General features: G+C 40.3%; 14 protein-coding genes and 2 non-coding genes across 30 annotated transcripts; 7 read left to right on the top strand and 9 right to left on the bottom strand.

The window, feature by feature from the left end:
* Positions 1-25,594: 25,594 nt before the first annotated feature.
* gpr22b (G protein-coupled receptor 22b) lies at positions 25,595-31,053 on the top strand. 2 transcript variants are annotated; one of them, XM_066669694.1, is made up of 3 exons: positions 25,595-25,931; positions 26,846-27,908; positions 29,685-31,053. In XM_066669694.1, exon 3 carries the CDS (start codon positions 29,689-29,691, stop codon positions 31,036-31,038), a length of 1,350 nt encoding a protein of 449 aa, XP_066525791.1. In that variant the 5' UTR covers positions 25,595-25,931; positions 26,846-27,908; positions 29,685-29,688; the 3' UTR covers positions 31,039-31,053. The 2 variants fall into 2 exon arrangements, with proteins under 2 accessions (XP_066525791.1, XP_066525790.1); XM_066669693.1 differs by having other exon boundaries at positions 26,818-27,908.
* A 718-nt stretch (positions 31,054-31,771) lies between these two features.
* Positions 31,772-39,764, bottom strand: chchd3b (coiled-coil-helix-coiled-coil-helix domain containing 3b). 4 transcript variants are annotated; one of them, XM_066669691.1, is made up of 9 exons: positions 39,111-39,764; positions 37,319-38,225; positions 37,071-37,164; positions 36,711-36,891; positions 36,217-36,231; positions 35,875-35,958; positions 35,642-35,712; positions 33,774-33,909; positions 31,772-33,475 (listed from the first exon to the last, which is right to left on the bottom strand). In XM_066669691.1, exons 1-9 carry the CDS (start codon positions 39,189-39,191, stop codon positions 33,449-33,451), a joined length of 1,596 nt encoding a protein of 531 aa, XP_066525788.1. In that variant the 5' UTR covers positions 39,192-39,764; the 3' UTR covers positions 31,772-33,448. The 4 variants fall into 4 exon arrangements, with proteins under 4 accessions (XP_066525788.1, XP_066525786.1, XP_066525787.1 ...); XM_066669689.1 differs by lacking the exon at positions 31,772-33,475 and having other exon boundaries at positions 33,532-33,909; XM_066669690.1 differs by lacking the exons at positions 31,772-33,475; positions 36,217-36,231 and having other exon boundaries at positions 33,532-33,909.
* A 1,914-nt stretch (positions 39,765-41,678) lies between these two features.
* On the bottom strand, positions 41,679-47,160 carry slc35b4 (solute carrier family 35 member B4). The gene is made up of 10 exons (XM_066668993.1): positions 46,926-47,160; positions 46,307-46,420; positions 45,849-45,951; positions 45,690-45,739; positions 45,188-45,269; positions 44,929-44,989; positions 44,662-44,771; positions 44,492-44,567; positions 43,304-43,379; positions 41,679-42,776 (listed from the first exon to the last, which is right to left on the bottom strand). Exons 1-10 carry the CDS (start codon positions 47,000-47,002, stop codon positions 42,530-42,532), a joined length of 996 nt encoding a protein of 331 aa, XP_066525090.1. The 5' UTR covers positions 47,003-47,160; the 3' UTR covers positions 41,679-42,529.
* Positions 47,161-47,827: 667 nt separating this feature from the next.
* Positions 47,828-50,796, top strand: golt1bb (golgi transport 1Bb). The gene is made up of 5 exons (XM_066667801.1): positions 47,828-47,958; positions 48,331-48,422; positions 48,637-48,815; positions 49,903-49,984; positions 50,108-50,796. Exons 1-5 carry the CDS (start codon positions 47,934-47,936, stop codon positions 50,144-50,146), a joined length of 417 nt encoding a protein of 138 aa, XP_066523898.1. The 5' UTR covers positions 47,828-47,933; the 3' UTR covers positions 50,147-50,796.
* A 7-nt stretch (positions 50,797-50,803) lies between these two features.
* ldhbb (lactate dehydrogenase Bb) lies at positions 50,804-54,443 on the bottom strand. Of its 2 annotated transcripts, none has more exons than XM_066667799.1 (8): positions 54,268-54,443; positions 53,478-53,614; positions 52,876-52,993; positions 52,510-52,683; positions 52,234-52,407; positions 51,623-51,740; positions 51,413-51,536; positions 50,804-51,244 (listed from the first exon to the last, which is right to left on the bottom strand). In XM_066667799.1, the coding sequence occupies exons 1-8, from the start codon at positions 54,320-54,322 to the stop codon at positions 51,077-51,079; spliced, it is 1,068 nt and encodes a 355-aa protein (XP_066523896.1). In that variant the 5' UTR covers positions 54,323-54,443; the 3' UTR covers positions 50,804-51,076. The 2 variants fall into 2 exon arrangements, with proteins under 2 accessions (XP_066523896.1, XP_066523897.1); XM_066667800.1 differs by lacking the exon at positions 54,268-54,443 and adding an exon at positions 53,936-54,022 and having other exon boundaries at positions 50,805-51,244.
* Positions 54,444-58,576: 4,133 nt separating this feature from the next.
* On the bottom strand, positions 58,577-65,776 carry slc25a3b (solute carrier family 25 member 3b). Of its 2 annotated transcripts, none has more exons than XM_066668343.1 (8): positions 65,625-65,776; positions 65,099-65,254; positions 63,479-63,603; positions 62,501-62,680; positions 61,689-61,870; positions 60,692-60,864; positions 60,248-60,358; positions 58,577-59,231 (listed from the first exon to the last, which is right to left on the bottom strand). In XM_066668343.1, exons 2-8 carry the CDS (start codon positions 65,241-65,243, stop codon positions 59,071-59,073), a joined length of 1,077 nt encoding a protein of 358 aa, XP_066524440.1. In that variant the 5' UTR covers positions 65,244-65,254; positions 65,625-65,776; the 3' UTR covers positions 58,577-59,070. The 2 variants fall into 2 exon arrangements, with proteins under 2 accessions (XP_066524440.1, XP_066524439.1); XM_066668342.1 differs by lacking the exon at positions 63,479-63,603 and adding an exon at positions 63,246-63,373 and having other exon boundaries at positions 58,601-59,231.
* On the bottom strand, positions 59,308-59,535 carry LOC136695972 (small nucleolar RNA SNORA53). Its single transcript, XR_010802548.1, has one exon. It is a non-coding gene; the product is annotated as a small nucleolar RNA SNORA53 (small nucleolar RNA).
* On the bottom strand, positions 61,065-61,274 carry LOC136695973 (small nucleolar RNA SNORA53). Its single transcript, XR_010802549.1, has one exon. It is a non-coding gene; the product is annotated as a small nucleolar RNA SNORA53 (small nucleolar RNA).
* A 9,743-nt stretch (positions 65,777-75,519) lies between the features above and the next one.
* Positions 75,520-80,845, bottom strand: tmpob (thymopoietin b). 2 transcript variants are annotated; one of them, XM_066669622.1, is made up of 6 exons: positions 80,169-80,845; positions 79,383-79,500; positions 78,917-79,090; positions 78,540-78,646; positions 78,144-78,250; positions 75,520-77,668 (listed from the first exon to the last, which is right to left on the bottom strand). In XM_066669622.1, exons 1-6 carry the CDS (start codon positions 80,409-80,411, stop codon positions 77,320-77,322), a joined length of 1,098 nt encoding a protein of 365 aa, XP_066525719.1. In that variant the 5' UTR covers positions 80,412-80,845; the 3' UTR covers positions 75,520-77,319. The 2 variants fall into 2 exon arrangements, with proteins under 2 accessions (XP_066525719.1, XP_066525720.1); XM_066669623.1 differs by having other exon boundaries at positions 78,144-78,247.
* Positions 80,846-95,400: 14,555 nt separating this feature from the next.
* Positions 95,401-97,403, top strand: pthlhb (parathyroid hormone-like hormone b). Its single transcript, XM_066666860.1, has 2 exons — positions 95,401-95,522; positions 97,013-97,403. The coding sequence occupies exons 1-2, from the start codon at positions 95,401-95,403 to the stop codon at positions 97,401-97,403; spliced, it is 513 nt and encodes a 170-aa protein (XP_066522957.1).
* A 1,549-nt stretch (positions 97,404-98,952) lies between these two features.
* Positions 98,953-100,631, top strand: LOC136695004 (galanin receptor 2a). The gene is made up of 2 exons (XM_066668818.1): positions 98,953-98,970; positions 99,714-100,631. The coding sequence occupies exons 1-2, from the start codon at positions 98,953-98,955 to the stop codon at positions 100,629-100,631; spliced, it is 936 nt and encodes a 311-aa protein (XP_066524915.1).
* A 1,582-nt stretch (positions 100,632-102,213) lies between these two features.
* LOC136695195 (cilia- and flagella-associated protein 100-like) lies at positions 102,214-110,388 on the top strand. 6 transcript variants are annotated; one of them, XM_066669105.1, is made up of 15 exons: positions 102,217-102,318; positions 102,431-102,486; positions 104,796-104,890; positions 105,032-105,212; positions 105,300-105,370; positions 105,455-105,618; positions 105,696-105,776; positions 106,033-106,208; positions 106,711-106,774; positions 106,857-106,941; positions 107,130-107,281; positions 107,394-107,529; positions 107,844-108,046; positions 108,698-108,791; positions 110,134-110,388. In XM_066669105.1, exons 2-15 carry the CDS (start codon positions 102,468-102,470, stop codon positions 110,215-110,217), a joined length of 1,605 nt encoding a protein of 534 aa, XP_066525202.1. In that variant the 5' UTR covers positions 102,217-102,318; positions 102,431-102,467; the 3' UTR covers positions 110,218-110,388. The 6 variants fall into 6 exon arrangements, with proteins under 6 accessions (XP_066525205.1, XP_066525202.1, XP_066525204.1 ...); XM_066669107.1 differs by having other exon boundaries at positions 102,218-102,318; positions 105,032-105,194; positions 106,021-106,208; XM_066669106.1 differs by having other exon boundaries at positions 102,218-102,318; positions 105,032-105,200; positions 105,303-105,370; positions 106,021-106,208.
* On the bottom strand, positions 110,377-117,343 carry metap2b (methionyl aminopeptidase 2b). Its single transcript, XM_066669109.1, has 11 exons — positions 116,973-117,343; positions 114,930-115,031; positions 114,715-114,774; positions 114,243-114,345; positions 113,841-114,002; positions 113,542-113,723; positions 112,875-112,969; positions 112,665-112,761; positions 112,450-112,553; positions 111,621-111,736; positions 110,377-111,402 (listed from the first exon to the last, which is right to left on the bottom strand). Exons 1-11 carry the CDS (start codon positions 117,127-117,129, stop codon positions 111,150-111,152), a joined length of 1,431 nt encoding a protein of 476 aa, XP_066525206.1. The 5' UTR covers positions 117,130-117,343; the 3' UTR covers positions 110,377-111,149.
* A 689-nt stretch (positions 117,344-118,032) lies between these two features.
* On the top strand, positions 118,033-120,814 carry cib1 (calcium and integrin binding 1 (calmyrin)). Its single transcript, XM_066669114.1, has 7 exons — positions 118,033-118,263; positions 118,963-118,997; positions 119,391-119,481; positions 119,930-120,083; positions 120,256-120,374; positions 120,482-120,570; positions 120,652-120,814. Exons 1-7 carry the CDS (start codon positions 118,213-118,215, stop codon positions 120,671-120,673), a joined length of 561 nt encoding a protein of 186 aa, XP_066525211.1. The 5' UTR covers positions 118,033-118,212; the 3' UTR covers positions 120,674-120,814.
* A 54-nt stretch (positions 120,815-120,868) lies between these two features.
* On the bottom strand, positions 120,869-128,243 carry rccd1 (RCC1 domain containing 1). Of its 3 annotated transcripts, none has more exons than XM_066669113.1 (9): positions 127,816-128,243; positions 127,379-127,698; positions 127,039-127,257; positions 126,523-126,688; positions 122,790-122,911; positions 122,323-122,421; positions 122,103-122,243; positions 121,978-122,007; positions 120,869-121,108 (listed from the first exon to the last, which is right to left on the bottom strand). In XM_066669113.1, exons 2-9 carry the CDS (start codon positions 127,602-127,604, stop codon positions 120,951-120,953), a joined length of 1,161 nt encoding a protein of 386 aa, XP_066525210.1. In that variant the 5' UTR covers positions 127,605-127,698; positions 127,816-128,243; the 3' UTR covers positions 120,869-120,950. The 3 variants fall into 3 exon arrangements, with proteins under 3 accessions (XP_066525210.1, XP_066525208.1, XP_066525209.1); XM_066669111.1 differs by having other exon boundaries at positions 127,018-127,257; positions 127,816-128,241; XM_066669112.1 differs by having other exon boundaries at positions 127,018-127,257; positions 127,836-128,241.
* Positions 127,872-129,771, top strand: dynlrb2 (dynein light chain roadblock-type 2). Its single transcript, XM_066669115.1, has 4 exons — positions 127,872-127,953; positions 128,263-128,338; positions 129,256-129,423; positions 129,512-129,771. Exons 1-4 carry the CDS (start codon positions 127,951-127,953, stop codon positions 129,553-129,555), a joined length of 291 nt encoding a protein of 96 aa, XP_066525212.1. The 5' UTR covers positions 127,872-127,950; the 3' UTR covers positions 129,556-129,771.
* Positions 129,772-140,086: the final 10,315 nt, after the last annotated feature.

Genomic DNA, 140,086 nt, shown 5'->3' with positions numbered 1-140,086 from the left:
CACTACCACTGTGAACAATTCAGACTCTGAACATTTTGTTAATACAGAGCATTTCACATGTAAGGAGATGGAAAGACTCTGATCATGTCTTAACCAATTAACAGCTTTGTAAAATGGTGGAATTTCACCTTAGGTGCTGTGTAACCTCTGAATTATAAACCTATGCACTCACATGTATACTGTGTGTCACCTGGTCCCCCTGTAGCCTGCAGCTGGGGGATGTTGCTCTGGGGCTGTGGCAATGGCCGACTCATGTTTATTCAAGGTCTGGGTCCTGGGGCTTCTCAGTGACCAGGAAGGACACACACCAAGCTCAACACAAAGCCATGCAAGTCCCACAGTTATTGCAGCCTCCTTTACACATGCAGCCCATGTCTCTGAGCTGATGCGAATTAGCAGCTATTGCCTGAATAAGTTAAATGCCGCAAGCACAGTGTTAAAGCCAGGTTCTTTTGGTTTTTACTATGGACACCAAGAGCAGTACAACTCCTAAACAAATTCAGTTAAGCTGAAACTGCAGTTCATCATTCTCAGACCAAAACCTCATAACTCAATTTCTTTCTTTTTAATTTTTTTAAATTATGTAAAGGAAGCCCCAGCTGACCTCCATATGGTGTGAAATTTTTATGATGAGTGGATCAATAGAAAGGCTCCAAAATCAGTTTGAATGAAATCTCATTTTTGCATCATCAAATAGTTATAGAAATTGTTTGTCCCCTTTCAAAGCTGCCGTTTTAGAGGTACAAGGTTCTGGATGAATAAACAAATGGGTCATATTGACTGGACTTCAACACAGTGATGCCTCGCCACAATTCTATGTTGATGGGCTACATTAGGAAGTGTCTTCACCTTATCAGTACTTAGGCTATGCTCTGTAATTCTCAGAGCACTTAAGTAACTTTCATTTGACAATCATTCCAGAGAGTCGCAGCTAGCTTGCATTATGTATCTGGTCTTTTGAGAGAAGCAATTGGGAGAACAAATGAATAATGAAATGAACAATTAAGGACAGAGGGAGAGAGAGTTAGAGAGAGAAATGTCAGTGGGTGCACGCACCTAATCAGAGCCTGCATCTGCACCTCGACTGCTTTGTTAGGAACAATTAGACTGCAGTAATGGAGAGAGGCGCAGTGGACAGACACTATGTGCCCTGCGTAGCAATGGCGAATTGCAAGTGTGTGTGTGTGTGTGTTTGTGATGAGTGTTATTTGGTATTTATTGTATGGGTATGTTGAGCCATATGTTAGACACACCAGACACAGACATTTAATTGTGCAACCACAGCTTGTGTCACAGAATGTCCACAGAAATGAAAGAAATTTAGTGGAGCAGCTGCAGATGAGCGTAAGGTCACCATACACAAAGATTTTCACTGAAGTAGTCACTCAAAATCGTTTAATTATTTTAAACCCTACCAAAGAGAATGCTATTATACAAAGTGTTTAAAAATATTTTGCCCTATATTTTTTGTACTTTCAAAATTGAATTTTGACCTAAAATGTACAAATCACAAAAAAATGTGTTACATCACCTCTACTTTTAACAAAACCCTTTAAATAACTGGGAATTGACAAGACCAATTGCTATAGTTATGAAAGTGATTCTCAAAAAAAGATTTCAGCTGAGGGTCTCCATTATAGTGTTTTTCATTTCATAATGCACCAATTGTTTTCAGGTTGTTACAGGTCTGCACTAGTTTAGCACCTAAACTCTTTTAGTAAGTAGCCATGCTGGTGCATGCAGAATGTGGTTTGACCTTATCTTACTGAAGGCCATCCCAGAAAAAAGGCATTGTCAGGATGGCAGCATATTGCTCCTGTATATTTTGTTTAGCATTAACAGTGCATTTACAGATGTGCAAGTCACCCAATTACATGTGCACTTATTCAAACCCCAACCCCCACCCCAATACAATCAGTACTGGCTACACTGAGTTAAGCATCCAAAATACATTTTCAATTTTTGATCTATCAGGCCACAAGGCACTTTGCCTCAGTTTATATTAGCTCAGTCTCAGAGAAGGCAGCAACATATCTGGATCCTGTTTTTTATGTATTTTTCTTTTGTTTTCATAGCATCCCAACTTTCTGCAGTCGAGGTTTGTATTTGTATATTCATATATTTCAGAAAGTGGACTGCAAGTCCTGACATTCTTTTTTTTCTGATTTACCACTGTTCCATCAATATGGAAATTATATGCTGGTCAGCCATAAAACTAAAATCACTGCCAGGTGAAGTGAATAACTTTGATTATCTCATTAAAACATTATCTATCAAAATATATCGAACATATAGTTCTTGAAGTTGATTCATTGGAAGCAGGAATAATGAGGAAACATAAGGACCTGAGTGTCTTTGACAAGGACCAAATGGAAACAGTCATATTTCAGTTAGAGCATCAAACAGCAGGTCACTGTGAGGCTTGAGTGCATAACAACCAGCCGCCTATTTGCCTGCTGTCTTTATTTTAGTAGGTACTCACCCCTGCATACCAGGAACACTCTACAAAACTACTAGTTTTGGAGATGCTTTGACTGAAATTTTATGACCATCACCCTTGTATTATGTTGTGACTCTTTTCAAAGTCACTCAAATATTTTCACTTGGAACATTTTCCACAACACATCAGCTTCAAGAACAGGCTGTTCGCCTGCCACATAATTTATCCAAACCCTTGGCAGGTGTCTCTGGAATGAGATAATCAATGTTATTAACTTCACCTTCCATTGGTTTTAATCTTGTGACTGAATTGGCTAGGTTTTAGTTGTAGATTAATAAACAAATGTGAATGTAAGGACATTTCTCTGCAGTGAACCTTTTCACATCAAAACAATCTCCTTTATCTGCCACAGAAAACTGATTACGTTTCACAAATATTGTTAAGATGTTTTTATGTTTATATATTATTATTTTTAAAAAATTATTTAAATTTAAAATGAGATGAAATAAAACATGCATACATAATGAATGGACTGAGACCACAAGTTTAGTGTGATTATCATAGCCCCAAAGGCTTCAATTATAATTTTCAAAATGTTAGCACAAGAGCAAGGCACAGTAACCCAGGGAGAAGAGCTTTGTCTCCCTCCTCTCACTGTACTCTATAATCAAGCCAGCACTATTACAACTGAGCTCTACTGACATTTCAGAGATACAGCAGGGTCAGAAAGGACTGTCTGAGAGAAAGAGAGAGAGAGAGAGAGAGAGAGAGAGAGAGAGTTTTGAACATAACCAATGAGGTCAAAGGTTAGAGTGGATAATGAGACCAAAAAGAACAAAACCTTAAGCTGGGCCACTGCAGAGAGCAGAAAAAAAACTCAAAAGACTGATCTCTCTCTCTCTCTCTCTCTCTCTCTCTCTCTCTCTCTCTCTCTTGCTTTCCTTCACATCTTTTTTTGGTCTATGTGAACCTAAATGGGTTTAGAGTCAGTTAAAAATGAAGTATAAAGGCTTTCATCATCTGTGCCTGTGTATGTAAGGTTAAGAAAAATGCATTGAAAACATCCTTTTTGGGTGCTTTGGGGCCTCAGACAATTGATCTGACAAAAGCAAAACAAAACAAAACAGATAAATCTTAACAACTGTTAAAGGCCGACATATGCTCTGGAAAATGGAAGGTATTAAACTGCCATTATGTGAAATGTGCCAATTACATAAATGCCAATTTGTCCGCTTAACTGGATATTTAATTTATCCTAAATTTACTCCCCATCACCTCGGATTTATCCTCTGAAAAGTAGCATCCAAAGCGGTGAACAGTAAGGTCCTTGTGTTTTCCCTCATATTTCACTCTGAGAGAGGGAGCCCAAATATTAAACAAATAATTCCTGGAAACACAGGGCCATGTTTACACTAACCATAGCTATAATAATGAGTTTTTCATTTAAAACATAAGTCAAGGCAAATAAGCCCATGACCTACAGTGGTAAACAAGGTCAGCCTCAAACTCACCTTTTCTCAAGGCAATGGAGAAGATGGTGCCTTCTGATATGACTGCAATACAATTACTTTCCATTAGCTTTATAAGTCCTGCTGCCACAGGCCATGCATACGGCTGTTTTTTTACACCACACCATTGCCTGCCTGATGCTGTTGGGGTAGAGGAAACATGATTTCATCAACTGTGAGTAAATATAGGCAGTGTATTGATGTCTTGTCATTGGTAATTGACCAGTGGAAAAAACTCATTATGCTGATATTGCTGACCTCGATCATGGGTCTGTTTATCTCACCTTCCTGTTGTTGTGATCATTCAAACTGACAAGAAAATCTGCTAAGATTAGATCAGAAATGAGGCCTGATGGACAAATGATAGATAGGTGAATGACTGGGAGAGATAGCACTATACAACCAAAAAGAGTCAAAAAAGACAAAGTCAAGGCAAAACCATGCCTTCAAAAAAGCATTTCAACCTTAAAAAGAGTCAAGTATCTATATCCTTAACAAATTATATATCTATATATATTGTTAGTAGTTGTTGTAGTAAATATTGTAGTAGCAAATGCCATAGTAGTACTATAATGTTGTAGTACTGTAGTAGTAGCAGTAGTCTTACATATGTTAGTAGTAGTAGATACAGGATATTAAATAGAGTAATAGGAAAAGTAGTAAATGAAGTAGTAGTTGTATTGGTTGGGCACACAATTTCACTGCTAGAAAGCATTTTTTTATATTGTGCATTACATAAACAAAGATTAAATACATATTAAAATATTTTGGCGGTGGTGCAGCAGGTTAGTGTTGCAGTCACACAGCTCCAGGGACCTGGAGGTTGTGGGTTCGATTCCCACTCCAGGTGACTGTCTGTGAGGAGTTTGGTGTTTTCTCCCTGTGTCCGCCTGGGTTTCCTCCGCATGCTCCGGTTTCCTCCCACAGTCCAAAAACACATGCTGGTAGGTGGATTGGCGACTCAAAAGTGTGTGTGAGTGAATGTGTGTGTGTATTGCCCTGTAAAGAACTTGCGCCCCTCCAGGGTGTATTCTCGCCTTGTGCCCAATAATTCCAGGTAGGCTCTGGACCCACTGCGACCCTGAACTGGATAAGCGCTTACAGATAATGAATGAATGAATGTTTAAAACATTATTTAAAAGACTTGAGAAAATTGGAGTCCATGCAAGAACCATGCAAGAAACGGTGGACCCCAAAACCCTTACCATTATATAAAATATATCTCAGACAGTGGAGAAATACAACACTGTAATTTCCGTCAGGATCTATTGTTATGTCAAATAAAACAAAGAAGCCACTAACCAACCATCAAAGAGCCCAGACTTCAACAAATTGGATTTAAAAAATTTTTAATAAAAAAAGTTCATCAAAAAGCCATACCTTTACACACTAAAGCATCTATTCATTTTGATAGAACCCCTTTTCTGTACTATATGTTTTTTTTTTTTCTTCGCTAAGGGTGTATTTAGAGCTACATTCTCCAGTTTTATACACACACACTCTGACCGGGACAGGATGCCGTCAACAATGTGTTTAACATTCAGCTGAGAAAGCACAGAGACCAGTGACTGAATAAGTATTAAAAACGCAATTGAAGTGACTCTGCTCACAGCCAGTGAATCACCACTTACACAATACACCCTCATTCATACAAATCATCTTTTGCAGTATACAAAGCCATGAGCTGATAAAAGTAAGAGTGGCCTAATTCAACTAGAATGTCATGGCTGAAATATCAGCAGTCTCAAGTCACACAGAAATTTCCACTCTTTTTTCTTTACTTTTGCCTCCAGACACAACAGTACGTCTTCCTCATGTTTTGTCTCTTCTGTTCAGAACACTGATTTTCTTTGTGTGAGCGTATGTGTGCTAATTCCTGGCACCGAAAGCTTAAGTAATTATGTTTCTCCAGCCAGTATTTACACATACCTACATCATTTCTTATTTCAGAGTATTTAGTCATTCTCACTGGATGTCCTTGTCCCTTTGGCACAATATCTGTCATGAACAAATCAGTGCTGATGAGAAGCTGCATGTACTAGTGTCATAATTTATGGCCTTGGCTAGTCTGTCATGGCACTGGGATTGCACAGTGAAGGTTATTAATGTTGTGCAGTGGATACATACATCATTAGGCAGCCATCATGGAGGACGCTGGGGATAGGCTACTTCTAAACTCATAGTTAATAAGTACATGAGCATGAGACAGCAGACTGGCTGAAAGAGGAAAAACGAACTTAGGGAGGTGGGAAGACTGGAGTTAGACAAAGAATGAAATAAATTCAAAAGGCCTAGATGCATGTTCTGAAAGTTTTTGTCTATATGCTACATGCAGAATTGCTGACTCAGTGCTGGCAGGAAATGGGATCTTTTTCCTCTGCGTTTTCAATGTACTTTATGGCTGCTTTAGATGAAAGCATTTACACACTGGAGTACTCAGAATTCAAGAGGCCTTTTATATTTCTTGCTGAAAAGTCTTCAAAGCCGAGCTAAGTATTTTATTAGGCAAATTCTGTCTTGTATTTAACGTCACAGTGTATACAAGTGTTTGATTGTTGAATCAATAAGAACCCCACCCCCCACTCACACACTCACATAAAAGATTTTACTGTGTTTTTCTTATCCCTTAAGTCTGTGATGGTGTCTTGTATTTGCTGCTCCTCCAGAAACGTGTGTGGCTGATATTATGCAGTGTTAATTGCGGCGTGACTGCTCCAAAGTGAGCCACATATCATCCTGATTCACATAAACAGTTTCCACAAAGGCCATAAACACAGCAAGGCAAGGAGTTTATATACCAATGCCCAGGCCCACAGTTTATCTTGAGGACAGGCCACATGGATGTACGTATTTGCAGATTGATGGTGCCCCCTCAGCATCATTTTATGGGCTCTGTCCAAGCCTGTTGGAGGAATGAATCACTGGGACCTATGTGCAATGATTTTGTGCTCAGCCACTGCCACAGCACCATGGAGAAGCCAGCCTTCATCAAGCAGTCTTTGGAAGGGTGGCAGGCAGAGCTCACTCATGCTCACATCTTTATTAGCGAAATCCACCAAGTTGTGGATTTGGAAAAATGATTTAGACTTAGAATGTGTTATTAGGGAGAAAGGAGTACGAAACTATAAAGGTTTGCGATATTACCTCAAAGTAAAAAAAGGACAAAGGACAGTTATAAATGTAGAGTTGTGAAATATTGTTGGGGAATGCTAACTGTCTGGCACCAATATGTGAACGATTCAGCTTCACCTTAAAGTGTCTTCAGTTCCATGTCAGCATGTGCATGTGTTGAGAGAAGACAAACAAATTCTGTATCCTTGTTAGGTTATTTAAATGAGCTGTGCAGACAAACAGACACTCTGCAGGGTTGCACAGTGTGCATATGTGTGTGGGGATGTATTGGGAGAGCTAGCCAGAGTAAACGTGAGCTCTGCTGTTGCCTCTGCTTCACTTCACAAACACTCCTGTCTTCCATGTTCGGAATACTAATGGCGCCCTGCCGCTCTGGAACAGCAAAGGGCAACGCGGTATTAATCACGGCCTAGCACCTTACCCACCAAGACCTGAACCACACCGCGCAGCCTCCAACTAGCAGCACAGGCAGCTCCAGGTGAAATCATTTGCCCGTCTTTGCCCTGTGTTTAAGAGAAATACCTTTCACCGGCTTCACGGAAATGCCAGGCACAGGTGAGCAGGTTTTTCCAGAGCCAGCTTATTCCTCAACTGACAAAAGGTTAAATGGAGGTTGAAACTGCTTTAGAAGCCCAGTACCAGGTTTAATGAGTGGGGACTTTTGCTTAGAGGTCCTCCAAAAGGTTAAACGGACAGTGAACTTCTTTAGAAGTTCAATACTAGGTTTAATCTCTGACTGGACATTTTGCTTGGAGCATCTCAAGGGAAAAAAGGGTTAAAGCTGAAACTTCTTTTGAAGGATATTGGTACCACATTGTTTGCTAACAGAAGTGAACAGACTGATGCATATTGTACTGTAATATGTCAAGAACTGCCCGAATTTGTTCAGTTATAGTCTGATCTGTTCTTTGTTAGCATTTGTTTGATCTGAATTTTGGTTCTGAAGGCAGCACTGCCTCTGAGGCATAAGAAAGATAGCCAAGAGGTGGGCAGAAATTTGATTTGTTAAACTGCATTGGGCAGGGATTTTCAAATACCCTGTCATAAACCTGTACAGCTCATCTTAGACCGCCATATTTGCTTGCTTTGACTGCCAGAATTGTCTCTGGAAGAAATGTGTGCAATATAACTTTCTTTTTGTTAGTATTGACTTATTTCTGTTTCAAAAGTTGTTAGAAGTGCTGCAAAAATCTCTTTTGTTTTTTTGTGCTTGAGGATAATGTAAAAAAGCTGCAGAATGATATTTAATAAAATGTTGCTGTCTCAGAGACAGGGTCTAAAGTAGTAAATTTGCATACTTGATTTATGTTGCATTTGAATAAGCTGCAGAATTAAGCAGCAATCATGTGCCATTCTACTTTGTCTTAGTACCTGCCACAGCAGAGCATTATTGTACAACATTCTATTACTCCTTCAGAAGTCATAACTCAAATGTGCAGGAAAGTACTTCTTCCAAATCTGCCAGAGGTATCAGAGCATATACAACACTCAGCAGCTTCCTCAGAGTCACTCAGTTACATTATCCTCAATTCAAGTGAACAAGAATACTGACATTTTAGCAGCACCTCCCACAAATTATGAAACAGAACTAAGTCTACAGCAAAAAAAGATCTATATTGCAGTCAGAGCAGGCAAACACATGGATCTAGGTGGAGCTTTATCGGTTTATAGTACAGTATTTGAACATATCAGTGCAATGCCTGATAACTGTCACGGTTCACGGGCAGACTGACGGAGGCGGACGCACTTGCTAACACAATGAGTTTATTTAACAGAAAATAACCAAAACAGACTTTAAACAAAAAGGAAAACAGGCTAAACTAGACTCTGAGACATAAGCAGGGTAAACGGGGACAGACGGAAAACAAAGCGAAACGCTGACAGAGGAAACGTACACAAACGGACTTTCAGGGCAAACACGAAATTAGAAAACAACAAGAGTAGGGATATAAACAAAACGACTTGACACGAAGAAGGAAGGAAGGCAACAACGCGACTGGGACACAGAACGAGACGACACAACTAGACTTGACTTGACTTGACTTGACTTGACTGGAACAGAGCTAAACAACAATACGAAATGAAGTGAAATGTGAACGGTGAAATGAGAAATGAACGACAACCAGGACACGAGACAAGAGGGCTTAAATACAGACACAAACGAGACACACCTGGACAGATAACGAGGACGGGTGAACACCTGACACGGACGAGGAGGCGGAACAAAGGCGGAGACAAGGATATAAACAAAACATAGCCATGTGCGAATAAAGCACATGGCGGGGACAACAGACTGACAGGACGAACGCGTGACAGATGCCCCCCCCAAGAACGCGCAACTCCCGGGCGCGTACTCCTAAACCCCCCAGGAGCTGGCACTGGAGAGGGCACGGAAAACAAGACAGGACAACAAACCAACGGGTGACAGGACTCAGGACAGGACGGGAACAGACACAGGAGCTGGGGACACGACAGGACCGAATATACGAGACGGGACTTGGGACATGACAGGTGACTGACAAAGGGGGGCCACAAGAGACGAGAACGGACTGGACAGGACAGGAGTGGACACATGGGAATTGACGGGAGACTGGACTGGAGACAAGACAGGGGACTGAACGTGGGACGGATACGGAGACTGGACACGTTTGGGGACAGAAGACTGGACATGGACAGGTGACAGAACAGGGGACTGGAATGGAGACGGGACTGATGACAGGACTGGGTGCTGGGAATAGACGGGAGCAGAGACTGGTGACGAGACAGGGGACACGACACTGGACAGGATAGGAACATTAGACTGGACAGGGGTATGTGACTGGACAGGTGACATGACACTAGACTGAAACGGAGACGGGACTGGAGACTGAACGCGGGATGGATATGGTGACTTGACATGGTTGGGGACAGTGGACTGGACATGAGACGAGACAGATGTTTGAAACAAGGACTGGACAGGAGACGGGACATAGGGTTGAAATGGGGCCTGGACAGGACTAACAGGGGACTGGACATGTTTGGGGACAGAAGACTGGACATGGGCAGGAGACAGGACAGGAGACTGGAATGGAGATAGGACCGAGGGTGACTGGAGAGGAGACGAGACTTGAGACTGGACAGGGGGTTGAAACATAGACTGGACAGGGCTGACAGGGGACTGGACAGGACTCACAGGAAACTGGACTGGACTAGGTAGGGGAACAGGGACCAAGACATTCAGGGGGACAGACACAAACACAGTGACAGGGACCGGGACAGACACAAAGGCAGACACGGGTACAGGGACAAGGACAGAGACGGGAACCAGGACTGGGACAGACAAGGGAACCAAAGTAACAGGTGGATGCCCAGGACTGGCAAAAGTTTGTGGGGCAGACTGAGAAGCCAGCCTGGGCACAACTCTAGGGATTGGCCCCGAAGTCCTTCGGGCCGACCTACGGACTTGACCAGGAGCGGCCGGGGCCACAGTCACGGGGGCAGAAACGGCCTTAGCCACAGTCACGGGGGCAGAAACGGCCTTAGCCACAGTCACGGGGGCAGAAACGGCCTTAGCCACAGGGACAGGAGCGGCGGGTGCCGCCATAGTCACGGGGACAGGAGCGGCGGGTGCCGCCATAGTCACGGAGACAGGCGCGGCCGTTGGCGACGCGCTCTCGGAGACTGGAGCGGCAGGAGGCGCCGCGTTCACGAAGACAGGCGCGGCAGGAGGTGCCGCGCTCACGGAGACTGGAGCGGCAAGCCTTACTGCGATGACGTCCTCGGAGGCAGGAACCCGCGCCGCTCGCCGGGCTCGCGTTGGAGCTGTAGAGGGTTTAGGGGGTTTGACGGGCACACTCATGAGGGATGTCATCGACCATGGATCCCCCAGAGATGTGCCCCTGTTAGCCTCCTGAGGATGAAGGCTAACAGCCCCTATCCTCAACCCCCCCCAAAAATTTCCCCGGAACTGAGGGGGTAATCCACCATCGACGGAGTAACTCCAGCATTTTTCTTACGGCGATTCCTTCGCCTCCCGCTGGAGTAATCCGCCGATCCAGGAGTCGACTCAACAGAAGTCCTTGACTCTATTAGTGCCTGGATAATATTAGCCTTGACTTCTCTTAGCTTCTCGCTAGAATAAACCATCGATTCTCGACTCGAGTCCTTCGTTGGGGAATCAGGAACCGCGTCGGGCCAGAGCTGATGCAATTGATTCCAGTCTGAGGCTGCTCTTAACGCCTCCTCCACTGGATCTCTGGGGCTTGTTCGAAAAGGAGTCCGGCGAAGAGCACCCCTCCTGACGAAGTGGTCCGAGCTAGCTGCGTCCTTGAGGTCGTTCATTCTGTCACGGTTCACGGGCAGACTGACGGAGGCGGACGCACTTGCTAACACAATGAGTTTATTTAACAGAAAATAACCAAAACAGACTTTAAACAAAAAGGAAAACAGGCTAAACTAGACTCTGAGACATAAGCAGGGTAAACGGGGACAGACGGAAAACAAAGCGAAACGCTGACAGAGGAAACGTACACAAACGGACTTTCAGGGCAAACACGAAATTAGAAAACAACAAGAGTAGGGATATAAACAAAACGACTTGACACGAAGAAGGAAGGAAGGCAACAACGCGACTGGGACACAGAACGAGACGACACAACTAGACTTGACTTGACTTGACTTGACTGGAACAGAGCTAAACAACAATACGAAATGAAGTGAAATGTGAACGGTGAAATGAGAAATGAACGACAACCAGGACACGAGACAAGAGGGCTTAAATACAGACACAAACGAGACACACCTGGACAGATAACGAGGACGGGTGAACACCTGACACGGACGAGGAGGCGGAACAAAGGCGGAGACAAGGATATAAACAAAACATAGCCATGTGCGAATAAAGCACATGGCGGGGACAACAGACTGACAGGACGAAGGCGTGACAATAACCTATCACATTCCTCCCTGCCTTTTAGCCAATAACCAATTACATTCCTACTTCCTCGAAGGCAGTGCTGCCTTCAGAACAGTTTTTGAGTAGTGATTTTACACCCAAGCTTCCAAGAAGGCAGCTGTTGGTCATATTTAGAAGCAAAAACTCTCAAGTTCTCTGATGATAGGCAGATGTCTGACTTGTGAAAAAATGTAATCCGTGGCTTGATATCTTTGCTCCCAATCATCATAAAATTCCACAGCCTGCTTTTGATACATTTGTTTTTAGACTAAAGATGAAAAAGAAATAAGTGAAGACAAGTCTGTCTGTGTTTATGTGAAAAATAACTGGCTTAGAGCTTCAATATGCTCCCCAGCTTCAAAGGCATGTTTTTGTTTGTCCTTCCAATATTGCTGCCTGGAAAGTGAAGATGGCTCTTTATATTACTGCCTATTTCAAACTGCCTTTCCGATTTGTGACAGAAAAGCATCATTATTTGTGCAGTTTGGTTGCCTGAACCATACAGCATGCCTGTCAGACAGATCGTTTAAAAGGAGTGTTTCACTCAATTCCCTCCTTTTTGCAGCAGAGATACCATGCTGAACATCCACAGCAGTGATCTATATGGGTCTGAGTGTGTGTGTGTGTGTGTGTGTGTGTGTGTGTGTGTGTGTGTGTATTTTAGGTTCCTTTGACCTTTTTCCATTTAACTTGAGAGAAACAGGTGCACCACCTGCAAAGATTCAATTATAAAATCATTTGGCTGCCAGTGTGCTTGTGGCCTGTCACTGCCCAGCCTGTCTGCAATGGGAAAACTCGACGGGTGTGCGCCAGGCTTAATAGACCTGTCCACCACACACTGACACATTTCTGCTCATATAATGATGTGGCAGAGCATTATAACAATAAATTGTGCATTAGATATTGCCCGGTTCTTCTGCCTAAATAAGGGCTACACACTAAAGCACTCAGAAATAAAGCACTGTAATCCTCTGTGGGTGCGCGGTATGTGTTTGAAATATCCACTGCTTTACATAAACCAACAAGCACTGCTTTTTTTCCATATCTATGTAAACTTCAATTGTAAACAAGAGTAGCTTGTGAGGGATGTTGCTTGTCTGAAAGAGAAAAGCAGGGGAAGTGTGAAGCGTCTGCCTCAATCATCTCCCGTCAGGCCTGACGTCAACACACACAGACGGGAGGTGCTCTTCCGCGCGAGGAGCCAAAAAACTGGGTCATATTCAAATCTCTACAATCTGCAATTCACAGCCCCAAAAATCTGGATTACTTTATGCTCCCTCTATCTTTCTCTCCAAGTGTCGATGGTTCTTGCCTTTCTATCCAGCCATCCTTGCTGCTACTGTATGTGTGTCATGCCTAAAAATACTCTCGCCTCTACTTCAAAGAGAGAAGACTCTCCAGCTTCCTTCAGCGACGTTTACACTGGCAGGGCCTGAATATCTAGTCCCAGAGAACCAGGCAGAAATAAGAGGAAACTGATAAATCTTCAAGCCCTCAAATGTGAATGCCATATATAATAGGAGAATTTAGTCCTGATTAGAGCATTCATTAATGACTGTGTGCCTGCTAGCAATCAGCACTTTACTGAAGAGGTAATCACCCCAGGGGATTGTGTACCTCCCTCCCCCTCCCTGTCTCTCTCTTTCTCTCTTTACCAGTCCACCACCCCCACCTTCCTCTTAACCTTTCTCTCTTTATCTCTTTACTTCCCTCTTGATCTTTTTCTCTTTTACCTCTCTCTTATCTTTTTCCACTTTTAACTTGTGTATGTCTTTTTGTCTGTGTCTCTTTGTAGAGCCCCCCTTTATCACAACACTTTTCTTCTTCACTTCTCTCCCTCTTTCTTTGTCTACACCTCTCTATCCACCTCTGTCTATGTACATGTAATGAGTCATATAATGGACTGAGGGAAGAACACATGGATAATTTTGTGTTTTTCTCCTATGCTGCTTTCTCTCCTTCCCACTTCCACTTTATTGCACACTCTTTTAGCTCTCTGATTACACACAGATTTGGAGCAAGTAGTAACACAGCATCCATTTCACTAAAGATAATTCCTTTTACACCAGTGGATAAATGGAGGTGCTGATGGGAGCATTAAAGGGAGCTGAATAAGTGCACCTTTCAGCACAAGTCACTTGCTCTAGTTTATCAGGGTGGCCCTTGTTCTGTTTGAATTGGTGACAGATTTAAACCCAAAATCTCCAACATTGTAACACAAAAGATATCTTGGCAAATGAAATCTTTTTTAAAGTCAATAAATCTAATATTTTATTTTAACAGATTATTTTAAGAATATTTTAAAATACTTTTTTTCTAGTTTTAAGTGAATTTACTTTGTGCAAGTGTTTGGTTTGTCAGATCATTTGACTCATTTCAAGAAATAATAGGACTGAAATAAGATGCCTTCATCAGTGTGTGGAATTTCTTTCCTCCTAATAATTATGTATCCTCCTAGTAATGTCATGGCAAAGTGGAAGAGTTTAGGAAGCAAAGTAACTCAACCCTTAAGTGGCAGACCATTTAAAATTACAAAGCAGGGTCAAAGAATATCTGAGGTGCCCACTGCATAAAATCACCAACTCTTTGCTGGCTCAATAATTGCAGAATTCCAAACTTCCTCTGGCCATAACATCAGAGCAAACCAGTGCACCAGGAGCTTAATATTTTGGGTTTCCATTGCTGAGATGCTGCATGCACACCTTACATCACCAAGCACAGTTCCACACATTGGATGGAGTTGTGTAATGCACACCGGCACTGTACTCTGGAGCAGTGAAAAAAGTGTTCTGTGGGGTGATGAGTTCTCTATCTGGCAGTCTGATGGATGATGGGATGTGATAACAGCTTCTGTATGTGTAATGTGTATAGGTGTCCCAGTACATTTGTCCATATAGTATATGTTGAAAAATGTCTTTTGGTAACATTTGCAAGCCTCATACAAATAAATATTAGATATATTGCACACAGGGCTTTGTGTAGCAGCAGCATGTAGAGAAAGACAGGCTTTATAGATGGTGTGGCAGCGCTGGCAGCAGAAACCTGTGAAGGCAGCTCTGTGAAGCTGATCCCAAGATGCTGAGCTGCGGAGGCAGTGTGTGAGTGGGCAGATGGAGGTCAGTGTGTGTGTGTGTGGCAGGTGGGGAGTCAGATGGCAGTGGAAAGGGGCAGAGAATGAGGCTGTGCCAAGCCCTACGCCTGCAGGAGGGTGCCCTCACTGCACCACACACAGAAAACCAGTGAGGACAGGTAGGCAGGACACACATCAAAACAGACAGAACTGCTCAAGCTGACTACTCTTTGTACTCATCTGTCCGTTACACAGTGCCCTGTAACAGTTCAGGCTGTCCACTTCTGTTCTATTCATATATGAGCTAACTATCTCTAATGTGCCTTCATCTGTGACTGATGTGTACAGTGCTGCACACTGCCACGTGTTTTCTCTGAATGCAACAGAATATTTATGAAGGAAATTCATAATATTGTGTTGATTTCATATGCCCCATTTCATCTCCAGAACTTAGATTATGTTTTTTTATTTTACACAGATCTATAATAAGATTACAAATATTCACCTTTGTTCCAAGACTGGAATTCAAACCACTGCACCTATTTTTCTGAGTATAGTAGACAGACACAGTCATATAGATAGATGGATAGATAGATAGATAGATAGATAGATAGATAGATAGATAGAACAAATCACGTGATGATTTCAAACTAACACATCATTTACAGAAATGGTGGCACTGTAGCACTGGGTCTATCTGTTTGTAACATACATAACTACCGAACCAGTACTTAACTAAATCTGCCTTTGTGGATTGCTTCATGATGTAGCAGTCACTATGTCAGGATTAATAAATGAATTGTCCTGTGAATACACAGAGAAAGACAACTGATTCAGTCTCTTTTCTCAGTTTAGAATTACAACTACAAGGCATTGTGAATTACTTTGTTCAGGCAGGAATGCCGGTCCTGAAAATATAAGATCACTTTTTTTCATTCATTCATTATCTGTGAATGAATATAGAGCCTACCTTGAATCATTGGGTGCAAGGCAGGAACACACCCTGGAAGGGGCGTCAGTCCTTCACAGGGCAACACACACACACACTTTTTTTTTTTGAGTCGCCAATCAACCTAGCAACATGTGTTTTTGGACTGTAGGAGGAAACCAGAGCACCCGGAGGAAACCCACACATGCACAGACAGTCACCCGGAGCGGGAATCGAACCCACAACCTCCAGGTCCCTGGAGCTGTGTAACTGCGACACTACCTTCTGCGCCACCGTGCCGCCCATATAGGGTCACTTGATTTACTAATTTATTAATTCATCTTCTGACCACTTTATCATGGTCAGGGTCACTGTGGGCATGGAGCTTACCTGAATGGCAACTTGATTTATTTAAACAAAATCAATTGATTTAGTGTACACATATAAAAAAGAAAATAATAGGTATATAATTAGTATTTTCTTTTTAACTCTTAATGCTGGGAACTCAACCATATCTTATTAACAAAATGTTTTGTAAGATTTTATCATTTTTATACGAATAATATATACGAATTGTCAATTTAAAAGGACTTGGCAGAGTACTAGTAGGAAAAGAGCTTAAAATGATTTGCCTCAGTTGTAGCTTCTGTTGGTTTAAAACATATTTTAAGAGTGAAAGAATAAAGAATATGACTCATCATTATAATAAAAATGCTGTTCGACAAACGCTAAACAGATGCAAAACTGTTATTTTCTTTAACTCCTAATACCTGAAAATATGTGCATACGGAAATTAAGAGAGCAAAGAGGGTATTAGTTGAAATACCTACAACATTAATGGAAGCTGTCACTGCTGATAATGTTATTTTGTGTTGTGCAGAAATCTTGCTTCTGTTAATGACAAGTGTGGCCCAATATAATTACATTCTGTGAACAAAAATGCAGAATATGAAGAGTATGTACACTTCCACCCTTTTCTCCTTCTTCTCTAGATCAGAAAACTCAATTTCATGCCTAATAGGTTCATTACAACTGTCACGCTTCGAGAGCCCGCACTGATAAACGCTCACAAGCGCTGAAAGCCAAACCACTGCGGTAAAAGGTATTAATGAAGTGTATGCATGTGTGAGCACATATACGTAACCACACACACGGGCACTGTGGACAATCTTACAATAAGACATTTTGTGCTGAAGTACTGAACAGTAACCATGACAATGAACTATTTTAGGTTGCAGTGAGTTGCATATTGTCATCATGGTTTTTCTGTTTTTGCAGATTCCTTATCACTGAAAACTTTATAAAAACACTGCCGTGCACCTCGACATGAATTTTTAGATGTAGATATCATTAACTATTTATGTTACATTAACATTACATTACATTGTTTATGTTACATTAACAAATATGTATGTATGATAAACAGGTAGAGATACAGCCATAGATTTTACATGGTAAGTATGTCTTGCAATGTAATTTAGATTTAATGTATAGAAAAATGGATGGACGCACAAAAGAAATAAGCATATGTTTGGGTAAGAATTAAATAATATGTCAGTGGGACATACAACATACAGCAGATCAGAATTTAACAGTTGGAACAGAGCACTGAGTAAGTCTATTCTAGTATTATAATTGTAATAAATAGACTTGGTGAAATAAACTACACATCCATAGACACCTTGTATAAATTAATCTTCTTTAAAGACAGATGCTCAAAAATATTTTATACACGGCTTGTATAATCTCCCCAGAAATTAATATAATCAGTTGGAACAGAGGACCCGCAGTAACTGAGTGCAAGTTCACCATGCCAAGTGTGGGCTACAGGGGTATGAATTCCCCAGCACTGGGATGTGGATCACTGGATCTGTGTTCTCTGCAGTAATGAGGCATTATTCAGTACCTTTGGGAGTGAAAGTTAAAGTGCCATTTGTGATCTAGAACTAATCATTCAACATCTGTATTAATGTTCCCATAGCTAAATGTTCAAACTCCTACTCCAAACCTAAAGAGGCTTTTACTGCACTAGAGAGGGAAACTCCCTATTAGAAGAAATATTGCAGGAGGAAGTTCACAAACAACACAGTGTACTTTCATTGAATGAACATAGGTATTAAGGGGTTCAGCCAAGTCCAAGAAGTCATTTCCAAAGAACACTAGGGTCTAATTATATTTGCCTGTAAAGAACACTTACACATCTATGTGTTTTATGGCAATGGCATTGAAAAATATATATTAAAAACTATTCTAAGGAAAAAAAGACAGAATTCTGAGATTTAAGTCAGAATAATTCTGTGAATAATGTAGAAATATTCAGAGAAAACAAATCAGTATAATTCTGAGATTAAAGTAAAAAATAATTCAGAGAAATATGTCAGAATTATTTGCAGTGAAGTTGCGGGATGCAGTGTATTGTTCGTCATACTACCATATAGATTTCAAAAATATGTGTCTTCTGGCACATCAGCACCAGAGTGGTATTACCATTTGAAAACTGAATCGATTGCACAATAACCTGTGTATTCAGAAGAAAAGATGTAGTTTCACAGGATACAATTAGAATAATTATGAAAATGATCGATCCAGAGGGAGTGGAATTCAGCCATGCCCATGAGGCTCCATCGTGTTATGGCTTATGGACTTGTACAATAAATTAAAGCCATATGCATTGCAGTCAGTGGCTGCACTGATGGGTTTAGTTGTCTTGTCATGTGGATGGAAGCGTATAATAAATAATTCTGTTCACTTCACTTGACTGCTTCTTTCACAACTGACTTTATGGCGCACAGACTGAGAGTGTGTCTGTCTAAATATTATAATAGATATTAATCCAAACAGTGTTTCTCAAAATATTCTGATGTTTATCTCAGAATTCTTCCAACTTTAAATTTTGTTTTTTCTAATACCATGGCCCTAAAACCCTTTATATTTATCTTTATCCAAACCAGAAGTGAGGGAGCTTTTTTATTGAGGAAAACAAATTAACACAAAAACTCTCTTGTATTTTCATTCAAAGACAGGGAGATATAGCACTTTCTTGCTCTCAACTGGACAACCAGGCACAGCTAATTTTGTTGCTATTTACAGGGTTGGATTTTGGGCCCTGGGTTAAAATAGAAAGCTTCCATCTGTGTGGAATACTAAAGCCTCGATGCAGCTGTTGCTGCTCTGCTCTACCAGTCATCACACATTCTAACCATGCTCCCACACTGCTCTGCTTATTGTAAGGAAATGCTGCTGGGCTGCCTGCTGCTTACATCCAACAACAGCGTAGAGCACCTTTTGTGCTTGCCTTTTTTATTCTATACCTTGACTCTCTTTTATTTAAGGGATGGTCTTTGAACTGACACATTTTTACTTTTTCTGACCTCGCCTAATAACTCACCTTCATTTTCCTGATTTTGCAGAAAGATATTGACCTTAACATCGCCAGTGTTTGTGAAAGCTGGCCAGCTAGAGCATCCTAATCCTAATGCCCATGAAATCCCCTGCAAAAGCATTAAAATCCAGGTGCTTCCTAAATCTAATTTCCCCTTTGCACCCTCACACCATGCATATGGCAATTTCAATTGCTCTCACCAAGGAATATAATTACGTCCTGGGGTGTGTTTATGCATGACTTGGCTTATTCTCTCTCTTTCTGTGTGGCAGATAGTTCTCATTGAATATTAACAAGTGTTCTTTGAAGGGAAGCCAAGTAGATGTCTTCGAGGATGCAATCAGCAAGGCTGGATGAATGGTTCTGTGGACAAACGAGTCCCAATACTTTAAGTTACATAACACGGGCTGTGTGGGCAACACTAATACATCACTGTTTGCAGCATGGAGCTATAAAATTTTAACACTCCACTCCAAAGTAGCAGCACCTAAGACACTATGAGGCAGCAGCAAACATGGTGAAACAGAGTCCATCTGTTTGTATGTGATGTTCAATTGTCATATCAGAAAATTCTGTTTTCAGTTCTATCGGCTCAGGCCAAAATGGTATGATCAGAAACTTAAATTATCTGTGAAAAAAAATACAGCAACTGTTAAAAGCAACAAGGCAGCATCAGAATCTTACTGACAATGCTGCTTTCGGTAAGATATCTACAGGCCTGTTCATGACTGACAAGCATATATCCCGCCCTGTGTTCTCTCTCCTCCTGTGTTCATCTGTCTTTTTTATTGTGAGAAAGCTACAAGGGCTCAACCCCACTCTGGACCCCCTTGGTTGATGTTCATATCTCAGATGTTTGTAGTGATATTCCTGTGATTTCCCCCATGATTCCCAACAAAGACCTCCTCTGTTCCCAGAACGGAAAAACAAGCAGAACTTCACGTGACTTTGCAGGAGATGACAGTGACCTGACAAAACATGAACATGTACAGTTGACATAATGATTGATGAACCCACGTCCCATCAACATCATTTTAGCTTTCATTCATTGCATAGCTTACTTTGATACACTGCCTTGTGCTCCCATGATTCAACGTTTCATAATCTTGTTGTTTCAGGAGGATCTGGGGATTAAAGGGCAAACATTGGAAATGGCCAGAACAAATAACGACGACTCTTATATAGAGCTTGCGATGTTTAGAAGACGTAACTCAGTAAACGTCCCCTTCGGTATCAAGGCCAGGGGAGAATATTGGATAAATTAGTACAGAACTACATTCCTTAAACTCTTACTTCTCAGATCAGGAGCACTGCAGTCCTCACATCGGCTCACTGCACACTGACTTTGGGATATAGTGTCTTTCGTCCTGGAATGATGACTTCATTTTTTTCTGCAGGCATGACAGTGCAGTTGGCCCAGGAAGCTGTGGCTGGAGGGGGAGTGTTGATGACCTTGTGAGCATGCCCCCTGCAGCAGGCGCTGCAGCACTAGGAGCAGACGGACCTTTCCCACGCCTTCTTCTGCTCCCTCACACCCCAACACAAACACAGCTTACTGAAGCAGGACATGCTTCACTTACACAGTCTCTGTCTCTCACCAAAATGTTATGATGGATTCACTCCATTTTAGGAAGTTAAAACAATGTTTTGTTTCAGATCCAAGAAAGGATTACAACTCTTTAGTGATTTCCTTTATTGTTTGCCTTGCTTTCCCCTCCAGCTATGAACCTTGTCAATTCCCAGCCACATTACCACTCATGTTTGGCTTTTAGTCGAAAAAAATGTGAGTGCACTATTAAATGTCACAACAAACAACAGGATGTTGAGTGTGGAATGAATCATGTAACAGAAAGAGAGCGGGAGAGAGAGAAATAACAGGGGAGGAATAAAACTTAGAGGAAAACGTTCCTAAGAAACAGACAGTGAAAATGTATCTTTTAGACTCAACAACCCATCCTAGATCCACAAACAAAAAGAACAGACTGAATATGTTAACAAAAAAACACTATTAGTGGACTGAAATATTTCTCTAGTTCCACTCCAACATTTAAAATGTCATTGCTCTCTTGTCTCATTCCCCCTCACTACAGGGCTGGCTCTTTCTGATAGTACAGTCAGATTTACAGCGGGTATTAAGTGCCCACTGATTAAAACACAGTCTACCTCTTCACTAATACAAAAGGCAGGCAGCTCTATTAGCGGGCGGCTAATCTACTGGGGATCGTGCAGGCCCAGGCTTCAGAGCACAGGACAGCCACTGCAGGGGAAAGATAAAAGGCCCACTGCCGGCCTCCCTGCCTCGCTCTGGAGCTGACTCATCACAGACCCACTGATAAAACATGCACATGAATTTCTACAATTCTTCTCACATTCAGCAACAAGGCTCTAGCAGGCTGCGAATCTGACAAAATCAAAAGCAAGGTCGAACAAATTCCAGAGAGTAACAGAATCTTTAACTAGTTTCCTAGGGAATGTAAAAACTTAACTTCAGCTGAGTGGGCATGTCCAGTGCTGGCCATGGATGGAACACTTGTTATCAGGTTGTTTGTGGGAGGCTGCTAATTGCAATCTGAGCTACTGCTGACGAGCAATAATTGTGTTAGCAGGGGGTCATGTGCTGGAATAATTTTTCTATGCATTTGCAAATGATAACTGTACAGTGTATAAAAAACACAAAAATACAGCCAATAAATAAAATGTAAAAAAACCCTTAAAATCTTAAAAGCTTTATAAATATTGGTCGCTTGATCTCATATGTGTAGTCAGTCAGCAAAAACATTTGGTGTTATTTCCTTTGTTCACTTCTAACACTGGTATCAAACAATCAAACTAAAAGACACCCAGTTATTTCCTCTTCTCTCTTGGATTTTTTGGGCTTGGAGCAACAAAGGTTTTTTTTTTGGACGCCATCCTGACTGAGCACACACAAACACTGATTTGAGTTGCCAACATTTCTGTATAACATTCTTTGGAGTCATTCCTCGTTTAAAAATAAAAAGCATTGTCCCTTACTCAATACGAGACACGATGTGGACGGTGTCGCTCAAAACTTTGGCACAACCTCTCACAGATTAGCGAGAAACTGCAAAGCCAATCCTGTTAGCGATGTTGGTTTGGGAGGCGGGACGCATAGTATAGAACTTGATATTAACTGTTTGTGAACCAAATATATTGACTAGACACCGACAGGCCGTTGCATTGTAATTCTTGTCCAAAATTACTGCTAGCTCTGGTCCTCAGCGGTCAGAAACACTGGGCTGGTTTAATGCTTATAGTTAACAGGGTGCTAAACCTTGCTGTCCAGTCCGTATGAGGTCGAAGACCTGCATGTAGTTTGAGAGATGCTTTTGGGTTAAATTTATGGAAAAGGCTTGAATGACTCAATTATTTGACTTAGCATTAAGGAGAATCTGAACACCAAAATGTCTTGGTTTATCAGCTGTGTTGTGGGTGGAAAACTGAGTGAATTAGATTTTTCACCAAACATTATCAATTTAAAAGTCATTTTGGGTGATACCAAAGAACTTTTGGTTCCCTGGAGAGTAATTAATAGATGACTCTTTCCAGAGCAAAGTGTCGTGATAAGGACCATTTTGAAAAGTGAAACTTTTCATAATGAAATGTATTTACTTCCAATTATAATAAATAAATAAATAAAACAGGAATGCAGAATGTAAGAAAACAATTGAAACATTTGTTTTTCTCGAGGGTGTGTGTGTAATTAAGCCGCCTTGTTTAATATACTGAGCAAACCATCCCACACTTTATTGTTGTGGTGTAATAAGCCCAGAGAATTCTCATGTTTTCATATAATGTTAAACAACAAGCCGTGAGGTTGAATTCGACAGATGGTTGGTAACAGTCAGATGTGTCCAGTGCTTTGGTGTGTGTTATATGGGCAGGTGAGATGATTTTCTCTTTTGTAAAATGTAGATCAGAAAACGAAAGTCTCATTGGTCACAGAAATGACTCCATGTGTCTATTAAAAAATGTTGAGCCCAGCTTGGCTGCACAGGTCGGCGAATGGTCTTTAAGCTGTAGTGATGTAGCCAGCTGAAGGGGCATGAGGCAAGTGTGTCCCAAATTCTGCTCTCAACTCTCTGACTCCTTAAAACACATGAATCCTCACTCCTCTTTTCTTTACCCTTCAACAATGTCATCTCATCTCATCAAAATTCATACTTCAAGGAAGGCCTTAAGGCATAAGGTAATAATTGGGTCGGGCGAAGGTGGATAGACTGTAAAAACTGAATCCCGGACATTTTTGGCAATTAAGAAATCTTGGACGGATGCATGTTTTAGGCCTCTAAAAGAGGACATATCCAGGGAAAAAGGATTTATGGTTACATTGTCTTTTTTACAATTCTCATTTACACATTTTTAAAATTATTTAGAATTATCCACTTAGTCATGCTTCGGGAACCAAAAATGATTTTTCTGTGGCACTACTTGTACCCACATGAGGAGCTGTAACTTAACGAATGACTTTCATCTTCTCTCATCATTTCCATCTTTCCATTATCACCACCCATTTGTTGCACACGTGACCGAAACATACAGTAAGAATTTTGTTGCTCTCTCTCTCTCTCTCTCTCTCTCTCTCTCTCACACACACACACACACACACACACGCTCATTGCGGAACAGCAAAAGGCAAGAAAAATGACTCAGAATAACAGAATATCAGTCAGGAGTGTCTGGAGACTGCAGGAAAAATCCAGCTGAAATATTAATGTGAGAATGAAATATTCAATCTCTCTTTAGTGAAAAGTTTGGGAGAGTGCATTGGCTTTTCTATACAAGAATGTTTGTCACTTAATAATACACCACCTGCACTCCAGGAGGTTCCTGAGAGACCCTAAAAGCTGTTTCTTATCACTGTTAAAACACACGTGTACTGTACATAAACACACACACTATATAAATGTACACACGCACACTGAGACACTTAGATCAATGGACCATAAATACATAACTGTGCTTGTGTGCACATACACTATAAAAGGAATAATTAATTAATATCATAACAATAAACATATGTATTGATGACACAAAAACAGCACATCCAAAATTATATCCTGGACGGGAGACTTCTAGTTAAACCTAATCAATATGAAGACTTTCTCATTATAGGTTTGAGATAAACATTTTCTTAAGGATCTTTAAAATGTAATATTCTCATGACAACCTTATAATGAAAAAACTATAGAAATGGACTAGATTTTATAGGATTGCACTGGCCCAGATATGATTTATTTGCTGTGTACAAAGCACAGCTCTGTCTAAAGCTGATCAACAGCAGTGCTGGTGCTGTTCATGATGAGATCTTTGCACGCCTACTTTAAGGCACGGAACTCCTGTTGGAGAGAGCCAAGTGTGGGTGGAAGAACAACGTGGGTTTACAGCTAGCAGAGCTTTAAATCAAACTCTGAACACTCACACGTACTCATGTACACACACACACACACACACACACACACAGGCGTGCTTTAACTGTCTCTTTAGTTGGGGATCCACCTTCCTCCCTTCCAGCCCCTCCTCCCTAGCTTTTATCTCACCTGGTAAATGAGCCAAACAAAATGAATTGAGGTTGACTGGTCCCTCTGCCAACTGACAGGCCAACGTAATTGAAGCTATCAATCAGATACCCTCTTGGTATTAGTGCATCATACACACACACACAAATGCACACACATCTGTACACACACACACTAAAAGTAATCTCTTCATCAGTCATCAGCAGTCCCTTCTTGTCCCCTTTACCCCTGAGGAAACCTATTCATTTTGCTCATGAAGTTAGGAATCAAAAAATATCAGCACAATGCAATATAGTTCGCTCAATACTACAAGCTTCAGATGCATCCAGATCTTGCAACACATCCATTAATGCATGGTGAGAATGGCAAGGGAGGGAAAAAAATCAAAAGCAAGAGTGCCTTCCACTCACCAGATACAAAAGGGTTAACCCCATTACAACAAACCAATCAGGACGGAGAGTAGCACTGCAAAACCTCTGCAGTGAGAGAGGGAGAGAGAGAGAGAGAGAGTAGGAGTGAGGAAGAACGAGTGCAACAGCGTGCTGGGGTAGATGAGCCAAGCTCACACATCCACTGACACACCACTGAGTGAAGCGAGAGAGAGAGAGAGAGAGAGAGAGAGAGAGAGAGAGAGAGAGAGAGAGAGAGAGAGTTTGATTATGTGTGTATGTGAGAGCAGAGGGGATAGAGACAGAAAGCAGAAAAAGGACAGTGGGTGAAAGTGGGAAGACTGCTTCTATTTGCCTGTGCATTCTCATTTTCTTACTGCTCTTGACAGTTCACGTGGAAGAGGAATAGAGACTCTGAATGTTTATACGTTCTCTGTTCAACGCTCCCCTTCAGGGGCAACTCTATACACCTCAGGGAATTCTGGGAATTAACTGTACCGGACCCACAAGGAGCATATCAATATGTAGCCCCTGGCATAATTATCCGTAGATCATCTGGGAATCTGTAAATCGGCTGAGAAGCAGGCACCCGCTGCAAGTCTCCGTCCACAGGTAAGTTAGTAATATTGACAATCTTGATTGTTACTTGTAATGGACATTTGTATGATAATTAGTCATCTTAGAAAGTCACTTGCTATGAACTGATATATTTAGCTGTAAGCACACCACATGGGTTTTGTGTTCCCATGGATACACCAGCTTTTCTTTCCAAGATTCTGGAAGAAAAAAAGAAGAAGTAACAGATGCAATAGAAGTCGTCCCCAGCAGCAAGCTGTTTATATGAATCTTATGTGATTTTGCGGTTGAATGCTAAGCTTTGTAGTGCACTAAAAAGCAAGTCTTTATCAGCTTCTAATACAGCGATCTACATTTCCAGCTACACAATCTTGTGCTCTAAATTGGATTGCTTGCACTCAGCCTCCAGTTGTGTTTCCTCTGATCAAAGGCTATAGTATTTGGGGCAAAGTCTCTGTTCACACTACCTTTTGCTATTTAACAGAACCATCATCTCTGAGATGGAAAAAAAAACCCTCAAATGTAATCTGAAAATAGAAATCCTCTAATCCACCTTACATCACTGTTGTATCATAGAAATTGAAAATGGACAATGTCATATTCTGAAATCCAAGAGCGCCTAATGAAAATTACATTTGCTCAGTGAGACAGCTATTATTCCACAGTTTTTGGAGCACATACACCTTCCCTAAAAAGGACTTGAATCTTGATTTGGAAGCTGTGCAGCATGTACTGTAAATGCAAGCTTCTGGTCCTTATCTTCTGCAGCTGTCCCTTCTCTTACCTTAACATAGACCATAATCAAATCCAGAGGCAATGCACTTCATCAGCCTGCAGTAGGAGCATGTTCAGCTAATGCACGGCAGCACTTACATGTCGAGGTCTGGCGACAAGCTTAATGCAGGCTGTTTTCTTCATCTAGGCTCTTCTGCTCTGTCTTCCTCTGGCAGGGTGCTGGGGAATGGAGCTGAGGAAGATTGTGCTTTTGAGGCACTGTGTCGTCCACAAAAGCTCTGGCCCAATCCTTCAATGGACAGTCACCAAGCCTGGACCCGTGGCTAAAGAACTCATCATTTACCCTCTGAATGGATCACCCTTCCTTTGAGTAGCACCATCAAATCTACTCATACACTGGAACACAGCTATTTTCAAGCAGAAGCAGAATGGATTCACAGTAACAAATGATTATATGCCTGTCTTCAGCTCTCAATCCCGTCGAGTGCCACGGATTTACAGTTCATTATAAAAATGTTTTAAACCAGGAATGAAAGGTCACCGTTAATAAGGGGTCTTGGTAGTGACCCCTCCTTGCTCAAACACCTGCTGACCTCACTGGTTCTGTGACCTTGGCTTGTCCAGTGGAGGTTTATGTAAACCAGCAACAGCAAATCAATAAGCACTTATCATCAGGGTTGGTCCATAAAATCTTAATTATGGGAATACAATGCAGTCAACAGAAAGGCACCTTGACGTGGAGCAGAGCTATTTGAATTCTATAAATGATGTGCTGCATCTGAAGGATTTTACAGAGGTTGCTATTTTTGTGCAATAGTGTGGAAGTAAATCAACACACTGAAATTTCCTCGCACATTGAAGAGTTTCTCTCGTTCCCTTGTTGGTTCTCTGCCTTGCTCTACATACAAGTGGGACAGAAATAGGTTTAGAAGGAAAGGAGACAAACAGGACAGTTTTATCCATGATCCGCTGACTTTTCTTTCATTCCACTGCCACTCTTGCCATCAGTGAGAGAGATGAGTAGGTGGAAATGGGTTTCCCCCTTTTTCAAACCATGGGTCTGTTACCTTTAGTTTGAGAAAATATAAGAGAGATCCTGCTGAAGCCATCTTGGAGACAAAGAAGTGTGACTACTCTGCTGGATTACAAGGATTCCATGGTGCAAAACACTTCCTTGAAAAGCCATGCTTGGGTTTGATAGTCGACTTGGACTCCACCCAGACTCTTCTGGGCCAACCACAGACTACGGAGACTGAGAAAAGACAGCTCAGGAGTGGGGTAGGTTCTGTTCAGTTCAATTCTGAGGCTTGTTTTGTTCACTGTTAACAGTTGTAGAGAACTGTGCATAAGCTGTTTTCATGTATTGACTGTTCAATCAAATTTTCTTAGAGAGATACTTATAGATAAGGAAGGCAAAAACGCAAAGGATTAGTAAAAAATCAGGAATTTGTAAGAGTTGGAAAAAAAAAGGAATTTAAAGATATGGAGAAAAGGAGACCGTGCATGACCTCGTAGATAACAGTCACTCCAGATTAACAGTACTTAAAGCTGTCATCTAGAAGAGAAAATCAAGCACCACGTTTGCTTCAGAAATAGGAAATACCTACAGGTGTTTTGCTCATCCTTCTATTATGAGAAATATGCAAGTGAAGCACTATGGGTCTAAAAAAGAATGTTTCACTATTTAACAAAAATTAAATAAACAAAAAGCAAGAATAGTTCCAAACCAAACAATGAGGCTGCTGGTGTTCCCAAATCAGTGGGCTGGCTGCCCCAGAGCCCAGACCTCAGCATCTATTGAATGTGTTTTTGTGATTACTCCAAAGAAGCAGGAAACACAAATTACGTCTGAAACTAGACTTGTGGAATTATTCCCCTGTCGAATTCTTTAGAAAAACTGACAGCAAGTCTACTGAAAACTACAGAGAACTCTGTTGTAATGGCAGAGTGTATACACTTAAATAAACTTTATATTTATTTGTTGATGTTTCATGTAATTTCTGTTAAATGTATGTGCAAATATTAATTTATACTTAATCACTGGTTTGACTGGAAAATATATGAAGGCTAGTCTGTGACTGTTTCACTGTACTGTCTTAAAGGCTGTATATCTTGCACACAAAAGGCATTTCCTGCCTCAGCTTTACTACATGTCTTATATCTTCTCACAATTCTCGGCTTCACCTCATCAGTTTTAATGTCACCTGGGGTGCTATATGGCCATCATTGTTCATGCAGCGTCCTTGAAGCAGCTTTTCATCATACATGCTCTCCTCATGCCCCACCCCCACCCACTGCTCTCTGCAATCAGTCTTCTTTATTTGTATGACAGACACAATGCCGGACATATTGCTGCACGCTCAAAGTCACATAGAGTACAGTAGCACGATGTCTCTCCCAAATGTAACTTAAAAACTAATCATGTGACAAACAAGGAACAATCACATTAATGTGCTGGAGTGATTGAGGTATATTAAGCTCTGTGAATAAGTTATACTCTGATTATACGGCACTGTGGACATACAGGGAAAATGCTTTACATATTAAGGTACAGAAGGCAAGGTCATAAATCATTAATTCCATATGATTACATTAAAGTCACTGGCCAGTATTTGTCTCTCTAGTTTTCCCAGAGTTATTTTGATAATAACAACGTATATATTTGGTTTAAATGTATTGTTTCCCTGGCCCTTCTTTTTTTAGCCTGTATTGTGTTTCTATAATTGAACATGTAACAAGTGAAATATCCAGTACAGGTAAAAACAAAATAAACTAAATACATACTATACATGTATCCCAGAGTCAGAGTCATAATAATGGCAGCTGTGTCTCCTTTGAGGAGTTTATTTTTTGCACTTCCATCCTTCTAAGCAATAAAGATACCTGTGTGGGCATTTGTTCAACAAAGATACTCTTCATATTAGCAAGAGCCCTTATTATTCCAGTCTTCTTAGTGGTTAACAATGTCACCTTCATGCCTGATTCACTTTATTCTACCATTATTTCCTGGTCTACATTTTAACTCTCTCTCTCCCTTCCCCTTGTATTGTGCAGGATAATGCACAAGCCTATTCCTTCAGCACAGGAGGAAGAAGGCACCATGAGTAACGTCACAGTCTTGGACATCACTGAGTCCGTGAGCCCAGGAATGGCAGCGGATGAGCCGCACCCGTATCCCCTCAGCTTCCAGGTGACACTCACCGGCTTCCTCATGCTGGAGATTGTGCTGGGCCTGAGCAGCAACTTAACGGTGCTGGCCCTCTACTGCACCAAGTCTAACCTGGTCAGCTCAGTCAGCAACCTGGTCACTATGAACCTGCATGTGCTGGATGTGTTGGTGTGTGTGTGCTGCATCCCATTGACCATTGTGGTGCTGCTGCTCTCACTGCAGGGTGACACTGTGCTGGTTTGCTGCTTCCATGAGGCTTGTGTATCCTTTGCCAGCGTAGCCACAGCCGCTAATGTGCTGGCAATCACACTGGACCGGTATGACATCTCTGTCAAGCCAGCCAACCGTGTGCTGACCATGGGTCGAGCTGCCGCATTGCTGGGGGCTATTTGGGTCCTCTCATTTCTCAGCTTCCTTGTTCCATTTGTGGAAGTGGGCTTCTTGGGTCCAGAACCCACTGTGGCCAATCAGACGGCTGTGGTGCACGTGAACGAGTACTACACAGAGTTGGGTCTGTATTATCACCTGGTGGCCCAAATCCCCATCTTCTGCTTCACGGCTGTGGTCATGCTGGTCACATACTCCAAGATCCTGCAGGCACTGAACATCCGCATCGGCACACGCTTCCACCACGGCTCGCAAAAGAAGAAGAGGAAGAAAAAGAAGACGACAGCTTCCACGCGGTGGAAAAAAGACATGTCTCTTATGGCTGCCTCGCCGCAGCAACTGCCCGAGGCAGCCGATGGGTCACAGAGCAGTGGTGGTACCCGGAGCACGGCACCATTGGGCATGCGCACTTCGGTGTCTGTAATCATTGCCTTGAGGCGTGCGGTTAAGCGACACCGGGAGCGGCGGGAGCGGCAGAAACGTGTCTTCCGCATGTCCCTGCTCATCATCTCCACCTTCCTGCTGTGCTGGACACCCATCACCGTGCTGAACAGCATCATTCTGAGTGCAGGGCCTAGCGATCTCACCGTCAAGCTGCGTCTGGGCCTCCTGGTCATGGCCTACGGCACCACGGTCTTCCACCCGCTGCTCTATGCCTTCACGCGCCAGAAGTTCCAAAAGGTTCTCAAAAGCAAGATGAAGAAGCGTGTGGTATCCATCATCGAAGCAGAGCCATTACCCACAAATTCAGTCATAAAGAATTCCTGGATTGACCCAAAGAGGAACAAAAAGGTGACATTCGAGGACCAGGAGGCCCGACAAAAGTGTTTGTCCTCTGAAGATGTTGACTAGGTCCTTAAAACTCATAGACACTGACATAAATTTGTAGCCTCAAAAACTCTTCAGTCTGTCATAGAAGGAAGAGACAGATTCAAGGTTGTGAAGTAGACAGAAGTGTATTAGATGTGCACATAAGGTTCAATATCTGTTTATTACTATTTATAATTTAGTACAATAGGATGACATTCACTGTGCTAAACAGAAAACACTGCATGTTTTTTTTTTAATACTGTATATACGTCAGTACCGAAGATGTATATATATACTCTACATGAAATACTCTATGTACTGATATTAGAATCTATAGATTGAATATATATATGTATTTGTAATAAATTAGGCCAAAGGAAACCTCTATGGAATTCAGCAGAGATAAGTTTGCTTCTCTGTCCGCTTGAAATCAGCCCACCTTTGACCCTAGCCGATGTTTTATTTCACATCCTGCCTCTCGTGCTGTCGAGTTATAATACAGCAGCCTGAGCCAAGAGGTCAACATGGTATGGGACTGCAAAATTCACAAGAGAACACAGTTACGAGTAGTAAAGAAGCTTGCAGCAGATGCTGCTTGGAAATGTCTACAGCTAGCTGACCTCTTTAAACAAGGGAATTGTCTGGTTCACGTCAACACTACGAGGACATAAGAAAAAGCTGGAGATGCAGTTACCCTTCTGTCTCCTTTGATATGAATCCAGCCAGCTCTTCCATTCAAAAACACTGCAGTATCCATTACATACAATTGTGTTTTCCTTTCAGTAAAGGGCACCCAGTGCCCATAAAATAGTCTAATTTAGGATAACCCTCCACATCAATATTACAGTAAGCCACGTGGCACTGGCCTGTTCTACATTTGCTCCAAGGGACGCTGGCATTGCGTCACACAGAGAATATCAATGCTGAATAGGAGATGGAGGCTCATTGTTGGCACAGTCTAACCTACAGGAACATGAATTACAGAGAGGGAAAAAAAATCAATAATCAATTCTCTTCAACAGGGCAAAATACGCTCTGTCCAAGATTCTTCAATGTGAGTTTAGTACACACACACACACACACACATGCAGACATCCAGACAAATGCAGATGAGAATCTTTTCTCTCTACCGCAGGGGGCCATTTCCTATTTGGGGCGCAGCTGTTTTGTGTGCTGGTGTACTGCACGCCCAATAAAATGCCACAGCTCCCTCTCTAATCAAGGTCATTCCTGTTTTGACAGCACTTTGGAAAAAAAAAACATAATAAGGCATTCAATCTGCGTAACATGGCCTCTGTTGACTTCAATAAGCTTTTGTTTTCCAGAGCAATCAAAAAAGGTCATTAATACAAAGCAAACCCCCTACCTAATATTTACCAGGCTTAGTGCTTAAATGTCAGAGACAGCTCCTCTCCTGCCACTTTCAGCTAAAGAGGGGAAGTACAAAAGGAGTTGGAGCATATTCCGGTGCTCTTGGCTTACATGAGTGTATGCATGTAAAGCAGAGTGTGAAAGAGAGGGGGTGAATATGATTGTGTGATCTTTTATGATTGGTCTATGTGTAAGTTTGTGTGTGTACGTGTATGACAGCTTGATCAAAGGATGTTGGAGTGTTATGAGAAAGCAGACTGGGACTGTGCCCTGTAGTGCATCTTTCAGGGCAGAGAGGGAATATCACTTTATATTCTCTCCGTACCAGCTCTGTCTCACTACCACTGCCGGATAATAGGATTTATCTGCCTTTTCTTGAAAAACTCCATACTCGTGTTCTATGACTACGGAAGGCTTCTGCTACAGCACTGATTCCGGATGCAAACAAGAAGCTGCTCAAGTAATTCAGAAGTGATTAAGTACCTTGATAAGCTTGAATACACTTGAGGGCTGTTTAGAAGAGTTACTAAAGAAACTCTAAACCACAGTGCACCCTTGTGGAGAAATGTTGCAGGACGCTTATAACACTCGGCTTACTAGAACTGTTCAAAATATAGGTCACCCATACTTACTTTAAATTGCAAATGACACAAATCCTCACAATTTTCCAGGCAGAGAAAAACAGGATTTTGACTCTCTTTAATGAAGGTATTTCTATTCCTTCCTGGACATGCAATATCTGAAGATATCTAGAATTAAAAGAACAGGCTTTTGGCTCAGTTCTTCCAGCTGTGACAAAGTAGACAAAATAACAGTATTTTTCACTTTCCTGTAACTGTAATAGTAGTTAAATTCTTTCTACAAATTGGTGGGTGGAAATGACGTACGTCACTTGCATAACATTGAGTCATGTTAGCATCAACTATAGGAAAAACGTTGAAGCCCATTATATCTGAACCCAGTGCTCATAGCCTCTCTGCAGTAAGGAATATTCAGACAGACTAAAGGTGTGGTCTTGCACAACTGCAGCTACTTGGTTGTGATTTAAAGTGATAAAACCCTCCTCATCCAAGAAACAGGCTTAACCACCTGTGCTCACTTTCTTGTTCTGAAAGAAAGAAAGAAAAAACATTTAAGAATTAGCCTTTCAGATATTTTATTAAATAACCTTGCCCCCCCCACCTTTTTTTTATACTGGAGTCGCACTGACACTATACTGCTGTATCTGAGCCCATTTTAGCCCCAAAATGTAAAGAAAAGGAAAAACACAATCTGTGTTTAACCTTAAGATGGTCAGACCTTACCAGGTGTCAGCACAAATAAAAAAAAGTAGGCCAAAGTGGGAAAAAATATAACTCTCTCCTGAGACACCCCTTTAAAGACCAGAGCACAAAACTGGGGTATACCTGTTTAGCATTGTCCACACACTGCATGTAGAGCGAGGCAATGTTGGAGCAAGTTAGAGTCTTGCTCAGATTCTCTCTGTAACATTTCAAAACCTCACTCTGCAGCTCTGAGCAAACTGTCGTTATCTGGTACCTCCTAGAGGGACAGAGTGAGGAAAAGTGTGGCATGGTTAGAATAAAAGAGAGAGTGAGAGTGAAAGAGAGAGAGAGAGAGATATTTGAAATATTCAACCTACATTATTCCAATATTTCCTCTGATCAGAAGGATATTAAAAGGTAGTGTGTGCCATTTATTGCTCTAAGAGTCTGGGACGTTGCTGGGATGGCCTTCCATTAGACACTGAAATATTCTGAATTAGTTAAAGGTTAGAAATTTGGAAGGGTTTCAGCCCTGAGGTCAATGTTATAGAGGTCAGGTACTGATGTGAGATTATTAGTTCTGGTTTTTAAAAGAGCACAGTTTCAATTCACCACAGCCCAAGTCGCAACATCCCCCTCCAAACCATGTTTGGTTCTGGGTGCTATAACTGCTTTAAATGGTCTCATTTAATTTCATGCTTTTTTAAGAAAACTGTTCAACCAGAATGTCTTCTCTTGAATTACCTTCTTTGTTGTTGTTGTGGCAAAAGATATGTTCATTTACAAACACCCACCAGTTCAGTTTACAGGAATTTACTCCATGCATTCACTTCAGGGACCTTTTTTATGTGGCATAATACAGGGAAGTGCAGCCCATCAGAATGAAGAATGTGTGTGTGTGTATATATATATATATATATATATATATATATATATATATATATATATATATACATACATACATACACACACACATAGACAGGGGTTGGACAATGAAACTGAAACGCCTGGTTTTAGACCACAATTATTTATTAGTATGGTGTAGGTCCTCCTTCTGCTGCCAATACAGCGTCAATTGGGAATGACATATACAAGTCCTGCACAGTGGTCAGAGGGATTTTAAGCCATTCTTCTTGCAGGATAGTGGCCAGGTCACTACATGATGCTGGTGGAGGAAAACGTTTCTTGACTCGCTCCTCCACAACACCCCAAAGTGGCTCAATTGAGAGATGTTCAACTTCACTTTCATGTTCATCAAACCAATCTTTCACCAGTCTTGCTGTGTGTATTGGTGCATTGTCCTCCTGATACACGGCACCGCCTTCAGGACACAATGTTTGAACCATTGGATGCACATGGTCTTACTGGTGCAATGTGCAATTAATGAAGATTGTCCACCAGGCTGCTCCAATTTAGCCATGAAACCTCCCACACTAAAATGACAGGTGTTTCAGTTTCATTGTCCAACCCCTTTATATATTATATATATATATATACACACGCACACACAATTTAAAAAATGTATCTTGGGAAATAGTAACTTAAATAGGAGAAAGACAAACCTTGTTAATTTTAAATGGAAGTAATTGTAAAAAGATATATATATATATATATATATATATATATATATATAGGCTGCCCTTCCATCTCAGTCCTAAAAGTACAGTAATAAATCTATTTAAAAAAAGAAGTTGGAAATAGCATTAATGAATTAACTATTTGGTTCATAACACCAAAAAATATGGGTATACCTCAGGGAAAAAAATGCAAGAAACATATGTGATAGGAGCCCTTTAAATGTGTACTATAATACACTGCACTTTAATGAATATTTTTGCCTCTGTTTAAGGTTTTCCCTTAACTATGTGCCGGTTTACTTCTGTGTAGTATTCACCTTTGGTTCTACAGACTTGTAATGATCTAAAATTCAGATTTGAATAACAGTGAAATGGCTTTCCAAGGGAATATGCTATTCTGAGCACAGAGCGCTACTACTGAAGCCCACCCACTTGAAGCGGTTGCGAGTGTCCTCCAACCCCTTTTTGAAGCTTTCTGCTGTGACTCTGGTGAACTGCACAGTCTACATGATGAGAAAACAACAAGGACACATAACATGTTAACATGGACACAAGTCACAAAGTTGAAAATATATGAAAGCATTAACAATGTTTCAGTTATTAAAACCTACTGAGGATGATATGAAAATAAATTTCTCGTACGCTAGAGCAGTGTTTTTCCTTACTTTCTCCTCCAGCTTGGTAATCCTTTCCCTGTACAGCAACTCCTGCTTTGCCAAGTCTCTGTCCTTCTCCTCCAATTTCTGAATCTGGTTCAGGCACACAAAGAGGCTTGCTGTATGCAGAACATAAATCACCTGGGACTCTGTACAACTACTTCCATCTTCAGTTAATAGACAAGTAACAATACAAGTGAGGGCTGTGCAGCACTTTAACTGAGCATTATGCCTACTCATACATTCAGTTAATTGACTTGTAAGTCATTTACTTATGAGCTACAGGGAATGTTATGGGAACAGAAATGAAAGAGTGAAAGAGCATGCAGTAGGCAGGAAAAAGCGGCTTACCTCCCTCTCCATCCACTGAAATGCAGGAGCAATGCCAGGCAGAAAAACATAAAGAAGAAAGAACACAGGAAAAGGAAGGAGAATGCAAAGAAATCAAGAGCTTGATTCCACAACAGCAATTAATTAAAAAATTAACAGGTTGTTATTATAGATTATACATGCATTTTATTTTAAAAAAACAGCTTGCTTGTTAGTCATGTAAAATTTGTGAGGTATATAAAGATTCTTTGGCATGTGCACCGATAACATTATCCACATTTATCTGCAGGGCACTACAAGCTTAGCATAGCTTAATTACATAAGATATTAGAAATGCCATTAAAGATATGTAGATTAGATTAGATAAGATTAGGCGGTATTAAAATATACCCTTGCATTCTAACTTGATAACAGACAATATATGCTCAAGAACATGTAGAGACGAGCACAGAGAAGTGCTCACAGACACCCACACACATGTATTGTGCAGCTGCTATGACCTCAGTAAGCCTTACATAATACTGGGCTACAAGCCGCTCATCCTCTGTATTCATACGTTCCTTCATAACAGCATCTTTTAAAGACTGCTGAAGGGCTATCTGCTCTCCTTCTAAAACCTTCTGAACCTCTGCTTGGATTTGCAGTCGAGCTTTGGCCTGAGCCTCTGCCATTGCCTTAGCTTTCTCCTCCTCCAACCTAGAGCAACACACACACACACACACACACACACATTAGTACTATTTCTGTTCACACATTCTATATTTTAACTACCATATGTAATTGTCTAAATTAAATGTAGTTTTATGAAATGTGCAAATAGATGCAGATCAGAATTGCTGATGATATATTGTCATTTTTGATGCAACTGTCATTACTGTTGCTGAAGCTTCCTCTTTGCCATATTCATCTCTTCTTGCAGTTGCTTCTGCAGTTCATCTCTGATTTGCTTCCTCAGTTCTTCCTCATATACTACATAAGAGAGACAGCAATTAGGATTGCAGGCCTTCAGAGAGAATTTATACACACAATGTTATATATGGTTTATATCTAATGTTATCTATTCACAATTTTCTCTCAAAAACATTAACAGGATGCAGACCAGTGTATTTTGAGAACCCAGTACCTGTAGCTTTTGGATCAGATGCACAGGGTAGGGACTGATGACTGATGGTTTCATGAAGGGAAGTCAGCACTGAGGCAACATCAGGCTCTGTGGTAGGATCAGAAGACGGTGGAGTTGTGGTCTCTTCAGTGGGAAGTGGACCCATCTGTTCAACTGAAGGTAGTTCAGAAGGTATAGCCAGAGCAGAGGAGGGCTGGTGGGGGGTGAGCTCCTCAAGGTCAGCAGTGGGAGGGGCAGGATTTGAAAGGGATTCAGTAATGTCAGTAGGTATTGGCACGCTTGTTTGATCCATTGTCAAAGAGTCAGTTCTAAACTGCTCTTCTACCTCAGCATTAGTATTTGCATCTCTGGGTTTAGTAGTATTTGGCTCAGTAAATATGGCATCAGGCTCAATAGTTGCAGGTAAGATTATGGCTTCCATGGGTTGAGGAGGTGTGAGCACGGCCTCAGTTTGTTCATTTGGAGTTGATGGAGATGTGACCACAGCTTCAACAAGTGAATCTGTTGTTGTTGTAGATTTGGGAGACAGAAACTGAGCTGAAGAGACAGGCTCAGTAGGTGAAGGTATTGCTACATGTCCCTGAGATAAAGGCTCGGCAGGAGATTGTGGGGAAACCGGTTCCACAGTCGCTGTAGATGAATCACCAGGTGGAGGAGTAACCTCAGTAACAGAAGCAAGCGGCACAGGAGGAGGAGGTACAGGCTCCTGGACAAGTGGTGGTACTAATGCACTGGCATAAGAAGGGGGATGAGGCAATATAGGCACCACATGCTCCCCTTGGGACCGTGGCTGAACCGGAGGAGTTTCCAGCTGAGTGACAGGTGGATGTGCTGGTTTTTTTGACTGAGGCCATTGATCTGTCAATCTGGAAGACTCCTTCATGCGTTCAATCACTCGATCTGTCAGCTGTCAATCACATTATTAAAAGTATTGCATCAAAAATGTATTTAAGTTTTATAGATGGTTTGTATAGAATTGCAGAGCTTAGATTCTGAAAATGTGTTTTTCTCATATTAAGCTTCCTGAAATTCCATGGATTTTCAAAATGTCCTGCATAATTTCATGGTAAAGAAGTAAGAAGAGTGAAGGTGGTTTAAAGTGAAAACGTTTAAGCCTACTGCCTCTGCCTTCTCTGCAGTGGAATTGAGAGAAATCTGTATTTGCAATGTGACAAATTCAAATATGGCCAATTTGTTACTATTTAACATGAAAAGAAATCCCAAAATACTCCATGTTAGTATAGTTCATGTGTATCTGTTTGCAAAGAATGTTGTTAAATGCTGAACTGTAAAGCAGTGTGGCAGGCATTCAGGAATGTACTGGTAAAGGCGGGTGTAACATTCATCTCTGAGGTAGCCTACCGAGACAAAAGTCAAACACATCTGACATCTGGTTCTGGAGCATTTCATAACAAACCACTAATGACTTTGATGATTTATTTATGCAGACATCTTTGGAAATTCCCCATTTAAGGAGAACGCAAATGTATTATGTTTCAGAAGCAGTGAATACAACAGTCTTTCTTTAGTATATTTTAATAATTCATTAATATAATTCATGATGTTGTTGACTGTAATTTCCTGAGTGGCTGGAGAATCTGGCTGCATATTTCACACATGGGTTAAGAAAGCAGGTCTGTCGGCTCTCCCGGCTGTGTTTATGGCTGCATTAACACGCATGCACAAGTACATGTTTAGACCAGTGAAGACCACAGCAATGTGTTTCGCGTTATCTCTGGTAAAGTACAGTAAATCAACACTTTTAGTGCAGAACATTGCTCTGAAAACTCACCCGAATGCCTTTCACGATGGTAAAACTATCTCCATCATCAGAGTCAAATGAGTCGAGTCTGGAACTGCTGTTACCGCCCATTATCACCACAGCTCAAAACACCCCTCTGGGTCTGAATAATATTATAGAGGCTTGAAGGCGATGGGTTAAAATGCAAATTAAAGGAACACACCAGGTCCTTGGTCCTAGAGTGGAACCCCAAAAAAACCCTGTCCTGCCCCCTTCACGGAGTACTGGAATTTTCCATTGGAGCTCTAAACAAACCGCCTGTAACAACTTTCTCCATTGGCTGCCATTTAATGGCCCTGAGGGCATCTGCTCTTAACACTCAACCAAGTGAAATGAGTGTATCTCAGTTCTGCTTTCAAGCTTCAGAAGTCTCTTCCACAACCTCAAAGGACCGGGTCTTAGAATGGATTTGGGACAGGGTGATTTCGTGTGGGATTGTACTTAGCCTTAGTTTCAAAACAATACAGAATAGAGATATTTGTGTCAGATTCTTTGTAGTATTTCTGATTTTCAAAGGATCACAATTCATATTAATTTTGGTATTTGCTTGACGGTTACATTTGTACAAGCTTCGAAAATGTTAGCCCATTCCTTCTGACTGAACTAGTGTAATTAATGTTCTATGGGTTTCTGGTCAGGACGTTGCCATGGTCAATGCTTAAAAATTGTTGCATTTGGGTCTTATTTCTAATAAATAATTATTCTTTATGTATTTTCTGCACTAGTTCTTTCTCCAGCAAAGAAAAGCCCCTCAATATGATGCTGTCACTCCTACTTCAAAGTTGGAACTGTATTCTTGTCGTTTAAAGCCTCACCTTTTATGCTTTTCATACAGCACAGATCACTGTGGACAAATATTTCACATTTTGACAATTTGGCCTTGACACACCACAAAAGACTGTTATTTGTCCTGATGGTCATATAAATGTAGTGTGATTGTTTTTGTTTTATCAGGGATTCTTTATTGTGATCTTTATTTTGGGTACCTGGTGCTCCAAGGGCGTTCAGCAGTTCCTTTGTTGTTGTCTTTGATTTTTATTTATTTATTTATTTTACCTTTCAGATCAACGTTCTTTCAGCATTGGGACTCAATTTCACCTCCTTCCTGGACACGGTCCTCTCCTTGGGGCATTGTCTATATTGGGTTTGGTGTGTTCTCCCCATGTCTGCATGGGTCTCTTCCCAGAGTCCAAAAACACATACTGAAAGTTATATGAATTTTTTTCATAGATGTGAATGAATGACTATGTGTGCAGTGACCTGTGATAGAATGGTACATTGTCAAAGGTGTACTTCTGCCTTGAGCCCAATGAGTCCAGCTAGTGTCTGAACCTACCAGAAGCCTGAACCACTTACAGAAAATGAATAAATGAACGAAACTCAACAACTTCAGTGTAAACCTGAAAATGTCAGCAGAACTCAAAAAGCATTAAAGCAGTCAGTTGCTTTAATATTTTGAATTTCATAAACTCAAATGTGAGATGTATGCATACACATTTACTTAGTGTCTACTACTTGATTTAATGTTTGAAACAACTCAAAAAATATTCAGTGCTTTAAGTACTACCAACTAATTGGCTTCAATTATCCATCCATCCATTATCTGTAACCGCTTATCCAATTTAGGGTCGCGGGGGGTCCAGAGCCTACCTGGAATCATCGGGCGCAAGGCGGGAATACACCCTGGAGGGGACGTCAGTCCTTTACAGGACAACACAGACACATTCACTCACACACTCACACCTACGGACACTTTCGAGTCGCCAATCCACCTGCAACGTGTGTTTTTGGACTGTGGGAGGAAACCGGAGCACCCGGAGGAAACCCACGCGGACACGGGGAGAACACACCAACTCCTCACAGACAGTTACCGGGAATCGAACCCACAACCTCCAGGCCCCTGGAGCTGTGTGACTGCGACACTACCTGCTGCGCCACCATGCCGCCCTAATTATAAATTCATTCATATATTGTATGTAACCCAGGTGCCAAACACTCACAACTATGCATGACACTTTTGCATGGCCAATCCATCTACTAGTACTTGGACCACCTCAAGGAAGTGACACGATGCAGGTCTCAAACCCACAACCCCAAGACTTTGGAACTGTGTGACAGTGATGCTACCTGTTGTGGCACTGGCCCACCCACTGGAACAAACACTTAAACCTGTCCACATTAAATGTATTAAACGCTGTGAATCCCCAGATCATCCAACTAAGCTTTAGTTTCACAAACTCAAAAAATATTGTTAATGATAATTTAATTGTTAAATTGAGTTCAAACGTTCAATACGTTATAAGTTAGAATCACTAAATCCAGTTAATTTAATTTAAACTGTAAGGTTTAGTGTTGTTAAGGCCTGTAAGTACTCTCGTTTAACTACTTACCATTTTAAAATATTTTTGTCATATATATGATAAGTTATCAGCTGCAAAGTAAAAACCTGGGTGAGCATCCAGTATTCGTGGTGATTCATTAATTTTCGCCGGAAACAGTACCTGGAAAATCTTTACCCCACATGTTTTTAGTCTAAACAGAATCACCACATAGGCATATACAAACTCGATTTTCACTGGAGGGCATCTTCTAAGAAACACATTGTTTTATTACAGAACAGAGAATGGTGGAAAGGTGATCAACAACACAAAAATTGGGCAGTGCAGTATGGGACATTAAAGCTCATTGAAGAGCTTATTGGGTAAAAATACATCCTGAGAGAACCAAATTCAAAAAGATACAGTACATGAAATGTTCATTAATGAAATAATGATCCAAAATTGAATGGAACCTTAAAACATCACACACAAAAATAACCAAAGTTTAGCCTCATAGCTCAAGACAGGAAATCTCTAATCGAAAAGCTGTTTTACTGTTTCGTATCTGTTCTGTCAGTCACAAGAAAACTGAAATGTGTAAACCATTTGAGGCTAACTGTATATGTGCTTAATCAGCAATATGTTGTGTACATATGACGTCTAAGAAAAAGCCCCAAATGACCATTGGGGTTTAGAAAAATGACTAACTTACAAGGAAATATCAATATTTGACTAGTGTAACTAACTTAAAGAACTCTAAATTTTTGTCATCAATAATTAAAACAACAATGGAATAGATCCTGGAAAAAGAATACTGTAAAGTGCCCTTTCACACTATTGTTAATAAAGGATTGATGTTTAATTGTATTCACTCCCCTGAAACACGGCCTTGGTTCCATATTAGCAGTGGGAAAAAGGCCATGGATAGAGCAGTCAATCAGAAACACAACATACAGGTCCAACGTGTCTTTATGCTATCATAACATTTGACCTATTTATGCGATAACAGGCAATACTTTTGTTGCAGTGAAACGTCAGTGCAGACAGGCACACACAGAAACCAAGGAGGTATCCTGATTGAACTCTTCATTTTTACTCTTCTTTTTTGGCTGGTTTTTCTCCCTTTATTGCAGTTTGGATGCTTGACCACACTTCTGTGTAGATCAGTGTACCCAAGAAAACCACAGCAGTGCCCACCCAGTGCCAGGCTGTGAAGGGGTTCCGGAAGTACAGGATAGAGATGATGAGGCTCAGGAATTTACGGAGTGTTACTACCAGTGTTACAGTTAGGGATGTACACTCTGTTGTCAGAATGAACACACCTCGAATGCATACATATCTGAGCAGGTGTGTTAAGGTGTGCAAAGGTACCTATAATGATAACCTAAGGAAAGTGCAGAGTCACACAGTTGTATAAAGGTTGTCATACACACAGCTGTACGTGGATCTGACAAAAAGATTGATGACAGGCAGAGACCCAGCTCAGCACGCATTGCTTAACATCACCTTCTAAAGCACTTTGAGGACACGTACACACACCCAACTGGGGTATTCCACAAAGTAGGATTTCTCAGTTAACTCACTTAAGCCCAAAGTTGAGGACTATCCAATATGAATCGACCTCAGCTATTTTTCTACAGGACAAGTTTGACTTTGGGCTTATTTGGCTGAACTGAGAAACACTCCTGTTGTGATAAAACATGATTATGAATGATAGCAGTTTAGGTAATTTCAGTTAGTTCAAATAATCAGATTTACACAATAGATATGCAACAGTGTTGACAGACCTCAGGTATATTGTCCTTTTTGTTATTTTTAAATACAGCACAAGTACACAACAAAGCACAACCTTATGTGAAAGGATACTGTGTGATGACATTCATCAGTAAATATAACCACATTATGGGGACAGGCTGACCAATCACAGGGATTTCAACAGGAGCTTCAGAAGAGAATGAGAAACAGAAATCAGAATATTTATGTCAGCAACAAGAGCTACATTGAGTTTTAAAATAAAAAAAAACATTATTTCCTCTCCATCGCCCAGTCTTTTCTATTGTGTTACATTTTTGTTTGAAATGACTTGGAATAAAGCTTTATTACATTAACATATACTACTATTTAAGAACATACACTATATTGTCAGACGTATTCACCCATCCAAATCATTGAATTCAGGTGTTCCAAATTACTTCCATGGCCACAGGTTTATAAAACCAAACAGGCATACAGACTGCTTCTCATCCAACATCAGTGTTCTTCAATAGTCAAGACTCCCACAGGAACACCACAGAGTAGGTACGATTTGGGTGGTGGGTCATGCTTAGCACTGCAGTGACACTGATGCAGTGGTGATGTGTGTTGTGCAGGTTCGAGTGGATCAGACAGAGCAGTGCATCACTGTTTTTAGTTGGTGGGCAATTCTTGTTCCAGCAGTGACACCGATTGCTTTAAAACCTCAAGAAGCACTGCTGTGTCTGATCCACACACCAAACACTAGCACATCACCACAGCGTCAGTGTCACCACTGTGATTCACCACCCAAGTCATACCTGCTCTGTGGAGGTCCTGTGGGGTGCTGAACATTGATGAACAGGGTTAAATGAGGCAAACAATGTATGCAGAGCAACAGATGGACTACTGTCTGCAATTGTATAACTACAAAGTGCTCCTGTGGACAGTGGAGCTGAGAGAATGGATAGTAAGCATAGAAACTAGGAGGTGGTCATAATGATATGGTGGATCAGTGTATGTTAATTTCAAACATTAAACGTTGATAATCCTCCATTAAACTAAGTAAACTGTTGCAATGTTACATAGAAGGCAAGCATACTTTGAAGTTGGTATGAAGACCAACACAGTGAATACTTCATGACCAAACAATCTGCATCAGCAGAGTTATTATGCCATGTTTCCCAGGCTTCCCAATGGAAGCATGACTAACTGAACTCTCAATGGTTCTCTGCTAGAACTCACACTGCTGTGAATCTAAATCTTCAACAACAGACTAAGAAACGTCTCATCTAAAAGCAATGTGCCAAAGACAGAACTCACTGCTTTGACTGAGGAGTACAGCGTGGTTATAGATGTTAGATGAGAACAGCAGAAACCCTGGTAATGGCAGACAATGCTGAAAGAAGCAGAGAAATCGTATTAAACCAAAAAAACAAAACACTTCAATTAAATCAGTTTGTGGACATTACATAAACTGGAACTGCACTCACATTATAGAAGAGAGCCTCTTTAGAGTGTTTGCCATACTGCTTGTACAGAGTCTCTTGGAAAATGCCCATTCTTGCTGACGTTAGCAGGGCAAACGTCAGCATTAAAATACCTTACACAAAAATAGAAATTGCAATTTTATTTATTTTTGTAGAACATAAGCTTGTACATACTACCTAACAATCAGGGCAAAACTCATGATAGTAAGTGAAATACTAAATAAAATACCTGTAATGAGAGACTGGTGTGTTTCGCAGCAGGACACTTACCTACAAGCCAGTGCAGGAAGGCAAATAACCCGTCTTCTTTTGTAGCCCCCTTCTCAGCACTCTAGGAACAAAAGGTACTAATCAAAAACTATTTGTCATTCTGAATGGGGAGAATGTACTAGAATATGTACTATCTATTGTACAAGCTAATTTTTCAAAAGGTGAATACACCTATAGAGTAAGTTCTCCGATTAGAACACCATGTACTCCTGACAGAAATGTTTAAATAGTTCATGGAAAAGATACTACAAAAACTCACCACTTGTTTGGCAGACATGATGGTGCAGATAAAAATGCCTGCCGATACCATAACTATAGAAAGGTATTTACTCCTTGAATACCTTTATCATGGGAAAAAACAACAGTAGTCATAGTAGTCAGTGAAGGTATAAATAGGACTTGGATTCTAGTTCATACAAAATGTATAATGTACTAATTGCTTAAACACTACTGTAATGAAAAGTCATTCAATGCCAATTTTCCAAGCAGTCACGTTTATCCATTTTATCCAAAGCTCCAAAATGCATTTTGCTTTCCAAATGCAGAATAATGACTGGCTGTTTTTAAAGTCAGGCTCTTCTTGATTGGTCAGAATACACACCAAGTCCCAGCACAGTAACCTAATTTACATTGTGTAACATTAAAGAAGTTTACAAGAAAAGCCACTGACAATATTTAAAGAAAGTTTGAAGTCTTGTTTAACTATTATGTTAAAGAACATCAGAGTTGAAGTAAACACTTAGATATTACATACAACTAACCTTTTTTTCAAAATGATGATACCCAGTATCATATTGGCTATTAAAGAGCCCTGCAAGTGAAGAACAACACATCGGTCATTAAATAAAAAGAAAATCTCTTAATGCAGATCACTATCAATATATCAGTAAGAAAAACATGAGGAAAGACATTGGACTCACAGATCTGAAGATCATGTGCAGTGGCATTGCAATATTGAAGTTGAGGGCGTAGTTGTTTATTACACTTACAGTGAAGAACATGGTCACCATTATCACATAGTTTCTGCAGAGGTGGAAAAAGAGGCTAAAGCACGGGTTCTGGTGGCAAAATAGATCTCAAAACAATTCTTACACAATGGCTCAGGTTTGTGATTCTGTCCCCATCGTTTTCAAAAATTTGTTTCTCTGAAAAGAGCATTTCACATGAGACTACTCAAGACTTTGACTACATCCAAATGAACAAACAATGCAGACATTCTGAAATATAGGTGGCATTGCTCATTTAAAATACAGCAAAATTAATATTGTAAAGCTGCTTTGCAACAACTGTTGGGACAGTCCTCAACCGTGGGCTTAAAATATGTCTAACTCATAAAACCTGCTTTGTATGGTATGTTTTTGTGTCTCGTGACTAATACCTAATCGGGATGGCTGGTTTCTTGCGTCCGAAATTCGTCTCGAAGATGAAGCCTTCGAGGGCAATAAAAGCAAACTGGGCAAATGTGACAATATTTCCACATCCTGGGTATTCCCTGTGGAGTTTCAAATCACAAAGAAGTTGTAGTTATACACAGTAACGACAAACTTCACAGCAGCAACATAGGCTCCACAGAACAGAAGGAATGAGAGAGATATTGTCCACAGCTGCAAATTAATAAAAAACAAAAAATCCGAAGGACAGGTGTCTAGGTGGTGCAACAGGTAGTGTCGCTGTCACACAGCTCCAAGGTCCTGGGGTTGTGGGTTCAAGAACCCTCCAGGTGACTGTCTATGTGGAGTTTGGTGTGTGTGCGAGTGCGTGAGCGAATGTGCAAGTGCGTGTCGCCTGGCGAAGGACTGGCGCACCCTCCAGTGCTTCCGTATAGGGTCCGGACCCACCGTGACCCTGAACTGGGTAAGCGGTTACAGAAAAATGAAACAATGAATGAATACATTCCGAAGGGCATTCTGTTAAATACGGAATATTAACCCGTGGCAGTTACTAATCCAGCATCTCACAGAGCAGCTCCTCTGTAGGTTCGGAGAAGTTAGACTCACCTCACCAAAAGTTCCAGAAACACAACGTTACTGCAGCAGCCTACGAACACCAGAGTGATCGCAAACACCGTGTTCATCTTCTCTGAGGAATAACCGTGCGCACGGAGAGACAAACTTACTCGAGCTAGACCAAACCCACCGGCGGCATGTTGATAAATAAACTGAAAAGCTGTCAATGAAGGTACAACGGTTCAATGAACACGTACCCGGCTCCAATAAAGGTGCAGATTGGCGGCGACCTGGGAATGGTAGTCTTTAACCACTAAGTGTGTAACTGAACACCAGCGTGGCTGTCGCCAGAGAAAAACTACATTTCCCATAAACGCAACGCGCACCGGTGTCGAGTGGCAGTCAAATTCATAAACCTGTGCGACAATGTACCATATATATTGATTGATAATAATAAAAAATAAAATATCAGCGTACATTAAAAATCATAACTATTATTAATAATTCAATTAAGTAAAATTTAAACTGATCGATAAATAAGAGTGCATATTTTATTTAACTAATATATATGTATGATTCTTTTTTGTGTTGATACAAAACGAAACATCAAAATAAATTGCATTTATAGTGAAGCATTATTAAAAACATTAAATATATATTTTATAATTATGAAAGTGCTGTGCAAAATACAATACATTTTATATTTATACATTTGATGAGCAGGGTTCACAAAAAAAATCCGTCAAGACATGTATACTCAGATACAATTCAGACACATTATAAGTCTACCCACACAAATATATTACATCCACTACACTAATAAAGGCCCTTCTGAGGGTGACGTATTATTATTATTATTATTTTTATTTTTTATTTTTGAAAGACTAGGGATTATTTTTGGACGAAGTCTTTATAAATGATATTGAAAGTGTGGGACTTTTACTGTGTAATTCTGTTGGCAGTGTTGCGTGTTTCCAGAAGACGTGGCGATAGTCCGGCAGCGCTCTTCTCCGCTTTCTTTAGCTTTTGATAAACAAAGTTCACCCTCAGAGAGAGAAGATGATCTCCTTGACGGACACTCAGAGTAAGTGACCCTCTTAATGTTTACCCGAGTGCGCTAGTGTTGGTCTGAGGGAGTGGGGAGTGTTATCTAGCTACAATCCTGAGAGAGGGCTTGGTGTTTTGTGGGCGGCTGTTTGAATGAATGAGATGAAGACAGAAAGACTCTATGGCGGGGCCTTCAGTTTCAGGAATTACGCATACAGTCTGTAAACACACACGAATAGCAATCGCTCAGATATCTAGCGTAATACAATAATCCCATGGCTTATTAATGATGTTAAGCAGACGCGGTTTAGTTTATCTCGCTGTGTGAAACCTCTCCAGGTCTGAAAGTGAAGAGGATGGTGAATCTGTCTGTGATAAAGTTTCCCTGTCCTCCCATTTGTTCCCACAGAGATCGGAATGGGACTAACAGGCTTCGGCGTGTTTTTCCTCTTCTTTGGGATGATCCTGTTCTTCGATAAAGCGCTGTTGGCCATAGGGAATGTGAGTATCAGCGTCATCTGTACAGTAGATCCTTGTAAGTTAAACAAGGGACACGAAGGCAGAATGATTCATCAGTTTAGCCACATAATCTAAACCCATTGTCAGGCTTATACAAAAGTCCTTCGCCAGAATTTGAAATGTTTTCTGTTGTTGAGGCTGTCTAGGTGGAATTTCACCTTATTCTGACTGTCTGTCTGTTTGTCTTTCTTTCCAGATCCTGTTTGTTGCAGGTCTCTCCTTTGTTATTGGCTTGGAGAGAACCTTCAGGTTCTTTTTCCAGCGCCACAAAATGAAGGCTACAGGTTTCTTCTTAGGAGGTGTATTTGTGGTGTTGATTGGCTGGCCAATCATTGGTGTGGTCTTGGAGGTGTATGGGTTCTTCCTGCTTTTTAGGTGAGTTATCCAACCCTGTTCCCAGGCTGCATCTGAATTACCGAGGTGTTAGATTTTGCTCAGTCTTAGTCATGCCCTCAAATAGTAATGACAGGGCTGACTGTACTTGACTAGCATGTGGATCCATATGGCTTTAAAGTCAGGCAAAATCAAGAAGAGCAATATTCAGTTATGAATCCTACAAAACTTAGTGCCAACCATAAGTGAATCTGTCTACCTATAATGTTCGTAAATTCCTGAACAGGATCCTGTGTGTTACCTTCAGATTTGCTGAGTTCAGCAGGCCTAAGTTGCATTCAAACTGCAAGGGGAATAATCACTTGCCACCAATGCTATCTCTCAACTCATTGCTGAGGGTTGTTTCCACTCCAGAGCAGCATGGCTGACAGCGCTGTGTGCTCATGTAAACTTTATTTTATGGGCAATAATAAACACAGTCCCTCAGCCAGTGCATGATATTTATTCACTAACTTAAACTAAATTAAATAAGTATATTAAGCAAATCTTCTGTTTTCCTTCCATTGTAATCACCTTCTAAGCAGAAACTCTTTGGAAGCGTAAACAGTTTCACACACTTAGTAATCTTCATCATAAGCGATCACACTGCGCTGCTGCTCGTCACTCACTCCCATAGAAAATGAACGGATTCCATCTGCTTTTGCAGTCTTATTGCTAGCAGGGTTAAATACGCTATAGAGGCCTCAGCGCACACTGTCGTGTCACTGCTGTTGTAAATGCAGGGTAAGAAACTGTGAATACAGGCTTAAGTGTATATCTTCACCCATCTAGAAGTATCAGACCTTTTATATACACAGCGATTCTTGAGTAGTTCCAAGCAGAAACCTACAATTTTAACGGCTCTGATTACTGAAGTGGGGATAATAACAAAGTACACAACAAGCTGACTTGAAAATCCAGCTGATTTTTCTCATTGACTATATAATTGATTGCACATCTGCAATTATTAAAACAACCTCTTAAATTCTGATAAAGCATACTTCTTTAGAAGGTGGCACACAGTCCATGTTGCTGCTTTAAGGAGCCTGTTCTTGTCCTCTGATTACTATATTGTCTGTGTATTATTCAGGGGCTTCTTCCCAGTTGCAGTGGGATTCATCAGGAGAATACCAATTCTTGGATCACTGCTCAATCTGCCTGGAATCAGTGGGGTACGTACTCTGTCATATACTCAGAGATTGTTTGCTTTTGTGAAAATATACACATACTGTGTGTGTTTCAGTTGAATGTATTTACACTGTAGTAACTGTCTTTTTTCCTTTTTTTTCTTGTAGTTGGTGGATAGAGTCGGTGAGAGCAATGCCATGGTATAACGGACCTTTATGTCTTGAGTGGTGACCACTTATTTATAAATTTCAGTCTTACTCCTCATTTGATACCCTTCTGGTAACACTCCCAGTGAATGTCAAATATGAGAATTCTCATTTTTGAGAGGAGGTAGTGCTTTTGTTTGGCATAAGTAGCTGCCTACTATGAAAGCTATGTTACCAATGGAGAGTTATTACATTTTTGGGAACTGATCCACAGCCCAAATTGGGCCTGGTTATGTGGTTACTACGTTGCATACCTCCATCCAGGAGGTAACATGGACTTGTTGAAGCAACTAAGGGCATATTTTGATTGACTGTATCATTAGTGCCCATTGACCTGGTTTTGAAAGGACTGCTATTTCAGTTTTTGATTTTTTTTCTATGCTGTTACATAGAGATCTTCTTAGGTTATTTAAGGTGTTACTGAATTTTTATGTTGCACCTTGAAGTGCCAACAGTTTTTTAATGTGTGCTGTGTTACACATTGTTATGAGAGTGCTATATACTGAACGAGCCACAAGCATCACATTACTCAATTTTCCTTGAAGGAATAGTTGCCCTTGGCAAAATACACAACTTGTAAATATGTATTTTAAACAATGTATAAGATTGATGTACATTTTTACATGGAGAAAGCCACAGTTTATTAAACGTTTCAGTGTCTGAAATATTCCCTTTTAAGTGTTTATTTTCAGACTTATAAGGATGTGAACATTCAGTGTACATACATTATGTACATAGTATTTGCATGGTGACTCTACACAGCAGTCAACATGTACATTCCCAAGTCATTAAAGAGTGAAAGTGCTGAATCTAAAAGCAGTTTTGACTTTGCTCATATTAGTATAGGCATGGACAATCCTAAAGCTGCTTTTATGAGTACGAGTGCTGGTCTAATATGACTGTGAATGAGTGCATGTTCTTTTGAGCATCCTACAGATCTTTCAGGTCTTTTTGTATGTTCCACAATGTGTCTGCGCTTTTCTTCAGCTGAGATGCTTCATCCTTATTCAGTGTCATGTTAACCACGCTGCTCACTCCACCACTGTTCAGTACACATGGCAGGCTGAGGTATACTTCATCACCGATTCCATACATGCCCTGTTGGACAAAATCAGATTTTGGTCAATGTGAATTTATTATTAGTTCAGAAATTACAGATTCAATTTAGAAATAGAAATCACTTTTTAATAACTCAGCAAATAAGTTGGGAATGTCTACTCAGTAACTTGCATTTAATGCAAGTTTTAGTGTGGTTACTTATCTGACCTTCACCATTGTAGAGACTGGGTGGACTCTGTGCAGATTTTTAATGAGGCTCTCTGTCAGGTCAGCGACACTCAGTCCAATTGCCCAGTTAGTGAAGCCTTTCAGTCTGATCACCTCATAGGCACTGCAGGCAGTTAACAAATGCACTCCAATTACACTGGAGTTCTATGGTGAATCATAATACAGCTGTCATAAGAATACTTGATGTACCTGTCAACTACCATCTTGTGAGTTTCTTTCCAGTTCTCACTGTCATTCTCTTTACCGATGTCTGGGTTCAATGTTTGCAGAGTCACACCTGCCACGTTTGCTCCACTCCAGACAGGGACTAGAAAACAAATTCCATACATACTGCTTGATGTGAGGATCGACATTTCCAAAGCCAAATCACCAATGAGAACAACTGCTAGGATTAGGGTTTTGTATATTATTTTACACTTTACAGTTATCTTTCAAGTTAATTCATTTTATAAGGAGACACATCCTTCAATGACTAGGATTTGACCTGGCATATTTGCTCCATGCATGCAGTTGTACACTGGCCGACATGTTACTGTTATTTCGACCCTTATGAGTTTTAATATAAATGTTTTGACAACAGAACCATTGAGACTGTCTGGAATAAACATTAGTTGCAGTAATACTTGGTCCGTTAAATGTAAATCTTTAAGCCATAAGGTTAATGATCACCACTATTTTGTGGTTATTAATAATGACTTATTCATAGAGTGCATGGTGCATGTGTTAAAATCAAAGCACTAAAAACACTCAGTACTGTATAAATTAAAAATAATTAAAAGGGCTCCTGCACAGCATCTTACCACTAGAGTCACCATGCTCTCCAAGGATCCAGCCATTGAAACTAGTGGGGTGGATGCCCAAGCGTTCTGCCATTAGGTAGCGGAAGCGAGCTGAATCCAGGTTGGTGCCACTGCCAATCACACGGTGCTTGGGAAGACCACTCAGCTTCCAGGTCACGTAGGTCAAAATGTCCACTGCATACACACAAAACACTGTTTTGAAGAGCAGTCATAAACTAAACCATGTATGCAAAATACTGATTAAAGGTGTATCAATTAAAAATCATGTTTGAATACCTGGGTTAGAAACCACAATGAGGATGCAGTTAGGGCTGTATCTAACAATCTGAGGGATGATGTGCTTGAAGATGTTGACATTTCTCTGCACCAGATTGAGTCTGCTCTCTCCTTCCTGCTGACGCACACCTGCTGTTACCACCACGATGCGCGAATTTGCTGTTACTGAGTAATCTGTTAAAAAAAACAAAACAATGGTCAGTAAGCATTATATAATGGGCAGTTTCTTTTCAAATCAGAGATGCTGTCACCACACATATTTCAACAACAAAATGAATGACAGACACAAACATGTCAGAACGCCATGCATATGGAAATGTGTAGTTATAATCACAGAATTATTCAGCCCATTTTTGAGGTTCCTACCTTTTCCGGAGACAATCTTGGGAGTTTTGAGAAAGAGACTTCCATGCTGCAGATCCATCATCTCACCCTTTAGTTTATCTTCTACTACATCAACCAGGGCCAACTCATCAGCTAGCTCCTATGAAAAATACACAGAGCTGTATGATTTGTTGTTTTTGAACCCTTTCTCTTCTCTGATATTTGATTCACCCTCTGAAACCAAGCTCAATGCTAGTAGCTTGCTCTTGACTGGACTGTGGAGGCATGACCCTGATTTGCCTTTAATTGGCCAAAGAAGATTACTCGCTTAGTATCACAGCTCTAAATCATTTGTAATAGATTGTAGTCTGGAAAAGCAGATGTCTACATTCACACCCAAGTATGATAGTAGATAACAAAGTAGGAAATTTAGGAACATTTGAGTTAGCATATAGGCTATCCTCACTGTAGACAGAACTGCAGCTGGTAATATTTTACCCTACAGATTATTGGCAGACCATGTGTCTTATAGATTTCTGTCCTATTAATGACCTCCTAGCAGCATAAACATAAATCCAGTGAAAGCAACAGTACAAACAACTGATGAATTGCAGAGTGTACTGGTGCAGAGGTCTTAATCTTACCCGTAGCAGGACACTGACAGCACAGGCCATGCCAACCTGTCCCACTCCAATCACGGTAACTTTGTTCCTGGGGGGCTCGGCAGGCCCACTGAACAGGGGTGTGATGAGCTTCTGCAGTACAGATGCCATGTTCATCACTGCAGAAAACCAGTTATATTGAAATCACACGACTTCACGTAAACACAGGTCTTCACTCGGACAGTAATAGCCTCAACATTCAATACACTCCTGACGATAACCGTCGAAAGTGACTACGGATATCAATGTGAGAAATATATTAAAATATAACAGACTATCCAATATGCACATTCCAAACAGACATTTGATTAGATGGTAGGTCAAATAAATTAATTGAAAAAAAAAAGGTCTAAAAAGATCTCATGTTACAACATCATAATCTTATCACAAACCAACAATGCTGGGAACTAACAACAATGCTGATATCATACATAACATACCTCTATAAATAATTCTTTAGTGAGCTCTTGACACTTGAGACCAGAGGGTCAGGAAACAAAATGTGACACAGGCCTTGTTCAGAAAATCCTCTCAAATGCAACAACAACCTGCTCAGTGACTGATCCAAGTCTCCTTAGATCAAGGTCACGTATATGACACACCCACACTAAGGACGGCACACACTCTCTCCTCTCTTTCTCCATAAGCACCATCTAAGCCTCTGCTAGCACACAGCCATGAAATCCAGGTCAGCACACTGCAACATTTATATGCAGTGCAGTCCTATTCTAGAAGCATCAGCACAGAAAAAAAGATTGGATTAAACACTTGCCTTGTCTGCAGATGTTTTGAGCTCCAAGGTATAGGTACCACCATGAAATCAACATGGCGGTGGAGCCAAGAAAAACAGCAGGTGACTGCAGTCTTCTGGCAGTGGCGTCGCAGAGTGTCACAGTGCCCTCTGAGCCATCTAGCCTGCAATATCCTCCGAGCTGCAGCAGAGAAAGTGAGAGCTGAGAGGAGGGCAGAGTCTCAGTGACTTCACTCCTCCTCTGACGATGATTTAAATTGGTGCCAAACCCTGTCTGCAGACAGCTAATGGTGTTACAGTAATCCCATGACAGTTCCCATCTGTTGGAACTGCTTTCACATTACTTGAGAAATTAAGCAGTTAAATTAAGATTAACAGTAATTCATTGGTCAGAGAAAAATAAGGCATTTTGTTTAACAGTCTGTAAAATATTTTTTCCATGGGGGAGGGGCTACTTAAATATTTCATTAAAACCATTAGAATCAGAATCAAGCTTTATTGGCCACGTATGCTCACACATACAAGGAATACAAGGAATTTGGTTTAAGTTACAGTAGCTCACAGTGCACATAGATGGACAAAAATTTCACAGCAGTACAAAAAACAAAAAGAGTACCAAATAAATAAATTAAACACTATCACATACACCCACGCAAACATTAATACCCGTAAACTTTACATTGTGCATATTTTATATTAAACTGCTGGGTGCAGCATTTATGTGCAGTAGTGGCAAAGTGACAAGGGCATGTGAGAAAAGGTCCTGAAGATAGGCTAGTTGGAGATTTTAAGTACAGAGTATTGTATGGTTTGTGTTGTATTATACACCAAGAATTTTAAAGTGCAGAAGAAAGAAGAGACCAGAAAATATAGTGTTGTGTGTAATAGTAATGGGCAGCTCTGTGGCGCAGCTCTCCTCTGTGAGTAGAGTTTGGTGTGTTCTTCCTGTGTCTGGTTTCCTCCGGGTGCTCCGGTTTCCCCCCACAGTCCAAAAACCAAAATTGGTTGGTGACTCAAAAGTGTCCATAGGTGAGTGTGTGTGTTGCCCTGTGAAGGACTGGTGCCCCCTCCAGGTTGTATTCCCGCCTTGCGTCCAATGATTCCCAAGATGCCAGACTAGTGGTAAGCCCTTCTTTTGAAGATCAAGACATTATTCATTCATTGTCTGTAACCACTCAAGGTTACAGACCATTGAATCCATCCAATTCAAGGTGGGTCCGGAATCCAGGAACACACCCTGGAGTGTGCGCCAGTCCCTCACAGGGCAACACACATGTACACACACACACACTTTTGAGTCGCCAATCCACCTACCAATGTGTGTTTTTGAAGGAACCCTGCATACCCAGTCACTCGGAGAAGGAATTGAACCCACAACCTCCTGGTCCCTGGAGCTGTGTGACTGCGACACTACCTGCTGCACCACCGTACCACCATCAAGACATTTCATTTGAATCAAATCAAAATTCAGAGCTCAACTCTGGTAACCAGCATTAGCAGATAGAGGAGACCAAACATCACAGCAAAGCTGAGAATAATATTTTAGTACTTTGTGACAGACACGTTCTGAAACTGGAGGAACTGAGCAACAGCATCAACATTAATGTGGGCACTGCTTGAAGTATACGTGGATATTCTGATTCAACTCTGTTCACATTTTCATAATTCAGCAAATATTGAAACAAAAGTTATTAGTGGTTTGCGATCTCAATGTTATTAACAAGCTAAAATCCTGCAAACTAGCCTACATTTATTGCATACCTGGCTTCCTGTAGTTTAGCAAATTTGAATATTGTAGCAGGTAGTGGCAAGTAACATTAACAATGAAGACAAAACAAATAGGTTTACATCAGGGCAAGATACTGGTAGTTCTATATCATGTCCTTTGACTTTAGTAATGCCTCTACAGTAAGGCTAACAGAGTAATGCCTGGCTGGCCGAATGATAGCCCTTTCCACCAATGTAGAATCGGTTCGGTTTCTGTTTGCAAACCTAGTTTGGAACCTTTCAGTATTTTTCACCAAAGTAATTTCATTTATGAACCAGAAAATTTCATTCACAGAAGTAGCCAAAGAACAGTATGTTCAGCATGAACCATGAGAGGTTTAATAAGTGTGTCAAGCTCCATAAAGAGCTCAGAGCCTCAATAGCATGTTATTGCACAGTGGAGCTTGACGGGTCTTTTGTAGCATGTTATATAAATGAGTAAAAGTAAATAAAAATAGGAAAATGCTGTGTCAATGTGTTTTCTGTGGCTGTGTTCAGCATGACATAAAGTGCATTGTCTAATTTTCACATTACCTTTAACATTTACACAAGTGTTTTATATATCGTTGTGATCTGTACCCACTATAAACAGTGCGTAGACCGAACTGTCTATGCCACCCTGCAACACCCCCTGCTATTGAGGTATCCGTGATTCCCAGCAAACCTGGTGGAATCCTGAACTGAACCGTTTCAAGAACCTTCTTTTGGTGGAAAAAAAGACTGAGAGATCTCTGCATGATGAATTTAAATTATCTGCTCATGCATGTGCCTAGTGTTGAAACACCTCATGGATGTCTTCATTGCTTAGTGTACTGCCAACCTCCTGGTTCTTGCCATCAGCAGCAAATAAGTAACCCTCGGTTTTGTCTCAAGTGTCAAGCAGATACATAGAATGTTTACTGTCCTATGTTCTAGCAAATATTCACTGCTGCCCTTCATTACTTCTTTGCTAAAAAGGTCTGGTGCTTCAGTGTATACTGCAGGAAAAGCACCCATCCAGCATCTATAAACAACTCTGCACCACACCACTGCTGGTATTTTCTGAGCTTTACCACAGAGATGTCAAACCTTCAAAATGCAGAATAAATCAATGCTTTCTACAATCTCTGCATCTTCCTGGACAGATACTGTATCATATGTCATCACATGGATGGAATTAAGTACTAAGAGTCCTAACCCTAATTGTTTTCATTCTTCACCAAGTCCATACAATGTTAGTCAAAAGGCCAGTTGCTAAACAGATAACTACCCTTTCAAAAGATCAGTTCTCTGTTCAGCACTGGTCAAGGCTCTGTTTGAATATTGACATTTCTTCCAAACAGTTCTATATTAAAGAGCACAGGTGCTACTGTAGATGGCTGGAGACAAAATAAGAACATTTGGAATAGTGATGTGCAGAGTAGGTCACAACTTAAAAATGAGGATACAGTACTTGATTTTAGTAGCAGGCAGAATGGTTTGTAAATGTGCTAGAAAAAATGTGACCAACACAGAACCAGGAGTTGTTGAGTGTTGTTTTTCTAGGCATACAGCTCTACAACACACAATATTATAGAATTCATGTGAAAATACAAACAGGCTGTTAAAACATTTTTACAAGAAAGTTTTGGCCATTTTTGAAAATGGCATGATAAGACAGTCTGACCTCTAGAAGCCACGAAGACTGAAATACTGTAACTGATGAACTAAGAGTAATCAACACTATGTACACCCTTTTAAAATTGTTAAATTGGGTTTCTGTTTTGTATTATGTTTCCAATGTGAATTATTTGATATTGAATCATGGTCTAAATATTTTTTCACATAGATCATGAAAGAAGGCAAGGTTCAAATCTGTTTAAGGAATTGCATTAAAATAATAATTACATGTAAATACTACAACTACTTGTAAAGAAAAATATTTCAATAAGCTACATAAACTGTTTCCAGAATTAATCTAGACACTTCAGTTGAGCCAAATCAATTATACTTAGGGGCCATCCTTCTAAGCTCCAAACTATAGGTCTGGTTTATCCTAGTGTCACATTGCCATTTATGGCCGAAACTAGATTTAGCCTAACATTGCAAAAGTGTTTTCCAAAATTAAACCTGAACATTGGACATGCTTTTTTTCCCCCCCAAAAGGGATATGAAACACTTAGAGCTTTAAACATTGTAAACTTTTATTCTCATATTAAACTCTGCATCTTAAACTATGCTTGTGGATAAAAGACTTATTATAAAGCTGAAGCTTTTCTTTTATTTTTTTAAGCATTTTTCGAATTACCACAGAAACTCATGTTACTTGAGTTTTCATGCTGTTAACACTCAGTGGAATTTAGAGTCAGTTCCATCTACAGCAAAAACTGAATAAAACCAAATGCTGTTTTACTGCCTTGAGCAGAGAGAGAAAGCCTAGCATACTGGACTATGAGTTTAACCATGAACACACTGAGGCCTTGAAAGCACACCAGTCAAGTTTTAAGCATGCAAACCGACTAGAGAGCAGCAGCAAATAGTGAAGAAACACCCTCAATTTTATAAAAAGTGTTTTTTTGATTACATTTGTGAACATCACCTTCAACCCCACAATATGTTGACAATACATCACAGGCATTTGGTTCCCTTGACACAATAACCATAAAGAATAAGTTCAAGACAGTGCAATACATTGAGAGTTCTTTATTTCATCCCCCTTTTTAAATTAACAGTGCACTGTTGTGCTTTGGGTGAGGAGTGTGAAATTCCTAATGCTACTGACACTGTGACTGACCATTGGTTTCACTGCCATTACCATTTGTAGGCCAGGAGAGAAATGTGCAAAAAGACATCTACACAGGAAAAAAAACAAGACATCTTCACAAAATATCCCCAGATACTCTTTTAATCAAACTATTGACAAACATTTTAAAACCAGGTAGCATTCATTCATTCATGTCATCATCTAAATGTTCCTCCCTCACTGTGCAGATGGAAGAGACAAGCAGCAGCCTGGGAAGGAGCAGGGCAGCCATTAAGAGTTTAAATATAGAAAAAAAGAGGGAAATGGACATTAAGAGATGGAGGTCATGTTGCCCTCTACTGATTGAGACCCAGCTTCTTCTTCAAAGACTCTGGCATCTCGGGGGGAGGTGGACGGGGAAGGCGGAAGTAGACCTTGACAGAGTCATAGATGAACCACTGCAGAGCAGTCAGGGTACCAATCATGATGATACGGGCAAACAGCCCCTTCCACACACCTGTGAAACAAACAACAAAATAAGACAAACGGCAGAGAAAATTCTACTGCATTAAATGTCAACTACAATATTATTTCTTGTCCGCCTTCCAACTCGTCTGCCCTGGTGAAGTCCCGCAAGGGTGCCAGGGCAGTGATTGAACTGAAGCAGCAGGTAGACCGTTCTCACACGCCAATGACTCAAGCACCTCCAACTGTATAGCCAAAAAAGCTACTGGGAGCCTTCAGACTGGAACTGCAGCATCCAAACGGAGTGCAGTTCCAGAGCTAGAGGACTCCCCAGAGGTGGATCTAAGGAACGTGTTATTTACGCATAAGTAACACCATATTATTAGCCAAGATCAGGTGCTAAAGTTATTGCAACCTGCTTTGTCCAAGTTAAATACGGTGATGCATTTATGCCGTAAGGCAGTGGTGTCCAAACCTTTTTCAAAGGGGGCGAATTAGATCATATCAAAATTCTTAAGGGCCAGCCTCTCTTTCCAGATATATTATCATAAATTTATAACCTTGTATTCAAAATATGAAAAACAAACTTAACACTGTTTGTATTTATTAACTACTGAATTTCATTTTAGAAAATAAACTGCTGCAGCATATTAAAAGACTAAAATTCAACCTTTTACTGCAAATACTTCCCCCATCTTGAAATCGCCACTCACTCTCAACTTTGTGTTGTTTTTTTTGGTGGAATGTCACCAAATGTCATTCTGTGAATCACTTTACTGGCCCTGAGAAATTAATGGCGTTTAAGTTTAGCTTAGTTCATTAACACAGTGGTACAATATCCTACACATTAGCGAATTGCTGCCACCGTCAGGTGAAAAAAACAAAAAAAACAAAAAAAAAAACCCACAACCCTGCCAGGTGCCACTAATGATGTATTCTTAAGTATGACACCACGAGCCAGTTAAAAACTTAGTGGGCTGCATTTGGCCTGGGGGCAGGACTCTGGACACCCCTGGAGTAAGTGAATACACCATGGTAAATATTAGTGTAAATTTGGAAGATGCTCACCCATGGGTCCAAGCCTCTTTAATACTTCAACAGCTGTGCTTCCCTTTTCTTTGTTCAGCACAGAAACCACAGAGTCCGCAGGGTGGGATACAATGGCACAGAACACACCAGCTGAAGAGTGAAATCAGACAATACACAATGTCAATTCCATCAAGATTCTGACAACAGCTATGCATCTCATTTATGAAAAATAGAGATGTACAGATGAAAAATATGCCTCTCCTAAAAGAGCATACATTTTTAGAAAAATAAAATAAAAAATAAAATAAATAAATAAAAAAAGTAATTTTGGAGCATTTCCATTGGTGAAATTTAGACACAGTGTGAAGGAGAGATTCTGTGTTCAAATGGTATGGTAAAATAAAAATGTGCAAAAATGTTTTTGATTGCAGAGCTACGATATAATATGGATGAGGGAAGACTGGGGTCAATTTAACGACTTACCAATATAACCAGCCACAAAGGTGACCAACAGCTGTTCAGACTTGCTGCAGTCGCTGCGGGGTTTGGGTACCACATACTTGTAGAGCATTTCTACTGTGCGCTCAAAACAGGCAAATTTCATCATGGTGTAGGGGATCTGTCTCATCCACAGAGGGACAACACCCTTGTAGAACCTAGCAGGATTGAACAAACAGAGGGATTTATTACACACTTGCACTGTAAGCAGCAACTACCACAATGTACAGCACTGAAGTAATTTCATCTCCACAGACCTATATCTTTGGTTTTTCATCTCAAAATATTAGGGGTTGGGGACAACTGGCCAAACACGACACTAACAAGTTGACCTGCTCAGCAGAAGCAAGTTTTTTTATTTGTCCGCACTCCAGCTTTCCTGCCATGGTGAAGTCCAGCAAGGGTGCCATGACAGTGATTAAGCTGAAGAAGCAGGTAGACTGCTCTCACACGCCAATGACTCAAGCACCTCCAACTGTACAGCCAAAAAAGCTGCTGGGATCCTCCAGACTCTAGCAAAAGCAGCAGAGCTGGTGTACTCCCCAGAGGTGGATCTAAGGAACGTGTGCAAAGATTCTTACAGACACTCAATTAAACAGCCAAGATGTTCTATCAACTATGATGTACTCATTTATTATTTAACTATATGGCAGGGAGAGAGAGAGAGAGAGAGAGAGAGAGAGAGAGAGAGAGAGAGAGAGAGAGAGAGAGAGAGAGAGAGACAGAGAGACAGAGAGAGAGAGAGAGAGAGACAGAGAGACAGAGAGACAGAGAGACAGAGAGACAGAGAGACAGAGAGACAGAGAGACAGAGAGACAGAGAGACAGAGAGACAGAGAGACAGAGAGACAGAGAGACAGAGAGACAGAGAGACAGAGAGACAGAGAGACAGAGAGACAGAGAGACAGAGAGACAGAGAGACAGAGAGACAGAGAGAGAGACAGAGAGAGAGAGAGACAGAGAGAGAGAGAGAAACAACTCACGCCCAGAGGCCCTCCTCAGCATACATCTTGGGGGCACACTGCCTCAAAGTGTTGGCATAACCAGGCTGGGTCTGGATGCGCACTTTACACGCCTCCATAGGGGCCAGAGCTATATCAGCGAAGAACTCAGCACTTGCAGACGCAGCTAGGTACAGAGAAGTTCTCCACAAGTAGGTATTTTCCTGTTGGAAGAGGTTCAGTTTAATTAATACACACCTCATTAAAATTTGATAACATTACCAGAAATAGAGAAGTGATTAAAACATTTATAAATATCAAACATTGCTCAACTAAACACACTGCCAGCAAATGTATGGAGATTGAGGGAAGAGGGAATAGATATTCTGCGTATATGCCTCAGTGCATTACTTCATGGGCCTGAAGTACTCAGCCAATGATTAAACTGATGCCAAAACGCCCGACTAAACTAATCCGCTCATTTACTAACATTAAATTAAATACTTTGTTAGAATAATAACTGTTTTCCCAGGAAAGTAGATTGAGGTAGTCTGCTATTCAAGCAAGCTTGTATGTTCATGGTGCAGTTTAAGAGATACACTCTCTTTAAAATATCACTTAACATTTTTTATAGAAACTGTGCATGGATACGTTATGGAAATCATAAACCACTATTCAATACTTGTACAGCTTAACCAACTAATTATCACAGCACTCACCATTCACACTGTCATCACAGCACTCAAAGAACTCTATTCCATAATTTATGAGAAACTGCCCAAAAAGTTTAGAGTAAGACAGAGAAACCCATATTCCACACATTTTTTTTTATAACAGGCCAAATTCATACATACCTCTCCAAGCATATCACTGTACAGTATCTTGAACACCTCATAGAATCCAAATTTGCAGAGGCCCTGCATGGAGTAGCCAATGAAGGTGGGTGCCCAACCTTTAGCAAGACCCCGGACACCATCCTCTCTGATTGTGACTGAGAAACCAGTAAAGATGCTTTTGTACTTAGCTGGATCCACCTAAATAAGACATGTTGGTTAGGGGACTGCTAAATTGAACACAATTTGCACATAACACCAAAAGTAAATCACTGGTATTCTCTGGACTGGTTGTAAATGAAGACAACACTCATGGGATCACTTCACAAATGATGTTAACATGCTGGATTTCAAAATGACAAAAATATTACAACTGTTATTGGACCTTCCTTGATATTACCAGCTACAAAAAAAGGCCACATGAATAAAGCCCATGACAGTTACACTTAGTCAGATGATTATGTAATTAACCTTATTAATTAGCCATTACATTAGTCTCCAGTAGGCCAATAAATTTTTATTTAATGCTTTGCCTTGAAAGTTCGAATTACAGCTGGATACCTAAGGCAAGGTTTCCAGAAAAGCCAAAGCACAAATGTTTCAACTACTCAAAACAATTTTGTGCATCTTGACAGTGAAGAGGGGTCAATATGACATGCTTGTATTAACTGTCAGTAATAAAAATAACTATTTATCATAGCCCTCAAAATTGAGTATTTAAATGCAACTGGGTTAACATTTGACGATAAGCAGGGTGAGTACAGACCTGGAGCCGACACTTGACCAAATCCAGGGGTACTACAGCTGTGTGTGTGATACCGCAGCTCAGGATGCCCCCAAAACCACAGAGGGCGTAGTATTTCGCAGAACCAAACTCACAGCTATCACCTGAGTCTGTTATGTGAGGAACACACACACGCTCATGCATCACAAGACAATATCAAACATGCATGGAGAGCTGGGGTCATACACACTCAGGACTCCAGCAGACAAACAAACCTGCAACCTGCATTTCACCAAGTCGAGAGGCACAACTGCTGTGTGTGTAGTACCACAGCTCAGAATCCCACCGAAGCCACACAGGATGAAATACTTCTGTGAGCCAAACTCACAGCTGTCTCCCTCTGAAGAGAAACAGGGCATGACATTCATTTGACATCTCACAGTTTCTGAAGGGGTGGGAAATCCAAATGAGGGCCAATGTGCTTCATGTTTTCATTATATTCAGGCAGAAGCACACCGGTGAGTGCTTATTTACTCAATTGATCTCAAGCTACAAGTAATTGATTGTGTACTCCTATTTTGCTGGACTGAACATTGTTCCTCTGGGGATTTGTCTGGACCTCTCCAAAGTTAGAACAGCAGTTACTCTCAGGGATTTCCTTTACACCTGAAAGTCAAACATACTAGTGCTCTTGATAAACTAAAATGAGCTACTATTCTTTCTGAGCTACCAAAAGCGGGAAAATTACATATTCCTAAGGCTACAATTTAACAAAACCACTGATTAACAGACCAAATGTCTGTAACAAGGAGGGGCTTGGTATAACCAAGCTCAAGGAAATCCATGCAAAACACGTTCTAACATGTTACATGTGGGGAAAAAATATTCTGAATTAATAACAGGGATTATCCCCCTCCCTCAAAAAATCTTTAAATAAAGGGGGGAATGTCCAATTACCAAAAGTGTTGCCGGAGGAAAACAAAGTTGACTGCAGAAGGTAGGGCAGTTAGAGGATATGATACTGGATATAAACTCTTAGCTATGAAAGCAGCCAATCACAATCTTCGTTGTTCAGATGCCTAACTGTTCGGAGCGGTCATGTGTCTAGGACGCTTCAAAAAGTACACCGTGTCCACAAGCAGCCCTCTCCATGACCATTTATTATATTTTGGTCGCATATTAAGTGGTATCTTATCGGTAAGTGAGCGCAACTCTTTAATGACCTTTCCCCCAGTTATTTACTGCCTGCTCCACTGCCCCAACTTTGTCCTTCGTTGCCCTCCACGGATCTGCAGCAAGGCCCGAGGACTCACCGGCAACAGAAACACCACACATGAAGGGGGAAATTAACAACAGTTCTAGTTTTATAACTTAGACTAGGGTTGTTCCGTTCTAAAAGGACTATTCAGCTGTTTCTCTACACCAGCTTGGGGAGCTCTGGCTAGCCGGTCAGACACTAGCCAGCTAGCATTAGCCAGTTAGCTTCGTATTTCTGACCTTTTAACTGTGAGTGGAGTGTTAATCCTCTGGTGTCCTGCACGTCCATTCAAGCATAAATTCAATGACAAAGTCAAAACAAGTTAAGAACAAAGGCCTTCACCAAACTAAATCTAGTCTGAAATGATTTTAACTACTCAAATGTTAGTTGGGATAACTACACAACAGCAGTCCACAGACGAGGCTTCAGTTAACTTCTTACTCGCGATTTCCTTGCCACCTTAAAAGCTGCAGCAGATGCAGTGCAATTGCTGTTTCTTTAATGTGGACAGGAATACTCGAATAGGGAGTGACTCAAGCCTCGAGGACAGCAGTCAAAAAAGCTCAGTCCTCAAGATATTACGTTAGAATCACAGAAAAATCGGACACTAATTATTAACGTCAATGTCTTAACTCACCGGCCACAGAGGCTGCTGCGAGTCTGCGGGTCTGCGCTTTAGCGACCGCGGTGTGAGACTGAGGCTCCTCCACCTTCTGCAGCGTGAAGAGAGGGGCGCTGAACGGGTTTGACCGGGCCAGCTGCGTTAGCGTGGTGGGATACATCCTAGCAGCAGCTTAAAGACAGAATAAAGAGTCAGTCAAGGTGGTCTTCTTTTACTTAAATATATCGGTGCATACACAACAACCTCGGCCTCGGTGATGACCTTCTCCTCCAGCCGCATGATAAATTAACTCACAGCACCACAGCCATCTACTTATCTCTCCATTTAGCGGCAGACGGACACTATCACTAACACACAGGTCGCTGTAGTGAACAGTAACCGGAGCGAGGCCCGACCGGCCTCAACAACACGGAGCTTCAAGGACAAACGAAGGGACACAGCCACCCGCAGAACAAGTGACGGTCTGTTTAACATGCAGATGCCTGTATCTAACGTACAAGTAATACAACAGAAAGTCTATAAACCTGGCAAAAGTCCTTACTTGTGAAACTAGTCTCAAAATGGCGCCTGGGTGCTGGGCTGGCGGCCGCTCGTAGAGACAGAGGAAAGAGCAGCGCTCGCTAATGTCGGAGAGAGGACAGCGCTGCGTCACCGCCCTCTGACCAATCAGCGAAGAGCAGTGGCTGGGCCTCACCAACGCGCAGCTCAATGCAAGTCCAATGCAGCAAATTTAAGGATGGGCGATGCTATTCATTCATTCATTCATTCGTTCGCGTTTAGATCCGATACCGTGTAATCGGTAATAAAAGGATTGTACTCCGATACTCATCCATATGATCATTTTAAAAATTGTCTTGTCCACACACAAAAAAAGTACTTTGTTTTTTTCTTTGTGAAATCTTGTAAATGTACCCTACTTAAAAATGATTTACTGCATGGATTGTTACATCAATGTGGCATGGCATGGAGGTGATCAGCCTGTGGCACTGCTGAGGTGTTATGGAAACCCAGGGTGCATTTTTGGGTCTGTTGTCTCTCATCTCTCTCTTAGCAATACTGTCAGGCAAGTGTGCTGACCAATTAAACACAGTGATACTGTAGTTATTAAACCAGGTATTGGTAATTTTGGCAGTGTGGACAGGGGACAAGTCCTGCTGGAAAATTAAATCCACATCTCCATAAAGTTTGTCAGCAAAGGGAAGCATGAAGTGCTCTAAAAATGTAACACAGTGGACCAACACAAACCCTCACAGATTGTGGAAACTTCACTCTAAACCTCAAGCAGCTTGGATTGTGTGTCTCTCCACTCTTCCTCCAGACTCTGGGACCTTGATTTCCAAATGAAATATAAATTTTACTTTCATCTGAAAACAAGACTTTGGACACTGAACAACAGTCTAGTTCTTTTTCTGCTTGGCCCAGGAAAGATGCTTCTGGCTTTGTCCCTGGGTCATGAGTGGCATGACACAAGGAATGCGACAGCTGTAGCCCATGTCCTGGATACGTCTGTGTGTGGTGGCACTTGAAGCACTGACTCCAGCAGCAGTCCATTCTTTGTGAATCTCCCCCAAACTTTTGAATGGCCTTCTCTTGACTATCCTTTCAAGGCTGCGGTTATCCCTGTTGCTTGTGCACCATTTTCTACCACACATTTTCCTTCCACTCAACTTTCCATTAATATGCTTGGATACATCAGGAGGGTGTCAATGACTGCCCTTTGGACATATGCCAAAGTCAGCAGTCTTCCCCATTATTGTGTAGACTAGTGAACCAGACTAAGAGACCGTTTTAAAGGCTTAGTAAACCTTTGCAGGTGTTTTGTGTTGATTATACTAATTTTTGGAGATAATGACGTTTGGGTCTTCATAGGCTATATGCCATAATTATCAACATTAAAAGAAATATACACTTGAAATAGATAATTCTGTTTTTAGTGTATCTATATAATATGAGTTTCACGTTTTGAAACGAATTACTGAAATAAATTAACTTTTTGATGATAATCTAATTTTGTGAGATGCATTTGTATGTTGACACAACATGACCTTGCTGGGTGCCTTCACAACGCTGCTGCGTGTGGGTATGTTTTATTCCCAGCAGGGAGGGCATGGAGGGCATTTGAAAGCCTTTGCATTAGTATTAAATGTGCTGCCACATAATGTTATAGTTTTGTAGGTTGACCGTATAGAATGGTTTGTATTGAAGAGCTCAATGACTTGAAATGTAACACCTATGCCAGAAATGTATTCATTCAGCTTCTCTAAGTGCTATCCTGATCAGAGTCTCTATGGTTTAAAAGCCTACTCAGAATGATTGGGCACAAGGCAGAAACACACCCTGGACAGGACAGGACACACACACACACACACCTGTAAACACTTACATGAAGCAAATCTACCATCCTGTGTTTTCACACTGTAGGAGGAAACCCACACAGACACAAAAAAACACCAAACTCCTCACAAACAGTGACGCAAGGCAAGAATCAAACTCAAGACCTAGACTCTGGAGCTGTGCACCAGCAACATTACCCTTGTGCTGCTAAAGCCAGAAGTAAATTTATGAAATATTATCTTTGCTGGACCAGCCAGTAGATCATAAATGCTATTGATGGGAACTGGGAGCATCTAGGAACAAGAATGGCACAAAGCAGTAGATCACACACACTCTACAAGCATGTGGTTAGTGAAAATATATGGTCTCCTATTGTCACACTGATTACAGAGTCCCTTCGGAAGTAAAAGGAAGACAAAATGTGCATCCTGGGGTTTATGAAATGAGGTTCCATGGTCAAGCAACTGCATATAAGTTTAACATCATGATATGTAATTCCAGGTATCATCTGGAATGGTAAAAAAAGATGCAGCCATGGTACTTTGGGCTGGCTGATGGACGAATCTCGGATCAGCAGATGCCAGGAGGATGCAACCTATTTTAATGCATATTGAAAACATTAAAAGTGGAGGAGGGAGTCTGGGCTGTTTTGCAGGGTTTAGTTCAGTATCTTAAGATCCTGCATAGAGTCCTGATTTCCATCCCACTGAAACACAAATAGAAATCCAAGCTACAGCCGTTCTCATATTGCAGAGTGTGCCTGAGACAAAAAAAAAAAAAAAGGATATTTCTATCCTACACATTCTCTCCACCATTATTGTTTCCTTTTATTTTCATAAATGATATACAGTGCTACTCAATAATCACCAAAAGGTTAATTTCAGTAAGTGAATTTAAAAAATGAAACTCATATAGATTCATTACAAACAGAACTATGTATTACAACAGTTTATTTCTTTTAATGTTGATGATTATGACGTACAGCCAATGAAAACCCAAAAGTCATTATCTCAGAAAACAAGAATAATCAACACAAAACACCCGCAAAGGTTACTTAAGCCATCCTCTCGTGGCTAAGTTGCTTGCGCTGGTTTTTATGTTATTTCCGTTACTTCTGTTATTTTAGCTCTTACCGCATGTTAACCGTCCACATATTTCTGCTATAGATTATCTCCACTTATTAAAAAGGCACTACAACTGCTGCCAGCCGCTGCAGAACCAAAAATCCATAGGGAGGAGTTGGATGTGATCCAGCTCCTCCCTCGTTGTGTTTCATTGGATCAGACTAAAACTGGCTCCTTCCCGTACAACATAACTCTAAACCTAAACCAACCCTAATAAAGAAGGAGGGGTTGGATGAGGGCGGAGCTGGATGTGATCCCACTACACACAGTGGATTTCTGGTTTTACAGTGAGGAGTACTTGGGAGAGGTAAGTCCCTGCAATATCATCTCTACTGCGTTTTTTTTTTTTTTGCATGCTCAGAGTGTGGCATGTTTAGTTTAATTATCTTTTCCATCTCTAGCGATAATGATAGTGGCTATGTTTGTGCCAGCTAATTAGCTCTCTGGTGGATAAGGAGGACCAGCTAGAAGTGCGCATCCTCGGTTTATTAAAATGATAAACAACGAGATTCACTGCTAGCAACCCCAGGTGTCTAAGCAGGAGTCAGCACCCCCGACACCAGCGTTAGAGCGAGGGGAAGGGGTGATGTCTCGGCCGGAAGATTAAATTAGCCCAGACCATGTCCTTTGCCCAGTGCGGTGATGCGTTGATGCCTGCAGCACACGTTTGGCGTTAAACTGTTGGATGTCCAAGTGGTGTTCAGAAAATCGAGTACCGTAATAAAATTGGCTTGCGGTTAGTGATTCAAATTTCTATCAGATATAACTCCGTAATTCAGTCACGTACAGGTGCGTCTCAATAAATTAGAATATCATCAAAACGTTCATTTATTTCAGTAATTCGTTTCAAAATGTAAAACTCATATAGATTCATTACAAACATAGTGATCTATTTCAAGTGTTTATTTCTTTTAATGTTGATGATTATGGTGTATAGCCAATGAAACCCAAAAGTCATTATCTCAGAAAATTAGTGTAATCAAAACAAACAGCTGCAAAGGTTTCCTAAACCTTTAAAATGGTTCCTTAGTCAGGTTCATTAGTCTACACAATCATGGGGAAGACTGCTGACTTGGCAGATGCCCAGAAGGCAGTCATTGACACCCTCCTGCTGTATCCAAGTATATTAATGGAAAGTTTAGTGGAAGGAAAATGTGTGGTAGACAAAGGTTCACAAGCAACAGGGATAACCGCAGCATTGAAAGGATAGTCAAGAAAAGACCATTCAAAAGTTTGGGGGAGATTCACAAAGAGTGGACTGCTGCTGGAGTCAGTGCTTCAAGAGCCACCACACACAGACGTATCCAGGACATGGGCTACAGCTGTCGCATTCCTTGTGTCAAATCACCAATGACACAGATACAAAGACAGAAGTGTCTTACCTGACCCAAGGAGAAAAAAGACTGGACTGTTGCTCAATGTCCAAAGTTTTGTTTTCAAATGAAAGTAAATTTTACATTTCATTTGGAAATCAAGGTCCCAGACTCTGGAGGAAGAGAGGAGAGGCACACAATCCAAGCTGCTTGAGGTTTAGAGTGAAGTTTCCACAATCAGTGATGGTTTGTGTTGGCCAACTGTGTTACATCAAGTCCAAAGTCAGCACAGCCGTCTACCAGGAAATTTTTAGAGCACTTCATGCTTCCCTCTGCTGACAAACTTTATGGAGATGTGGATTTAATTTTTCAGCAGGACAGGTCTGCCAAAAGTGCCATTACCTGGTTTAATAACCACAGTTTCACTGTGCTTGATTGGTGAGCAAACTCGCCTGACCTAATCCCCATAGAGAATCTATGAGGTATTGTCAAGAGGAAGATGAGAGACAACAGACCCAACAACGCAGACGAGCTGAAGGCCACTATCAAAGCAACCTGGGATTCATAACACCTCAGCAGTACCACAAGCTGATCACCTCCATGTCATGCCGCATTGATGTAGTAATTCATGCAAAAGGAGCCCTGACCAAGTATTGAGTGCATATACTGTACATACTTTTCAGCAGGCCAACACTTCTGTATTAAAATAATTTTTAAATTGGTCTTATATAATATTAACATTTTCTGAGATAATGACTTTTGGGTTTTAATTGGCTGTAAGCCATAATCATCAACATTAAAAGAAATAAATTCTTGAAATAGACCACTCTGTTTTTAATGAATCAACACAATATATGACATTAACTTTTTAAATTGAATTACTGAAATAAATTGACTTTTTGAATGACATTCTAATTTACTGAGATGCATCTGTATACGAAAAATTCCAATCTGGATTCAGGCCACATCATAGTTCTGAGACAACTCTAGCCAAGTTAACAAAGGATCTTCTTCTTGCCTCTGATCAAGGCTATGTATCCATGTTGGTGTTACTTGACCTCAGCATAACTTTTGATATGCTAGACCACAATATTCTTCTACAAAAGCTAGAAAACATGGTTGGAATCACAGGGATAGCCCTATAATGTTTCAGATAGTACGTAACGGGACATTATCAGTTCGTAAAGGTAAACAATTTATCTTCTAATCATTTTAAAGTAAGATTTGGAATTCCGCAAGACTCTATTTTAGGACCGTTATTATTTACATTATACATGTTACCATTAGGGGTGGCTCAGTGGCGCAGCAGGTAGTGTCACAGTCACACAGCTCCAGGGACCTGGAGGTTGTGGGTTCAAGTCCTGCTCCAGGTGACTGTCTGTGAGGAGTTGGTGTGTTCTCTCCATGTCTGAGTGGGTTTCCTCTGGGTGCTCCGGTTTCCTCACACAGTCCAAAAACACACGTTTGGATTGGTGACTCAAAAGTGTCCGTAGGTGTGAGTGAATGTGTGTGTTGCCCTGTTAAGAACTGGTGCACCCTCCAGGGTGTATTCCTGCCTTGTGCCCAATGATTCGAGGTAGGCTCTGGACCAACCGTGACCCTGAACTGGATAAGCGCTTACAGATAATGAATGAATGAATGTTACCATTAGGCACAGTTACAAGAAACTGTAAATATCAGCCAGGCCTGATGACAAAACAGAGGCTCTCCTTATGGGTCCAGAAGAGGAAAGTAATAAATTATTAGATTTAATTTTAAATCTCGCTGACTTTCCAGTTATAACTGCTTCAGCAGCAAAAAATCTTGGAGTCAAAATTGATTCTGATTTATAATTTGATCAATACATAGGAAGTATCACTGGGACAGCTTTTTAAAATCTTCGCAACATTGCCAAGATAAGAAATGCCTTATCCCTGCATGACACAGAAACATAAGTACAACCCCCAATTCCAATGAAGTTGGGACATTGTGTAAAACATAAATAAAAACAGAATACAATGATTTGCAAATCCTTTTCAACCTCTATTCAATTTAATACACTACAAAGACAAGATATTTAATGTTCAAATGGATAAACTTTATTTTTTGCAAATATTCACTCATATTGTATTTAAGGCCTGCAGCCCGTTTCAAAAGAGTCGAGACAGGGGCATGTTTACCACTGTGTTACATCACCTTTCCTTTTAAAAACACCCAGTAAGCGTTTGGGAACTGAGGGCACTAATTGTTGAAGCTTTCTAGGTGGAATTCTTTCCCCTTCTTGCTTGATGTACAAGTTCAGCTGCTCAACAGTCCGGGGTCTCCACTGTCATATTTTGTGCTTCATAATGCGCCACACATTTTCAATGGGAAACAGATCTGGACTGCAGGCAGTCAGTCTAGTACCCGCACTCTTTTACTATGAAGCCACACTGTTGTAACACGTGCAGAATGTGGCTTGGCATTGTCTTGCTGAAATAAGCAGAGACGTCCCTGAAAAAGACGTTGCTTGGATGGCAGCATATGTGGCTCCAAAACCTGTATGTACCTTTCAGCATTAATGGTGCCTTCACAGATGTGCAAGTTACCCATGCCATGTGCACTAACACATCAGAGATGCTGGCTTTTGAACTTTGCGCTGATAACACTCCGGACCGCCCTTTTCTTCTTTGGCCCGGAGAACATGACCTCCATAATTTCCAAAAACAATTTGAAATGTGGACTCAGACCACAAGACACTTTTCCACTTTGTGTCAGTCCATTTCAAATGAGCTTGGGCCGAGGGAAGCCGGCGGCGTTTCTGCGTGTTGTTAATATATGGGTTGCACTTGCTGATGGAGCTACAAAATGTGTATAGTGACAATGGTTTTCTGAAGTGTTCCTGAGCCCATGTTGTAATATCCGTTACAGAACCATGTTGGTTTTTGATGCAGTGCTGTCTGAGGGATCGAAGGTCATGGGCATTCAGTGTTGGTTTTCGGCCTTGCCACTTACTAGCAGAGATTTCTCTAGATTCTCTGAATCTTTTGATGATATTATGGACTGTAGATGATGAAATTCCTAAATTCCTTGCAACTGTATATTGATAAATGTTGTTCTTAAACTGTTGGACGATTTGCTCACACAGTTGTTCACAAAGTGGTGAACCTCACCTCATCCTTGCTTGTGAACGACTGAGGCCTTCGGCGATGCTCCCTTTATACCCAATCATGACACTCACCTGTTTCCAACTAAACTGTTCACCTGTGGAATGTCCCAAACAGGTGTTTTTTTGAGCATTCCTCAACTTTCCCAGTCTTTTGTTGCCAATGTCCCAACTCTTTTTGGAACGTGTTGCAGGCCTCAGATTCAAAAAGAGTGAATATTTGCAAAAACTTTCCATGGACGCAGGGAATTATAGTAAACTGAGACTCTGGTGCTGTCATCCCACTAGTCGCATGCTATCACTCAGATTTGTCGACAGTGAAGAGGAGGGATGCCAGACTTTCAGGGTGCTCCCATGTCTGTGTCTTTCTGCTTCTGTCCTTTTAGTTACGTTATTATAGTCAGATCTGCTGGAGACATTAGCCACACTCTGGAAATGTTCACATTCTTTGTTTAACATACACACAAACAGAACAAAACTAATTTCATCTCCCTACCTTTCTCCAGTAAATGACTGCATACCTGTCCGTTCAGACACTGATGACTGACTATGGAGCTCTCCTGCAACCCGCTTCAGACCAGCTGCCCACGCTCCAGCTACTGCCACTTGCCTTGAACTAACTTCCCAACCTACATTGAAGTTATAATAATAATTTTGTAATCATACATCATTGCTTACATTATATATACCATAATTATATCAGTACACATGAGCATAACAGCAGACCTGTGTGTGCTGTTTTTTTGTTTGTTTGTTTGTTAATAATTTGTAGGTAGATTGACCAGAGGAGAATAGGTCCCCACGTGTGAGCCTTGGTTCCTCCCAAGGTTTCTTCCTCAGCTCTGAGGGTGTTTTTCCTTGCCACTGTCACCCCTGGCATGCTCACCTGGAGGTTTATACATTTCATGTTAAAAACTTGTCTGGAATTTACTGGAGTCCTGTGAAGCTAAAGGTCCCTTAGTCTGGTTCAGTAGGATACACAATCATGGGGAAGACTGCTGACTTGACAGATGTCCAGAAGACAGTCATTGACACCCTCCACAAAGAGGGTAAGCCCCAAAAGGACATTGCTAAAAAAGCTGGCTGTTCACAGAGTGCTGTATCCAAGCATATTAATGGAAAGTTGAGTGGAAGGAAAAAGTGTGGTAGAAAAAGGTGCACAAGCAACAGGGATAACCGCAGCCTTGAAAGGATAGTCAAGAAAAGACCATTCAAAAGTTTGGGGGAGATTCACAAAGAGTGGACTGCTGCTGGAGTCAGTGCTTCAAGAGCCACCACACACAGACGTATCCAGGACATGGGCTACAGCTGTCGCATTCCTTGTGTCAAGCCACTCATGACCCAGGGACAAAGCCAGAAGCGTCTTTCCTGGGCCAAGCAGAAAAAGGACTAGACTGTTGTTCCGTTTTCAAAGTCTTGTTTTTAGAAGAAAGTAAAATTTGCATTTCATTTGGAAATCAAGGTCCTAGACTCTGGAGGAAGAGTGGAGAGACACACAATCCAAGCTGCTTGAGTCTAGTGTGACGTTTCCACAATCGGTGATGGTTTGTGTTGGTCCACTGTGTTATATCAAGTCCAAAGTCAGCACAGCCGTCTACCAGGAAATTTTAGAGCACTTCATGCTTCCCTCTGCTGACAAACTTTATGGAGATGTGGATTTAATTTTCCAGCAGGACTTGTCCCCTGTCCACACTGCCAAAATTACCAATACCTGGTTTAATAACCACAGTATCACTGTGCCTGACTGGTCAGCAAATTTGCCTGACCGTATTGTCAAGAGGGAAATGAGAGACAACAGACCCAAAAATGGGTCTGGGTTTCCATAACACCTCAGCAGTGCCACAGGCTCATCGCCACCATGCCACACTGCATTGATTCATAAAAAAAAAAAAAAAGAACCCAGATCAAGTATTGAGTCCATATACTGTACATACTTTTCAGTAGGCCAACATTTCTGTATAAAAATAAAATTTAAAATTGGTCTTATCTAATATTCAAATTTCCTGAGATAATGACTTCTAGCTTTTCATTGGCTGTAAGCCATCATCAATATTAAAAGAAACGCTTGAAATAGAACACTATTTGAATCAATACAATATATGACTTTCACTTTTTGAATTGAATTACTAAAATAAATTAACTTTTTGATTATATTCTAATGTTTTGAGATGCACCTGTAAATTCTGCTGCTTAAACACATTTTACTGAAATTTTAATGAGGTCTTTTCAAATATATCCTAATTGAAGTTTTGAATAATCGCATCCCTACTGTGGCTATCTTACATTAGTGCCAATGGATGTGATTAAAAATCAAACACCATACATGTGCTGAAAACAGTTATCAGTAAGGAGATTACTGCTCAGGAAGAATTTATTCAGCTATCTGAAACAATCCTGTTGTAAACCTCAACTCACACATTTATACAGTTAAGCCCTACATATATATATATATATATATATATATATATATATATATATATATATATATATATATATATATATATAAAAAATCAGCAGATATATTTGGGCTGGGAATAACAAACCAGTGACAGAAACAATTTTATACAAGAGCTATTACTGAAAAAAACATTCAGATTTCCAATGCCTTATTGTACTTTGAAAGTTGTTTATGTCCTTCCCAGACAGAAGAAATGCATTTGTCGTATACAAAATCACCATAGCTATATATGGTACATCAAAACAAGGCACAGATTGGAATAATTTTTAGCTTTAAACATAGGCCTGTTTTTATTAATGCCATAGTGCTCACCTGTAATTGTTATTGCGCCTAAAAAGACTTAAGAGGGAATTGATAACTGTTAAATGCTTGAGTAATATGGGTCATGCTGTTCCAGTACCATTTTCATCAGCACCCTAAACCTTTATTTACATAGATTCTCTGAAAGAGAATGAATGGTTTAGGGGTCTTTCATTTTTTTCACACCGTTATTATACATAACCAGTAATATACTGAAAAATGAGTTCAGAAGTAACAGTTCCAATTCCTTATGTCTTTTCACGGTTAGCTGCCTTGTGACAAAATACACATTTTGTTACCTTTTTATAACCACTTTCTTCCTCCTACAAATCAGGTAGAATCAATTTTGCACTGCAGCAGTTAGACACACGCTTCTCAAATGAACTCCATTTATTTGTCTTAAAAGGTTAATTTTAGAAGAGGAAATATTAGAAAAATATAGCAGTTAAAAAAAAGCAAAAACAGTTAAATTCCCAGAAGAGGGGAAGAAAAAAAAAAACCCAATCAATAAAAACTGAAAAAAATCCAAAGCCTAAACTTTAGAATAACATGTCCACATATGTACTCCGAAATGAAATGGATTATGACATTTCATGCATACATATGACTTTCAAATGTTTTCATTACAGCAAATTTATTCTATACATATTTTGGCCAGCTAGTCAGTGTTTGACCAGGGATGAAAAAACAAAAAACAGTGTTTTTGATTTTGGACAGACTGAGCATTTCAAAAGCAATACTTTGACAACACATGACAATCAGGTTACATACACACTAAATGAGCTGTTATCTACCACAAAATTGACCAGATGTACTTCACTGGCATTGCAATGCCATGTATTGCCTGAGAGAGTAGAGGTGTGGGCCAAGCTCTGGTGAAGACCAGCACATGTGGCACTAAAAAGCAAACTGCATAATTGACCTGTTATTCATCTACAAGTCTGGGCCTATTTCAGTGCTACAATAAATACAATTAGATGGAAGCTAAATGTTTTGCTAAAAAAGATGCTATTTCCAAACAGGATTTATTTTGTTGTCCTGATAATGTCAAATTAAAATGATCTAAAGCAGGATCACAATTTATGTACATACATACAGTCATTTTCACTAAAACTCAATGCACACAAAATTTCACTATTCAGCATACCCCAGTACGTGAATCTCACATTAGTCATGTGCTAACTGTGTTTAACACACACTGAACCCTTTTAGAAAACCAGCTTGTTGATAATCAAAACAAATGAGCCTTATGTTGGGTGGTAGTCCTTGAAGTGCTACAGACATACTGGCAACTGTTCCATCATGATACAAGGCTATAGAAATACTATAATTTCCTGACACGCTATCTGCTACAAAACAGCAAAAACAAATTAACAAAAAAGCAAGAAGAAAACACAATTCACACAAAGTTTAAAGACTATTTAAAATATTTTCAGACATGATTGCAAAGTTAAACTGCAATAATAACCAAAAAACCTGGCAAAATGTTGACCTTCCAGCCAACCAGATAGGGCTGAGACTGAAGTCTGGGAGTAAAGACAGCTCATGCACACTCTGTTGAGCCACAGTGACAAAGGGGGCTCTTATTCACTACCACCACTTTCTTCTTCACCAACAACACCAAGAGCACTGAGGAATGGATTGACCACACTGTCCTGTACAAAGAGCTTGCAGGTGTCTATCTGCTCTGATGTCACATTCTGAAAGATGTAGAAAAGAGAGCCAACCAGTGTAAGGAACACCAGCAGTTTCAGCCAGACAGAGAAGGAGCGACGAGCTGGAGGAGGGCTAGGTGATGGAGTACTGCGCCTGTCTGTAAAGGAGGATTGGGTAGTTGTGTACACACTCTTCTGCAAGAAGGACTCTGGCCAGAGATCAAGTGGCCTCACTGGACGTCCAGCTGCCCCACGAATTGGCCTCCGACAAGTAGCACTGTATAAACAGAAAACAGGTTATTTCAAAGTACATGTACCAATTATGGTGGCAACACAAAATAAATTAGATTAACATGAACAATCAGTGGAGGAGTCCAATCAATCAGAAGCATCCAAACACTACCGACAGGAAATCTGTCAATCTGTTTGGTATCCAAGCCTCAATCAACAAAAAGTGGATGTGGTGGACTTAAAGTAACTGCATTTGTAATAGCAGTCACAACAATATTCAGAAATACAGCAGATTATCCCCCCAATTATTCTGCCACAATAAGATGTAACATTTGTCCCAACAACATCCAAATGTAAATACAGCCATAATTTCTTTTGTCAGTGTCATATGCATGTTGGTGATATCTAATTACACATCTCAAAACCATTCCACCAAAACCTATTATTTATGCTGAATTAAACCACCAACTGCAAGTTAAAATGCAAATTTCGAATGATGTGATTTTAATACATATACGTACATAATGCCTGTGGGTGTAGAAGGTTCATTAGGGAACAATTCTTTTAAAACGTCACAGCCATCCACAGCACCCATCTGCTGGTTAGCTGGTGTTGTGTCCTCCACCTGCTAACAAGACACACGGTATAATTAAGCAATGGTTCACAGTAACCTCAGAATTATGTGACAGTGACTCAGTTGGCATTTATCATTAAATCATCCTGACAAGTAACTCCAAGTGAAAAAGCTAGATAACATTTAATGCTGACTGCCACAAATTACATTTTTGCAGCCATTCAGGAGAACCTCCGGTTAACTAAACATACATACATCATCTTTTCCGCTTTTCCCATTTCAGGGTCGCTTGTTAACTAAACAGATTTACTTATAATAGATTCATTTTGTGTCTAGTTTTTACCTTGCTGCGCTGTCTGCTGCTTGTCCTGGTAGTCACTGGTGTTTTTCCTCTGCTTCTCACTGGTTTGTTGGCTATGGGAACTGGTTCTGGATCTGCAGCTACAACATCTACAAAATAGACAACAGAAAGAGAAAAAGAGCAAGATATTAAGGACTGGAATCTCATGATACAAAGTTTGCACAAACCACCCAAAAGTGTGAAAAACCTTACCAATTAAGCTTTAGAGTGCTAAAGAACTAATGTTTAAACCAACAACAGCAACCCTTTTATGAGGACATACTACATTTTAGTGACGTTTTAGTAGTCATGTCATTTAGCAAAGCAATTACACGAGATATGATTTTAAATACAAAAATATGAACAATGTATATAATTACCTTCTTTATCACTGTACTGATCCTCCACTGTGTGAGTGTTGCCATTCTGATTTCCGTCAGCCTTCAAGGTGACTGTCTCTGGAACTGCAGTCTCAGGTTCAGGTGATGTGGTCTCTGACGGAGGCTGATCTACCAGCTTTTGAAGTCTTCTCTCATACAGTTTACGGGTTGAGGCTATCATACACGGAAAAGTTAAATCATACAGGAACTTGTACATATAGCAAATTCCCCAGTTATTGACCTGAAGAGAAAGTTTAATCTTGCACATCAATTATGAAGTCACATAATAGAGGATATTTACATTATGCAGTCTCTTGCATCCAAAAGTATGTAATTTTTTATGTAAACTGAAAAATTGACATGCAGTTTACATTAACTGCTAGTGTAACACTTCATCAAATGTTTAAATACTGTCACTTAAGTTAGTCGCACAAAAAAATAAATAAAAATAAATAAATAAACTCACACAGGATGGGACCAGGATTGATTCCATACTTTAAGAGCTGAACCTTCAAGTCTTCATCAGTCAAACTGGAAACATCCATCTCCTCTTTGCGAATCTTATCTGTCTTTTTTGTAGCTTTCTGCAGGTTAAATCATACAGACACAATTTAATGCAATTATAGTTAAAATAATAACAGCAGCTGTGGCCAAGGGATGCTGGTTCAATCCCAATGACCATCAGGAAAGTTGGGGGTGGGGGGGGGAAGAACAACTTTGTCCTCCTGCCTCAATCCATGGCTGAGGTGCCCTCGAGCAAGGCACCTAACCCCAACCTGTTCTCTGGGCAATGGAGATGGATGCCTGGTTTTCTGGGTGCCCCTCGATCACTAGCATGTTTATTTGTGTGTGTGAACCGCCATGGATGGGTTAAATGCGGAAACACATTTAATTGTATTTCATACAATGACACATGCAAATTTATCGTAAGTATTTCTATTCATTCATGTACAGTATCTATTTGTGATCATGGGAAAACCGCAGAACATGAACTGACTGTTCTAAGGAAACGAAAAAATATGCAGCTGGATGATGCAGGACTGAGAAACATGACATAACATGATTTGAAAATAGTATCACCTCAATATTCTTTTACAACCATACTGAGGATACAGCACATTGTACTACTTTGTGTATATATGTGTTCACCACATAAAGGGTCAAAGAAAGGACAAGGGACTGTAGGGGGTTTGAAAAGTTTAAAAAACATTAACCCCTTGAGGCTCGTGAACGGTAGGTTTAGAGAAGTCACCTTTCCGGAGCGGCTCCGGTTGGAGAGGACCGGGGTGATCTCCTCGTCGCTGGAGAAGGTGTCTCCTGCCGCCGCAGGTGGAGGGGGTTTCCTCTTGTTGAGCACAGTGAGGTTTTTCAGGTAGAGCTGAACGTACACGTCTTTCCTCTGCTCCCCAGTCGGCAGCGGCACGTCGTGGGCGAGCAGCTCGCTCTTCAGCTTCTCCTTGGTTAGAACCGACGGGTCTTCGAGGAACTCCGCCATGCTTTTGTGTTAGCCGCGGATAGCTAACGGTAACGGCGAAGCTCGGAACAAGGCCAAACTCCCAGCACACACCGCACCTTACGGTAACCGCTCGGTGTAAAGAGAGACTGGAACGGGGGACCACGGGCTCCCGGCTCCTCTTCAGCGTTATTTCAGTTACCTGTGCTCCGCTCTCCGCCTCCGGGGCTCCGTTGTTGACAGACGTCAAACCGGCAGCGCGTTTGTTTGAATATGCTCGCGCGCTTCACACCGCGGACACAGCTGCTGTTCCCGCGCAGATACGGACTCGCACCAACACAGAGCATCGACTCCTCCACGGAGACCGGGGCTAAGACGCGAAGTGCGCTTTAGTTTCTAACTCAAAATGAGTACAGACAAAACACACTGCTTCTCCGCAAACCGACCGACGGACCGCGCGCGCCTCTCCGTCTCTGCTCTTGGGTAAGACTGCTCCTGATTGGCGGCGCGCTGTTAATAAGACACTCTCGGATTGGCGGCTGGGAGATGAGGACGGCTCAACACAACAAAGGGCGCGATAGAGAGAAGAAGATGAAGGCGAAGAAAGAGAGGCGGAAGAAGTGTACGTGAACAAAACTGATCCCTACACCAAGCACAGAGAGAAATAAAAAACAAACTACTCCAACAAACAAATTTATGTAGACATTTGATAAGCGGGGCCTGTCTTGGATGTCCGAAAATGATAGATATTAATTCAGCTGAGCAATTTTCTAAATAACTAACTACCTACCTATTTATTTTTTTATCTATTTATATTTAGAAACCATTACCAATCTAATTCGTTAATGTGTATAACTATCTATCAATGTGGTCGTTCCATTATTTATTAATCTGTCTGTGAACATGGGTTCAGTCTCTCGAAGGATTGGAGTCTGCAGCAAAACCGAACACTCCTCAAGATGGCGGCATTATCCGTGTGTTGAACTGCAGACAGAGACCAGACCGCGCACTGGAGCCCGGGCTCAAATATTCGGGGAAGATTTGTTGGATTCTAGCACAAATAACCTGTTTTAGGAATATTTGTAGGAATAATTTTATGGAAATTTTTTTGCTTTCCTTTTTATTGATAAAAGAGTTTGATGTAATAATTAAACATGTTACATATTGTGCTGTTTACTCAGTAGAGGAATACAAATTGTTCTTTGTTAAAAGAAAAAAGTGTGTTGTGTGTGTGTGTGTGTGTGTATATATATACCACCTGAACTGGATAAGTGGATACAGATAATGATGAAAATATGTATATATGTATGAACATATGTATATATGCCAGTACAAGATGAAGATATAATAAGGACTGTTTCAGGGCACAGCATATTTAGATGCAACACTTTGTTGCTTGCTGTTGTGAAGAAAACGCAAATAAAATGAAAAAGACACTATTATAAATAAGAAAAAAAGTGCACTGGAAATGTTTAGTGACTGTTAAGTGCATTTGGTTGCTATGGGATCCTAGATGGTATGCTATGGTATTTGTAGAAGGTTTCTGGGGTAAGTAACCCAGGTGATTGCTAGGTTGTTGCTTGACTGTGATATCCTAGATGGTTGTTAGTGTATTGCTGTGTTATTACAGTTGGTTTAAAATGTTTTTACACTGTTTATTGTTACTCAGTTTATTGACTGCAAGTTTAAAAAACACGTTGCATATTAATTTTATTACATTTTGTTTACTTTGTCTCAAAACAAGTATGAGATATTCCAGAACAGTGTGGTGGAAAAGGTAGAAGAAGATACTGGATAACATTAGTGTTGTGGTTGGCACAGTGGTGCAACAGGTAGTGTTGCTGTCACACAGCGTCAGGGTCCTGGGGCTGTAGGTTCAATCCCTGCCTCGACTCACAATGAGGAATTTGGTGTGTTCTCCTTGTGTCTGTCTGGATTTCCTCTTGGTGCTCCGGTTATTCCCCAAAATTTAAAGTTATTCCCACAGCTCCAGTTATTTCCCACAGTTAAAAAAAACACATGATGGTAGGTGGATTGGCTGTGCAAAAGTGTCCATAGGTGTATGATGCCTTGTGTTGGACTGGGGCCCCATCCAGGGTGTGGTCAGTTCTCCAGACTTCTTGCAAGCCTGAATAGGATAAAGCAGTTACAGAGCATGAATGAATAACACCAGTGTTGCTCAGCAGTAGACATTCATTATATATAATCAATTAAATACATTATTATACTAGCATATAAATTGATCTAAAAGCAATGTCTATGATTGTGTGTAAACACTGTTCTCTTGTTCATGTTCAGAAACTCAGTGTCTTTTAATGTGGAACAGTATGTTTGAGGGAAAAAAAAACAACTACATGTTTTACGTTAAGCTTGGCTGTAAGTTTTTATTTAGTTTGCATTATTACAGAAACACTTCTGTAACTTGAATTGTTTAGTTTTATAGCACTTTCTGTCTGTGTATACTTTCATGCAGTTAGTCCTGAATTTGGAGTCAGTTCCACCTTAAGTAATAACTGTTTCATATATAAGTCAATTTTAAACACCTGCGGAGAACTCTTATTTACAGACACTGGGCCTTGGTAAATTAGACTGGTTTTGAGCATGCAAACAGAGTCGAGAGCTAGCAATTTTATAAAAAATGTTTTTTGTAAATGTTGCAATTTTTTTTCTTCTGTAAATATTTTTGTGTACAAACATTTATTTGTACAATTTCATATATAAGAAAATGCAGTATTAAAGGAAATATTCATTTGTTAATTCATTATCTGTAACCACTTATCCAGTTCAGGGTCGCAGGTGGTCCAGAGCCTACCTGGAATCATTGGGCACAAGGCAGGTATACACTCTGGAGGGGGCACCAGTCCTTCACAGGGCAAACACACACACACACACTTTTTTGAGTCGCCAATCCACCTACCAACATGTTTTTATGGACTGTGCGAGGAAACCCACATGGAAACAGGGAGAACACACCAAGGAGTCACCAGGAGCAGGACTTGAACCCACAACCTCCAGGTCCCTGGAGTTGTGTGACTGCGACACTACCTGCTGCACCACTGTGCCACCAAATATTAATATATTTCCAGACAGGCCTATTATAGCTCTTTGTGTTTGACACTTATTTTTTGTCCTAATAATGGACATTTGAACAGTATATTAAAGGTTTTTCTTCTGTCTGATTTATGAAATTTAGAAGCCTTTCATTTGCATTTCTCTGATATTTCAGATGCTGACTAAGGGTGTTGACATGCATTTCACCTCATGTTTAGAATCCAGTGAATAAGGAGAGGTGTCTGGGATTACCTTGCACACAGATCACAAATAGATCACAAATCTATTTCTACAGTTGTACAGAGGTGTCTAAAATGTGTAACTTACTAAAATTCTAGCTAATATTTACAACAGTTCAGGATGTAACAATACTTCTGGTAGTAAAGTTTTACACTATGTCAGAAATTAAAATTTAAATTCTTTATTGTATTGGTTTATGAAGGAATGAATTTAATGAATAAGTGGCAAGCAAACTATCAGTTCTTGAATTTGTTGTGTTGGAAACAGAAAAAATAGGCAAATGTAAGGATCTAAGTGATTTTGACCAGGGCCAAGTTGTAATGGTTATATGGTTTTCTTCAGAGCATCTCCAAAACAGCAGGTCTCATGGGGTGTTTCTGGTATGCAGTGGTTAGCTGCTACTAAAATTGCCCAAGGAAGGACAACTGGTGAATTGGTCAAAGTGTCATGGGCGCATAAGGCTCATTGTTGCAGGAGAGAAGTGCTGGGTGGCCTGCCTTGTCTGATCCCATAGAAGAGCTTCTGTAGCAGAAATGCACATGCACAGTGTTCAAACAACTTTCTGTCATAATCATCAGCAATTTGTTGTAGTTTTGGAGGTGCTCTGAACATAATATAATGACAGTCTCAATTTTTTCCATTTTGGAGTTGCTCAGATATATACATTTGCCCATTTTTCCTGTTTAGAACCCATTTGTCCATGAACTGATCACTTGATGACAAATATATCACACAAGATAATCAATGTTATTCCCTTTACCTATCAGGGGTTTTAATATTCTGGATTCTATTAAGTTTTTAGGACAGGCTAAATAATAATTCATGTTATTTAAATGTGCTACTGAGTAAATACATGTCGATGTGTGCAGGTTTGTCACTGGACAATGTTTTTCTTTTCCTCTCTCCACTCCCTGTCCCTTGACCAAAAACGACACTTATCTGGAGCCACTTTTACAGCTTAGTAGCACAGCTTACACATGCTTAATGAACTTGATTCCTGAGTATGTGTGTGTGGGTGTTGGTGCTGACCACTGTCTGGTCTTTTTTGCATTCCTGTTCACTGTGGTTAGTGGCTCGGCATTCTCATCCCCAAAGTGGTTTGAGGTGGCACGTCCCTCTGACCTGACTTGTATTTCTAGGATATAGCTGTGCTTACAGCAGTGATGCCCACACTCTGACTTGAACCGCAAGATTTAGCTCTTAATCTTTACTTGGTTCTTAAAGAAGAGTCTGCCAATAAAGAGGTGGGAGTGAAGCTTTAAAAATGTCAAACTCTTAAGAAACACCTTCTCAGCCTTCATTGTATTTCATTTATACAGAAAACATCTAGTATGCCAAAAATCACAAAATGTGTCTCTTAAAGCATAACAGTGGTACCCCCAGGAAAAGGATCAGAGGAACCCTAAGTAGTTATCAACATTGGTGGTTTTGAAAATGGAATGCAGTGTAAATTATACAGACTTGATGAAATGTCAATGTATACATTTTTAAGTTTGTGGATTTTCATTAAATAAAACAAACAAAACTCCATTAAAGGGGAATTCCACATTTTTTTTGTAAAGGTCTGTATTTTTAAATTATTGAGATGTAAAGAGATTCATGTGAATATTTTGATGTGAAATGGTACTTTGTACAGAACCTGACTGACTTCTGTACAATGGTGGTCATAGAAACCAGGGTTTACAGTCTAGAACAACCAATGCCCTTAGAGGTATTAAGAGATCTGTTTCCTATCAGTAGAGAAATGATGACTGGATATTTCAATTGAAAAACTTCAAGAGGGGAAATGTTATCAACTTTTTTTTTCAGTGAATTGAAAAATTACTTTTGGGATCTGGAACGTCAGTTAATCCGCAAACTGAAATAAAACCTTGTGTAATCTGCCAATGTCCAAAAACAAGCCAATGTGATTTTGTACTTCTTAACAAAAATCACTGTAACAACCTTCTGTCATATGACTAATGTTTCATTTTATGTGTATTTTATGTGAAGTGACTGCAGGAAACTGAAACGCTCTCAGGAAATAAGAAATGCCATTGAGCTGAAGATTGTTATTTTTGAATTATGTATAGTACTCTATTGTAGACTATATGCTGAACCCTTGACTGTACATTTTTTTTCATAATTATTTGACACGAAACCCCTTGTTTTGAGGTTGGTCAAGTTGGTTCCGGGTAACTAGGGTGGCAATGATACTCAATATTCTCTTAAGGAGTACTCCACCATGGTGCAAAATGAGAGGTGAGGACATTCTCCTTGACAAACCTAAAGCAACAAGCTCCTCAAAGGATGTTATTCATAACTAATTAAGATCAGGCTCTTGGTGTCATGCCAGACTGAGACGGTAGCTTTTCACAGGAGTTGAATAGGTTTGTCCTGGCATGGAAAAACCAATCCTGCAACCCTTGCACAGTATATTTCCCATGTTGACAGTCCAAACTGCACTTATAGGACACACACCTCGATGTCAACATCTCTCACTGCAGGGAAAGTGAGACGCCCCTTCCCGAACCCTGGCAGCCCACCTCCCTTTCAAATTTGTATGCCAAGCAACTTCTCCATTTATTTGTCCAATTATTATTTGAGCCGTTGCACTGTTTTGTTTGGCAGACACTGATGAAGGTCAGTTCATGTCAGCGTTGGGTCAAATTCAAAGGCAATGAGAACTTTGTTTTCAGGAGACCTTGAATAGGTCCACGTCTGTGCCCACCTACTGTGTTTGCTTACCATTTTGAAGCTAACTTATCCATTAAGGAAGACATGTCACATGGACACATTTGTTTTTTGTGACCTCTGCATGTCATCGCAGTCCCTAACATGTCCACATTAGGGACATACTGTGTAAAGCTTGGCATATGGTTTACATTCAGGATGCCAAATGCAATTACCCTTACCACAAGAACATGTCTACTTTCTCAAAGCACAGGACTGGCCCACACAGGTAATTCTGAATGAATGAGCTTGGTTGATTAGTTTAACACACTGTGATTATGGGAATTGTTCTGTTGAGAATATATACGGCGTCTGACTGCAGCGTAGCTGACAATATTCTCAGACTTTCTAAGATGTTTGCTAGCCACAGTTCAGTTAAATGCAATTTAACCATTTATTGACATGAGTCATTTGAATGAAACAACGAACTTCATCTTCCCGTTCTAACAATTTAACAAATAATAGGATATCTAGTAACTATTATTTATAGGCCCAAATGTCCATAGCAAACATTTATCTATTATATTCAGGTATTCATTCCTAGTAATAGACCAGGCTGTTTTTAACTGATATATATATATATATATATATATATATATATATATATATATATATATATATATATATATATATATACCACTGGAACCCTGAACTGGATAAGTGGATACAGATAATGATGAAAATATGTATATATGTATAAAAATATGTATATATGTATGAACATATGTATATATGCCAGTACAAGATGAAGTTATAATAAGGACTGTTTCAGGGCACAGCATATTTATATATATGGCATCTACCATATATATATATATGGTAGATTGTATATTTTCTGATTGGCTGCCCATAGGAAGCCTCATATCCAAAATCCTTTTGGGCTGGAAAACCCCTTGACATTTCAGGGTGAATGTGTGGAGCAAAACTTGATTTTCATGACATCCCATGAATAATGAATTCATACTCATATTTATTAGTGAAAAGAATATTTTTTCCATGATTTGGCCCACAATTTTTATGGGGATTTTTTTGTGACTTATGTATTGATATTAATTTGAATTTTGAAATTATAAGATTTTATATTTATGCAACGACTTTCCATAATAATAAACTAATGCCCTTTCAGTATCTGATTAATTTGAAGTGGATGGTGTGATCATACGCTTATTTTATTTTGATTTGGGGATTTTCCTATATAAGATGGAATGGGGAACTGCTAAAGCTGCATGATCAACTTTACATCAGTTTCTTTATTAAATGTCACAAAGGATATATTGTTAGACTGATCTGTATATTTAGGAGCTCTTCATCTGTTACAGGACTTAGTGAAAACAAACAAAAAAATAAACTTATTCTCTTCCTTTGCTAAATCCCTCACTCAATGGAAACTTAAACAGCTTTTTAAGAATGAGGAGGGTTTTTCAGTTTGTTGCTAAATTTAGCTTGGCCCTGTGCAGATGGCAGGTTCCTGAGCCATTTTCAACAAAGATGAGCCGTAGACCTTGCCCAAGGCCCAGCGGGTGGCGGCTGCCGGTGGTCTGCTGTTCTCTTATGCACCAGCTTTAAAGTAAACACTGCAATTCTGTGGTCTCCAACGCCATGGCAGCCAGCAAAAGGCCTTACTGTGTGGCAGCACACACAGCTCTGGTGTGCCGTCTCCCAGACTTCTCCCCAGCCCCCCCTCTCAGCACCAGAGGACTGGGGTCGAGGGCCAGCAACACCCATGATGTATGAGCCCCCAAACCCTACCTTAACTCCTTTGCCTTTTATCCCTGATATTTGGATCCTATTGTAGATTAGCTAACAACATGCCTCTTCATCCACTTTAGCTGTGGTATATCATGCAATTGCTCTGCAGTGAAGAATGATTTAGTATAGATGGTGCATTAGAAAATAACTCCATCCACCTCCATTATGCAGTAAATATTTGGGTAGTTTATGTATGGTTGGATGGTGGGCTGCTAAACAAACCGACCGTTTACTGGAAGGACTTTCCCTCCAGACGATTAGATAAAATCAAGACATGTTTGTGTATGTGGTTTGCTCACCACTGAAATGTTGACAGACCTCATAAGATGCCACCTGCTCTTCATCTCTAAAACAAGTGGGAAATAAATTAGCCATTCTCTCTAATTACATGCCATATTATATTTGCCATATTACGAGACCTGGACAAGAGAACTGTTGCTGTAATACTCAAAACTAGTGATAATAATATTGTCATTGTCTGTAACCGCTTATCCAATTCAGGGTCTGGAGACTACCCGGAATCAGCGGAGCACAAAGTGGGAAAACACTTTGGAAGGGGCTCCAGTCCTTCGCATGGTGAAACACACTTACATGTTCACTCACACTCTCACACTTATGGACACATTTGAGTAACCAATCCACCTACCAACATGTGTTTTTGGACTGTGGGAGAAACCCGAGCACCCAGAAGAAAGCCACGCGGACACAGAGAGAACACGCCAAACTCCTCACAGACAGTCGCCCGGAGCGGGACCTGAACCCACAACTTTCAGAATTTTCAAAATTTGTTACTTATTAGAAAAACCACATCACTCAGTGTGGTGCAAACCGATCTGGACACTAATGCTCAAAGTAACTAACTGGATTGAGTAATTCTAACTTTAATTATTACATTATAAATGATACACTCAATTTAAGAAATAAATTATCTTCAAAATGTCTGTTTGTTTTTTTCAAGTTTATAAAACTAAAACGTTTTGTTGTTTTAAGTAAAAATAAATATATATGATAGATTTAATTGAACTTAAATATTATGCGTTTGTGCAGCATGACATCTAAAATCATAGACGTACAACTGGTGTTTGGCAATGCTAAAATAGCGGGTGGTCTTGGGTCCACTGCTTGAATTTCATGTGGACACTGCAACATGCAGTGTCTCTGACAAACAGATCCTGGATCCCGGGGTTGTGACTTTGAGCCCCATGTTGGGTCACTGTCTGTGAGGAGTTTGGTGTTTTCTCTCTGTGTCCGCCTCTGGTTTCCTCCAGGTGCTTCAGTTTCCTTCTGCAGTCAACATATATGTTGGATGAATAGAATAGATGGATTGGCTATTCTTAGGCATCCATAGGTATGATTTTGAATGTGTGGTGACCTGTGATGTGTTGGTGCTCTGTCCAGTCTGTATTCTTGCTTTGTGCCCAGTGTTTCTGGTTGGGCTCTGTAAACACTGCATCCCTGAACTGTATATGTGGTTACAGACAATGAATGATTTTATGGTTAAAGAGAAAGTCTACGATTGGGGGGAACCGTTCCATGTCTTTTAAGGTGGAAGGTTTCGAGCACGTGAAAATATCGGAGAGCTAGCAAATGGCAAGGAAACATCTGGATTTTACAAAAGTGTTTTTTGATTACAATCGTGAATTTCGCCTTTAAATTAAAAGGACTCTTACTGAACAATTTTACACCATATTAAATATCTAATTAAAATACTTAAAACTGATGACTTAGTAGTTAGAGGTGGGCAATACAGGGAATTTTGGCATCGATCCAGTGCAGCAGCAAAAAAAACGGCAGGAGGGTTGTTGTGCGCGTCGCTACTGAGCAGTAACAAAAGCGGGGGTGGAAATGTGTATGCATATTTCTGACATTACATTTATTAACTCCAAAATCCATTAATTGTCTGAAACCTTTTATTTAGTTCAAGGTTGCGGTGGGTCCAGAGCCTACTCAGAGTCACTGAGCGCAAGACAGTAACACACCCTGGAGGGGGCACCAGTCCTTCGCAAGGTGACACACACTTCAAACTATGGACACTTTTGAGTAGCCAATTCACCTACCAATGTGTGTTTTTTGGACCGTGGTAGAACACACCAACTCCTCACAGACAGTCACTCAGAGCAAGGCTCGAACCCACAACCTCCAGGTCCCTGGAGCTGTGTGACTGCAACACTACCTGCTGCACCACTGTGCCACCCTATCTTCAAAACATTAAAGCAAATTGTTTGCCTTTTTTTTTAGTTTTACTAATTTATTTAAGGGCAGCATGGTGGTGCAGCAGGTAGTGTCGCAGTCACACAGCTCCAGGGGCCTGGAGGGTGTGGGTTCGATTCCTGCTCCGGGTGACTGTCTGTGAGGAGTTGGTGTGTTCTCCCCGTGTCCGCGTGGGTTTCCTCCGGGTGCTCCGGTTTCCTCCCACAGTCCAAAAACACACATTGGTAGGTGGATTGGCGCCTCAGAAGTGTGTGTGTTGCCCTGTGAAGGACTGGCGCCCCCTCCAGGGTGTATTCCTGCCTTGCGCCCAATGATTCCAGGTAGGCTCTGGACCCACCACGGCCTGAAAGCGCTTACAGATAATGAAAGGATAATTTATTTATTAAATTTACGTATTTATTTATGAATACGTATTAAGTTTACAGTGTTATATGTGCTGAATCGTCCAAATACATTGCATTAGTGGCAATTAGAATAGAAGTGTTGGCTTCAAAAATATATGTAAGTGATTAATTAATGCTTCATATTTGATTTAAAGTAAGACAAGCAATATGGACAGGTCACATTTCTAGTGCCATAGAGGAAATGATTCTTTCTTCCCACCGTTATTAATAATGACTTGTGGCTGCAGAGTGCAGGATAGGACTAGTGACCAAGTAAATAACATCTAATTTGTGCATCACTTTTCACAAAAATATCAGTTGGCTCACCCGTTTATATCTTAAGCAGGCAGGAAAACCCACTGAGGAGTGAATGCAGTGAAAATGGTAGCATCAGCTAAAGCTGATAATTTTTGTGTCCCAGTGAAGTGAAAAATAGTTGCCGCATAGAAGCCAGGCTCAAGCAGCAGAAAGCTGGTGGGAGGTTTGAGGAGGGTGGGGGAAGCAGCCTTGTAGGTTTCCAAACTTCTTAGTGCTGCTAGCAGAAGGATTTACTGTAACTCTCAGACAAGCATTCACAGCTTGGGCTCTAAACGGTCTGTTGGCAAGGTGGCCATGTTGTCTCTGGCACAGAATCAAACCCACCGAACTGAGGTCCAAAAGTACCTACACAACACAAACCCGTGGGATGTTTGGATGATAAATTGCCGACGTTCAGTGGTAGAACAAAAAATATTGGCCTTGCTGGGGACATCAGTCTTAATAATTTCACAGCAAGATGGCATACTGGGTGGTTTGGTTGACCAAACCTGGTTTCTTTCTCAAGTGACATATCATTCACTTAAAGCTGGTTTATAGAAAAGAACAAATCCAGTGCAGGTGCCATATCAGAGTTTGTCCAAGTGCTGAGAGGGTCAAGTGCCAGTGGTCAGTGGGGTAACATGGATGGTGTTAAATGACACGTTTTATTCATTTACTTGTCTTAGTGAGCACACCACAGAAAATCTTTTTCCACAAAAAAGACCTTTTTCTCAGTAGCTGAATTCAGTTACCTGTGATTACACTTGGACCTCTTTGGTTCAGCAGTAGCCAAGCTGCTCTGTGCACATCTTTCTGCCAAGATCAAGTCTTTATGTCACATATTCATGTGGGTTTATGGGACAGAACTAAGATATACATAGGATATATTACATTCTAACATATGCAAGTCATAAAGCCTTAATATGACATATAAGTGACAACACATATTTAACTCTGCTCAGTGTTTATCTTGCTCCAAACAACTGAAAGTGACACCCGATTTAAGAAAAACTGGGAGCAAGAGGGATGGAACATGTGTGGAAAGTGTCTCCCTCTACACTCACAACTGAACAGAAAACTATTCATCAGCTGTCCTCACCTGTGAATAAATGGCACAATCCCCTAAATTCCACTTTATTTACATTTTATTGTTTTTTTTCCTTAATATACGTCATAACTGAGCAGTTAACAAAAGTCAAAGTCTGAAACTGCAGTCAAGTTTCCAATAAGGAAGTCAAAGGTGGGGAAACTGCAGGAGATAGTACAAGACAGATATGCTATTAAAGAAACATGGAACCTATCCTGCTATGACAGTTTGCTCTGGTGAATTTGAAATTCTGGACAAAACTGGTAACCAATGGGAATATTTAATAAGGACATTAGGGTGATTAAATGTGAGTGCAACAAGAATACATCTTAATTTGTAGATCCATGAAGAAAAGTGTTACATTTTCTGTTCTATTATGAAAAAATTAAATATGTAAATAATTAAATATACATATTGTGTATATGTATGGCGTATGCAAATATGGCAAAATCAGCCAAGACCTTCAAGACACTCTTAAAAATTAAGGTGCTACAAAGGGTTCTTTGAGTGATGTCATAGAAGAACCACTTTTGGTTCCATAAAGAACCATGTGCGTTTTAGAGTTGTGTGAATGTGAACAAACTTTTAAAATTTTAAAAATCCCTCACTCGATCTGTATTCCACACAGGAGTGACAAGGCTAATATAGATATCAAGAAATGAAAGCTTATATTTAGCATAATACAAAGTGAATGCCTATTTTCATAGACGTGCATGAATGTATGTCCAGTCATTAAGCGTTCTGAGGAATACAGAATAAAAAAAATACAGAAATAATATTTGATTTTCTGTGAATATTACATACAATACTTTAGATGTCTGGTATAGTTTCAGATACCTTTCATACTTTGTGCATTAAGCAACTTTAAGGTGCTCCCATTGTGGAAACTGATGTTTAATTAAGCTTGTATAATCTCCATTGAAAAGCAAGAAATTAAATTAGATGCTATGGAGCAGCTGAACATAAGTTAAATGTCACCAAACCAAACTGTGAAGATCAAGCTAGACAAGCCGCCCTAGTATTGAATTGTGGAGCGGTGGAATGGAATGATGATGGCTTACCCTGTAATGCCTTGGGATGAGTTGAAGAGGTGTTTATGATCCAAAACTAATCATCTAACAGCAGTTCCTGACTTCATATATATTCTAAGGGATGACTGTCGTCCAGTTATTACTGAAATGTTCCGACATAAGGGCTAAAACCTTCCCTGAGGAAACAGCTATGGTAGCAAAGTGGGAATAATATCCCACTAATAGTCTTCATTTCAGAGAATAATTTGGATGAGCAGGACTTCATATACTTTTGGTTATATATTAACACATGTTTTATAGTGCTTTAAATGAAGTGTTACTGTTTCGCGGGATCTTCAAAAACCACCTTGACCATTACATGGCTACAAGGTTTGCTTAGAAGGGGAGGAGACCTACCCACAGGCTTGATTTCATTGAGGTTATGGTCAGGCTCTCTTGGGACAGTGGTCAGCCGAGCTTGTTTGCTTTTTTCACCCAGTTCTGCACATCTCTTGGGAAGGGAGGGAGGGTCTGGTGTTCAGTGAGTAAACCTTTCTACCAGCTCTGGCGGTAAAATGCCACATTAAGAATTTCCATTGGACGTTGGCCATTTCAGTTCAGTTTTGTTTAAATTCAGCTCATTTAGGACAGGGGTTCAGTTAAAGTTCTTATCTGGACTCAAACTGGCCTTGAATTTGCTAAATTTATTTAGACAAATTGAATTGCCTCATGGCACCTTGGAAAGAGTTTTTTTTTAAGGAATTACTCTGAAGATTTTTAAGACACACTAGGGAAAATTAAGTTTTTATTTTAACATGTCTGAGTGTTGTGGGCAGCCGTGGCCTAATGGTTAGAGGCCCAGGATTGGTACCAGAAGGTTGCCAGTTCAGTCCCCAAGACCGGCAGGAACATCCACGGCTGAAGTGCCCTTGAGCAAGGCACTGAACCCACGGGTGCCAGGGATGGATGCCCCCCACTCTGGGTGTGTGTTTACAGCCCCTAGTGTGTTTGTGTGTGTTCACTGCCACAGATGGGTTAAATGCAGAAGACACATTTCTTCGTACAATGACAAATAAGTGCACATTATCATTATGCTGTTATTTTATATACTGTAAGATTTATCATGAGTAAAATACACAGTCAAAGCCACGGCTGAGCATTTCTGCTTTGAAATTTTAGTGCTCTAAAAATGGGCAGATTCAGACAGCCAGAATTTCTTACTTCAGAAACTTAAGGAGGCAATCCTCTCAACTCGAGAGCGGGGCTTTCAAGCTGCAGATGTGCAGTGGAGGGGTTAGTAGAGATGAACGAGTTCATAGGGGTTCTACTGATAATGGGGAATTTAAATAAACAGAACCTGGAGGAATATGACAATTAGGGCTTTAATCTACTACGCCCCCTCCTGTCCGTTCTTCTGTGTTCCCCTCACTACAGCCTAGAAGCCACCCTCTTTCCACTGAAGGTGTGTGCCTGTGTGTTTCTCAGAGTATGTGTGTGTGTGTAAGTGTGTGTGTGCGTGCGTGTGTGTGTGTATGTGTGTGTGTCAAGCTGGTGTACACTTTGGCAGGAAGGTTCACGCACACTCTCACACACACACACACAAGTCTGTTGAGTATGCAGCACTCTCTGTAATTTTTCATACTCATTCTGTTATACTTGCTGGTGGACTACCAGACAGCATCAGAGACGCCCACAACTTAAGAGTGAGTGCCATAAATCTCATTCAGCAGCTGGAGTGTCCAGCAGGTTCTCCTGTAGTCTCTACTCTCCAGCAGGAATCTGAAGACAAAACAAAAAGGACTTTACCTTAGCTTGATTTAATCATTACTGGACCTAATATATATTGGATATGGTGCCATTCAGCCAGCATTTAATCCGATCCAGACATGGCTGTTAGGACGTACATCCATCATCAAAATGGGCAAGTGGTGTAATATGTGCTGAACCTCTCCGCTGGAGCATATGTAAGTATAGTTTCAATGTATGTCTTTTTGGCATTCCCTAACTAGGCATGTGCATGTAGGCAACTTGCTTGCTGTAGGATCATGTCTAAAGTATGAAGTAGATGGGAGTATTTGTTCCCTTTTTATTAATAATTGTACATAAGAAATGCATTAGTGTCTGCCAGTCAGTAGACCCACAGTAACTAAAGGACTGCACAGTAAGTGGTTACATAACACTGAAAACTGAAAAATCTGCTGCTGAGAAAACCTATTCTACATTAAACGCTTAAACATATCTTTAGCCAGTAATTGCACCTCATTTCACAATTCATATATTTTCTTTTCCAGATGAGGGTCTTCAGATTTGTGTGGATGAGCATGATGCTAAGGCAGTGGAGTTTTGCTGTGCTCTTACTGAGCATCCCTCTACCTGTCCAAGGCAGACCAACCCAGGCACTCAGCAGCAGACTGTACGTGTTGATGCCCTGTGAAAACTCTGTTGATTAAAATAAACATGATGGTTATAATCATTAGTCATAACCAAATGCTACATTTACACTGCCATCTACTGCCATAATGAAGAACATCAATGTGTGTTAAATTCTGAGGACTCTTTAATTCCAGAAATAACTCTAGAAAATATTGGTGTCAAAACGTTTCCTTGCATATATATATAGTGTCAAGAAGGACTCCTTTTGTCTCCTTAAAGAACTATTCTTGGTTCTTTAAGGAACCATATTTATACATGAGACATGCATACAAAGAAACTTTGCATAGTGTAAAAAAACTTTATTTCATGTAAAGGGCCTATGCCTATTACAGGTATGTACCTTTTAAGAAAAAATAACCTTTTAGGATTTTTTTTAAGAGTTCACTTCAAGTGGGTGTGTTTGGAGTAGAGAAACAAATGCAATGTGCAGGGTTGGGCTACTCGTAGAGTTGGACAATATGACCAAAATTGATATCACAATATATTTCATAATTTCAGTCAATATAATTCCGATATTGATACAAACAATAATAAATAAGAAAAAAAAACGCCACAGGAAAAACTGCCAAGAACTGAAAGCAACATGAAATCACCATCAGACATAAACCTCTTGGCTTCGTCTAAACTAACTTAAAAAATTGAGTTCAGTGAACTTATAGCAGCGCCCTGTAAAGACTGTTAATCAGTGACAGATGCTGTAAATAATGTGCATTGAAATATTGAAAATATAATTATTGTTACTGAAACATTTTATATTGTGATATATATTGATACTGAATTATTGTCCAGCCCTAGCTACTCCAGTACCATGGTTTGCTAAAAATCAATGAGTGAACAATAATAACTCATTCATTCATTCATTCATTATCTGTAACCGCTTATCCAGTTCAGGAGCCTACCTGGAATGATACCCTGGGAATACACCCTGGAGGGGGCGCCAGTCCTTCACATGGCAACACACACACTCACACATTCACTCACGCCTACGGACACTTTGAGTCACCAATCCACCTACCAACTGTGGACTGTGGGAGGAAACCGGAGCACCCGGAGGAAACCCACGAGGACACAGGGAGAACACACCAAACACCTCACAGACAGTCACCAGAAGCAGGACTCGAACCCACAACCTCCAGGTCCCTGGAGCTGTGTGACTGTGACACTACCTGCTGCGCAACGCAATAATAATTTATTATGATTATTTTTTTATTAAGAAAAAACAAACAAACAAACAAAAAACATGGGTAATAATTATTAATATGATTGTTTTGTATTATATGTAATCCTGAAATGGATTAAGCGGCAAAGATGGTAATGATGTATTATATGTCAGCTCTTATACATTTCAAACAACATAATATACAAAATTGAACAATGGAATGAACACTGTTGTGTATATATATATATATATATATATATTATGCGGTTTTGTACTGTGGTTATCACTAAAATTCCATATCTTGCTTTTAGGAGGCGGTCTGTGAGCCATGCCCAGCTGATGCACGACAGGGGACGACACCTGCAGGACAGGAAGAGGCGTCTCTGGCTGCAGGAGCTTTTCAAGCAGGTGCACACTGCCAGCGTGTGGGACACTCCTTCACACAGTGACGTCCTCTCTGCAGGTAGCTGGGGCTCCCACAGCCCCAAGCCCGCCAGCAGCACCAAGGACATCCCCTTGGATGTTGAGCTGAAGAGCACAGGCTCCAGTGACACTCTGCCACAGGAAACCAACAAAGAGCAACCGCTGCAAGCTGCTGCCAAGAGAAAGAAGAGAGTGTGCGTGGTCAAATGGAGAGATGGCAATAAACGAAGAGGTTGGCCATGCTCAGCCCACGGTGCAGTGCCATTCAGGGGTCAATGACTAGAGTGACCGACAGGCGGAGAACAGAAAGTGTAGGCCACAACAGAGACTATAAAACAAGTGTGAAACATGCAATCAACAATTCTGGACCATGGCTTCTCATTTTCTTTTTCATAATGTTTATCACCAGCATGAATAAAACACAGTGCCTCATAACTGACATCATGAAGCAGCCCAAGCACTGTCTAGATTCACAGATGAGTACACTTAAAGAAGGTTTCATGGACACAGATTATGCCTAGTCTTGGGAACAAATGGAAATTACAGTGTGGCCATCTTTGAAAAGCATTTCCGCTTGAACCCTGACATTTTATTTTTTTTCTATATGTATGTGGTTTCAAACATTACTGTTAATGTTCCTGGAAAAATCTCTGATAATACAAATACAGCTCTGGCTCCTGTATTTGACATCAAACAGATATGTTTATACAAATTACTCATAACCAAACATATTTGCATTTATTTATTTGATCAGAAAAGTGTATATTTATTCTGTGAATGTATTAAAATGCTGCTGATTTTTCTACAATTTTTTAAACAATGCACTTTAGACACCTGTGCTATGCTCCTGTACATCAGCACCTGGTCTAGTATTTTGTGTGATATTTCTGCCATTTCTAAATTTGCTGTTACAGACAGCAATCCTGCTATGCTTTCCAATTGTGAAATATTTTCAATAAAAAAATGGATGAGCAAAACATAGTGAGGTGCAAAATGTGACTTGGTGTGAAATGGTGTTCCCAAAATAATTGCGGGTCATTTCTATCCCTACAATATCAAACAGAATGGTTCATTTTAATTTACCTTTCCCTGAAGACTGTAACCTGGGTCACATATGGGTGTTAATGTGTGAAATAAGGTGGCAATGGTACAGCGTGCACTAAAATACACAAGCTAATGGAAGAGAAATGAAATGCTCCTCTGAGTCAACTTCCTGAGTGGGTTAGCATTAGGCCTTAAAGAGTCATAAAAGAGCAGACACTGATAAGACCTTGGCCATGGGAATGGCGATTGCTCTGTACAAATCAATTCAAGCTAACAGGACTACTGTACTCTAACTGGGTGCTAATACAAGAGACAAATGGACGAAAAACAACAACACCACCAATGTCACAGTCCCAAAGAACCACACAGAAGACAAAACATTTATGAAAAAATATATTTCTTAGGTTTGTAGTTGTAGTATTTGACCTGCATGTTATAATTTGAAAGAAAACTGTAAGCTGATGATTATCCCCTTTAAAAAGGCTGACATTTTGTCCTGCATGTATACAGGCGATGGACAAAGATATTTTCCAGTTGCAAAGCCAGTTTTTCCATCTGTAACCATTTAATTGAAAGCATTACTGAATCTCCTCCATCTACAAATAGATCTGTCTTTGAAGGGTAAAGGTGGTGTTGTCCCTTTAAATGTGACCAACTCATTTGGAACTAATAGTCAGACCTTCCAGGATGGAAGGTCTCTCATCTCTCACCACTGAGGCAGAGAAGCTAATTTAATTTAACAAGCGGTCTGGTTTCCTTGTACCGAGCAGCTTTTATTTGATCAATGGATGAGGCTCCCACGGTGAAACACGTATTTCACACAGAACATCAAAAATGGTGAGTAACTTTGATATATCACTTAATAACCAAAGTAACTGTGCTTGAATCAATTGTCTCATTGTACACACCTGAATTTATGCTGACTAGAGTTTTACATGAGGAAATGTGGAATATTTTCACTAATATAAGCTCAGAATGGTGGCAGATTAAAGAATTCGGATTTGCTCACACTGTGAAAAAAAAAAACGTGAAAAAAAACCCACTTTAGATGTGTTTAGAATGAAGAACACAGCAATGGATATTTGTATAAAAGAAAGTATATTCATTTTAATCTTTAATGGTATGTATTTAACATGCGACTACCACACTTGGAGGTAGATCATGTATTATATAATGTCTGCATTGTCTAAGGTATTTTGGATAAAATAACTATACAACTTTAAAATGCAAGTGTATTTCTCTAGCTGTCCTGTGAAAATATAAGACTTAAAATTGAAAGTAAAACAAAATAAAAATCTGGTGTCAGCAACAAGAGCATAGATTATCCATTAATGACTCGATTCCTGTCCGTATTCTTTTCACACAGTATTTCCATATTTCCTTGCCATTTGCAATGTAGGCTGCTTATTAAGAGACTGGACCCATGTTTCTGTAAAATGCTTTGGGGCTATGTCTGTCGTGGCAAGGGATGTATAAGTGGATTTAACTGAAAACTGTTCCAAGTGAAAATTGCTGCAAATCCTGTGCTTTTGACTTCCCACACAGGCTTTCAGTAACCGCTATGGTGTGATTTTTGCCTCCACCTGTGGAGTGATACTAGGCGTGGGCTTCTGTGCCAACCTGCTGGTCTTCTCTCTCTTCGCTAAACACAACACTCTGCGTAAGAACCGACTGGATGCTCTTCTCCTCAGCATGGCTCTGGCAGACTTCCTCAGCCTGCTCCTCATCCCTTTCACCCTGCAATCGGCCGTCAGCTTCACCTGGCCACTGGGTGACACATCCTGCAAGATCTATCAGTTCCTGCTGGCTTTTTCCCTGGCAGCCAGCACATACTCATTGTGTGCTGTGTCTCTGGCCCGTGTCATGATCATCACCAACCCTTACCACCCACCCACCCCAGACCTGGTGGTCCTGATGCTTGTCATGGCTTGGGCTTTGAGCTTCTTCATCAGTTTGCCTTTGCGTATCTTTGCCACTAAAGAGAGCCTGGGGCCAGGCTTGAACAACTTCACTTTCTGCCTGCCAACCATCCAGGAACACCACTATCAGGTGATACTAAGCCAGTTTGTGCTTTATTACTTCATACCAATGCTGGTTATTGCAGTCAACTATGTGCGCCTGGCTCTATTCCTCCACAAAAGCCCTGTGATGTCCACAGCTAGTGCCAGGAACACACGCAAAGCATCCCTAATGGTGTTCCTGGCAGCTGGGACATTCTCTGTGTGCTGGCTGCCAGGGTACATCCTGGAGCTGTGTGTGTATCTGGGCCTCTATAAGCACGGCCAGTCCTGGGAGATGTTCTACTTCACCTGCACTGTGCTCCAGTACCTGCATCCATGTATTAACCCTGTTCTGTACGTGCTCCTCTCCAAGCGCTACAGGGGACAACGGGGAGCTTGGATCTTTAACTGCACACGAAACAGGGTGCACCCTCAGGTCATCAGTGTGACCGAAAGCTTCTGACCCAGAGCCACAACTAAACTATTCTCCAAAAGAATACAAAAACCCTTCTAAGGAGTTATTAAATAAGTACAGTTTATTTTAGAGACTTCTGCTGTTTCAAACACACAACACTGTGATCTAGAAAACACAGGAATATCAGTGATTTCTTTCAATGGATTTCATTCTCCATGCTTTTCCACTTGTTTTGACTTTAAACTGCCACAGGGAGCATTTACACTGATTCTGTGTAACACATGATATGCAAAATATACATGATGGTCTTGAATGTTAATAAATCTATTTACTGTAAGAAACCAGTTTTACTAGTTTGGTAGACATCTGATCTGAAATGTTGCCCCTTTAACTTAAGTAAAAAACACCTACATTACTGGTTGCATGCCACACAACATCCTGCACTGACTGAAATATTCATAGAGTTGGTTAATTTAGGAAGTGGTTCTTGTTCAAATCTACAGGCTGTGTCAGAATATTTAATCAAAATGAAATATAAAGTCTACAAACAGGATGCAGTAACTGCCTTCATTAATATTCTGGTTACATGAAATGTTCTGCTTCATAGAGGTTAACTGGTAACTGTGAGAAAACATACATTTATGAGATTCTGCTGGTGTGGGTTTCTTCTTTTCTTCAGTGACATTCACAGAAGCAACTCATGTTAATAAACATGACAAAAATTAAATGTGTAACATGCTTCAGTTATAATTGCACAGCAATACAACAACATCCGGAGCATTTAACACAACAGTGTCAGTGAAAAGACAAACCCAGTACAAATACAAACGTGGGACGTTTTGTAAAATGCAATGGAAACAATATTTGGTGCTTCGTAAATACTTCTTATGCTTTATTCACCTGACAGAAGTAATAAAAAGTTGTCCAATGTTTTAAATGATCAAAATGTGTTTTGTACATTTAATTATATTTAGAATTTGATTACCTGCAACATACTGTAAAATCTCACTGTATTACATCACCATAGCTTTTAATTACACTGTATAATCATCTGGGACCTAAGCTTTTTAATCACATTTCACAAAATGTCCCAAATTATCTGTAAATAGGCTTAATTAATACATACACATGCAAACACAAACAAAGGAAAGCAGGAAAAATGGGGCAGTGGGAGTGAAGGAACGGTACTGTCTCCTCCCTAAATCCTCGGCTGAGGTTCCAAACCCCAAATAGTGGGCAGTGTCCACATCACATAGGGTGCACATACAGACACCGAGAGAAAACATCAAACTCTTCACAGGTAATGACCAGGACCCAGGAGCTGTAGGACAACATCATTTGAGCACAGCAGCTGTCCTTCACAATCTGTGTAAATATCATAAATGGACCAATAGAAATGCTGCAACATTACCTGGGACCTTCCATTGAAAGCTCAGAATGTTTTTTCCTCTTCTCTTATAAAGTAATAATGTAGGCAGGCATATAGTTAACAGAACCATTAAAGGTAAACTAGCCCTTTTGTGTGAACAAACAGACCATCCAACCCACCAGTTGCCTTTGAGGGGAACATTAAACTGCATGTTAACTCACCCGTATGTGTGTGTGTTTGTGCTCTGAGCGGCCTGTGGGCGGCGCTGCGGCTCCGCGGCCAAGCTCGGGCTTCTCCCAGCGATGTGTTTACATTCAAACAATGTCACATCTAATATTTGTTAGAAGCGAGCACAGATGAATACAGGTAATCCTGACTGCATTTCTGAAACAAGGTCGAAATGTTCAGCAAGTGGTGTTAATGTGGTAAGGTAGCCTAGCTGTTAGCAACGTTAAATGCTCCCTTTTCTCAATTTCAGACACTCAACGGTCAGCTACGTTCACTCCGCCTTAAAGATGCCTTTCACTGATAAAGGTGAGAAAGAGAAGGCAAGAGTTCTGGGAGTTGTGTTGGGGGTTTTCTATTAATATGAATTCTTTCTTATAATATTCAAGCAAACACAAAGATAAAATTAAATTTTCAAGAGCCTTCGAGTAAATACAGCCTCATAGATAACATAATTATAAGATTCATCTCGCTGTTATAACTTAAAATGCTCCTACTCATTTCCTGTCACGTTTGTTCTGATGACACTGATAAGAGTTGTACAGACTCCTGATGTTATATATATATATATAATATTTCTATAAATTGTGATTAAACCGAGATACATTGTTCATCATTATATTATATTAATATAAATAAGTATAAATACAGAAAAAAGGTAATATTTATTGTATTGAATCACATTGAAGTCACACAGCTCCAGGGACCTGGAGGTTGTGGGTTCAAGTCCTGCTCCGGGTGACTGTCTGTGAGGAGTTTGGTGTGTTCTCCCTGTGTCTGTGTGGGTTTCCTCCCATGGTCCAAAAATACATGTTGGTAGGTGGATTGTTGATTCAAAAAGTGTTCATAGGAATGAGTGTGCGTCACCCTGAGATGGGCGAGTCCACCTTACGTCCAGTGATTCCAGGTAGGTTCTGGACCCACTGTGACCCTGAACTGGAAAAGTTGTTTCAGACAATGAATGAATAATATCTGGTGAACTAGTTTTCTAGATTTTTTCCTAGACACCTCCAGACATGAATTCCATAGGCTTCATCAGCTAACCCAGGAAATTGTTTCAGTAGTCTAATAATACTGGGCTGACATGTGAAGAGGTTTGGCTGTGGATGTACACTGCCTGGCCAAAACAACAACAACAAAAGGGCGGCACGGTGGCTTAGTGGTTAGCACGCTTGCCTCCCAGTGCTGGGATCTTGGGTTCAAGTCCCATCTGGGTGGAGTTTCCATGTTCTCCCTGTGTCTTTTCCTCCGGGGGCTCCGGTTTCCTCCCACAGTCCAAAAAAAGGAGGGTAGGTGAACTGGCTAATAACTGTCCTGGTGTGTGAATGAATGTCTGTATGTGTGAGTGATATCCTGAGTTAAACCCTAGTGCCCGATGCAGTCCTCCAGGTGGACGGTCGTTCCTGTTCGAGAGTATGCTGTGCGAATTTGGCTGCGGCTTCTCACCAGTGTGTGTGTGGATTAAGTGTTCTGAGCGTTCTGAGCAGTGTGGATTGTAAAGCGTCCTTGGGTGTCTAGAAAGGTGCTATATAAGTGTAAACATACATACAAAATAAGTTGATGTTTGGGTTTGAATAAGTAGCCTGTAATTAGAAAATAACTGTAGTGATAAAGATGTATCATTCATTCTGCAACCACTTACCCAGTTCAGGGTTGCGGTGGGTCTGTAGCCCACCCGGAGTCACTAGACACAAGGCAGAAACACACCCTGGAGGGAGCAGCAGTCCTTTACAGTGCAACAGACATACACACACATTCACTCACACATACAGACACTTATCTGAGTCACCAATCCACCTAGCAATGTGTCGTTTTGGACCGTGGGAGGAAACCGGAGCACCCATGAGGAGAGAGGTGTAGAAACTCTGGATTTAGCAATTATTGATTTATTATTTCTTCTCTGTTCTCTTTTAGCCATATATAATGAATACATTTATTTTGGTGCTTGGTGTGTTAGTTTTAGTTTTCCTCCATTAAATGCTGACATTAAATACTTTCACATAAATGTGGGTCCAACGCTCTGATTGGAGAGATTCAGATGCTCAGACAGGACAACTGAAATGCAATCATTCTATCTAAAGGTGTACTCACACTGGGCCCGAATTGATTGAACCGTGCCTGAGTACGGATGTTCCACCTCCCCAGTCCCTCGCTGGCCTCTGCTACTGTGCTCACACCATGTTGGGAGCATGCATATGTGGTGGCTTATTTGGAGTACATTTTGAGTACTCCCTAAGAAGAACGAGTTAGATTTGTTTTGAGAACTACAGGCAGCCTCTTTTTTTCTTCTTTTTTAATTCTGTTAATTTGTTTCCCATATTACCATGCATAGTCATGTGTTTATGAAATATTTGTGTTATTTAAGAAACAAAATGAAAAAAATATATATTTTGTTTTGTTTGTACATAAATTTCTAGTTATTGTATTAGGCCTGTCAGGAGTTGTTTATTCTGATATTAGTATATCTATTTTATACAGTGTATAAATGGTATTTTAAATTATTTTTGTTGGCCTACAACATTTGCACAGTATTATGTTTGTTTTGGAACACAGCATTTGTTTTTTTGTTTTTGGCATTATTTTGTTTTGGTTATATTATTTTTACCCATGATTCCTAGGTGAGGATAACAGGAAAACCAAGAACCCATTTTTGCTTCCTACGGATTCTGAAATGTTTCAAAAGAGAGAGGCAGACACGATTGTCAGCCAGCAAGTGTGTATGAAATAAACCTGTAACACTCATTGCACACATTCATTGGAGAATGTCACTAGATCTAGGATAATTTAATCATTGGATGTTTAGTCTGTCTAGACATTGTCACATGACAATATATATTCCACCTGTTTTGACTAGGAGAAGGCATTCTTCAGAAACCACCCCACACACATGAAGACCACCTATCTCTCCAGGGCCTGGTGTCACTCTCACTCTGCCCATATAAGGAGCCCAGAAGAGAACATTGTCCCTGAAACAGTAAAACCCAGACGAGACAGGGCAGCATGTGCAACTATCAGCAGTAAAGGCAACAACACCTGTATCTTTATTGCTTGATTTGCTTCTCACACAAAGATAGCTGTATTTTGATCTGATCCTCAAGAATGTTTTCTGTCCAATATAAAAGCAGGTCAGCGTCATAAATTTGAGAGTGTTAGAGATTATTTGATAAAGCAGAGAGAGGTGTTCCTGCTTCAGGTAAATGATGAATAAATGTTAGGTTTTCTAAATGTTTGAACAGTAAACAGAAGCATTAACTTTATTTTTAACGACTCTTCACAGTATTCTCTGTCAGTGAAAAAAGAAACTATTCAGAAGCTTCAAAAAGACATAAAGATGGAGCAGCGCAGGATTAATCTTACTGAGAAACAGCTGCAGGAGGAAGCAGTCGCTTTCCAAAATTTTGTTACGGAGACTGTTCAAAAGTCAGAAGAGGCTGTGAGCCTGTGGGTAGTACTTTGATACCTATTTAAAGATTTTTATTTTGTTGAAATTGCTCTACATTAACTCTGTTAAATTGCAGAGCTGAGAAGCAAACCAAGACGAAAATGGAAAAAACAGCAGAGATAAAAAAATTAGCAGAAAAAATGACGAGAGTGAAGAGGTTAAAAGCACACCCACACAAACCTCACATTGTTCTATAATATTAGAGAAATTATAATTCACAATATAAAACATGTTCCCTCAACATTTTAATGTTCATCAGATCTTTCCTGTCTACGCAAGTATCTTCTCAAATATTTACTTAATACAATAATGGTTTGTGTACTTTAAATATGACTTTCAATCAAGAATTTCAACGTATAAGGTTTTTTTGGTTCAGTGATCTGTTTACATTATGCTTTTAGTGAAATTTCCAGGTACAAAGAGACACTGAAGGAGTATCAAACCTGCAAGACGTTTCTGATGTCTATAGCTCCTCTGCAGTGGCAACATGAGCAAAATCAAAAGAGAGAACAGATGTGCAAAGCCAAGATGAAGGAGAGGATTAAGGAAATGAAGTTGAATCCCACCTTGCTATCCTCTAATGTTAAAGGTAGGTTGGAAAGTGTAGTATCCTATTCCATCTTAGCAAGATTTCTCAATCTTAAATTATTTTATATATGATGTGTAACAAGGATTATTATTAAATATATTTGAACAAATCAAATAGGGCTGCCCCTTCCAGGGTGTGTTCCAGCCTTGCGCCAAGTGATTCCGGGTAGACTCCGGATCCACAGTGACCCTGAAAACGGTTACAGATAATGAATGAATGAATGAATGAAATAGGGCTGTTTCTAACTATATTTTGTTTTATTGAACTGACCTTTTATCCCTTTACCCTTTGTTTTCTTCAGATCAAAACTTGTGATGTGTTAATTTAAAATGTTTATATTTTTGCATACAAAATAATTGGAGTGGATGTTCCTTAGAATATTCAAAAATGTTTGAAATAAAGTTCACATTGTAGTTAAACCTTATTCCCCATGTTGGCGTGAATCAATAGCACATGTAATATACAGTGTGACTTTCAAATTTCGTTTTTGTTTTTGTTACAGCACCCACTGAAAAATGTGATCCAAAAACAGGGAAGGCTAAAAATGCAAGATGGCTTAGCAAATGGTAATATGGTCTATAAGAAGATATGAGTGTTTCTCTAGTATCATTAAAATATACCAGTATAAGTTTTTTTGTGAAACAACAGCAGAAGACCTTGTGTCACCCTGGAGAGACTAACCTCTGTGGCTGCAGTAACTAATGAGGACTTTAATTTATCTGATAGTGATGAGGTGTGTGAGTTTTCTTATGTTCTAGACTGATTTAAATATGCAATGAAAAAACAATTTCCATGTTTTTTTTTGTTTTTTTTTAACGTAAGCAGATGGAAACGGTCAATATTAATGCATTTTCATTGCAGGTAATTTTTGTTAAAATCTTCAATTCTTTTCCCAATTAATATTCCATTTTTCATCAGTAGGAGCCAGCACTTTTTTTCTCAGAACCTAAGGATGTGTTGAATATTCTGATTGACATGGAGAAAGAGAATCTCTTCTTAATCCAGAACTTCCAAGAGACAGAGGAAACAATGAAAGAAATTCAGAAAACAGTCCAACAGATGCAGAAAAAAATGTGAATCACAATCAGATATAATGATCTTTTTTTTTTTTAATAATCAAATTTCAATTTGGTGATCTGTGCTTTCCAATGTAAACATGTTCCTTCCATTTTATGCTTTGGCAAGGGACAATGAGGTCCAGCTTATACAGCAACAGGTTGAGAACATGCAGGCTGCGATCCACAGGGAGAGGGAGAAAGTATCAGAGCTAGAACTGAAGTCAAAGATGTTTTCTTATGGCGAATACAGGGCAGATAAACAGGTAAATAGTGTTGGTTTTGGTGGGGAAAAACACTGCCTTTAGAGTGGCTCTTAATCTCCATGTGGTGCAGAATTTTCTTATTTCTAATGCCTGGCACTTGTCTCATTCAGCTTATCAGATAATAATTGATCACTTTTATAATCATTAATCCACTATATGAGCTGAGGTAACAAAGGAAATTGAACAGAAATGGAACAATACAGTGCGTTAATGTAGGACATATACTATTCCTTGTTGTGTTTCATTAGTCAAAAGTAAACTTTCATGCATATTTTTTTTTATCATCTTTTTGTGTTTCTGCTTGTTTCAAAAAGGGTCACATGCTTAACCTGTTACATAAGAAAGTGAAGGAATTATACAGAGCTTGTCTTGGAGATATGGACTCTAATATCAGTACTCTGCACATGCTCACTTGCATTGAGAACAAGGCAATGGATGTTCTGGACAATCTAGAAAAAATGCCCACTGACAAAGTGGATTCTATTCAATCGCTGAAAGACAGGGAGAAGAGAATGAAGTAAGGAACAGGCTTAGAAACAAAATGAAGTGCATGCACATATTATGTACATAGTTTGTTTCAAACCTTGTTCATGGACTTAGCCCTACATATACCGTTTTTACTTATATGAAACACATATCTATTAATCATAATTTAGTACATTGCCATTGTTCTATCTCATAATTTAACAAGCTATTGTGTTACTGTGCTCTTAAGATATATGGTCCTGTTTGGTTCCCCTGAATTGTTAAAGCAAAAGTAAAGGTAAAGTTTTGGCCAAAAATACTCCTCCAAACTTCAGGGTGACTGCAATGACAGGGAAATGGTACATTTTGAAACTTGGTGTTAATCAGTTTTTGGTGCTAGATATCCATAAATCGGGTCAGTTAAATGCTTTAGTAAATTATGTTTAGTCTTTGTTTTTATGCAGATAACAGGAAATGTAGAAGCTTGTGTATTGAATTAGTAAATTCACTTGAAATGAAGCACATCTGTGATGAGTGAATTATATTAAACAAAAATAAATTGGCATGAAGTCAACTAAAATGACATCAAATGCTATAATTTATTATGATGGATTACAACAGGTGGTATTATAAATTTCTCCTTATGATGCGCTTGTTGTATACAGTTTAAAATCTGAACGAACAAAATCCATCATTGTTACAGAATGAGAGAAGAAAAGGCACAGCTGAAGAAACAGTATCAGGAGGAGAGACTAAAGCTGGCCATGGAACGGGCCACTTCAGACAGCAAGAAAAAGGTTTGTGTTTATTGATGTTAATGAAATTTTAGCATCACCTCTACATTCTTAATTTCATTTCATTTACTTCTCTTCATATAGTAGCTATGTTTATCTGTTAAGCATTTGATTTAAACTTGATGCGGCATATCCAAAGAAACGAGCTTTTATTGCACAAAGTACTATTCGAGATAATTATGCAGTTTTTGTACTCGTTATAAATATTGAGAATTGTGAAAATGTTAATTTAATTTCTAAAGGTAAACAGTCATTTTATATTCTTTACAGGTAAACTGACATATTTCAAGCCTTTATTCTACTTTTGAAGAGTATGGCTTATAGCTCATGAAAATCAGAAGTATCAAATTATTAGAATATATTTCATAAGATCAAACCGAATAGGGAATGTGTGATAGAGAAATGTCCAACATCTGACAAGCATGTTTATGTGTACACACTTCTTGGCAGTTGAGGTCCAGAGAGTGGGCTGGCCAATCTAGCACCGTAATATCATGGTCAGCAACTCATTTGGTAGTAGTTTTGACACTGGGCATGTGTTACAAAAGAAAATTGACATAAGTTTCAGTAGCTTGTCAGAAGATGCATTAAGTTGATAGAATCTGCTGGTAGACAGCTGTATACAGTTGGGACTTGATAAAACACAATGGACCAACACCAGCAAATGACATGACACTCCAAATTATCACAGAATGCGAAAACTTCACACTGGATTTCCCACACCTTGAATTCTGTCACTCTCCTCCTGACTATAGTACCTTGATTTCACAACATTTACTTTCATCTGAAACAATCCAGTCTCCTTAGCCCAGGTAAGATATTTCTGAGGTTTGGTTTTGCATCTCTGGTTCAGGAATGGTTAGATTCTTGCAGCAGCTCCTGGTGCCGTATGGGCATAGTGGTTCTTGATGCACTGACACCAGTCTGAGTTCACTCCTTGTGAAGTTCTCCAAAGTCCCTGAACTGACTTTTCTTGACAATACTCCTCCCAAGGCAGCTGTTGCTCATGCAACTTTTCCTACCACATTTTCCTCTATCAGCTTTCACTTCATATGCTTTCACACAGTACTCTACAAACAGCCAGCCTTTTCAGCAATGACCCACTTCTTCAATGAAGGTGGTTACATGTGCTGTGCTAGACCTAGAGTTACAAGGGATTATACGGTTTGAACAGTACTCAAGCTTGAAATATTCCAATTATTGGAGAAAATGCATTTCTGATTTTTACTAACTGTAAGCCATACGGTTTAAAAGTAAAGAATTATATACATAAAAACTAACTTTTTCACCATATTCAAATATTTTGAGACAGACCTGTATTTCCACAATTTTTAATCTTTTCTAGACTGGAAGAAAACTAATGCCACGCTCAGAACCACTTGATTTGAAAAAGAAGAATAAAGCCCATGTGCTGACCCCCAAGGATTAACTGGGGGATTAATCTTCTCCATTTCTTTACACGAAGTTGAACTACTTCCAGTCTGTCCAATTTCCAACACAGGCACCTTTAAGGAATTGTCTATTTTCTGCACAGTGTGGCTTTTCCCATTTTTAAGATTCACATTTCATGTATGAGTTCTCATTGCAATGCTGAGAGATAACAGACCAGTTTAATTAATTTGTTTAAGGTAATTATTTGTACAAATTTTATTTATAACTGAAAATAAAACACTACATTGTGCTTTATTCAGAGGTGTAACTGACTTCAGCTCAAAATACAGCTCAGCCCAATCATAAACGGTTATTATGTATTATCAGCTCTAGTCCAAGTGAAGATAGCATTATTACTTTTTCCTAAAGGCAACAAAGCATGACTGCATGTTTTAGTATCTACACTGTTTGAATAGCTTATTCCTGTGATCAGGAATTACAAAAACCAATTTTTTTTGCATTGCCCTAGGACACCACCCATTGTCTGAATTTATTAAAATGAGGCTGAAAACTGCAGTAGAACATAGCTGTTCCCAGTAACAAGGAAAGCAAAAATATAATCAGTGAACAGTGAAAATTTCTTTTCACCTTTCTAAATCATTTTTTGCCTGGTGGTGTTGTAATACAGCTTGACCTCAGTACTCCCTGGGCTTACATGTTATAAATGAATAGACGTCCACCAATTTATCAAAATTTTACAACATATTAACCTCAAGGGTGCTCAATAAGTGGCGATAAAAAGCATAGAGCTGTCTCTCCAGAATTTTCAGAAACACACACAAGGCCAACACCCATGAGCACAATAAAATCTTGCTTTTTGACATCCCCAAAATACCACAAATATTCAAACTCAACAGTCCAGCCATTTATCCCCTACACAGCTCATTAAAATGTGTCTGTGAAATTTTGAGAAATTGGTGAGCCTGAGCTCTAGTAATCATCACCACGGCTGACCACCTCCTTGCAGGTGGGCCTCAGTAGGATGGTGTGCTCAAACTGAGCAGTGTAGCAGCCTTTGGTGTCACACAGAGGCGGGTATGGGTCAATGATTCCAAGGTCACACAGGTTCTTCAGTGCCATCAGGTACTTGGTTTCACCCAAACGATCTAACCAGCGCCGGCAAAATGCCAGTGTGCCAAAATTTTCATTGACAACATTCAGCAAGTGCTTGGCCCTGGGAAGTCTGTGGGGAGAGTGAAAGAGACTAATTAAATAAAGACAATATTGATTTAAAAAAAAAAAGTTCTCTATATGCAAGATTATTAACTCTCCTGGCGGCACAGGCCACTTGTGCAGGCTTTGCATTGATTTAATGCAGAAGCATAAATTGGCCAAGTGTTAACACATTCATTTCACAAATCACTACGTTGCTAACCAAATACCAATAGACAAAATACTTGCCTAATTGGCACATGCCCAACTTCAAAGTTTTTCATGTAATGTGAACATTCCATGTCATCATGCACCATTCCTTTTCCAGTGCTTCCAAAGGTCTCAATGGCATACACTTCTCCCTCCTGCAGAAAAAGAGGAACAGAATGGACAAACCCCATGGACATGAAGGGTCATAGTTTGCTTAGGCACACTTATAACTTAGCTGTCAATAACTGATAACTAAAATGTCACATTAGTGCCATAGTGATAATGTAACCTAGGCACACCCATCCACATACGCATTACCGAAAAACAGAACAGAACTGTTCAAATTCCTATATCACCCATTTTTCCAGAAGAAGCTTAGTCTGAGAGTACATAAATCTTTCCCCACTGCACTTGGGCAAAGACTAAAGCTGTGACCTAAATGGCTCCCTATTTATGTTTTAGTGCACTACAATTTATAGACTGCAATCTATCTGTCTCTCTACATATGTGGTTAGCCCCATTTCATTCTGATCTGCAAATGATCAGGACCACCAGAGGAGGTATTACTAGACACAGTGTTTAAACTGCTCCAGCACCATTGCTGTGTCTGATCCACTCTTATCAAAGCAATAGATATCAACACATCACCACATCATCAGTGTCACTGCAGCATGCAAATTTACTTGTTTTGTGGTTCTGACTATACACTGAAGGACAGGGCAATAGGGGGCTAACAAAATATGCAAAGCAACAGATGAACAGGTCTTTAAATGTAGAACTACAAACTGCACTTAGTGTATGTGAAACTAATAACATGGATGAAATCAAGTTACTGCAAAATCTGCAGAAATTTGACAGTGAAACTAACCTCCATTTTGGTTGCTTCACCTCCTTTGACAATGGGCACAGTCTTTCCAGCATGTATTCTGTACTGTCCAATTGAATGGCCATTTAGATTTCGGATTGGTTTCACTACAAAAATAAATAATAATGGACAATGTTACAAAACATTGGAGTATGACTATTCAATTCTCTCTTGATTTTATCAGGTACATAAACTTTAGCACATAAAAATCAACATACCTTGATATGTTTTTCCATCTAGCTCTACTTCATAAGACTCCATGACCTCCTGAATAGACTCCCCAATGTCACACAGACGGACATCAATTCCTGCACACTGAAAAACAAAATTACAATAAACAAAAGCATAGGAACTAAAAAACCCTTCATTTTTTCAAACTCACATGTCATTGATTTATAACAATATACAAAAATAAATGACACTCCCACCTTAATTCCAGTATTTGTGGCATCTTTAACAGCTTCTAGCAGTTTATCATACTTTGGATTAAAGGTGACAGTGAAGGCACAGTCAATGATTCTTCCTGTATATAAAAAAGAGGTTACACAATAAAATAAACAAAAATATTAAAACTGAGCAGAAAAATAAGCAACCTTTACAGTCTTCATTCATCAAAAGTTGTGTACTGTCAAATCTGTAAAATTAGCATTCTCTAGTGTTATACCCATCATACCATAACAGTAAATACATAAATAAGAATAAAAAGATTGAAGTAAAATGTGCAAACACCTACAAGAGCAATATGAAGAGTAATATAATCATACTAATAAATGTTTTACATAGCAAACCAGCACAAAAGTGGATACATTGCGATAATACATCGTCATTATATTCACATAATTCACATTCACTAACAAAACATCTACGTTTTCATAAATAAGAAACTGGTAGGAAGTGTTTGATTTCATGAACTTAATTTGATTTAGTAACTTCATTCAACTCTGATTCAAGGAGCATTTTGCCACATGAGAACAAGAAAGATGATATAATAAATGGCCTGTACATCTTTCATTGTGGCCAACTCTCTATTCACTTTTATGTGACTTTGATGAATAAAGGCCATCGTATAAAATTACTTATTTACAAGCCACACACCATTAATGTGTGTGCCAAAGTCAATCTTGCAGACATCATCGTACTGAAGCACTGTGGGGTCCCCTGCATTAGGAGTGTAGTGCGCAGCGCAGTTGTTGAGGGAGCAGCCAGTAGGGAAAGCAAGACCTGCATGCAGACCATTTTCTTTGATTAACTTCCTAGAGCAATCCTCGAGCTTCTCACTGTATGGGTAAAAATATATATATTAAGCAGCTGTGTTAAAAATGTTCACATTTTTATAAAAAATTATTCTGCAAGCTTTTCAAAAGTGTGCATATGTCTAGAAAACTCTAACTCACCAGATCTCAATCATGGTCATGCCAGGTTTAATCCAGCTCATGACATATTTCCTGACTTGTCGATGAGCCTCTGCTGCCTGTCTGAAGTCATTCCACATCTCCTCATTGGCTTGATCCAACACACGCTTCTCTTCACTGCTCATTCTCCATGCAGCATTGCGGCTGAGAAAGGCACAAGACCGTAGAACCAAAAAAGTTGGATGAAAGTTTCTAATAGCATCAAACGTTGAATATATACAATAAGACCATTTCTGATGTAAATCAAGCATGTACAAATGAAAGTCACACATTAAGTCTGTCCCAACATATGCTTTAGCATTAATTATTGATGTTTATTAAACTAAACTTTTAAGCAGTAGTTATTTATTATGTTATTATTATTTGCAATGATGTAGTCCATACCCATCTTGTACAGTTGGGTATTCACATTCCTGTCCCTTGGTGTACACTGCACTTGGATAAAGCTCACAGATAGGAATAGAGGGAGGATCTGTCTGCACTTTGGCTGAAAAAAAGATGACCAGGATTAAGAAATTAACAAATAATGGTGTGCTAGATGTAACTTGTTTAACCTGATCAAAGTGAAAATGAATGCGGACATTATTTTTTTTCATGAACAACAGACTGCAAGTAATATATCAATAGTATAAATTGTCAAAAAATATACAATTATACCTATTTAACAGCAAATTAACATTTGTAGAAAGTCTAAATTCACATGAATCATAGTTCTCAGATTTTTAATAGTGGTTTACGCTAGACACTACTAGTGTTGTGTCTTTGATATGCATTGCAAAAATATCTGTTCGCTGAGATGATGATATTAACCTCCCCTAGCAGAATATACTGAAAGTTGTCATATAAAAAAACTCACCTCCTTTCTTCTTCTTCTTCTTTTTCTTCTTCTTTCCAGCAGAATCCCCTTCTTCACCATCTACAAAGATTTAGTATGGGAAAGCCTCAGAATTGTACACCATTTACTAGAATGTATTGTGGCACAAATGAACAAACACAAATCTATGCAGAGGCAGCAAGCAGAGCAAAACATTCTTCACTGGGCATGATAAGCAAGACAAAACACAGACAGACCATCCTCTCCATCATCTTCCTTTTCATGGTCATCCAAGGCCCGCAGTTCCAATTGTTTAGTCACTTTATTAATGTCCGTTTCTCCTTCTCCATCAATGTTCCCTATTGACAAAAATCACACACATGACATCTCAGGCAACGTGTGTCCTTCTAGGTCAGTGCTTAAAAAAACCAACAAATGGAGATTAGAGGGCACAATTTTCCAATAAATCTTAAGAAAAACTTATTGTAACACACTGCAGACTGGAACAAAGGAAGCTTTTCAGTACTAAATGCCTGCAAAGAGTGAAACAAGAAAAACACCTTTTTTTGTACTTCCCTAAATAATATTTCATACCTGTCTGTTTCCCTTGACACAGACTGTTACGAAATATTATTTTAATGTTATATTGTGGTAAGTGAAGTTTACTGTTCACAATTATTTCACTTACCACAACATAACATTAAAATTGTGTTATTGTCTCTACATTCATCTTCCATTTTGACATCTCCGCTTACCCCTTTCAAATTATTTGTTATGATTTGACGGGTGGGTCATTCTCAGTGCTTCAGTAACACACGTGGTGGTGTTGTGTTAGTTTGTGTTAGTAAGTGCAAACAGATCAGGCACAGCAGGACTGCTAGTGTTTTTAAGCTGTGTATCCACTAACTCTCGTCTCAGACACACCTCCTTCGTTGGTCCACCCTGTAGATGCAAAGTCAGAGAGTTTGTGTTGGTCATTCTCTAGTTCTTCATCAGTGGTCACTGGACAATGTTGGCTTGATATTTTTCTTGATGGACTGTTTTAGGTCTAGCAGTGACACTGAAATATATAACACCACCATGAACACTGCTGTGTCTGATTCACTTGTACCAGCTCAACACACACCATCTTGCTAGGGTCTCTGCAGCACTGATAATGAGCCACCACCCTGATAATATAAAAGGGCCCTTACCACTGGAGGGGGGAAAAAACTGCAAGAAAGGGGACTAATAAAGTAAGCAAAAAAAAAGAGAGTACAGTCCCTTTACTACTGTAGTCTTCTAGAAAAACAAATAGAATCTAGATGGAAGTGTACCCAATAAAGTGATCAAGGAGTGTAGAAACCAATTTAAATTTTAATTATAATTTGGTGTAACTGGCCTTTTAACATATGCAACACATTTGAATTTTGCAATGGGATAATAATGGTATATAATCATACATTCTCTATTTTGATGCTTGTGTGTAAATTAAAGAGTACAAAATATAATCTACGAATCTACGATATACGATAATGGATCAAATACTTTCCTACATACACTCCTTCAATGTTTACATGTGCAATATACATATACCATGTATGCTGCAGCAGATAGTTAAGACAGCAAGGTTACAGTGCACAAGCACAACTGTCTTATTTGACTCTAAAGCCAACATAAACACGGCGGCTGAGGCAACTTTCAGTATCCACATGATGACATAACTCCTATTTCCACTGCCTCTTTTAGACAAAGTGCTTTGGCACCTTCTCCACTATAAAGTCGGTATTGAAGCTTCCGCTTCTTTGATTTGACATGACACACCGTGTATTTAAAAACGCCACAGTGCTGGGAATGTCACAAATAAACACAGCGCTGGAAAGGGGCAGATAAAAATACAGGGGTTCAACAATGTGCCTGGCTTTCAGGAGTGAGGCCTACCAGCTAACAACTCTAGCCTAGCGAACCACATTCGCCTAACACAGATATTAAAGCCCTGCGCTTCCTTTACTGAGGAGAGCACATGCGGCTTTTACACCAGGCACACGGCCCATAGGAGCTGTCAGGAGGGGAAAGAAACTTAACACCCGCCGCAGGAGTCAAACCGTGATACCGCTGCCCCTTACACTGCTTTACGGGGGCTATTTATCAGCTTCAAAGCGAGGGGCTGCTAGATGAACTCGATGCAGTAAAAAGTGGCTTCTTCTTGGAATTTCCCGGTCCACCTTAAACAGCACACCATGGACAATCTGGCGCTCGTGGCTGCACCATTTAAGGTGGAACGGAAAAGTTCATGAAGCATCAGACTTCAGTATTATTACCTGCGCTACTTGCTTTACCCTTCTTCTTCTTTTTCTTCTTCTTCTTCGAAGCCTCCTCCGCGGGCTCCGCCTCGTCTTTCAGGTCGTGTGCGTCTCCGTTTTGGAGAATCTCTACTTTTGCAGTTCCCTGCTCCGACAGCTCCTCGTCCGCCATCATCCTCCTCGTCCAACAGCAGCAGAGCAGGGCCGCAACGAGCCACCGCGCTGACTTCTGGGAAAACACTGCACAGACCACCAGAGTCACCTCCCCCCAGCACAAATACCCGCTGGGTACTCAGGCGCACGGGATTTCTCAGTTAGCTACGCAACTTAATCCCTGAATTCACGATTGTCCACCTGTTTTACTGTCAAATAGGCTTAAGTTATCTGGTTAAACTGAGAAATCCTGTATGGCAGAAAGCAGGCGTTAGTTACGCAGACAAAATAAAAGTCAATTATATCCAATAGGAAACGATCCATGGCAATTCCTCCACTTTGGAAATCTTCTGGCTAAAGATGTGTGTAAAACTGCACGTGGACTTGTAAAAATACCTTGCTGGTCCCGTTTGATTAAAAAATATAAAATACTGTCTATTTTATATATTTTTCTTCTCTTTTGAATTGTTCCTCTTTGTATGATCTCCTAAAATGAATGTACTTTTACTTTTATAACCAATTAAAAATGTCCAAACAGTACTGCCATGTCAGGGCTGTACAAATTTTACACAGACACACACATACACAAACATATATATGCACACCCAGACTTGTGTGCAATTTAACACAAGATCAACATTGACAGGCGTTTTCGGATTGTTTCCAAAGACGAAATAAACCCACGCACAGACAGAGAGAATACACCACAGTGACCGGAAGTTCTGACTGAGCCCAGTACCCTGGAGATGGGTGCGGTTTATGTTCATTTGTGCTGTCTTATGTGGATATTCGTATGTTCTTTCTTTCTAAGAGAAGACAGTAGTTTTATAGTGGCTATCTCTGATGGACATCACACGGGCTTGTTCTGTAAACTGTGTAAACATCGCCCCCTGTTGTAATAACGGTGCATATCTTTTGTTTTGTTCACTTCGCACTTTCATGCAAATTCGTTTCTATAGAGACTGACACGTAAAACAGGAAGGGGAAGCGAGAGTGGCGTAAGAGAAATTGATAAAGTCCTAAACGAGTTGATAATCCTCGAAGTTGTGGCCTTTAATCCCTCCATCTGCCAACACATCGCAACTTCTGCGCCGAGGACGGGGCGATGGGGGCCACGGCGAGTAAATTACCGAAGGAGCAGCTGTCCGAGTATCAGGTAAATACTGACAGGGTCCTCTCAAGTTTCATTAGCCTAATGCGGAGCACAGACAGTGTAGCGCTTACAGAGATCAGCTCCTTACTTTTAACTGACATCAGACTCAGTTTGCCTTCACAAAAGCGCAGACTTTTTATAAGCAACGCTTATAAAACCACGAAAGCACAAAGAACCACAGGAACATTAGGCTAAATAGTTCTGGGCTTGGTTGTAAATTGTTCTCCTTGAATTAATAATTCATATGGTTGTTTAAAATCACTCTTTAAAGAATTATTTAGAGTACAGCAACAAAGTCAAAGACCCTACCTTGCTAAGACTGTGTTTATTTACTACAAGGTATTCAATTTGATTAAAAGTTTTGTATTAAAAGGCGAATAAACATTTTCCTCAGTTTTAAAGCACAAACCTTCAGTTTTATAAATAGACTACTAAATATATTTATTAATTTCCTTAAGGGAACATTAATTCCAGGGTTACCAAGTCAGGGGAGTGCATTATAAACTTTTAACGGACATTAAAATATAAAATCTCTACACATCTGATAATAATAATAATAATGTGCATTTATTTGTCATTGTACAACCAAATGTGTCTTCTGCATTTAACCCTTCTGCATCTGTATTTATATTACTGTATTCTTGAATTGTACATGTTTATGTCACTCGAACTGATAAATGTGATTTATCTGTTTATCTTTAGGAGCTCACATTTCTCACAAAGCAAGAGATTTTACTGTAAGTAAAACCAATACTGTACTGCTACATACATCCATTATCTGTAACCGCTTATCCAATTTAGGGTCGCGGGGGGTCCAGAGCCTACCTGGAATAATCGGGCGCAAGGCGGGAATACACCCTGGAGGGGACGCCAGTCCTTCACAGGGCAACACAGACACACACACATTCACTCACACACTCACACCTACGGACACTTTCGAGTCACCAATCCACCTGCAACGTGTGTTTTTGGACTGTGGGAGGAAACCGGAGCTGCTACATACATTGTTATTTTTATTGAGCCTCATGTCATAGTGAACTTTGATTTATGGCACCCAACAGCACTGTGTCCTTCAGTAAGTCATATATAATTTACATTAGTGAACTTAATTTCAAAATCTTCTCTTCTAGGGCACACAAGAGATTTACTGAACTCCAGGACAGACAGCATCTCAATACACGTATACCCATGAGTAAAATTCTTACTTTGCCTGAGCTCAAGGTGAGTAACGTTGTGACACTACCTTAAAACTGAAATGATTCAAATCTGAAATTTTGAGGGCTGTGTGGACCTATAAAATCCAATCCTTTCAGATTTGAATCACTTCCAAATGTTCAGATCAGAGTGTATGTGTCTTTTTGCCTGTACACATGCACCTAGTGCTGTCATCATCAGCGAGCACTGTCACCATGGCAAAACAACACCGGGTGATATATTGTGTTTTGCTGTTGGTGACTTCTGTGCATTTATGCCATTTCAGGGACGTATTTGTAACTTTTACCTGCTCTTTGATAAAATATTTGTCAGACACTCCATATAATAATTAAACAAATTTATATGTAACATTATTGTCTCAAGGTTACTCAGACAATGTTTTATAGTTTTTTTTTATTTGTAGGGAAGCATACACCCAACATCTCAGTAATTCTATACTTTCAATTGTATACAGTCAAATCCGTTCCGACAAAGGATCTGCCACGTGTTCTCAACGTCTGACGCAAAGGATGGGAGCTTGTCCTTCGAAGACTTCTTGGATCTCCTAAGTGCCTTCAGTGATTCAGCAACCCTTGAAATAAAATCTCACTATGCTTTTCGGATTTTTGGTAAGCTTGGTTCCTGGACTTGCAGAAACTGCCAAAAATTTCCCTCTTCTTGTTTTAGCCACCTTAACAACTTAGTTATGTAAAAAAATGGGGCACATATAAATAATAAAAAATGAGGTCTAAAGTTTATGGTTGAATTACAGTATTCTTTTTTAATGTTCCATTTTCCCAGACTTTGATGATGATGGCACTCTTGATACTGCTGATCTCGAGAAGTTGGTGAACTGTCTGACTGGAGAGACGGATGACACAAAACTAACTCAAGAGGAAATGAAGCAGCTCATTAGCAATGTGAGTAAGATAACTTCACACGAAACTGTCATTTTGAATGATCATTCCTTGCACCTGAAGTTATCCATCATAAAACATACAATAGAGTGCACTCTTCAATTCTACAGATCCTTGAGGAATCAGACATTGACAAGGATGGAACTGTAAACCTCTCAGAGTTTCAACACGTTATCTCCAGGTCTCCGGATTTTGTCAGGTAAATTACATTTAGCAGTGTTGTCACTAAACATAATATTCCTTAAAATATGTAGTACTAGTGATATGTTGTATTTTGCAGTTCATTCAAGATTGTGCTGTGAAACACTGAAGACACTGAGGTCCTGTGCTTTCTCAAAATTATATACATTTATTTGTTTTCCTAATATTACTAAAGCTGTATGATTTGTATCAGCATTTCTATTCTTTTTTATTGAAAATATTTGTACATATACTCCTTATAAGCTGTCCTTTCTAACCTGTATGTTGCAGATATTTGTGTATTTAATAAATGCACGTTATTTCCCTTAATTATGTTTCTGAAAGTTCATTACAAAAGTGAATGATCCTCTGTAGGAGATAAAGGATTGCATGTGTGGGTCATAAGGCGGGATGCTCCCTTGGAACAGCAGATACAAATGTGTTCCACAACCCACAAACAACATCTTCCACAAACATTGCACCGTTTGAGAAGTACTCCACAACTTTAGGTTCATCTGAACTGCATTTTGAACCATGACCCAGCTGACCATAGTGACCTGTTACAGAGGAAATAAAAAGTATTATGATTTTAAAAACAAACAAACATTTACACACACACGTATTACCATCTCCTTGTTTCTACACTCACTGTCCATTCCCTGAGTTCCACTGACAATACAGGAGTCCATTTGTTGTTATGTATACTTTATTTTCCCCTTTTCACACCTGTACTGTAAATGGTTAGGATCACCACAGAACAGGTATGCATTCTTATCACTGCAGTGACACTGGCGTAGTGGTGATGCGTGTTGTGCTCGTATAAGTGGATCAGACACAGCTTTGCTGCTTGAGTTTTTACACACTGACAACTCTCTGTCCACTCTATTAGACACACCTCCCTCGTTGGTCCACCTTGTAGATGTAAACTCAGAAAGAGTACCTCATCTATTGCTGCCCAGTGTGTGTTGGCCGTCCTCTAGTCCTTCATCAGTGGAGACAGTATGCTGTTGTCTGGTGGACTACTCTCAGTGTCGCACTGACACTGAGGGCTTCAAAAACTCCAGCAGCACTTCTGTGTCAGATCCACTCATACCAGCACAACACACACTAACACATCACCCGCACGTCTGTGTCACTGCAGCACTAAGAATGACCCGCCACCCACATTACACCTGCTCTGTGGGGGTCCTGACCCTGAAATACAGGGTGAAAGGAGACAAAGAATTTATAGAGGGAAACATATAGACTCCAGTCTGTAACTGTAGAACTTGAATGTGCTCCTGTTGACAGTCGAACTGAGAGAATGGAGAGGGAGTGTAGAAATAAGGAAGAGGTCATAATGTAATGATTGATCTGTGTATTGGTACATTAACTTATTTGTGATTAACATATTTATTAGTCCATAAATGTGAAGTACAATGTTTACCCCATCCCCAGGTGTAAAGGTTTCCAGTGCCTGGGAGAAAAAAAAAAAAAAAAAAAAAAAAAAAGATTAATTCTTCTTTTCCAAACATATTAACATCAGAAAGTGGACAATATGAAAACTCTTACTTGTGACAGCTGCAGTATGGCGGGACCCACAGCTGACCTTGCAGATTTCAGACATTTCTGAAACATCCACAAGTGCAGGGAAGGCTTGTATTGAGATGAACACATTACTGTCTCCTTTATTCAGCATTAGTTCATCTTTCCCTATTGAGAAAAGGTATGAAGAGTAGAATGTAGCATGACCAGTAAAGTGTATGCAGTAATATTTATGAGACAGACGCACCAATATTTTGTCCTCTCTGATTTGCATCCTTGAGACCTTTTGATGGCAATCCTATTTGACCACTCTCATTCCAACCCCACACATAGAGGTCTCCACCAGCTATGCACAATAACACATCATATTAGTCACTTAGACTTAACACTTCTTAACATTGCTTGCTGGCTTCTGGACTTAGAAATATGATAAATGTAGCAGTACACAACTCCAAATCCAAAAGTTGATTAATAGTGACAGACTTTAAATGAGCTTTTACAAAATAAGGAAACTTTCCTGGTTTATGACTAATAAACATCTACCATTTGTTTTATATCAATATATCATTTCATATTTATCAAGAGCTACTAATAATTGTGGAATTATTCATTCTGCTGATTCTGTAAACAGCAATAAAAACTCAAAAATAAAAGAAGGAATAGCTGAGCAGCCAAACTTTATGTGAATAGCTAAGAAAGAAGTGATATTCTCACCACTAATGCATGCTGAATGCCAGCACCCAGCAGCCACGTGTTTCATAGGGAGACCACACAGAGCCTCTACTGCTTGGGGCTTTTCTTCAGAAACAAGACTACCATGACCTAGCTGACCATGGCTGCCAAACAAAAGCAAAGCTTATTATGCAGATGTAAACTGGTGATAAAATGTACACAGGGCCATCAAAAAAAAAAAATACAATAAAATAATAATAATAATAAAAACATGATCGGAAAATCAAAAAAAAAAAAAAAAAAAAAAAAAAAAAAAAAAAAAAAAAAAAAAAAAAAATCTCCTCCTTGGATCACCACCTTAACGTGGTGGAGGGGTTTGCGTGCCTGTGTGAGCCTAGGAGCTATGTTGTCGGGGGCAATAGCCCCTGGTAGGGTCTCCCAAGGCAAATTGGTCCTAGGTGATGGGCCAGACAAAGAGTGATCCATAAAGACAAGGATGAAAAAGATAACAACGAGGACACAGCCTCCCTTGCCCGGAGCAGGGTTACCGGGGCCTCACCCTGGAGCCAGGCCTGGGGGAGGGGCTCCTTGGCGAGCGCCTGGTGGCCGGACTTTCACCTATGGGGTCCGGCCGGGCTTAGCCCGAAGGAAATACATGGGTCCACTCTCCCATGGGCCCACCACCTGTGGGAGAGGTAGTAATCCGGGTCTGGTGCATTGTGGATCGGGTGGCGGTCGGGGTCGGGGGCCCTGGCGTTCTGATCCTCGGTTACTGAAACTGGCTTTCGGAACATGGAACGTAACCTCTCTGGTGGGAAAAGAGCCTGAGCTGGTGCGCGAGGTTGAGAGGTACCAGCTAGATATAGTTGGGCTCACCTCGACACACAGTATGGGCTCTGGAACCAATCTCCTTGAGAGGGGCTGGATGCTCTTTCACTCTGGAGTTGCCCAGGGTGAGAGGCGTAAGGCAGGTGTGGGCTTACTCATAGCCCCCCAGCTTAGCGCCTGTACGTTGGGGTTTACCCCAGTGGACGAGAGGGTAATTTCCCTGCGCCTTCGGGTTGGGGAAAGGGCTCTGACTGTTGTTTGTGCTTATGCACCGAACAGCAGTTCAGAGTACCATGCCTTCTTGGGGACCCTAGAGGGAGTGCTGGAGAACACTCATTCTGGGGACTCCATTGTTCTGCTGGGGGACTTCAACGCTCACGTGGGTAATGACAGTGAGACCTGGAGGGGCGTGATTGGGAGGAACGGCCCAGCTGATCTGAACCCGAGTGGTGTTCAGTTATTGGATTTCTGTGCTCGTCACAGTTTGTCCATTACGAACACCATGTTCGAACATAAGGGTGTCCACAAGTACACCTGGCATCAGGACACCCTAGGCCGCATTTCGATGATCGACTTTATAGTCGTATCATCTGACCTGCGGCCATATGTTCTGGACACTCGGGTGAAGAGAGGCGCTGAGCTGTCAACTGATCACCACCTTGTGGTGAGTTGGATCAGATGGCGGGGGAGGATGCCGGACAGACCTGGCAGGCCCAAACGTGTGCTGAGGGTTTGCTGGGAACGTTTGGCAGAGGAACCTGTCAGAAAGATCTTCAACTCCCACATCCGGCAGAGCTTCGACTGCATCCCGGGGGAGGCTGGTGACATTGAGTCCGAGTGGGCCATGTTCCGGACCTCCATTGTTGAGGCGGCTGAACGGAGCTGTGGCTGCAAGGTTGTCGGTGCCTGTCGGGGTGGCAACCCCCGCACTCGGTGGTGGACACCCCGGGTGAGGGGGGCTATCAAGCTGAAGAAAGAGTCCTATCAAGCCTGGTTGGCTCAGGGGACTCCGGAGGCAGCCGACAGGTACCGGGGAGCCAAGCGGCTTGCGGCCTCGGCAGTCGCTGAGGCAAAAACTCGGGTGTGGGAGGAGCTCGGTGAGAACATGGAAAACGACTTTCGGTCGGCTCCAAGAAGTTTCTGGCAAACCGTCAGGCGACTCAGGAGGGGAAAGCAGTTTTCCACCAACACTGTATATGGTGGGGGTGGGGAACTGTTGACCTCGACTGGGGACGTCATCAGACGGTGGAAGGAGTACTTCGAGGATCTTCTCAATCCCACCAGCACGTCTTCCGCAGAGGAAGCAGAGCTTGGGGACCCCGGGGGGGGCTCGTCTATCACTGGGGCTGAAGTGGCCAAGGTGGTAGGGAAACTCCTTGGCGGTAGGGCCCCGGGGGTGGATGAGGTTCACCCCGGGTTCCTCAAGGCTCTGGATGTTGTGGGGCTGTCCTGGTTGACACGTCTTTGCAACATCGCGTGGACATCGGGGGCAGTGCCTCTAGACTGGCAGACTGGGGTGGTGGTTCCCCTTTTCAAAAAGGGGGATCGGAGGGTGTGTTCCAACTATAGGGGGATCACACTCCTCAGCCTCCCCGGTAAGGTCTATGCGGGGGTACTGGAGAAGAGAGTCCGACTGATAGTTGAACCTCGGATCCAGGAGGAACAATGCGGATTCCGCCCCGGTCGTGGAACACAGGACCAGCTCTTTACCCTCGCTAGGATCCTGGAGGGTGCATGGGAGTTTGCTCAACCAGTCTACATGTGTTTTGTGGATCTGGAGAAGGCATTCGACCGTGTCCCTCGGGGTATTCTGTGGGGGGTGCTCAGGGAGTATGGGGTACTGGGCTCTTTGTTACGAGCTATCCAGTCCCTGTACAAACAGAGCAGGAGTCTGGTTCGTATGGCTGGCAGTAAATCTGACTGGTTTCCAGTCAGAGTTGGACTCCGTCAGGGCTGCCCGTTGTCACCGGTTCTGTTCATAATTTTTATGGACAGAATTTCTCGGCGTAGCCAAGTGGCGGAGGGTGTCCGGTTTGGTGGTCTCAGGATTCCATGTCTGCTTTTTGCAGATGATGTGGTCTTGTTGGCTTCATCGAGCCGGGACCTCCGGCTCTTGCTGGACCAGTTTGCAGCCGAGTGTGAAGCGGTAGGGATGAGGATCAGCACCTCCAAGTCCGAGTCCATGGTACTCAGCCGGAAAAGGGTGGAGTGCTCTCTCCAGGTTGGAAGTGAGATCCTGCCTCAAGTGGAGGAGTTTAAATACCTCGGGGTCTTGTTCACGAGTGAGGGAAAGATGGAGCGTGAGATTGACAGGCGAATCGGTGCAGCGTCAGCAGTAATGCGGGCTCTGTACCGGTCCGTTGTGGTGAAGAGAGAGCTGAGCAGAAAAGCAAAGCTCTCGATTTACCGTTCAATCTACGTCCCAACCCTCACCTATGGTCACGAGCTTTGGGTAGTGACCGAAAGAACGAGATCGCGGGTACAAGCGGCTGAAATGAGTTTTCTCCGCAGGATGTCTGGACTCTCCCTTAGAGACAGGGTTAGGAGCTCGGACATCCGGGAGAGACTCGGAGTGGAGCCGCTGCTCCTCCACGTCGAGAGGAGCCAGCTGAGATGGTTCGGGCATCTGGTTCGGATGCCTCCTGGACGCCTTCCTGGAGAGGTGTTCCGGGCATGTCCAACGGGGAGGAGGCCCCGGGGCAGACCAAGAACACGCTGGAGAGACTATATGTCTCGACTGGCCTGGGAACGCCTCGGTATACCCCCGGAGGAGCTAGAGTCGGTGGCTGGGGAGAGGGAGGTCTGGGTTTCTTTGCTCCGACTGCTTCCCCCGCGACCCGGACCCGGATAAGCGGTGGATAATGAATGGATGGATGGATGATCGGAAAATGGAAATTGATTTGAGGCCATTCATTTTAATTTTAATATTCAGGATTAATTTTCTCACCTGGCAGATCCCCAGGTGTAGACAGTGCCAGAGGCTGTGAGAAGAACTGCATGTTCAGCTCCCAGCGCCAGGTTCACGGCATAAAGCTGGGAAGAAAGTGGCTGGAAAAAGGGAGGTTTTGATGCTATGTATCCTCCTGATACCAGTGGAAATTTTATAGTGGGCCCTTGTGGAATCAGACATTTTCAGTCAGAAAGACTAAGGACTTAAAAGAAAATAACACAGATGCTCTACAACATGATAAAAATGCTAGTAGTTTTTTTTTTAAAAAAGTATGGACTAAAGAGAATTGCCCAAAGTTGGCCACTGAGGATGTTTGTAGAATTGTCAGAAAGCAGTACAGTGTATTAAATCATGTGTTTGTTAGGTATTTTAGCAAAATGGAAATAATTATTTGAAATGATTCATTTGAAACCTATGTATTTATGTATTTTTGGTCTTTGGCCAGCCAAGATAAAATGTTTGAGGACTCCTGAACTACAGAAATTTATTTACCAGAATAAAAGGGTGTGCTACCAGTGTCGTCAGAAGTATATTGTACTCTACTCCAAGCAAGTGCTCTTCCAGTTGGCTTTAAGCTCCAGCACTCCACTCTGTCAGCAAAGCTGAGGGTCAGATATCTCTCACTGATCAGAGCATCCTCACATCCTTCACTCTCTGGAACTCTGAGTCCTCTGGCATTTACATCACCGCCTGAGTCATTTATGAAGCCTGATATACAAACATGTGGGTCATCTGAAATTTAAAACATAAATAAAATTATTAACTACGAATAAACACTATTTTAATATTAATAACGTGGAAAGGGTAAATAAACAACAGACATAATAACCACTAAAGTAAGCTTATCTCTTACCATTTATTTGGATGATAGCTGTACAGCTCCAACTTGCAACAATTTTGCTTTTTTGCTTTTCTGTTTCTGTCTTATGTTTTGGGCTCAATTGTTTTTTGCCTCCACAAGTGCACAAACTTCCCAGGGAGACTGGGCTGAGCACTTTAGCGCTATCTACATATTCTCCATCTTTTTGTCTTGGGACTATTTGTCCAAATCCATTGAATCCAAAGCCAAACCAATTCATTGACTTACAGTGTACAGACTTACAGCGTAAACGCCTTACAGTTCTCTGGTCTGATAAAATGTGAGACGTCGATCATGAAGTCGGCAGCAACTAACTGAAAAGCAAGATAAAAGTCATCAAGACAAGTGAAAGAAATTATTTTGAAATTAAAAAAGAGTAGAAACATATTTGACGAGTTATCTGTATGAATACGTTAATGAGAAATATTTACATTTAGAAGAAAAGTTAAACCTTTTGGTTTTTTTTTATTTCTAAGCTTAATTCAGCTGGCTTCACACTTCCATCTCCATGTAGCAACGGAAAGCACATCAGGGATCAGAGCAGCAGAGAGCAGAGCGGACGAGCTATGGTAAATGTACACCAATTTTGCTGCATAATTACATTAAACAATGACTTTTTGTTGTAGCAGAATAGTTTTCGAAGCCATTCTGGACTCTTGAGCTGTCATTTATAATTGTGAACTCTATAATTATCGTTGGGCTACGTCCGAAAAAAATCCCACTGCTACCGGCTGTGTATTATTTTGACATACTAGCTACTTAGTGTAGTGTTATATGGTTTGGGTCTTTGTATTTATGGGCTGTAAGCTACAAAATTATTCTCATTTTCGTAACAACGCTGTCGACTCTGGTTTCCTCTCATGATGTATTCTTTTCAGGCTGAAGTCGAAGACACGCTGAAGAGAATTCAGACACACAAAGGCGTTATAGGGACAATAGTAGTCAACGCTGAAGGTAAACACCTGTGTACTTTTCATGGTGCTTAGTCTTAATTATAGCCAAAGTGCCCTCAGCATTAAAGTCCCCATCAGGTCACTAAACGTCTGTTCACAAAATGAAAGATTTGGAGGTCCCCCCCCCCCCCAAAAAAAAAAAAAAACTAACACAAAAAAATATACCCATCCACAAAGTTCCTTAAATGTGGTTTATAAATTACTGTACACCTTCATTCCGTAGATATGGATCTATATGCAAATTATAATTATAAATATGCAATTATGCTGCTCTGTCCAGCTTGAAATCCCCACCCCACAAATTGACAGGATTACTTTCTTATGATGAAGAATCCATGACGATGTGGATCTGCCTGTTTGTGACTGTCTTGGGGACACAAGTTTCAAAGATGAAATGCAGCCATGGCTTTGACTGCTTATAACCCTAATGATTCTAGCACATATACATGGTAACATAAATTGTTTTTCAAGGTAATGCAATTATTAACTAGAGGGGGTTTAATATTGCATACATACATTTAAAAGGCTACATCGTTGAAGTGATAGATTCATTGATGATTACTATAAAGGAACACTACTGTATTGAAATCCTGATGACTTTATATAGGCCTTTGTCCTCAATGAGTGAAAATAAAGTAAAATCAGTACTGTATTGTTATGGGAGTATGTGACAGATTAGTATTATTTACACAATTTCCAGGCAAATGTTGTTTGAAGTTCAAGTATTTTTGTATGTTTTAAACCTCAGTTTTAAAAACCTGTTTTTCACTTATGTAATGATTTCTCTGTAATGTAGTATAATTTGGTCTCTCTAGGATTGCCTACAGGCTGTTAAACAAACTGTACTGAATGGCTATTGTTACTGGCAATTCAATAAAGGGACATTGTCTTTGACCCACTGTCATTGGATTTTTTTAGGCATTCCAATTAGAACAACTCTTGACAATTCCACCACAGTACAGTATGCGGAACTGCTCCACCAGCTGACGATGAAAGCCAGGAGTACAGTGAGGGACATTGACCCTCAGAATGACCTGACTTTCCTACGCATCAGATCCAAGAAACATGAGATTATGGTTGCTCCAGGTAAGCCATGTTCTATATCAGATACAGTAGTCCTTGGCTTAAGATTCTTGATTATCATGAGATAATAGCAGTTTCTTTTTGCTTCCAGATAAAGATTATCTACTGATTGTGATCCAGAACCCAAGTGAATAGTCTTTTGCCATACACACTTTATGTATATAATCAACGACTCATTGATTCATTTTCTTTGCACTGTTTTATATACCCATTTTCTTACTGACTGATCATCTGTCTACTGAACTGGAATGTCTTCTTATCAGACATACACTGATGGATTGTACATGTTCCTACAGATGTTGTCTTGTTGAAATAAAATAAGGGAGTGAAAAACAATCCTTTTTCCTAGCTAATTTTATGGTGTGTGTGTGTGTGTGTGTGTGTGTGTGTGTGTGTGTGTGTGTGTGTGTGTGTGTGTGTGTGTGTGTGTGTGTGTGTGTGTGTGTGTGTGTGTGTGTGTGTGTGTGTGTGTGTGTGTGTGAGACAGAGAGAGAGATTTGGGGCTGGCGTTGTGGACTAAACTTTCCACTAGAGGGAGATATTGCTTCATTTACAGTGGCAAAGAAGAATGCGCAGAGATTACAACAGAAAACTGAGATGGTAAACAAATAGAAATCTTAGAGGGTCTCTTCTGGCTTTAAATATATTATAAAATTAAGTTAAAGTTTCAGTTGGGCTTGTAATTTTTTTAAATTAATTTCTTTTGGTTAATTTGAAAGATTCCAGTGCTCTTATGGAGCTATAAATTTTAGTTTATATTCTGAAATATGAGGGTTGTTTGTCATGTCTTTGTGTGTATGGATTAAATTCATTATTAAAAACAAACTCTTTATTATCATTTGATCAGTAAGTTCATTAGGATAAACATGATTAAATAGTGATTTTGAGTTGTTTAAAAAAAAAAGTGAAAGAAACATTAGTTTTTATTGTACTTCATTATAGTACGTTACTCCTCTTTAACAGCTGTGTTTTGAGTTGTATTAAGTTCATTGTAATCACTGTAATCACACAATCAAATGAGGAATAAATAATAATAATAATAATAATCCTCTTAATATTCAGGCTAGGTGTTTGGGAGACTATTTTGGACACTGGGTTCTCTCTTTAATACTGGATATGTTGAGCCAGCCACTTTGATTCTGACAACAGCATCACACCTGTGCAAACGAATGCTTATCAACCAATAACATATATAATAAATTATTTATAAGGCTTCTAGGGCTTGTGGGGGACTACAATACGCCACAATAATAAATGCATAATGTAATTAATGAATTGTGACGCTGTACAGGCACCAGAATGTACTTGTTTTAAAGTTAATTGGAAAACTGCAGTCAGAACACAGTGAGTGATATATGTTATTGTGTGTGTGTTTTGAAGCACAAGAGCTAACATTGTAGGCTGAAATACAGTGCAGTAAAACATGGATGAGGTTGGCTTCATACTGGAATTTTCCATGGCATAATTAAGGTGGGATGGGAAACCCAAATAAAATGTTAGAAAGCAACTTTAGCAACCTAAATGAGAAACCTGCCTATTCAAAAAATAATAAATCTGTAACACTTTAATACAGCCCATGTTTTAAAGTGTAGCATATTGTGTATTTTTCCGGTACTTACAGTGGAACTTCTCTATAAGAATCAGTTCACTAACAATTGTGGGCTTAGAGTCATAACACCAGTAAAACACATAAAAGTAAAACACCAGACTTAATGTTGTTTTTGGTCTGTCATGGCCTTTAATTAGCCCAAAAATAGTTGAAATCTTGGCTCTGTTTGACCTATTGTATTCGGTTGAAATTTAAACATATAACTTTCAGCTAACTCTACCCCTGCATCTTCAAACAGTGGAAATACATACAGAAAATTTGCATAAAAAGTGAAGAACTTGTAAAAGTGGTTAATTTAAGGTGGAGTCAATAAAAGCAAATAGGAAGATCAAAACTAAAATGTTTATTTTCTTCTTGTGTTACAGTGTGCTGTAATGTTCTACCTCATCTGTTTATAAAGAGAGTGGGGCAAAATACATCAAGGGGTGTTTATAATTTGCATAGGTTTAGGCACATGTTTATGAATTTTCTAATTACAATTTTAATAGTTTTTGAACATGACTAATAATTAAAAGTATTTATAGATATTTACAATTCAATATTAATCAAATCTTCCTCCCAGAAATGTCTCCATCTCACACACAGCACTGGATAATAATAATAATAATAATAATAATAATAATAATAATTCAGGTTCTTAGGATTCTGCTGATACTGCATTTTGGGTGACAATACAAGGACTAGTTTACTTTTTGATAAGATCTGTCCTGAAGAATTATGCAAAAGTTTGTCTCTATGTAACATGTAGCAGGAAATATGGACCTTGAAACATTTTGCTTTAATATAGCAGCACCATCAGGCCTACTGGGCTAAGCATGAGCACCTGTGCAGCAAGAGGGGCCACCTTCTGTTGATAAAGTTTCATGTCCGTACGACATATGGTTTGGAATGGGCATTCCATTTCACTGGAGAAAAATAACAATAGTAGTATGGACGTATTAGAGTAATACTACTGTATAATAATAATAGTAGTGGTATAACTCCATTCTGCTTTATTCCTGCTCTGTGAGAGGGGAATTATTTGATGTGTATATTTCTTTAATAATGAGCAGAGCTTCGTAAAAGGACTGGTACCACAGGTTTGGTGAGCTCTTTTTTCTTTATTAATGAGGTAGACAGTAGTGGGACTGGGTCCACAGGTTTGCAATGTCAATCTGTTTACCTTGCTTACCATGCATAGGGCTCCTCTTGTATTAAGGGTCCATGTGCGACTGTGTAAGGTACACTCACACTAGCAGATTCATAGACAGATAGTAGATTAATAAATTAAATGGTAGCTATAATTTGATCAGTGAGATGTACATTCAATATCAGAGTTCATATGCAGCAGCTGTGGTGTGTGGTGGTGGAGAGCACTCTGGTGACACAGGCTTGGCCAGGGCAAACGTCACCTGAAACCTGGCCTCACTCAAGCCTCCGACCTGTACAGCGTTCAGCCTCGGTGCTTCAACAGCGCATACAGCACAAGGATTCCTTCAAATCCAAATCTGTCACTTTATAGGAATGTCATGATTAGTTGATTAATACTTACTTATTAAAATTTACATGCTGTATGCATCACAATAAGATCCTTTTTGTATGAGGACAATATATTTCAATATTTCTCAAATGCAATAATTTATATTCTTTTTTTGTCACCTAGGGTCTGTAATTATATATAAGTCTTTTAAAATAATTCAAATTGAATAACTTGGCAAAATAGTTTATGGAATCTTTGACAGGCTTTGCATAATGGTATTGTTTATTACTGTTCAGTTATTTATTGTTTAGCCATTTTTAAAAACTAGATTCATTGTTAATATTATTGTTTTTTGTAACTAATATTATCAGCAGCAAATGCCCTAATTCCACAAGTGCTGTTTGGAAAAGCTCCCAGTGATTCTGGGTAGGCTCCGGACCCTGAACTTGAGGCAAGTTGTGAGGTATTTCTGCCTTCATTCATTTATTAATTCATTATCTGTAAGCGCTTATCTAATTCAGGGTTGCGGTGGGTCTGGAGCATACCTGGAATCACTGGGCGCAAGGCAGGAACACACCCTGGAGGGGGCGCCAGTCCTTCACAGGGCCACACACTCACACCTACGGACATTTTTGAGTCACCAATCCACCTACCAATGTGTGTTTTTGGACTGTGGGAGGAAACCGGAGCACCCCGAGGAAACCCACGTGGACACAGGGAGAACACACCACACTCCTCACAGCCAGTCGCCTGGAGCGGTACTCGAACCTACAACCTCCAGGTCCCTGGAGCTGTGTGACTGCGACTCTACATGCTGCACCACCGTGCCGCCCTATTTCTGCTTTCTTCCAAAAATTATTAACAAATGATGATCATTCTTATATATTACAGATAATGTATAATGTATGTGGACTCTTCAAGAATCACAGAAGATACTACAGACTGCACATTATATCTCTGTTCTAGCCCTTACTGATTTAACTAAGTGACTTGTGTTGGTCTTAAACTGGACTGATATCTATCTTTTTTTTTTCATCTGTGTGAGTCAGCGTCATAGATGTTATTGTTTGGCCAAGCAGCTGGGGAGAGTGTGTGTAGGCTATAGAAAGTTTATATAACCAAATATGGACAGTTCTATATATCACTTTCTAAGCGGATTAGGTTTAATTTATTAGTTTGTGGCTGAAATTAATTCTTGTGAAATTGTGAATTGAACAAACACTTTAGTCAGTCTGTCACTGTGGTCATATCACACTGGTTTACACAGGTCTGAGTGTTAATACAGTAAAATGAAAGTGGGACACTTTCCTGTGAGGTGAGTGTTTGCACCTAAGGGAGATGTGTTGTCTCTTAAGTAAGTGGAAGAGGGTGGCCTAATCTTTCCTTCATGCTGGTCATCTTTCATGTACTAACCCCTCACCCCCCACCACCCCACACTCAAACACACACCCTGCAGATATATTGTATCATTGTGTGTGACGGGAAAAGCCCTAATATCCTTAAATAATATCTTTCGACATACTTTTTCATGTATCTAAAGGTCTGAGTCTGAGAAGTCACATTTTCAATTTTTCACAGTCAAATGATCCCTAAAACATTTAATAATGTTGGGTTCTGGTGTGTGTTTCCTAAGTGAAACCTTCTTTACAGTTACACATTCCCTCAACCACGGGTGAAAAATCACTACTCAAAATGGTTCTGGGGGCAGCGTTGCCTCCAGAATGAATAGTAATAGGTTACCAGCTGATAGGTGGGGATGAATTTGATTGGTTAAAACAGATTGGGCAGAGATTTTTAAATACTGTGCCATCACAGATGTAAAGCTCTACATAGACCCTCATGGTTTGCCTGTCCCTGGAAGAATAAATGTGGCTAGAAGATTGCTCTACTTCAAGAACCGTATTGAGTAGTGAAATTGCACATATGCTTCTCTCAGGTTCTGTAATGAATGAATAATGAATGATGGACAAAACATTCGCTCATTCATTCATTATCTGTAAGCGCTTATCCAGTTCAGGGTTGCGGTGGGTCCGGAGCCTACCAGGAATCACTGGGTGCAAGGCAGGAACACACCCTGGAGGGGGCGCCAGTCCTTCACATGGCAACACACACATCTATGGACACTTTTGAGTCACCAATCCACCTACCAACATGTGGAGAACACACCACGCCTCACAGACAGTCGCCCAGAGCGGAATTCAAATCCACAACCTCCAGGTCTCTGGAGCTGTGTGACTGCGACACTACCTGCTGCACCACGCCCATGGACAGAACAATCATTGGATATTGTCAGATCTAAAACAAAGGTGATGATTCGGATAGTTAGGACTTTGATAGTTCACCAGGTCTTGCATGGAGAAGGGTCTAGCTAAGGGATATCCAGCAACTAAGGAAAAGAGGGCCTTAATCCAATGCAGTTTAGTGACTTCCCAGCACCTAATTATCTAAGCATTAGTGAGTATGTCAGAGCTGGAAAATCCCCAAATTGCGCTGACTTCCAGGACCAGAAGTGCAATTTCTGACTTAGTGCTCTTTGGAAGGGCCATTGTACTGGCCTGACACCTGTACGAATGCCATCTGCTTTCTGCCCACCTCTCTGCCAGTCTGTATGTGTTTTTGGCAGGTGGCTGTGGGACTCTCAGGTTCGCTGTCCTTTCAGCTCTGGCGCCAGCTTTAGAAAGCCATTGTCAGTGCAAAGCAATTAAGCAAATAATTAACAACCAGGTCAATTAGTGGGATTAAGAGAGAAACTGGTTCTGGCAAACAGGCAGTGTGTGTGTGTGTGTGTGTGTGTGTGTGTGTGTGCGTGTGTGTGTGTGTATGTGCACTTGCATTTGACAGAGGGGGTTAAAGGAACACACTATATGTGTGAGGTTTGTTTGTCCCTGTTGGTCATAAATGCCTTTGATGGTGACAGGTAAAGTTGCAAATCACCCCTAACTTCCAATATAACGGCTTAAATTTCTCTCTCTCTCTCTCTCTCTCTCTCTCTCTCTCTCTCTCTCTCTCTGTGTTTTTTTCCCCTGTTGTTTTATTTCTCTTTTGCTCATTTCTTAATTTGTCTTTTGTTGCCCCATTCTTTCTTGTTCTTCTTGTCTTTTACTTGCTGTCCCTTTTACATTTACTTCTGTGTCTTATTTCTTGTCTATCACATAGCCCCCATTCTTTATTTTCTGCTTTTTCTCTAGCTTTTAACTTCTTCCTCTTGCTATAGAGTTTTTCTCTTTAGCTCTCTTCATGTCTCACTCTCTTGTGCTCTCTATATCTCTGACTCTCTCGCTTGCATCTTATCTCACCCTTTGCTCACCCTCCCTCATTTCTCATACTCTTTCTCTGGCTCTCGCTCTCTCTGAGTTGCTCCATCTCTCTCTCTCTCTCTCTCTCTCTCTCTCTCTCTCTCTCTCTCTGTCTCTTTCTCTCTCTCTCTCTCTCTCTCTCTCTCTCTCTCTCTCTCTCTCTCTCTCTCTCTCTCTCTCTCTCTCTCTCTCTCTTAAATCCTTATCTTAAGATGAAAGATGAAGAATTTGTCAGACAGCTGTGACAGTGAGCCATCTGCCAGGAAGCTTACAGATGAGACTGCTACACTTCAGTCTTCACTCAGCCGTTTATTCTCTCTCTCTCTCTCTCTCTCTCTCTCTCTCTCTCTCTCTCTCTCTCTTTCTCTCTCTCTCTCTCTCTCTCTCTCTCTCTCTCACTCTTAGTTTAGCATTCTGCTTGTCACTTTTATTGTGTGTGTGTGTGTGTGTGTTTAGCAGTAATGAATTATGGTCAGATTGTTTGGCTGTTGCTAGACTGTTTACATCTGATACAACATGGTACACCTTTGATAATCATTCGGCACATCGACCATAACATTTATGCTACTTGGTGCATTCATGTACATTACAGTAATATTGCTGAGAGTATCTGAAGGTCATTTCATTGTGCTAGGTATGTCGCTGCATGGAGAATGTAGCTGCTTGTCAAACTAAATGTATAGTATTGCGGGGGACATTGTTATTTTCCCCAAATGGCCCAAGGCACATACATGCACGAGGTGTTTTTATAGCAGCCTGCATTAGGTGAATACTGAATGCTGTATGGTCGTGCTGTACACAGAGGGCATAGTGAGATGGTAATGGGGCTGAGGCACCTTTTAGAGTGCAATAAAACCAAAATGCAAGAACGCTACTGCATTGGAATGGTCTTTTATTCACTCTAACCTGTGTGTCTGCCTTTCTGGCTCTTGGGAATCTATTAACCATTATCACATTTGTGTGTGTGTGAGATTTTGACTGTGTGTGAGAGTGTGTAAATTATAAATAAGTGAGTATGCCTGAGGTATTTTTCCTGCATCACATTACCGCAACGCAGATGGTGTTTGTGTGTGTGTGTGTGTATGTGTGAGTTTGTGTGTGTTTTTAAGTGTGTCCTGAGAATGCTTCAATGAACACATCACGGTAATGGCATGGCTCTGTCCATACATTGTGTGAAGAGACAGTTGCTAAATATTTAATCTCTTTGTAGCCCTTGCCTAGTAAAGATGACCTGAAGGAGTTGTCTGCTAAAATGCCTTAGGCAGGGTGTGTGTGTGTGTGAGTGCATGTGTGTGTGTTCAAGTAAGTAGTGATTTTGTATATATATTTATATATGCGCAGTATGATTATATGTTGCCCGATGCCTCTTGAAGGACATGTAATACTGGACCTAGACCTTCAACTGCACACACAGCTTCTAAAATAAAGCTAAGATGCTTCATTATGGGATGCTCAGGAACCACCAAACAAAGCCTTGAGTGGTGTTATTGATCCAATAATAATCATCAAGCATCTTTACCTGATCTCACTAATGTTCTCATGCTTAATGCAATATTCATAGAAATGTTACAACATCTGGTTTAAAGTCTTCCCAGAAAAATGTTTCACCAAAACATTTTTCTACTCTGATTGTCCATTTTATTAGCATATAAGAAACTTTTTAGTCCTTCAATCACAGACTACTGTATAGTCCACTTGTCACTCTGTGTACTTTTGTTTCAGCGCTCTTTCATGTTCACTCTTTTTAAATGATTAGGACCCCCAAAGGACTACCAACCACACAGCAGGTCTGTTTTGGGTGGTGGATCCTTCTCAGCTCTATTGTGACACTGATGTTGTGGGTGGTACCAGTGGATTAGACACAGCAGTGCTGCTGGAGTTTTAAAACACTTTGGCTACTCTATTAGACACACCTACCTTATTTGTTGACCTTGTAGATAAAAAGACAGTAGCCCATCTTTTGCTGGACAGTTTGTGTGGCACATGGGGTACTAGCTGTACTCTTTTTCAAGTGCTTCTTTTCAGTAGCAATGATTAGCTGACATTTTGCCTTGTGTAAAAAACCCAACCCATCCCCAGGTTGTTGGTTTTCTTGTTTTCAGATGCAGCTCTGCTCCCAGCTGCTGCATGGCTGTGTTGTACTCATGCTGGATGATTCAGGCCTTGTGCAAAACATTCTAACAAAAAAAAAACACAATGGTCTTATTGTCACAATAAGAGCCTATAGTAAATCTAGGCAAGATTAGGCAACAAGTATTGAAAGATTAGCTGCCATCTCATATGAACAGTACCTCCCAATATTGAAGAATTAAATCCAAAAAAGGACTCTTATTGACAGCTGAAAATTAGATTAATGAACCAATTGATACAGTCTGAAATGAGTTATATCGCTGTATCACTCCAGAGAACACAGCTCCACTGCTCCACAGCCCAGTGTTTGTGGTCTAGCCCATGGTTTGCACTGGGCATGGTGATTTTAAGCTAATCTGCAGCTGCTCCACAGTGTCCCATTCTATTAAAACACCTTTCTGTAGATTACTTAAGGTGTATGTGCCATTCAGTTTATTTGCCTACAACGAGTGCCTCAATTAATTAACTGATTAGCTTAACACATCAATAATAAGGTGTTTTGTCACACTTTTCAGTATATACTAGAGCATATTAACAGTATTGTTGTCTATATAGCTTCCATTTCATTGATAACTTGTCAGTCCAGGGTGACACTGCAGGTACTGCTGACACACAGCTCCCATGTCCTGGGTTCACTCCTCACTTCAAGTCACTGTGAGGTTTTTGGTGTGTTACCAATATCCTACATTGCTTAGTGTTATTGACACTTCCGTAACAATAGTTCACACAAGTGCACTTTTAATCACTGTGTATGAATAGATGCATTCTGTTCTGGCCATAACTGCAATAAGAAGTTTCTTTGAAAAAGATGAATCAATCTCATTCTCCTGCTCTCTCCTATGTCTGAGCCTTAACTGATGATCTTTGTTTTTTAAGTACATGCAGCACGGAGTCACCAGCTGTCTGAGGAACACATGATACACCTTCAGGATATTCCACTCTTTGTAAAACGGGGTTAAAGAGTTCAGTCAATAGCCATAATCATTCCCAAAGTGATATCTGTGAATGTATAGTTCTTAACTATTTACACACAATCACATTGTGTTCTTCACTGAAGCTGTTCTTGAACACTTCAGAAAAGGTTAAATGGTTTGTGTCATGCCTGTGATGTTTAGTTCATCATTATGTTATTGCACCATGGTGCTTGTATAGTAGTACTTTTATTGTGTTGTTTAATATTAGTTGTAAATATATTTGGAATAACTGGAAATATATATATATTACTTTGACAATTTTTTACCTAAACAGTATTTTTACACAGGATTATCCTATTAAGTTATATCTTTAGTGACATTTGTTGCTGGTCACTGATTTTATACTGAAGTTATACTTTTTTGTTTCAGTTTTATCAATTTATTTCACTTTTGTAATCACTGAAATGAAATGATTTAGATTGAAACATTGTCAAGAACAAATGTATAAAAACATTAATACTAGAATTTAAAAATATATATTAAAATATATAGATACAGATGGGACTCCTGAGGACCATGAAAAGTCTGATAAATCACCAAAACAGTTACCATCAGAAAAGCAGTGTCTATGGCTTTGGTCTTTCAGAGGTCTTTTCTTCAGGTCTGACAAAAAATCAACAGGTGTCTTTGTCCAATACTATGGGCTTGAAAGCCTGCAAAGCTATCAAGGAGGATACAAGAACAATGGACATAAAAGAAGAACAAAAAACAGCTGAACAAACAAAGGAGCTGCTGACATTCATGTTTAAAATGTTAGTTTTAATTTTACATATGTTTTTCTTTCTGATGCTGAAAAGCTATTAATTGGTATTTGTGTTTTGACTGCAGTTAAAAAAATGTATTTATTGACATTTTGTGCAGCATGTTGTACATACCATGGAATGGGTAAATTGCCTCTGCCTTAATTCAGTAGCATTCAGTGTATTAGACTTAGAGGAACTTTACTGCTCTTAATTCTCATTTTCTCTGCCCCATGTATCTCCAGAGCCTCTGAGTAGGTCAGCGACACAGGCCAGTATGAAGTTCTTCTACACCAACAAATCAGAGGCCATGGTGCAGTTAACCTAACCTAACCTACTCTCTGCGTTCACCAGTGGCATAGCTGGAAGTTGGCCTGGGCAAAAATGGGTGGCCACATTTTCTCTTTCTAGAATATTAAACTAATGCAAACCTTATGAATTTATTTCTGCACTGATTT

The sequence above is a fragment of the Hoplias malabaricus genome, chromosome 4, assembly GCF_029633855.1.
Source record: "Hoplias malabaricus isolate fHopMal1 chromosome 4, fHopMal1.hap1, whole genome shotgun sequence".
Taxonomy (NCBI): domain Eukaryota; kingdom Metazoa; phylum Chordata; class Actinopteri; order Characiformes; family Erythrinidae; genus Hoplias; species Hoplias malabaricus.
This window is presented reverse-complemented; position numbering and strand designations above follow the sequence as displayed.

Coding starts and splice junctions, on each gene's coding strand:
- ldhbb (XM_066667799.1), bottom strand. CDS start 54,322: ATGTTGATTTCATGGTGGTACCTATACCTTGGAGCTCAAAACATCTGC. Junction 53,615..54,267: donor TCAAAACATCTGCAGACAAG/GCAAGTGTTTAA, acceptor GGTTTTCTGCAG/TGATGAACATGGCATCTGTA. Junction 51,537..51,622: donor CACAAGATGGTAGTTGACAG/GTACATCAAGTA, acceptor AACTGCCTGCAG/TGCCTATGAGGTGATCAGAC.
- slc25a3b (XM_066668342.1), bottom strand. CDS start 65,243: ATGTATCCCACCACGCTAACGCAGCTGGCCCGGTCAAACCCGTTCAGC. Junction 63,374..65,098: donor CGCAGCAGCCTCTGTGGCCG/GTGAGTTAAGAC, acceptor CTCACATAACAG/ACTCAGGTGATAGCTGTGAG. Junction 61,871..62,500: donor ACAGTGATATGCTTGGAGAG/GTATGTATGAAT, acceptor CTCTTCCAACAG/GAAAATACCTACTTGTGGAG.
- metap2b (XM_066669109.1), bottom strand. CDS start 117,129: ATGATGGCGGACGAGGAGCTGTCGGAGCAGGGAACTGCAAAAGTAGAG. Junction 114,003..114,242: donor TACCCAACTGTACAAGATGG/GTATGGACTACA, acceptor TGCCTTTCTCAG/CCGCAATGCTGCATGGAGAA. Junction 113,724..113,840: donor ATGACCATGATTGAGATCTG/GTGAGTTAGAGT, acceptor TTACCCATACAG/TGAGAAGCTCGAGGATTGCT.
- LOC136695195 (XM_066669103.1), top strand. Junction 105,371..105,454: donor GAGAGGTGTTCCTGCTTCAG/GTAAATGATGAA, acceptor GACTCTTCACAG/TATTCTCTGTCAGTGAAAAA. Junction 108,792..110,133: donor CTTCAGACAGCAAGAAAAAG/GTTTGTGTTTAT, acceptor AATCTTTTCTAG/ACTGGAAGAAAACTAATGCC.
- dynlrb2 (XM_066669115.1), top strand. Junction 128,339..129,255: donor AATAGTAGTCAACGCTGAAG/GTAAACACCTGT, acceptor GGATTTTTTTAG/GCATTCCAATTAGAACAACT. Junction 129,424..129,511: donor TGAGATTATGGTTGCTCCAG/GTAAGCCATGTT, acceptor TTTTGCTTCCAG/ATAAAGATTATCTACTGATT.
- golt1bb (XM_066667801.1), top strand. CDS start 47,934: ATGATCTCCTTGACGGACACTCAGA. Junction 48,816..49,902: donor GGGTTCTTCCTGCTTTTTAG/GTGAGTTATCCA, acceptor TGTATTATTCAG/GGGCTTCTTCCCAGTTGCAG. Junction 49,985..50,107: donor ATCTGCCTGGAATCAGTGGG/GTACGTACTCTG, acceptor TTTTTCTTGTAG/TTGGTGGATAGAGTCGGTGA.
- pthlhb (XM_066666860.1), top strand. CDS start 95,401: ATGAGGGTCTTCAGATTTGTGTGGATGAGCATGATGCTAAGGCAGTGG. Junction 95,523..97,012: donor CAGGCACTCAGCAGCAGACT/GTACGTGTTGAT, acceptor TCTTGCTTTTAG/GAGGCGGTCTGTGAGCCATG.
- gpr22b (XM_066669694.1), top strand. CDS start 29,689: ATGCACAAGCCTATTCCTTCAGCACAGGAGGAAGAAGGCACCATGAGT.
- chchd3b (XM_066669689.1), bottom strand. CDS start 39,191: ATGGGCGGTAACAGCAGTTCCAGACTCGACTCATTTGACTCTGATGAT. Junction 36,892..37,070: donor AAGAGGAAGCTTCAGCAACA/GTAATGACAGTT, acceptor GTGTTGCTCTAG/GTTGGAGGAGGAGAAAGCTA. Junction 35,713..35,874: donor TTACCAAGCTGGAGGAGAAA/GTAAGGAAAAAC, acceptor CTCATCATGTAG/ACTGTGCAGTTCACCAGAGT.
- cib1 (XM_066669114.1), top strand. CDS start 118,213: ATGGGGGCCACGGCGAGTAAATTACCGAAGGAGCAGCTGTCCGAGTAT. Junction 119,482..119,929: donor TTACTTTGCCTGAGCTCAAG/GTGAGTAACGTT, acceptor AATTGTATACAG/TCAAATCCGTTCCGACAAAG. Junction 120,571..120,651: donor AGGTCTCCGGATTTTGTCAG/GTAAATTACATT, acceptor TGTATTTTGCAG/TTCATTCAAGATTGTGCTGT.
- rccd1 (XM_066669111.1), bottom strand. CDS start 127,604: ATGAATTGGTTTGGCTTTGGATTCAATGGATTTGGACAAATAGTCCCA. Junction 127,258..127,378: donor AGCTATCATCCAAATAAATG/GTAAGAGATAAG, acceptor TTTAAATTTCAG/ATGACCCACATGTTTGTATA. Junction 122,244..122,322: donor TCAGAGAGGACAAAATATTG/GTGCGTCTGTCT, acceptor TTTTCTCAATAG/GGAAAGATGAACTAATGCTG.
- slc35b4 (XM_066668993.1), bottom strand. CDS start 47,002: ATGAACACGGTGTTTGCGATCACTCTGGTGTTCGTAGGCTGCTGCAGT. Junction 44,568..44,661: donor AAGAGGCTCTCTTCTATAAT/GTGAGTGCAGTT, acceptor TGCTTCTTTCAG/CATTGTCTGCCATTACCAGG. Junction 43,380..44,491: donor TGTACTCCTCAGTCAAAGCA/GTGAGTTCTGTC, acceptor TCTCTTCTGAAG/CTCCTGTTGAAATCCCTGTG.
- tmpob (XM_066669622.1), bottom strand. CDS start 80,411: ATGGCGGAGTTCCTCGAAGACCCGTCGGTTCTAACCAAGGAGAAGCTG. Junction 79,501..80,168: donor ACCGGAGCCGCTCCGGAAAG/GTGACTTCTCTA, acceptor TTTAACCTGCAG/AAAGCTACAAAAAAGACAGA. Junction 78,647..78,916: donor TCAGTACAGTGATAAAGAAG/GTAATTATATAC, acceptor TCTATTTTGTAG/ATGTTGTAGCTGCAGATCCA.